Source organism: Symphalangus syndactylus, chromosome 3, assembly GCF_028878055.3.
Source record: "Symphalangus syndactylus isolate Jambi chromosome 3, NHGRI_mSymSyn1-v2.1_pri, whole genome shotgun sequence".
Taxonomy (NCBI): Eukaryota; Metazoa; Chordata; class Mammalia; order Primates; family Hylobatidae; genus Symphalangus; species Symphalangus syndactylus.
Genome location: NC_072425.2, coordinates 69,245,684 through 69,389,862, shown reverse-complemented (window position 1 = coordinate 69,389,862; position 144,179 = coordinate 69,245,684). Strand labels below are relative to the sequence as shown.

The 144,179-nt window shown below is 40.6% G+C and overlaps 2 protein-coding genes across 8 annotated transcripts; one reads left to right on the top strand and one right to left on the bottom strand.

Annotated features, from left to right (window-relative positions):
- Positions 1-26,983: 26,983 nt before the first annotated feature.
- On the bottom strand, positions 26,984-54,715 carry NMRK1 (nicotinamide riboside kinase 1). 4 transcript variants are annotated; one of them, XM_063636992.1, is made up of 10 exons: positions 54,361-54,715; positions 52,974-53,058; positions 49,449-49,512; positions 43,861-43,951; positions 43,535-43,583; positions 35,981-36,128; positions 35,828-35,899; positions 35,082-35,188; positions 32,850-32,933; positions 26,984-27,350 (listed from the first exon to the last, which is right to left on the bottom strand). In XM_063636992.1, exons 3-10 carry the CDS (start codon positions 49,475-49,477, stop codon positions 27,331-27,333), a joined length of 600 nt encoding a protein of 199 aa, XP_063493062.1. In that variant the 5' UTR covers positions 49,478-49,512; positions 52,974-53,058; positions 54,361-54,715; the 3' UTR covers positions 26,984-27,330. The 4 variants fall into 4 exon arrangements, with proteins under 4 accessions (XP_063493062.1, XP_055128212.1, XP_055128213.1 ...); XM_055272237.2 differs by lacking the exon at positions 52,974-53,058 and having other exon boundaries at positions 54,361-54,664; XM_055272238.2 differs by lacking the exons at positions 35,828-35,899; positions 52,974-53,058 and having other exon boundaries at positions 54,361-54,505.
- On the top strand, positions 54,628-113,694 carry OSTF1 (osteoclast stimulating factor 1). 4 transcript variants are annotated; one of them, XM_055272240.2, is made up of 10 exons: positions 54,628-55,070; positions 84,380-84,426; positions 94,107-94,157; positions 96,854-96,917; positions 98,052-98,105; positions 99,553-99,660; positions 100,597-100,646; positions 103,765-103,843; positions 107,358-107,456; positions 113,179-113,694. In XM_055272240.2, exons 1-10 carry the CDS (start codon positions 55,037-55,039, stop codon positions 113,235-113,237), a joined length of 645 nt encoding a protein of 214 aa, XP_055128215.1. In that variant the 5' UTR covers positions 54,628-55,036; the 3' UTR covers positions 113,238-113,694. The 4 variants fall into 4 exon arrangements, with proteins under 4 accessions (XP_055128215.1, XP_055128214.1, XP_063493061.1 ...); XM_055272239.2 differs by having other exon boundaries at positions 54,769-55,079; XM_063636991.1 differs by lacking the exon at positions 107,358-107,456 and having other exon boundaries at positions 54,800-55,070.
- Positions 113,695-144,179: the final 30,485 nt, after the last annotated feature.

Below are 144,179 nucleotides of genomic sequence, written 5' to 3'. Positions count from 1 at the left end.
TCTGCATTTAAACAAGATCCCCAGGTGATTCACAGGCATGTTAAAGTTTTGAAAAGCACTGCTCCAGAAACAAAACAGAACGTATACATCTCAGTCCTTTTACTGATGGATTAAAACCTCATATGGGCCAGGTGCAGTGGCTTATGCCTGTAATCCCAGCACTTTGGGAGGCCAAGGCAGGCAGATCACCTGAGGTCAGAAGTTCAAGACCAGGGCTGGCCAACATAGTGAAACCCTGTCTCTACTAAAAATAGGAAAATTAGCTGGGCATGGTGGTTCGTGCCTGTAGTCCCAGCCACTTGGGAGACTGAGGCAGGAGAATCACTTGAACCCGGGAGGTGGAGGTTGCAATGAGCCAAGATTGTGCCACTGCACTCAAGCTTGGCCAATAGAGTGAGACTTTGTCAAAAACAAACAAATAAACAAAAAAACCCCACATATGTATCGTTTTATCTGAGAACCTATGTCAGGATGCTCTCAACAACATGAACAGAACACCCAATTAAAACCAGCTGAAATAATATAGACATTTACTATGTAAAATAAAATGAAGTTTCAAGCTGTAATAACCCTAGGTTGTGTCATCGGTACCATCAAGGACCCAGTTTTCCTCATCCTTTTGCTCTGGTATTTTCAGCATATTAGTTTAGTCCCCCATGATCAAAACATGGTTGCCACAGTTCCAGGCATCACACCCAGATACGGCAAATCCAGCAAAGAAGGTGTGTTTCCTCCTATGTATGTCTCTTCTTCTGTAGGGATACTTTTCTTGGAAGCCCCCCAGCAGATTTCCCAGAAGTGCATCACATTCTAAATAATAAACAAAAAATATAGAATTACCATATCTGGCTTAGACTAAATATCATCTCCATGGTTCTGAAACACATGATACCTGATACCTAATCCAATCAAATCTCTCTCATCTCTTATCAAGAAGAAGGGTGGGACCGGGTGCGGTGGCTCACGCCTGTAATCCCAGCACTTTGGGAGGCCGAGGCGGGCGGATCACAAGGTCAGATTGAGACCATCCTGGCTAACACAGTGAAACCCTATCTCTACTAAAAATAGAAAAAAAATTAGCCAGGCGTGGTGGCAGGTACCTGTAGTCCCAGCTACTCAGGAGGCTAAGGCAGAAGAATGGCGTGAACCTGGGAGGTGGAGCTTGCAGTGAGCCGAGATCGCGCCACTGCACTCCAGCCTGGGTGACAGAGCGAGACTCCATCTCAAAAAAAAAAAAAAAAAAAAGGGTGGGCTGGGCAGAGTGTCTCACACCTGTAATTCTAGCACTTTGGAAGTCTGAGGTGGGAGGAATGCTCGGGGTCAGCAGTTTGAGATCAGCCTGGGCAACATGCAAGAAATTTAAAAATTAGCCCTAACTACTCTGGAGGCTTGAGGCAGGAGGATTACCTGAGCCCAAGAGTTCAAGGGCGCAGTGAGCTATGACTGTACTGCTGCACTCCAATCTAGGCAACAGAGAGAGACCCTGTCTTTAATAAAAAATTAAAAAATGAAACAAGAAAGGCGAACAGTGGGGTAGAGACGGGAGAGTTTGCTTCTAAGAAGACAAGTGAAAATAACTTTATCTTCATGTTTAAACAGAAAAAACCCAACTAAATCTTCTTCAAGGAATGAATTCTCTCTGATTTAATGTATACCCACACTGTAAGCATAACTAACTAAATACATGTATTTAATTAATGTTTGGCTTCAGTTTACTTTATTGTGTTCTATGCTGTATGCCAAACGAAATGCTAGTGCGTGCTTTACTTGCTAATCAATACGCTTACATAAAAATTATTTGGGGCAGGGCTTGGCATAGTCCAGTTATTGGGCCAACACTTTTTTTTTTTTTTTTTTTTTTGAGACGGAGTCTCGCTCTGTCGCCCAGGCTGGAGTGCAGTGGCGCGATCTCGGCTCACTGCAAGCTCCGCCTCCCGGGTTCACGCCATTCTCCTGCCTCAGCCTCTCCCAGTAGCTGGGACTACAGGCGTCCGCCACCACGCCCGGCTAATTTTTTTTTGTATTTTTAGTAGAGACAGGGTTTCACCATGGTCTCGATCTCCTGACCTCGTGATCCACCCGCCTCGGCCTCCCAAAGTGCTGGGATTACAAGCGTGAGCCACCGCGCCCGGCCTGGGCCAACACTTTTTAACTAATCTGCCAGCTCCAGACTTTCCTCCAGTGCCACTAGATATAGAGTGACTTCAGATTATTCTTTTTTCAATAAATAACTTTTTTTGTCCAATGTGAATTGATTATGTTACTCTTCTGATTCAAATCCCTCAATGGTGTTCCACTATTTATTGGACAGAGTCTTAAGTTCCCTCACATAACATATAATGTCCTTCCCATGTGGGCCACGGGCCATCTTTCCAGTCAATCCCATGACTTCCCTCTCAACCCCTTACCTTATCATCCCCCAAAGAGTCACTCCTTCCTCAGTTACTAAGTTTCTCACACTGCTAAAATATCTGGTTTCCCAGTAGAATGTGAACTCATTTAAGGCATAGGTTGTCCCTGTTCATAGCACTGTGCCTTGCACAGTGAGGGCAATCTGTAAACATACAATGAACATGTATAGAGCAGGCATTGACAAACTTCTATAGCAGGGATCCCCAACCCCCAGGCCATGGACCAATATCATTCAGTGGCCTGTTAGGAAATAGGACACAGGAGGTGAGTGGCGGGCAAGCAAGTGAAGCTTCTTCTGAATTTACAGCCACTTCTCATCATTCACATTGCCTCCTGAGCTTCACCTCCTCTCAGATCAGCTTTGGCATTACATTCTTTTTTTTTTTTTTTTTTTTTTTTTGAGACAGAGTCTCGCTGTGTCGCCCGGGCTGGAGTGCAGTGGCGCAATCTCGGCTCACTGCAAGCTCCGCCTCCCGGGTTCACGCCATTCTCCTGCCTCAGCCTCCGAGTAGCTGGGACTACAGGCGCCCGCCACCGCGCCCGGCTAATTTTTTGTATTTTTTAGTAGAGACGGGGTTTCACCGTGGTCTCGATCTCGTGACCTCGTGATCCGCCCGCCTCGGCCTCCCAAAGTGCTGGGATTACAAGCGTGAGCCACCGCGCCCGGCTGGCATTACATTCTTATAGGAGCATGGACCCTATTGTGTACTGCACATGTGAGGGATCTAGGTTGTGTGCTCCTTATGAGAATCTAATGCCTGATGATCTGCCACTGTCTCCCATCACCCCCAGCTGGGACTGTCTAGTTGCAGGAAAACAAGCTCAGGGCTCCCATTGATTCCACATTATGGTGAGCTGTATAATTATTTCATTATATACTACAATGTAATAATAATATAAATGAAGTGCACAATAAATGTAATGAACTTGAATCATCCCAAAATCATCCCCCTGCAACCTGGGGTCTGTGGAAAAATTGTCTTTCACGAAACAAGTCCCTGATGCCAAAAACTTGGTGACCACTGTTCTACAGAGCATCAGTGCATAAACATTTTCAGCTTTGCAGGCCATGAGACCTCTTACAACTACTCAACTCTGCTGTTATAGCATGCAAACAACCACAGAGAACACAAAGAGTGATGTGACTGCGTTTCAACAATTTTTTTTTTTTTTTAGATAGGGTCTCACTGTGTTACCCAGGCTGGAGTACAATGGCATGATACTGGCTTACTGGAGCCTCAACCTCCCAGGCCCAGGCAGTCCTCCTACTCAGCCTCCTGAGTAGCAGGGACCACAGGCATGCACCACCATGCCTAACTAATTTTGTGTATTTTTTATAAAGATGGGGTTTTGCCAGGTTGCCAAGGCTGGTCTTGAACTCCTAGACTCAAGTGATCTGCTTGCCTCTGCCTCCCAAAGTGCTGGAATTACAAGCATGAGCCATAGTGCCCGGACAATAAAACTTAAAAAACAAAACAAAACAGGTGACTGGTTGGATTTGGCCAATAGGACATAATTTGCTGACCCTAACATAGATGAATAAATGTTGACAGTAAACATGAATGCTACTGTAAATGACTTTCTCCTGTTTTCCTATACCACCTTGAGGCCTTTCTAGGCCTCAAACATCATGTCTAAATCATTCATTACTAACATATCTGCCAGATGATAGTTCTCCAGTGTCTGGGCCTATTGGCCCTTCCCCTCACTCTTTCAAAAAAAGTCTAAGAAGGAGACTATGCAACCAAGAGCCATGGCAGGATATTTCCCACATACCAGAGAGTCTGAAAGTTCACCCTAAATTTTATAGTGTAGGAACCCACCTATGGACCCCTATGTGGGTTGAATCATTTCTCTTCTTCTCAATGTCAATTAGTTAAAACTCTGGATTTAAAATGTAAAACCTTGAAGCTGGAACCATAACTAGGAATGTGTCAGAATTTTATCTTCCTAAAATCTCTAGAAAAGTCAGTGTTTCTTGGTGTTGGTGGAGGGGAGCAGTCAGTGATATTTCTTTCTCACATTTGAGGTTTCCACAGAAAGGAAGTTCAGTCAAGCAACAGTCTTTGGCTTCCTCTGTTCTTTACTCATCCTGTTTGGGAAAGGTAGAACAAGTCGTCTGATGAGTACATCTGGAAAGAATAAACTGGGCTTGCTTGGCTCAGCCCCTGACCTATTTTTTCCTCCTAGGATTACATTTGCTTACATCAAGCACAATTTCTTCTCTGTTACTCATTCCATAAAATTCTTCCTAGTTGTCCTCATTTAGTACTGCCTATCATGATGTGAGTAAGTCTGACTATTTCTGGATAGAGTTAGGAGGCTCATTTTACTCTCACATTAACATATTTCTTCCAGTGTAGCTTTATTGCCTGTGATTGAGCAGACATTTTGGCCACCATCAGTTTCTTCTTCGTCTTGTTGTTTAATCTCTTCTGAGCCCAGTGGGAAAGAGGGGAGTGTATGAAGATATCTTCTTATATTCGGTGTTCTTGATTCCCTGGCATCTGCAGCCTTACTGGCCAGGGAGAGATTGACTCTCCCCGGACTAGCTAGTTCCTAGAGATAGTCAACAACTCCTCTGTGCCTTTCATTTGTAAATTGACCACTCCAGAACTCATATCCCCCAACCACCTCCTTTATCTAACTCTTATACACAAGCCAACTTTCCCCTGTCCTAATCAACCTAGAGCCAGGTACCACGCAACTCAGGACAGTCCCTACACCCCAGAGACAGCTGAAATTATTAAAACTAAGCAATCCTACATCTTCCTTGCCTTGCCTTTTTTCTTGCCTTGCTCCTTCCTTGCCTTGCCCCTCCCCTCCCCTTCCCTCCTTTCCTTTCCCTTTCCCTCCTCTTCCTTCCCTTCCCTTCCTCTTCCCTCCCTTCCCCTTCCCTTCCCTCTCCTCCCTTGCTCTCCCCTCCCCTTCTCTTTCCTGTAGAAACGATGATAAAGGCTCATGCCCATGGTTTCCTCTTGCTTCTTCTGCCTCCTGACCGACACTGGTGCTTCCTTGTGTGGCCCTGTGTGGCGTGTTGTGCCCCCTCCCTCTTGGGAATTGTGAGTCACAAGTTATCTCTTCATTGGCAGTCATCTCATCATCTGCTGGCCTCACCATACCTAAATAATAACATCTACATTTTAAAACAAGCAGTTGTTACTGGGCCCCTCCAAAGGCCCAACAAATATCATTTTTCCCTTCGTTCCTGATGTGTTTCTTTTGAAATCAGGAAGATGGAACAGAATTATCTAAATATCTAGGTCCTGATTAGCAATAATTTGCCCAGGTTTCATTTGTTTTTGAGATTCTTACTACTGATTTCTTAAAGAAAAGTAACTTATCTTAAGAATTTATCAATCTGCATCTTAAGTATGAAACATTCTTAAGTTTTGAGAACTAAGAGAAATGTAATTCATGGTCCAAGCCCTCAGTAAACTTATGGCCCATTGGGAAAGAAAACTAGAAAATGTTAAACAGTTGAGACAATTTAGTGTTAAAACCGTATGGATTAAGGAGGGTGTAATGGGAATTGAAGAAAGGAAAGAACAGTTTGAAAGGGGCATGACAGCTAGATCTCGAAGAGTGAATTTAACTCAAAGAAGCGAAGAGGTAGGAGTACTCCTTGCAAGCCAATTCAAGTTGGTTTAAGCCAAAAGGCAAAAGGATTTATTGTTTGTAACTAAAAAGATCAGGCATAGATAGATCTAGAGGCTCAAATTATATCATCATCAGGAACTTGTCCCTTGCTATTTCTTGGCTTTCCCAAACACTATTCTTTTCTAAAAATTCTAACAGAAGCTCTAGGCAGGGCCGGATTGGACCAAGTTGCATCTTGCGCCCTTCACTGACTCAAGTGCTGTAACCAAGGGACTGAGGTGCTCTGATTGGCCAGGTTTCGGTCACATGCTACCCTAGAGCTGGCTGCGGAGTCAGCCGTATCCAAATTTATGGACTGTAAGTAAGGGTCTGATGGTTCCCCCTCAAAATGCTGAGAAATATTACCAAAAGGTAAAACTGATTCTGGACAGCAAAATACAACCATCTGTGGTGTAGTGGAAGAATAACAACATGAGCAAGGAGGAAAGGAAAGCAAAGACCTGTCTCATTATAAACCATGTGAAGAAGCCGAAGAAACCACATTCAATAATTCAGATGGTATAAAACTATTAGGAACTTACAAGTCAGACCAAAAGTTTGGATAAATCACTAAGCAATGGAGACTGTGTTTTAGATTCTGAAGCACTAGAGTCATATGATGAAAGTAGTAGTATAGAATGATTCATTAGACAAGAGCCAGGGGATTAACTGTCATCAAGAAGACCCAGATGAGAAAATTGCTTAAAGAATCCTGAAATGGCATGATAAAGGTTTAGGCTAGACAATAATAGCAAAGGGAAGAGATTAAAGCAAAAATCCAGATAATATTTTCAAAGAAAAGACAAAGTTGAATATAGGGGATGAATAAGGGGAAAAATCAAAAGAGATGCCGGAGGCTGTCGCTAGAGTTACAAAGGCATTACTATTAGAAATTTATAAGGAGAGTAAGTTTCCCCTTCTTCTGATGCCTCCTGCCCCACAGGCCTGCTCTCTTGTCCTCTGATTTCTATCAAATCTAGCAGACTGAATTAAGACTGCTAGGGGTTCTAATGACTGAAAGATTATGGCCTCCCACCTCCATCACTGTATGTGATTCCAAATAAAAATACTAATTGTCAGGCCCAGCGTGGTGCTTCATGGCTATATTCCCAAACCTTTGGGGGTCTGAGGTGAGAGGATCGCTTGAACTGAGGAGTTCAAGACCAGCCTGAACAACATAGCAAGATCTCATCTCTACAAAAAGTTTAAAAAATTAGCCAGGCACTGTGACATGCATCTATAATCCCAGCTACTTGGGAGACTGAGGTGGCAGCATCCCTTAAGCCCAGGAGTTTGAGGTTGCAGTGAGTTCTGTTGGCATCCCTGTACTCCAGCCTGGGTGACAGAGTGAGACTCTGCCTCTAAAAACAACAGCAACAACAACTACTAAATGGTCAAGGAAGTCCAACAGGCATGATTTCTCACATGATGCTACCATGATGCTTTGCTTACAGGTGCATATATGATATTTCATAATTTTTTTCTAACTAGAAATTGACTTGCTGCTGATACACTAATTTAGGTAATCCATCACTACTTTTTTTTTTGAGACAGAGTTTCACTCTTGTTGCCCAGGCTGAGTGCAATGGCACGATCTTGGTTCACCGCAACCTCCGCCTCCCGGGTTCAAGCGATTCTCCTGCTTCAGCCTCCCAAGTAGCTGGGATTACAGGCATGAGCCACCACGCCTGGCTAATTTTGTATTTTTAGTAGAGATGGGGTTTCTCCATGTTGGTCAGGCTGGTCTTGAACTCTCGATCTCAGGTGATCCACCCACCTTGGCCTCCCAAAGTGCTGGGATTACAGGCGTGAGCCACCACGCCTGGCCATTACTTTTTTTTTTTTTTGAGACACAGTCTCTCTGTGTTGCCCAGGCTGGAGTGCAGTGGTGTGATCTCGGCTCAGTGCAACCTCTGCCTCCCAGACTCAAGTGATTCTCCTGCCTCAGCCTCCCGGGTAGCTGGTACTAAAGGTGGGTGCCACCATACCTGGCTAATTTTTGTATTTTTAGTAGAGAAGGTTTTCACAACATTGGCCAGGCTGGTCTCAAACTTCTGACCTCAGGTGATCCACCTGCCTTGGCCTCCCAAAGTGATGCGATTACAGGCGTGAGCCACCGTGCCCGGCCTCATCACTACTTTTATTGTCATTATTTTTCACTCACAGGTTGGAAACATGTTTTTAGACTATAGATGTTTTGTGTGTGTGTGTGTGTGTGTGTTTTAAGGCAACTTTTAAAATGGTGCTTGAATACTACAGAATTTTTTTTTTTTTTTTTTTTTTTTTTAGACAGGCTCTTACTCCCATCACCCAGGCTGGAGTGCAGTGGTGCAATCATGGCTCACTCCAGCCTCGACTTCCCAAATTCAGGTGATCCTCCCACCTCAGCCTCCCGAGTAGCCTCCCAGTGTACCACAGGCACACACCACCACACCTGGCTAATTTTTAGTGTTTTTAGTCTTGAACTCCTGGGCTCAAGCCATCCACCTGCCTTGGCCTCCCAAACTGCTGGGATTACAGGCATGAGCCACTGCGTCCAGCCTGTGGCTGAAATTATTTACAACTTGTGGCTGTTAAAAAAGTGTATCGAGGCTAGGCGCGGTGGCTCACGCCTGTAATCCCAGCACTTTAGGAGGCTGAGACAGGCGGATCACGAGGTCAAGAGATTGAGACCAACCTGGCCAACAGGGTGAAACCCTGTCTCTACTAAAAATACAAAAATTAGCTGGGCGTGGTGGTGCGCACCTGTAGTCCCAGCTACTCAGTAGGCTGAGGCAAGAGAATCACTTGAACCTGGGAGGTGGAGGTTGCAGTGTGCTGAGATCGTGCTACTGCACTCCAGCATGGCAACAGAGCAAGACTCTGTCTCAAAAAAAAAAAAAAAAAGCGTATCTATCTAGGTCGAGTGCAGTGGCTCACACCTGTAATCCCAGCACTTCGGGAGGCTGAGATGAGTAGATCACTTGAGGTCAGGAGTTCGAGACCAGCTTGGCCAACTTGGTGAAACCCCATCTCTACTAAAAATACAAAAATTAGCCAGGCATAGTGGTGCTTGTCTGTAATTCCAGCTACTAGGGAGGCTGAGGCAGGAGAATCGCTTGAGCCTGTGAGGCGGAGGTTGCAGGGAGCCGAGATCACACCACTGTACTCCAGCCTGGGTGACAGAGTGACAGCCTGCCCGCCCCCCACACACATATATCTACCTAATTTTAGTAATTAAACTATTTGATAGGGATATCAGTTATATATAGGCAGAAGGAAGAAAAGAGAGAGAAAATGAAAGATGAAAAGTCCATCAGGTAAAGACGTCTTCAGACTGGGAGAGGGCTGGCATTGGCACTCGGACAAATATATTCATCTTTCCTTCCTAGTTTCCCTTCTCTGGGCACTAGATCAGAAGGATAGATTCTTCATTTTAGGAAACTAAAGTGATTAGATGATTTGGTGGATAGAATGTAGAGAATGTAAGAGTGAGCAAAGAAGTAAAGTCTACAACAAAAAAAGAAAGCTGAGTGCCAGCTCACAATTTCAAAACTATTGGTTACTGGATTACTGGAACACGCATTAGCGCAGTATCCAAAGAACTATAAGCCAACAGCTGTACTTGAATGTCTTACCCTTAGCCTTCCACTGCTACAAATTTTAGACTTTTGTTTACATCTTTAAATAATAATAACTAATATGTAAAGGCCATGTGTCCTGTGCCAGATTACTGTGATAAATGTAAAGTGTAGGTTAAAAAATTTAATCTTCAAAGCAACTTTATAAAGCAAGTTTGTCATTATCTCTGTTTTACAGACAAGGTGACTAAGTCTCAAGACTTAGCTTCTTGAAATCACACAGCCAGATTTGATTCTGTTCTAAATGATGGACACCAAAGTTCTGCATTTTATTATTACATTATACTCTTTTCCAAATACACAGAGAAATACTGAAATTTCTTTTCTCAGGGTGACAATGTTCTAATCTGAAAACCAGGATTTTTATTGCTAAAGAAGAAGGGGCAGATGGAAATTGGGAGGGCTTCTCTGCCACATCCAATAAATTAGCACAATCATTTTTTCCTGTAGTGCTGGAACAGACCACTGTTTCTTCAGTTGAGTGCCAGATAAAGTAACTGACTTGTAATTAGGCATCACATTCTCTCAAGAGTCAAACCACATTTAGCACAGTGGGATGTTCATACTATATGTGCATTTGGGGGAGCTGATGGTTTGTCTTGTAAATTCACATCTCATCTCATGTACCTGCTAGGCATGCGTTCATATTCTCTCCAACGCTCCCCGCCCCTCTATCTGTCTCTGTTTCTCACTCTCTCTCTCTCTCTTTCCTCTAAGCCTATATAGTTGATTAGAATTTGATGCAATGGGATGTGCTTTTTTTTCCTGCTCTCTTTTCCATCACCTTGTGAAATAATTTCAGACTTTAGGAAAGTTCTAAGAGCAGTACAGAGGTTCTTCATATCATTTTCACCCAGCTTCCTCTGTCAACATTTTGCTTGATGATATACAATGATCAAAACTAAAACATTGGTACCATAGCACTACTACAGCATTTATTTGCACTTCACCAGTTTTCCCACTAAGGTTCATTTACTGTTCCAGAATACAATCCAGGATCTGGCATTGCCTTTAATTGTTGTGCCTACTTAGTCTTCTCCAGTCTGTGACAGTTCTTCAGTCTTTTTCTTTCATGACCTTGACACTTTGGAAGAGTACCGGTCATTTGTCTCATAGAAGGTTTCTTAATTTGGGTTTATCTGCTGTTTTCTCATAATTAGATCAAGGGTACACATTTTCAGCAATAATACTATAAAAGTAGTGTACCCTTCCCAGTGTACACATTAGAGGGTACATGACAGAAATGGCATATTTTTAGTCAAATGAGTGGCATGATACAATTCACAATTTACAATAAAAAGACAACTCAGGCAGCTATGTGCAGGGTAGACTGGAAAGAGGAAGATTACTGTCAAAGCCACCAGTTAAGAGGCTGTTGTAATAAACTAGACAGGGAATGAGCAAAGGTGCTCTGAACAAAGGCTGTAGTTGCAGAGACAAATGAAAGTCTGAATATGAGATTTCTGAAGTAAAAATAATAGGATCTGGGGGCTGTTTCCATGAGTGGAGTGAAGAGAGAGAGGAAGTGAGGGTAATTACTGCGATATTAGTTAGATGGTTGACTCCATTGTCAATTGGTGGCCAAGATCTTTGTAATTTAGATTCCTTAGTAAGATTTTAAAATAATTTACTAATGTGTGGCTGCCTCCACTTTTGTGATAAAGGGAGGGGATGGGGAAGAGATGCTGAGCAATTTACTGATTCTTGTTTTCAAGTTCCAGGTTTGGAAATTCAGTATCTTTGGTTTATACCTATGAGTGAGGACCAGGTAGAAGTACCAGCATCTCATCATTGCTCTCATTTTCTCTGGGTAAAAGATAAATTGACATGTACTTTAAAAATATTTGTTGAGCGCCTGTAGTCCCAGCTACTCGGGAGGCTGAGGCAGGAGAATGGCGTGAACCCAGGAGGTGGAGATTGCAGTGAGCCGAGATCGTGCCACGGTACTCCAGCCTGGATGAAAGAGTGAGACTCCATCTCAAAAAAAAAAAAAATTATATATATATATATATATATATTTGTTGAATGTTGTATGAAAAAAATAGTACATCTGAGTCGGGGCTGGCAACAGAATGTCATGGGAGCAGTTGTAAATTGTTCCACAGCCAAGGAGTCTTCCACTTAAATTACCTCTGGTCTTCCCCTGGAACACTGAAGCCAAGGTGGATATTCAAGAGTAAAGTAATGAAAATTAATCTTTTTTGCTCATTTCTCTATTAGAAATAGAGGGGAGATAAAACTCTTAAATTTCCTTAATTTTGGAGAAGCCTACCTGAGCTCTCATTGACCTAAAAACTGGACCTAAAGCTAACAATGTATCATGAAAGGAAGAAGGAAATGTAGCCGATTTGAAAGCAGTGGGTTATCATTACATGTCAAATATCTACATCCCCAAATAAAACAGGTTTTTAACATGGGGCTGCATATCAGAATCATCTGCAGAGCTTTTAAACCATACAGATGCCCAGGACCCATCCCAAGCAATTCTGATGCAGTAGGTGTGTTATTCAGAATATCTTTGGTTGGGAGTGGCAGAGAGCAATTCAAATCAGCCTCAGCCAACAATTTGAAGGGAGTCGTGTATTAGTTATCTAACACTGCATGGCAAGTTACCCAAAGCTTAGCAGCTTAAAACACAGTCACCTTGTACTGTTTCTTTGGTCAGGAGTTTGGGAGTGACTTAGCTGGTGATTCTACCTCTGGGCCTCTCACAAAGTTGAAATGAAGGTGTCAGCTGAGCTTCAGTCATCTGAAGGCTTGACTGGAGTTGGAGGACCTACTTCTGAGATGGTGCCTGTCACATGGCTGGCAAGCTGGTGCTGGCTCTTGGCAGGTGGTCCTGCTGTTTTGCCATATGGGTTTTTGCACAGAATAGCTTGAGTATTCTCACAATGGGTTGGCTGATTTTTCCCAGAGCGAGCAATCCAAGAGAGCAAGGCAGAGCAGCTCAATACAGTTTTACAGCTGGGATTCAGGAGTGTTCACATAGGAGAAGGTGGGTGGTATGCATAGGTTGGATGATCTAATGTTGCAAAGGCTGAGGGCCACCCTTATACGGAGTTTTAGGTACTAAGAGAAAATATACCACATGTTCCACTGTACCCATTTGTTTTTTAATAAAGTGAAAATAATTAAATAATTAAAATGAATATCAAAGGAAGCCTTGAAGAGGAAAGAATAATACTTTTTAAAACTCCAAGGTTATGGATGACTGCCTTTAGCCATGGTGATAGGCTTAGCTCTGTCTTTTAACCTTTAACATCTTTAATATTTGCAGAACCCTTTAGAGTTTCTCAGGTGATTTCATAACTTGTTATTTGAATTTAAGAACAAATCTTAGGTTTGTAGGATGGAATGAGGAGAGTTGGGATTGAAAGATGGAGCTAATAATAGTGAACACCCACCAGGTGCCAGGCACTTGGCTGGATGATTTATATTCATGAACTCTTTAAATAAAATACCATGAAGTAGAAATGAATAATTTTAATTTTGAGGGAGGCTCAGCTTCCTTAGGCTTGGGGAGGTTAAATGACATCCTCGTGGCCAAGCATCAGAGTCGGGCTGAGAACCCAGCTTTCCCAGTCCCATGTGCTTTCAACCCAGCTGCTTCATTTTTCAGCATGACCAGCCATTGCTGTCACTTCCCTTATGTTCCATCCCTGACTTCCTCTTCTTCTTCTGGCAGCAAAGGACTCCCCAAAAGACAGAGGACCCTGCAAATGTAGACTGTTCCATGGTGGGCACGTCTATGCAAGTTTGCCGCCAAAGTCCAAGGAAGTTGGGAGGCCAAAGGAATAGGCTGATGAATTCCATTTCTTAGAAAAAAAACATCTAGGCTGGGTGTGGTGGCTCACGCCTGTAATCCCAACACTTTGGGAGGCTGAGGCAGGTGGATCACCTGAGGTCAGGAGTTCAAGACCAGCCTGGCCAACATGGTGAAACCTCCTTTCAACTAAAAATACAGAAAATTAGCTGGGTGTGATGGCAGGAGCCTCTAATCCCAGCTACTCAGGAGGCTGAGGCAGTAGAATCTCTTGCTCCCGGAGGCAGAGATTGCAGTGAGCTGAGATCGTGCCATTGCACTCCAGCCTGGGAAACAAGAGCAAAATTCTGTCTCAAAAAAAAAAAAAAAAAAAACATATTTAATAAGGACTTAGGAACAGAAGCCATGTCTGTGTCTTGGGCAGAGGCAAAACAAGATGGTGGATTCCTGTGCAATTACCCCCCAGACCCAGAGCTCATATTCCTTAGGGAAAGAGTGGTTCAGAAGGGATGTATAGGACAATCGAAGTATGATAACACCAAGATTGTTTGATCTAAGGGCAGGATCTATGGTATGTACCTGCTCTTACATAGGGACAGTAGATAAACTGAAAATCTTAGAGGCCTTCTCGGACCTGGGGTTAATCAGAAGCCAACATGGTGGATTAGACATCGAAGATGGAATTGCTTTGGCCTCCACACAGGTCCAGACTTACTATGCCCTAAAAAATTTTTTTCCTTTTGTTTTGGTAACTGCCTTATTGCAAGCCTATTGGAAAGAAAAAAAGAGAGACAGAGAGAGAGAGAGAAGGAAGTATATTGGATTGGAAAGGATAAGTAGTTCACAATTTATACTGAAATAAACCAAAAAAGTCTGTCTCTAACACTGACTACTTGAGTGGCCTCAAATAACATCTTGGTGCCCCATTTTCCTTTGTTGTCAAGTGTAGTAACACTTCTTAGGGTTGCCCTACCTTTCATGGATATAGTAGAATAGGTGGCATGAATGGTGGAAAGCATTTTGTGTTCCTATAGGTATTTGGGTGAAATAAATCATTTTCAGGCAGTTTATATTATCTCTATTACTAATGTCTCAAGCTTTTTAATCACTCTTTTACCTTACAAATATGCTTAAACATGATTTGAGTCAAAGTTTCCAACTGCAAGAAGTAAACATTACTTCTTCACATGGTTTGTGGCTTACTAAAAGCAATAATAGTAATAGCTGGGCATGGTGGTTCACGCCTGTAATGCCAGCATTTTGGGAGGTCAAGGTGGGTGAATCACTTGAGGTAGGAGTTTGAGACCAGCCTGGCCAACATGGTGAAACCCCATTCCTACTAAAAATACAAAATTAGCTGGGGGTGGCAGCAGGTACCTGTAGTCCCAGCTACTCTGGAGGCTGAGGCACAAGAATCTGTTGAGCCTGGGAGGTGGAGGTTGCAGTGAGCTGAGATTGCACCACTGCATTCCACCCTGGGCAACAGAGTGAGACTCCAACTCAAAAAGAAAAGAAAAGTAATAATAATAATAATAATACCTGAGATTATCCAATACAGATGTCAACTTTCAACTTTCCCACCAAATGAATCTGCTATTTCTAGCAGCTGTAGACCAGCTGAACAACATGTCCTAAATCCAGTATTATCAGGGTGATCATAGGCGAGAACAAGGGACCTTCTTTTCTGAGCCTTGCAGCACCTCTGCAGGACAGTAAGGACCACATAAAAATAGAGGTCTGGTGGAGCTCTCATCTTACATGCCCCACCTATCTAGGACCCGCAAACACTCAGCCAGTCATATCCTCAGTGAAGTCTGTGGAGCCCTAATTAGGGAAAAGGAGTCAAGCTAGTGGGAGCAGAGGAAAGCAAAAAGAAAAAGCAGATAAGCTCTAAGTCTGCCTTTCTTCACAATCCAGGACACATAACCCTCCTGCGCAAATAACTCACAATCTTCCTGTGCCCAGACCCTTGGCTGATAGAAAAATGCAAGTTAGCTCACTGCAGCCTTGGCATTATCAGTACTGCATGTAACTCTCTCCAGCACAAGTACTGTCCTATAAAATCCCCAGCAAGCCTTTGTCTCCTTGCAGTCAGCTCCTCTCTTGCTGACTTGCCCATTCCTTCCTTGCAACATATTTTCATACTTTCTCTAATAAATCTACCTTTCTTTATCTATAACTGTCTTGGTAAACTCTTCTTACCACCCACATCACCAACCCCATAGTTGGCTTTCACTCACGAGAAAATCTTATTCTTCTGACACTATCATTTTACTCCTGCCAATCTGATAGACAGTCACTTCTGCCATTAGAGTCCAGTGGTTAAGAGCATGGACTCTGAAGTCAAATTTGAATTTGGCGCTGCCAATACTTGTGTGGCCTTGGTCAAGTTACTTAACATCTTTGTGCCTCATTTTCCTCATCTGAAAAGTAAAAATATCTCCTAATAGAGGTTTTTCTGTTTGTTTTGTTTTTGTTTGCTTTTTGTTTTGTTTTGTTTTGTTTTTGAGATGGAGTCTCACTCTGTCGCCCAGGCTGGAGTGCAGTGGCACGATCCTAATAGAATTTTATGAGCATTAAATGAGATCTATGTAGGGAGCTTAGAATGGTAGCTGGTATGTGATAAGCACTCTACAAGTTATAGCTATTTGTGGTATAACTTGAGATACAGCTACTTGAAGTATAACCTGAGTTACCTCCTCAGAACTTCAAGACTCAGGTAAATGGCTGTTTAAGTAGAAAGTCTAATAAGCATTCACAGGCTGGGTGTGGTGGCTCACGCCTCTAATCCCAGAACTTTGGGACACCGAGGCGAGTAGATCACTCCAGGCCAGGAGTTCGAGACCAGCCTGGCCAACATGGCGAAACCCCATCTCTACTAAAAATACAAAAGTTAGCCGGGTGTGGTGGCATAAACGTGTAGTCCCAGCTACTTGGGAGGCTGAGGCACAAGAATCACTTGAACCCAGGGGGCAGAGGTTGCAGTGAGCTGAGATTGAGCCATTGCACTCCAGCCTGGGCAACAGAGCGACACTGTCTCAAAAAAAAAAAAAAAAAAAAAAAAGCAGCATAGATGGAGAAGACATGAAGATCAGCATAGACCTAAATGAAATAGCATTAAGTACTGATATCATCAATCTTTGATGCCTTTGTGCTTTATTCTACTATATCCATCCACCATGTGTAAAATAGGAAGAGGTTACAAAAACGTGAGTATCAGGATAAGCGAGTCTCTACAGAGTTCCTGCTGGGTCTCTCTTTTGCCTGGAGAAAGCAGCAACTCACTCATGGAGATAAGTTCAAGGAGTGTCTTGAATTGAGTAGCTACAGATTCCAGGTACTCCTCAATTAGCCTCCTGTGATAACACAATTAAGTGAGCACACTTAAGAACTCACTATTTGGGCCATGCAAACTTGGGTTCCAAATCTGGCTCTAAAACTTGCAAGCCATGAGATTTTGTGTAGTTACTTTACCACTCAAAGCCTCAAGTTTATTATGGTTGTTATAATGATTAAATAATGTATGTAAAGTGTTGTCAAAATATACTTTCCAAAAGTTGAAAATATGACTCTCATACCAATATAAAGAGAACATGACTCAAAGATTCATTCACTTAACCTGGCAAGATGGTAAATCTTGTTCAAAGAGAATTGGAGGCAGCAAAGTATTCGTGGTGGCTGAAAGAAGAGTGTTTGAATAAGATCATCAATTTGATACAAAACGTTAATGTATAGAGCAATAAAACAGTAACTTTTAGAATGATCTTTTCTACCAAAAAAGTCATTTGCATCTCTACTGGACAAATTTAATTTGTATCACAATCAACAGTTCTCAAGTGGGGATGATTTTGCCCTCCAGGGGACACTTGGCAATGTTTGAAGGTATTTTTGATTGTCACAACTCTGTTGGAGGTAGGGGAGGCGGGTGCTACTAGCATCTAGTGGGTAGAGAACAAGGATGATACTAAACATCCTTTGATGCACAGGACAGCCTCCCACAAAAGAACTATCCAGCCCCAAATGCCAACAGTGCTGAGGTTGAGAAACCCAGGCTGTCAGCTTCTGCAAGTTAATATCTACCTTTATGAGATTTAAAATATGCTAATTAAGAGAAAACACCAAGTGAAAGGTACACACTCATGAAGAATTTGATAACCATTGGGCAAGTTGGTTAGACAATGCTCAGATAACCCTGAAAAGACCTCTTTTGCTTATTTCCAAGTTTTAGAAAATTTTCTTTTTTTTTTTTTTTGAGATGGAGTCTTGCTGTGTCACCCAGGCTGAAGTACAGTGGCACCATCTCAGCTCACTGCAACCTCTGCCTCATAGGTTCAAGAGATTCTGCTGCCTCAGCCTTCTGAGTACCTGAGATTATAGGCACCCGCTACCACACCCAGCTAATTTTCTTTTCTGTATTTGTAGTAGAGATGGGTTTTCTCCTGTTGGCCATGCTGGTCTTGAACTCCTCACCTCAAGTGATCTGGCTGCCTTGGCCTCCCAAAGTGCTGGGATTACAGGTGTGAGCCACCACGCCAGACCCCAAATTTTAGAAAATGTTCTTGACAGCACTTGACACAGTACCTAGTCCATGATAGGTGCTGAGTAAATGTTAGTTATTACTATAAATTTAGAGGCCACTAGGTAGAAGGCCAAATTTCCATTCAATAAAATAAGCACATTATTAGACTGGAGTCTGTGAAGAGCACTACAGTGGCTGTAGCACTGTCGGAAATTATTTTTGTTAGATTATTCCATCATAGTTGCTTTAAGGTTTTAAGAAAGTCCTTCAGTATAACCTTCAGACTAACAGATGGTAGATCATGGCTAAAAAGCAAGCCATATTTTAAAATTATCTTGAAATCCTGGACTCAAAAAAACCAAGCCCCTCTTTCTGCCTGAGAAACTGTACCCTCAAATTGAGGGTATCCAACGTATCCTTAGGAAACCCGTTGACTGTCTGATGTAGAACAAGTATGGTAAGGTAAAATTTCAGGACTGCAGTCTGTGGCACTTGTGATTGGCCAAAATGTTTTTACTCTATGGGCAAATGGTATGTGCATTGAATCTGAGAAGTAAGAGGTGGCAAAAGTTTTTTTTTTTTAAAGGAAAGGACAGCCACACAGTTGCCCAAGTCCATCTTCTATAAATCAGTTGGATAGTACACCCAGTAGTTGTCTTAGTCTGGGTCCAATCAGGAGAGAAAAGTCACTCAATAATAAGGTGAACAGGAAGTTTAATATAAAGAATTATATAGGCCGGGCAAGGTGGCTCACGGCTGTAATCCCAGCACTTTGGGGGGCCGAGGTGGGTGGATCACTTGAGGTCAGGAGTTTGAGACCAGCTTGGTCAACATGGCAAAACCCTGTCTCTACTCAAAATACAAAAATTAGCCATGTGTGGTGGCCCACACCTATAATCCCAGCTACTCTGGAGGCTGAGACATGAGAATCACTTGAGCCCGAGAGGCAGAGGTTGCAGTGAGCTGAGATTGTGCCACTATACTCCAGCCTGAGTGACAAGAGGGAGACTCTGCATCAAAAAACCAAACAACAATGAAAATAACGATATAAATTCTTTCTATAAAATAAATATAATTATTTTTAAAAATCTAATAGATAATTGTTTATATAAATTTAATAATAAACAGATAATAAATTTTATGTAAATGTGTAAAATATATTTTAAATAGATTTATTTAAATCTTCTTAAATAGGTAAAATACAAAGCATTCGTGCTTTAAAAAGAGCTGTAGAAAAATATAAAACATAAAAATACAATATATAGATACACATAAACAATTTAATAAATATAATTAGATATATAAAATACATACAAAGGATTGGCTAGTAAGAAGTAAACAGGGGACTCTAAGAAGAGATAAAAGAACAGCTGTCTGGGTGCAGTGGCTCACGCCTGTAATCCTAGCACTTTGGGAGGTCGAGGCAGGTGGATTATCTGAGGTCAGGAGTTCAAAACCAGCCCGGCCAACATGGTGAAACCTCATCTCTACTAAAAATAAAACAATTAGCCGGGTGTGGTGGCACATGCCTGTAATCCCAGCTACTTGGGAGGCTGAGGCAGGAGAATCACTTGAACCTGGGTGGCAGAGATTGCAGTGAGCCAAGATTGCGCTATTGCACTCCAGCTGGGGTGACAGAGTGAAGACTCTGTCTCCAGAAAAAAAACTTAACAGCCACTGAAGGAAGAACCTTGGTAGGAAGGAGAGCCAGACCTTGTTGGAGAGGGCACTAAAGAAAGTAGCTCTGGTGCCATGTTGGCATAATTTGCTGGAAATCTATTCTCTGGAATTTTGGGGAAATCTGCCCTCTGGGGTGCCATGGAAAAGCTGCTCATGGGGAGGTGTTTCTCTATAGGGGCTCCACTGCAGCAGCTGGCCCTGGGGTGCTGCTCTCTGCCCTGCATTGCAGGAACTGAAAGCTGGGCAAGTCATGCTTGCTGCAGTCACCTGGCAAGCAAGCACATAGGAACCAAAAGGCAAAACCTCCTCCTGCAGTGTCTCTCCAGTGCCTTCTACTGACAATGCTCAACACTATGCCACTTGGCAAAAGAAAAAATATTTAAAGGGCCCAGATTCATTTTCACAGATGAGGCAAAAAGGGAGAATTTGAAACTAAATGTCAGTAAAATCAATAACTGGTATAAGAACGATTCTGCAATATTTTAGGGGCTGATGACACCGATAATTTCAGGCTTTTAGTATCCAAATAACAATTCAGTGTGGCCCCTTCAGAGCCTAGAAACTGCTATTTGTCCACTAGAGAGCCAGAATTCTGAAAGTGTGGTCCCTGGGTAATGAATATCAACATCTAGCTAGAAACATGCTAGAAATGCAAATTTTAGGGCCCTATCCCAAACCTACTGAATCAGAAACTCTGGCGTTGGGGACTAGCAATCTACGTTTTAACAAGCTCTCCAAGTTATTCTGACACATGCTAAGGTTTGGAAACCACTGCCATATGCAAGAAGTTCCAGGAATCTGCTTGTGCAAGCTTGACAGGAAGAGTCAATAGGATTTCTTTGTATGAGTTTTAGTTTCTCTCTTTTTTTTTTTTTTTCCAGAGACAAGGTCACTGTCACCCAGGCTGGAGTGCAATGGCATAATCGTAGCTCACTGCAGCCTCAAATTCCTGGGCTCCAGTTATCCTCCTGCCTCAGCCTCCTATGTAGCTAGGGCTACAGACACAAGGCACCATATACGGCTAATTTTTATTTTTTTTGTAGAGACAGGGTCTCACTATATTGCCAGGCTAGTCCCAAACTCCCAGCCTCAAGTGATCCTCCCACCACCGCCTCCCAAACCCTGGAATTACAGGCATGAGCCACCACAACCAGCCTAGTCTCTATTTCTTTTTCTTTTTTTTTTTCATTTTTGAGACAAGGTCTTGCTCTGTCACCCAGGCTGGAGTGCAGTGGCACAAGCACAGCTCACTGTAGCCTTGACCTCCTGGGTTCAAGCAATTCTCTCATCTCAGCTTCCTGAACACCCAGCCTAGTCTTTATTTCTAATCTTGAAGAAGACAACCTAACTTTTCTAGGATCTGGAAGTGGAATGTATTCCTATGTCTCTGCTTTTGCATTTCTGGACTCAGGAGCATGAATGCATCAGATATGCTCACTGTGGTAAGAAGTTTTGCTTTTGATGTTCTCTTATCTGCATGTCATGCTACCCTGATTAGGACCCAAAAGCTGCTGTTGCAATATTCATCTATTTCTGTGTGGGCACAGGAGAGTAAAGGAGAGTAATGCCTTTTCTGCCTTGTCCATATGTTTTCAGCTATATCACCTTTTATGATCTGGCCTAAGAAGTCACATAGCTCACTTCTACCATAGCTGTGTTTTTTTTTTTTTTTTTTTGAGATGGTGTCTCACTCTGTTGCTCAGGCTGGAGTGCAGTGGCATGATCTCTGCTCACTGCAACCTCTGCCTCCCAGGTTCTCAGATTCTCCTGTCTCAGCCTCCTGAGTAGCTGGGACTACAGGTACATGCCGTCAGGCCTGGCTAATTTTTGTATATTTAGTAGATATGGAGTTTCACCATATTGGACAGGCTGGTCTCGAACTCCTGACCTCAGGTGATCCACCTGCCTCGGCCTCCCAAAGTGCTGGGATTACAGGCAAGAGCCACTGCACCCAGCCTGCTTTTTCTGAACTCCCCACCATTGATGGCATATTGAAAGAACAGCTAGAGCCACAAACCACAGGTCAACACAGCCAGATAGTGGCATGGAGCTCCAGGACCTCACCACTGTTCCTTACCCCATGGATAACCTCATGAGATGGCTTGCATCCTTGACTAGGCTCCAAAAGTGCAGAACAGAAAGCTTCATTTTGCCCTGACAGAGCTCTTGCCTTTCCAGGCTCCTTGATTTGCTCCCTTAAAATAGGGAAAGAGAGATGATGTATTCTAGCAGGCTACTTTTCTGCCATTCTTTATGTTGGGAACAAGTCCCCCGAAATCTGGCCATAAACTGGCCCCCAAACTGGCCATAAACAAAATCTCTGCAGCACTGTGACATGTTCATGATGGCCATAAAGCACACGCTGGAAGGTTGTGGGTTTACTGGAATGAGGGCAAGGAACACCTGGCCCACCCAGGGCAGAAAACCGCTTAAAGGCATTTTTAAGCCACAAACAATAGCATGAGCGATCTGTGCCTTAAGGACATGCTCCTGCTGCGGTTAACTAGCCCAACCTATTCCTTTAAATCAGCCCATCCCTTCGTTTCCCATAAGGGATACTTTTAGTTAATTTAATATCTATAGAAACAATGCTAATGACTGGCTTGCTGTTAATAAATACGTGGGCTTTGAGACCCCTGATTTCCCACTGCACACCTCTATATTTCTGTGTGTGTGTCTTTAATTCCTCTAGTGCCGCTGGGTTAGGGTCTTCCCGACTGAGCTGGTCTCGGCACTTTGTCTAAAATGAAAAATGTATGTGTGCATGCTTGTATGATGTCAGGATTGTGGACTTGTCCTGTCATCAGGTAGTTGCATGGTGTTGGACAGCTTTAGTTTCAATTTCAACACTGAGATATAGAGTGTTGGACTAATACCTCAACATTTTGTGACTGTAACATATCACAAGCATATACTTAAAAGATAAACCATTCGGCTTGAATCTCATCCTTTAGTGTAATGGTCTGTGTGTCTTTGAAACCTTTGAAATCTAACTCATGTTTAATTTAATACTAAACACAATGAAGCCTTCCTACAGCAAACTCATCTTAAAGGGACTGGGGTTATTTATGCACAGAAAGTGAAGACTTCAGCAGATGTGCTCCTTGTCAAATATGTATTGTATCTTTCTAAATAGATAACAGTACCACCATTAACTCCTGTAATGAAGAGTAACTGTAATGTGAATCAGTGCATACAGAAATGAAGCACTGGTATTCTTATTTCAAATTCCTATTTATTTCTCACTGATACTAGTGGGCAAAAATATACTTATTTCTTCCCAAAATTACTGGAATGTTTTCCTTTTTGATGCTTTTTTTTTTTCTCGCAAGATAAAGATATTTTCTCTGACCTTCATATGCTGAAATGGGGAGAAAACTGGTGATTCTCAATTAGCAGGGCCGTGCCTCTGTAGCGGGGATGGGGAGAAGAGGGCATCTCAGAAATTCTTAGAAGTTTAATAATCATATGTATACTCTATTTTTATCCTAATAAAACAAAATTCTCCTAATGTATTAATAACACAAATTACAGCAACCCAAACTTGATAAAATCATGGCCAGGGAAGGTATGCAGAAAAAGGCTGTGGTAGGCATCTTCAGTGGCTTTCCTATTTCCTCACTAAAAGATCCTTGATATTGATCAGTGGCAACATCTCAAGGCAGAGTCACAATTGGTCTGAAACTATCATGACACCTTCCCAGCCTCCCTTGCAGGGAGAAGTGACTATATGACCCAGTTCTTATGGGAAATGAGGATAGAGAGGTACACAGAAGCTAGATCAGAGAAAGCCTTGGAGGCCACATTAAAATATTTGAACTTTATCCTTATTCTACCCTACACCCATTCTAAATACTGTTGATATCCCTCATCTTAAAAAGACAAAACCAAGACTTTAAATAGCTTGATTGAAGTCACAGTTACTGAGTGGATGAACTGTAATTTGAACCTGGGTTTTGTTTTTGTTTGTATTTTTTGTAGTGTTTGGGATCCAAAGAACTGTCCAGTCATCACCAAGTGAGTGCAAGCTAGTTAGAAATAAAGAAATAATGAGAGTTGACTGAGTCTGTAGAGAATGGTTAATGTAACAATATATTTTAAAGATTGAGATAGTTGGCTGGGTGTGGTGGCTCACGCCTCTAATTTCAGCACTTTGGGAGGCCAAGGCTGGCGGATCACTAGGTCAGGAGATCGAGACTATCCTGAAACCCCGTCTCTACCAAAAATGCAAAGATTAACTGGGCATGGTAGCATGTGCCTGTAGTTCCAGCTACTCAGGAGGCTGAGGCGGGAGAATCGCTTGAACCCGGGAGGCGGAGATTGCAGTGACCGAGATCGCGCCACTGCACTCCAGCCTGGCAACAGAGTGAGACTGTCTCAAAGTCGGCTTCATCCCTGGGATGCAAGGCTGGTTCAACATATGCAAATCAATGAACGTAATCCATCACATAAACAGAACCAATGACAAAAACCACATGATTATCTCAATAGATGCAGAAAAGGCTTTCGACAAAATCCAACAGCCCTCCATGCTAAAAACTCTCAATAAACTAGGTATTGATGGAACGTATCTCAACATAATAAGAGCTATTTATGACAAACTCACAGCCAATATCATACTGAATGGGCGAAAACTGGAAGCATTCCCTTTGAGTACCTGCACAAGACAAGGATGCCCTCTCTCACTACTCCTATTCAACATAGTGTTGAAAGTTCTGGCCAGGGCAATCAGGCAAGAGAAAGAAATAAAGGATATTCAATTAGAAAATGAGGAAGTCAAATTGTCCCTGTTTGCAGATGACATGATTGTATATTTAGAAAACTCCATTGTCTCAGCCCAAAATCTCCTTAAGCTGATAAGCAACTTCAGCAATGTCTCAGGATACAAAATCAATGTGCAAAAATCACAAGCATTCCTATACACCAATAACAGACAGAGGGCCAAATCATGTGTGAACTCCCATTCACACTTGCTACAAAGAGAATAAAATACCTAGGAATCCAACTTATGAGGGACGTGAAGGACCTCTTCAAGGAGAACTACAAACCACTGCTTAATGAAATAAAAGAGGACACAAACAAATGGAAGAACATTCCATGCTCACTGATAGGAAGAATCAATATAGTGAAAATGGCCATACTGCCCAAGATAATTTATAGATTCAATGCCATCTCCATTAAGCTATCAATGACTTTCTTCACAGAATTGGAAAAAACTACTTTAAAGTTCATATGAAACCAAAAAAGAGCCTGCATTGCCAAGACAATCCTAAGCAAAAGGAAAAAAGCTGGAGGCATCACGCTACCTGACGTCAAACTATTCTACAAAGCTACAGTAACCAAAACAGCATGGTACTGGTACCAAAACAGATATATAGACCAATGGAACAAAACAGAGGCCTCAGAATAACACCACACATCTACAACCATCTGATTTTTGACAAACCTAACAAAAACAAGCAATGGGGAAAGGATTCCCCATTTATAAATGGTGCTGGGAAAATTGGCTAGCCATGTGTAGAATGCTGAAACTGGACCTCTTCCTTACACCTTATACAAAAATTAATTCAAGATAGATTAAAGACTTAAATGTTAGACCTAAAACCATAAAAATCCTAGAAGAAAACCTAGGCAATACCATTCAGGACATAGGCATGGGCAAGGACTTCATGACTAAAACATCAAAAGCAATGGCAACAAAAGCCAAAATAGACAAATGGGATCTAATTAAACTAAAGAGCTTCTGCACGGCAAAAGAAACTACCATCAGAGTGAACAGGCAACCTACAGAATAGGAGAAAATTTTTGCAATCTACCCATCTGATAAAGGGCTAATATCCAGAATCTACAAAGAACTAAGACAAATTTACAAGAGAAAAACAAACAACCCCATCAAAAAGTGGGCAAAGGATATGAACAGACACTTCTCAAAAGAAGACTTCTATGCAGCCAACAGACACATGAAAAAATGCTCATCACTGGTCATCAGAGAAATGCAAATCAAAACCACAATGAGATCCCATTCACACCAGCTAGAATGGCGATCATTAAAAAGTCAGGAAACAATAGATGCTGGAGAGGATGTGGAGAAATAGGAACACTTCTACACTGTTGGTGGGACTGTAAACTAGTTCAACCATTGTGGAAGACAGTGTGGCAATTCCTCAGGGATCTAGAACTAGAAATACCATTTGACCTAGCCATACCATTACTGGGTATATACCCAAAGGATTATAAATCATGCTACTATAAAGACACATGCACATTTATGCTTATTGCGGCACTATTCATAATAGCAAAGACTTAGAACCAACGCAAATGTCCATCAATGATAGACTGGATTAAGAAAATGTGGCATATATACACAATGGAATACTATGCAGCCATAAAAAAGGATGAATTAATGTGGTTTAGGGGACATGGATGAAGCTGGAAACCATCATTCTCAGCAAACTATCACAAAGATAGAAAACCAAACATTGAATGTTCTCAGTCATAGGTGGGAATTGAACAATGAGATCACTTGGATACAGGGCTGGGAACATCACACACCGGGGTCTGTCGGGGCTGGGGGGCTGGGGGAGGGATAGCATTAGGAGAAATACCTAATGTAAATGAGTTGACGGGTGCAGCAAAACAACATGGCACACATATAACTATGTATCAAACCTGCACGTGGTGCATATGTACCCTAGAACTTAAAGTATATATAAAAAAAAGATTGAGATGGTTGTGTGTAATTTTTTTGTTATTAATAAACAAAAGATTGTTCAGCACATAATTTAAATTCCAGCATTGAAAGCAGCCTCAAGAGATCATACAATTCAGATTTCCTTCTGTGCTTTCCAAAGATAGGTCCCCTGGATTCCACAAGATTGAAGTAATTGCTTATTTCTGTGATTTAGAGGCTGGTTTGACAAAAACAAAAATGAACCACGTGGGGGGGAAAAAGAAACCAGAAACCCTATTTGTAACAAAGTCTCAACAATGAGATACAATGGTATTAGATACATGCCAAACACACACACACACACTCAGCAAAATACACAAATAATCCTAGATCTTGTAGCAAATTATTGATTTATTCATTGTGACTGCAGCTCCTAACTGCAGCTCCTAGTAATGCTGCTATTTGCAGGTGGTGAGTGTTGGTATGGGGTGGTATGGAGCAACATTTTCCAAATTGTGGTTGTGATCAATATATTTTTTAAAATTAAAGATGGAAAAACATCACAGTGCATAATATATAAGGTCAATGTCTTGTGATACTTGATGTATGTACGTATCACACACACACATACACACCTACATACAAATACACAAACATACACACAATGAATTCTACAGATATTGGATTGTGATGTAATCTTTATTTCTTACTCTGAGCTCCAGTTAGAAAAGTTTGACAACCATTGTTATAGAGCTATGTTCAGAAAGTGGAGACTTTCTGACTCACCGTGATCTCTGCTGTATCTATGCGCTCCCTGGAGAGGGAGCAACTTGCTAAGGTAGAGTCCTGTCCATTGGCATGGATATTTACTGTTCCACATGTTGGGAAAACCATGTGCAATAAAAATCAAACATATAAAACAATGGCTGTCATTGTACCACAGTATACATTGTATCTTCGTTAAGGTTCTTAAATTATCCCTTGAGTTTCCTAATTCACTTCAGGAAGGATTTGCTGCATTCCGTCTTTATGCTGTCACTTGTAAACCTTGGGAATAAACATAAAAAGAAATTAATGGAGAATTCCAATTCTCATTTTATTAAATCTTTACATCAACAACAGTAAATCTAAGGATGTTTAAATTACAGGGATTCTGGAGCCAAAATGCTGGTTTCCTGTAAAGAACTAAATTGAATCCAAGTCCCATTGTTTTAATCCCTGCATTAAATTTGAAGCATACCTTAAAATATCAGATAGATATCCAATATCACTTGTAGTTGGTATAGTAATCCTTGACTTCAGGGAATGAAATAGTTTGAAGACTAGAATAAAACCACAAAGGGTAGTTGTCTGCAGTATAATCCTTGTTTTGGAGTGTTACCCTTTATGTGGGGAAAGTATTGTTACCTTTAATCCCTTTTCTTAAACGAAGGAAGCCCAGTGGAATACTTGATTTGGCATAGAAATTCAATGATAAACCTACCACATTCTTATCACACAGCTCATATTGGAGAGCACACATTTTTTCGGGTAGTATTTCATTTTTGAAATATGTAATATGTAAAAATGATTACATCCTTTGACTACATAAGTGACACTTCTGGGAATTTACTCCAGGGATATAATTCAAAAAGAAGAAAACCAACAAAGAGTACGTGTAGATATTTTTTATGGCATGTGATTTATCCATGTGAAACACTTGTAACAACAGTAAATATCCAACAATTGGGAAATGGTTAAGTGATCTTATGTTAATTTGGACTACTGTACTAGATAATTATACTATAATTTTATAATTAGATTTTTTTTTTTTTTTTTTTTTTTGAGGCGGAGTCTCGCTCTGCCGCCCAGGCTGGAGTGCAGTGGCGCGATCTCGGCTCACTGCAAGCTCCGCCTCCTGGGTTCACGCCATTCTCCTGCCTCAACCTCTCCGAGTAGCTGGGACTACAGGTGCCCGCCACCACGCCCGGCTGATTTTTTTTATATTTTTAGTAGAGACAGGGTTTCACCGTGGTCTCGATCTCCTGACCTCGTGATTCGCCCGCCTCGGCCTCCCAAAGTGCTGGGATTACAAGCGTGAGCCACCGCACCCGGCCATTAGATTATATTTTATATTTAATGAGAAAAATACAAACATCTGATAATTAAATTTTATTTTGCAACTTCTTATTCCTTTGATTTGGAACTAGACATGTGATATCTTTCTTCTGTACTAAAGGGTCAATGTCAAGACTTACATTTCTCTTCAGTGTACAAAACAGAACTCAGCCTTGATTTTTATTTTTTAACTGGAAGAACTACTTAGTTTCATTATATAATATAATGAACTCTATAAAGCTGCATAAATATTAAATACTAATTTAAAAACAGAGATAAGCATGGCTGATTAACTACACTGTCCTTGCAGTCTTGTAAAAGAGAGATTGATGTGAACAGTAAAAAGACTGGATGTGTACTCATTAAAATGTTAACACTAATGATTGGAGGGAACACAGGTAATTACTTCCTCCCTTTTGCTTTATATTAAACATTTAAAAAGGCTGAGCATGGTGGCTCACGCCTGTAATCCCAGCACTATGGGAGGTCGAGGAAGGCGGATTACCTGAGGTCAGGAGTTCGAGACCAGCCTGGTCAACATAGCGAAACTGTGTCTTGACTAAAAATACAAAAATTAGCAGGGTGTGATAGTGCATACCTGTAATCCCAGCTACTCGAGAGGCTGAGGTAGGAGATCACCTGAATCCAGAAGGTGGAGGTTGCAGTGAGCTGAGATCGCGCCACTGCACTCCAGCCTAGGCAACAGAACGACTCCATATTGGCCGGGGGCGGTGGCTCACGCCTGTAATCCCAGCACTTTGGGAGGCCGAGGTGGGTGGATCACGAGGTCAGGAGATCGAGACCATCCTGGCTAACATGGTGAAACCCCATCTCTACTAAAAAAATATAAAAAATTAGCCTGGCGTGATGGCCAGCACCTGTGGTCTCAGCTACTTGGGAGGCTGAGGCAGGAGAATGGTGTGAACCTGGGAGGCAGAGCTTGCAGTGAGCCAAAATTGTGCCACTGCACTCCAGTCTGGGCGACAGAGCAAAACTCCGTCTCAAAAAAAAAAGGAAAGAAAGAAAGAAAAAAAGACTCCATATCAGAAAAATAAAAAATAAATAAAATAAAAAATAAAAAAACTTTAAAAATGATATGTTTTTATAATGAGGTGAAAATAAATGTTTTTAAAGGGAGTTTGAATGCTCCTGGTGGCTAGACTACCCTGTTTTAGTAAGAATAAGGAAATGATTAAATTTTGCCTCACACTTTGGATTTAAATAAGGATTAAATTAAATGTGTAACTCCATTCCCTTACTCTGCTGGATAATTTATTGTTTCATTAACAATTAAATTCAGTCTTTCTTGTTTCCCTTTCGTTATTATTATTTTATCATAATTATGATTTTATGTACTTAAGACTGAAAAATTAGCTAAACAAGTTTATGAGATGTGAGAAAAAAGCCCTGAAGATTAGTCACTGGAAACACTGAAAGTCCTCCCCAGCTAGCTCAGTGTGTGCCATACTCAGGGTTAAACCAGGCTATGCTGAGGGTACCTTCAGGACAGCTTTGCCAGGATACTGTGGATGGAAGAACTAGGAAAGGTGATAGGTTACTAGAAATAAAACAGTAACTTATTTATGTAACTGAGAAAAATCAGCATAAATGTTGGAGGTAAGAAAAGCTGATGTATTTCTGTTTTTATCCCTCTTTTAAGTTTTTTTTTTTAACTTTATCTAGTATCTAGAAGCCTCAAATGGCGTAGCTAAATACTTTCCTGCCTGCCTCTAGGGTGTAGGGAAGGAAAGAGGAGGGGCGTCACAACACAGGGAAATGCACTTTCTTGTGGGCTAGCAGCACCTGTCAAAACATGTCAGCTGTTCTTGGGCCTTGGAACAGATGGTGAAGACTGAATTTGGAATGGAGCTGGTTGCAATTTACCTGAGCTACGCGACAAAGGCTACTTTCATCTTTATCAGTAGGTAGATCATAAGGCCAAACTCCAGTGTATGACTTAGTCATAAAGGAAAGTTGGACCCAAGCACTGGTCATTGCTGAGAAGACAAAGAGCTAAAGGTGTCCAACAGCTGAAACACTTCTGGAAGTGCCTCATTAGGGACAGAAAGGGGAGCCAATAACTCTCAGAGAAGTGGCTCTGGCTCATGTGCTATCATTTATGAAGGCTGAGCCCCTCCCTTCACCCCACACCCTCTATATCCACTCATGTTGGTGCTCTGAGATTCATTATGGAAGGCCTGACTTTCATCAAAGTAACAGATGGCAGGAGTGGGCAGGCATATCTGGCAAGGATTCTAAATTCTACTTGCAAGAAGAAAATTTAAAATGGTCCTGAAATTCCTTCAAATGGGTTCATGCCTATATGATGGGCTGATCCTAAAATCAACAATGTTTAGGATCAATGAGCTGCCTAGTTGGGCTCAGTCTCGTAGTCAAAGAGGAATTTATTGAGTGATGCAGGTAGGAAATCTAATTCTTACTGAGGAAGGACAACATTTGAACTAGGGCAGTTGCTTCTCAGCAAAAAAACATATAATATTCTTCACTGCTGGAGTGAGTCATACTGTCTTCTCTGAGCCAGCTGATGATTACATTTTGCTGGTGTTAGCCATGGAAGTTCTTTTTAATTCAGATAGTTCAAATATAACAACAGCTAGATCTACAGTTTTGTACTTTAAGCACGTTTTTTTTGACCTTCTTCTGCTTTCTACCTCCTGCCCTGCTTTCTCTTTGGGAAATTTTTGATTTTTTTAATTTTTAGAAATAGGGCTGTCTGTCTCCCAGGGTGGAGTGCAATGGCACAATCATGGCTCACTGCAGCCTTGACTTCCTGGGCTCAAGCCATCCTCCCACCTCAATACCCTGAGTAGCTGAGATTATAGGCACGTGCTACTATGCCCAGCTAATTTTTTTTTTTTTTTTGAGACGGAGTCTCACTCTGTCACCAGGCTGGAGTGTAGTGGCGCGAAATCTCAGCTCAGTGCAATGTCTGCCCCCCGAGTTCAAGAGATTCCCCTGCCTCAGCCTCCCGAGTAGCTGGGACTACAGGCGTGTGCCACCACACCTGGCTAATTTTTTGTATTTTAGTAGAGACGGGGTTTCACCACGTTGGCCAGGATGGTCTGGATCTCTTGACCTCATGATCCGCCTGCCTCGGCCTCCCAAAGTGCTGGGATTACAGGTGTGAGACACTGTGCCCGGCAGCTAATTTTTTAAAAATTTTAATTTTTGTAGAAATGGAGTCCCTCTCACTATGTTGCTCAGGCTGGTCTTGAACTCCTGGCCTCAAGCAATCCTCCCAATTTAGCCTCCCAAAGTGCTGGGATTACAAATGTGAGCCACTGCACCTGGCCAGAGAAATTTTTAAAATCAGAAGGTCTTAGATGAGGTATTCAATTACAAGATGGGTTACGTGATCTAGGCCTGGCCAATCAGAGTATGCCATCTCCCTGGCCATAGTGACTGGTTTGGCAAGTCATGTGATTCAGCAGGACCAATCATCTGGGCTACAACAGAACATTGCTTTTTAGAAAACTATTTAAAATAAAGAATTTCAAATTTATGCAAAAGAAGTGAGAATAAATATGAACCTCCTTGTACTCAATACCCAGCTCCAACATTTATCAACTCGTGGTCAAATCTTGAAAAAGATATCTTTTTACACTGGGACTGATGGACCTAGGAGGATGTTGGTGTCAACAGACATCAGGTCAGTGGAGAGCCTGACTTCAAAATAAACCCTAAATAGAAAGTAGAATAGAAGCAGAGTCCTGAGGACCTTATTTGAGTTCCTTAACCCATTAATGTTGGAGGTTGCGAATTATTTTTGTGAAAAACCAGACCTTGGTGATGACCTTGAGCAGTAGGATATAAATAACTCTTACACGCTTAGAGTTCCAACAATGGAACACTAGGCATAAATGGGTTCATCCAGCTGAGCCTGAAGCCACCATTACCCCTGTACTGTCTTTCTGCTGTAGCCATATTTAGGCAGATCTCTGTCACTTGCAAAAAGTGCCGTCCAATATGAAAACCTTAAACAAACACTTCATAATACTTTTTAAAATCTTGTTTATCTTTGAGGTATTTGGAAAGTAGAAATTTTACGGAAAGTCTTTAAGGGAATAAAAGAAAAGGGGAGCTCTGGACATACTAAAACAAAATCATCAGCATTTTAATTATACTGTGCCCAAAGGATACTTCCAGTTCCATTTGGTACAGCCATCTACTAAAAATTTTAAAGTAAATCACATAAATAGCATTAAGAGATGTAACAAAGGGTACATGGTTTTACCCCTAAAAACAGACAAAATAATTGAGTCTCCAACCCCCCCGAGAATTTCTGATTCTGAATTATCCTCAAAGCAAAGAATGGATGAGCACAATCACTCTTACATTAGCATTCTGGTATTCCATTCTTTCATATGTAATGAACGATTTTCCTGGCTGTTTCGCCTCTACCATCCACTTTGTTAGCACAATACTTACACTTTTGCTTTGCTAGTTCTTGTATTAGATCTTCATATACTTGTAAAAAGAGGTCCTCTTCAGATTTTGTTCCATCCAGGTACACTACGAAGGGGAAAAGAGGGTGGTTCAAATGCTAACAGGCTTATTAATATACAATGTTTACTTTGGCACCCAACATCTCATGTAAATGCCAATAGGTTTAACCAAGGCACCCAGGACCATAACTTAAAAGGAAATTAATAGTGATTAGAGAAAGAAATGGATGCTAGCCAGGTATAACAGGTCAAAAATATTGGATTGTCACAGATAAATCCACACTGGCTTATGTGAAAATTATTTAATTAAAAGAGAAGAGAAAGAAAGAAGAAAAGAGGAAAGAAACAGAAAAAAGAAAGTGGTATTGTGCATACGGCACTTTAGGTGCACTAAAGGTGTTCACCCAAAAGGGTCACTTAAGGAGTAATTCTTCAACATACTTATACATCAGGATCACCTGGGAAGCTTCTTAAACCATGCAGTGGTCTGGGATCTGCAACATATGTACGAACTCAGAATTCACCAGACTCAGAAAATATGTATTTTGTGTGTGTGTGTGTTTGTGTGTGTGTGTGTTTTCTGCTATCAGAGAAAAGATGTATTTTTAATAAAACTGGCATAAGCAGCTTTGGAGAAAAAGTAGAAGTTGTCTAGGTTAAAGGTAGGAAAGGGCCTTCTGGTCAGAAAACAGCATGAGTAGGGAGAGGCAAGAGCACTGATGCACCCTTTGGAATGGCTAGAATATGGGGAAGCTCCGGGAACAGAGTGAGATGAGATTTTAGAGCAAGGGTGTACCTCAGTACCTCAGTTGTTAGAGGCCTTGATGTCTGGCTGTTTGGATTGTATCTCAAAGATCTGGAGATGACTCAAGGTATTCAGCAGGGCAGGAGCCTGATTAGATTTGCATTTTAAGTAAAAGGGAGAGAAGGGAAGCAAGAAGATGTTCTTGCAACCAATGGTCCAAGGTGGATGTGGTGCAGCCAGAATCTCAGCATTGGCCCTGGGGATACATTCCGTGTGCATTCCGCACGGCTCTGACGTAGCTGCCTATCCTGGAGGCCAACAGGCTTCTCACAACACAGACAAGTCCCCTTTATTGTGAAAAGCATACATCAGTTCTAACTCCTTTGCCTTATCCAACAGCCTTCTGCCATCTTCTCTGCATTGAGTGTCCTATTCCAGTGGTCTGTTCTTAGCTCAAGCCCACAGATCCGGATGCTTACCTCCAAATTGCTACACATCTCCCAGGCACCTCAACCTCATTATGTGCAAAACAGACATGCATTCCTCCCTTACAGGTCTGCAATGCCTTCACTTTTTTCTAACATCCGTCAGTTGCTGAGGCATCTGTCATCTTCCCGCCCCCTCCATAGCTGTTCTATCACCCAGTTCTACTGAGTGCGGGCGTCTAACATCACACCCTATAAATCTATCCTCCTCCATTCTCCACACAGCCAGAGGGGTCTTAACTAAAACAAGAATTTTTATCAATCATGTCCCTGTTTAAAACTTCTCTCTGGAGAGCTTCCCACTTCTCTGAGAATAATGATCGAAGTCCTTACCTAGATTATTGGCCTTATAGGGTCTGGACCCTGCCTGTATCACCAGCAACAATCCACTCCCTTAGTTTTCTTTACCAGAAAGCTTTCTCAACACCAGCTTTCTTTCAGTGGCTTCTCATTCCTTCCTGTCCCCTGGCCCTTTCGTGTGCCACATCCACTTTCTGGGGTGATCTTCTATCTCCCCAACCGATCTCCTTTGTTCAGTTAAACTCATCAAAGTTTGGTTAAATGTGACTTGCTCAAGGAAGCCTTTCCTGACTACCGGGATCTCGGCAGTCCCCTAGAGCTTGGTGTCACAGAACTTACAGCAGCTGGAAAGGACAGGCTTGGGCCGTTGGTATCTCTAGCACCTGTTTCCATGATAGAATGTTACCTGCATAAGAGCAGGGGCTGGGTCTGCCTTATTCCCCTCACCATCTCCAGGGCAGCACCGGAAGGCATTCATTCAATACTGGTTGAATGAATAACCATCCAGAAGCTGACAAGAGCCACAGAGAGAAACAGAAACCAGGAGAACCAGCTATGGAAGAGGAGAAGCCCAGAGTGTTCTTTATAAGCGTTCCTTTATACTTTTCTATGAGTCCTTTCTTTTCCATACTTTGAGGCAAATGACAAGTAAAAGGCCTTGAACAGAAGGAGAAAAGGCACTTACCAACTTCCCATGTGATGTCCTGCATTTCTTGTCTGTGCTTTAGATACATGGGCCACACGTGGCCATCAAAGTATCCCGGAGAGTCTGGAGGCTCATAGACCCTTGTACTATCAAAACACGTAAGAAACTTTAGGTTGACAGAAACACACAATTGATAAAGTAAAATATGAATGGTCAGGATAATGGGGAAATCACTCAGAGGCTGAATCTAAACAGGATTAGGACTACATGTGCTACATGTTTTAACTCAATGGCAGTTAGAACAACAGTAACATGGATTTAGTTCTCTGATATTAAAATTAACTTTGCAATCCACTGACTATCATTCTTAATTATCCTTTTTCCTTCTAGTGCTTTATAAGAGAACTAAGAGACAAATAGTGTAAATAACAATGGAGAGACCACTATGTTGGATTAAGCTTTGAACTAATTGGTGTTCTTTGTAGCTGTGGCAGAACAAGCTCACTCACATTAAAATCGAAATCACCACAGGCTTGCTTTGTTTGAGGATTTAGGAGAAATGAGCCAAAAGCTTGATATAAGGCCCTTTTCTTAGAAAGTAATTTGCATTACTCCATGCAGATGACCATTTATGGCAAAAGGTTTTGCTCCTTTTGTAAAAGAGTTAAGGCTTCCTGTCTCTGAAAAATGACCTATACACATTGCTCAATAATGTTGCTGTCCTCCTTTTTCTTCTAATTTTTTTGTTTTGAATTACAACTCACAAAGATGGTTTCAAAACTTACCTCCTCCTCCTTTTACATTCTTCATATGGAATAGTCAGGAAATAGCTTCTATTCCATATAGTGTCAAGGGGCCTAAAATAACAGAATACTTAGTTCACAAGGGTTTTTTTCCCCCCATTCACTCAGAGACAATATTAGGGTGGAGATGCTTACTTATAATTAAAAAGAAGAAAACCTTCGATGATTAAAATGGGAATTTCCTCAGCACTTTCCTTGTCTGTTGATACCACAGAGCGTCTTGCACTTTCCATCCAGCAGGAAATGGCTGCCACCATTTTTTCCATGTTAAGTGCTTCAAGCACTTCAAACAAACACACAAAAATATGCAATCAATATAGCAAAAAATTTTGTGATGTGACTTTTTGTGATGAGTATATCCAGGATTCTGTAAATATATACACTACCATTTTATTTCCCTTCAAAACTCCTAATAACAAATAATTTAGGCCGGGCGCGGTGGCTCACGCTTGTAATCCCAGCACTTTGGGAGGCTCAGGTGAGCGGATCACGAGGTCAGGAGATCAAGACCATGGTGAAACCCCGTCTCTACTAAAAATACAAAAAAAATTAGCCGGGCGTGGTGGCGGGCGCCTGTAGTCCGAGCTACTCGGAGAGGCTGAGGCAGGAGAATGGCGTGAACCCAGGAGGCGGAGCTTGCAGTGAGCTGAGATCGCGCCACTGCACTCCAGCCTGGGCGACAGAGCGAGACTCCGTCTCAAAAAGAAAAAAAAACAAATAATTTAGATAACACGTTGAAACTCTAATGCTGACAAACCAGAGTGAAACATTTTTATTATGAAAATTTCAAACATACAAAAAAGTAAAGTACAGTGAACTCCCACGTCCCTATTACCAGCTCTGATGATCAGAAACCCATGGCTAACCTTGCTTTACTTACAACTTCGATTCTCTCCTGCCTACACAAAAATTTAAAATTTTTAGAAGATGAAATATCTACAGATAAGTTTGAAAGATACATGGCACATGGAGGGAAATATCTGTAATGTCTTTGGCAAAGAGTTAAGATATTTAATATACCAAAGAGCTCTTCTAGATAAATAACTAAAAGTCAGACTATTTGTAAAGAACACAAATATGTCATTGTCACACTCTAAAATGTACATACTTCTCGAGCTAATTGTGATTTTAGAAAAGTAGCCTATAGCTTTTAAAAGTATGGTACTTAAACCAGTAGTATTAGCATCACCTGGGAACTTGTCAGAAATGCAAATTCTCAACTCCACTCCAGAACTACTGAATTGAGCCAACAGCACTTAAGAGTGTTTTTTAGTGGAAGGTTTTTAAATGATGGATTAATTTATTTAATAGACATAGGACTATTAAGATTTTTTTTCTTTGTTCTGGTGTTAGTTTTGGTAAGCGATGTCTTTCTAGGAAATTGTCAATTTCACCTAACTTTTCAAATTTATTTGTATAATAAGAGTTCATAATATCCTTTTATCTCTTTAATGTCTGTAGGATCTACAGTGATACTACCTTTTTTGCTTTTGGTATTTGTAATCTGTTCCTTCTCTATTTTTTTTAATCAGACTTATTTAATCTGGGGATTGCTCAGATTCTTGAAGTTTTATGTCTTAAACCAAATTTGAGAAGTTTTTTTTTAAACCATTACTTTTTTGAATACTTTTTTAGTCCCACACTTTCTCCTCTCTGAGACTCCAATGATATGAATATTAGATCTTTCACTATTGTTCCACATTTTCATTCATTTCTTTTCAGTCTATTCTCTGTTGTTCAGATTGAGTAATTTGTATTTTCTGTTTTAAGTTCACTAATTCTTTTCTCTGTTATAGTTACTCTGCTACTGAGCCAATCCAGTGAGTTTTCAAATTTTGATTAATGTATTTTTTCCATTCTAAAATTTCCATCTGGTTCTTTTTTTCAAATCTTCTATTTCTTTACTGAGGCAGTCTAGTTTTTCACTTGTTTCAAGTCTGTTTGCAATATTATGTTTATAGCCTTTTAATAACGCTGCTTTAAATTCTTTGTCAGATAATTTCAACATCTGTGTCATCATGGTATTGGTGTCTGTTGATTCGTTTTTCTCAGTCAAGTTGAGACTTGTCTGGTTCTTGGTATAATACGTGATTCTCAGTTATGTCCAGGACATTTTAGATCCTGTGTTAAGAGGCTGTAGATCCTATTTAATCTTCTTTTGCAGGCAGTCACTCTGTTCCGGTATAGCTTGCAGGTTCAGGTGGGGGTGGATGCTCTGCTTCCTGCTAGGCCCTGCTGATGCTGTGTTGTGGGGGAAGTTGGTCCATTGTGGGAAGAGGGGGTGAAGGAGAGTGCTGGTTAAGTTTCATTGCTGCTAGCTGTGGGTAGAAGTTCAGCTTTCCACTGGATTCTGCTGACAGGAGCTGACACCACCTGAGTAAGGAAGGTGAAGTGCCAACCTGCTCCACTGCACACTGCCTCTTTCCACCTGAGTACTGCCAGGTGGAGGCGAAAGTGCAGCTTCCCGTTTGGTTCCATTGATCCAACCCCCGTGGGTGACATGGAGGGGTGACTCACCCTGCCTTGCTAATGCTGGATGGATCTTCTGGAAGTCTAGCTCCACACCCAGCTAACACCATGAAGGGAGGACAGTTTTGCCTTTTGTGTCTGGCTAGAGTAGGGTGGATGTTATCAAAAAGGTTTTCTATTTTGGTAGGCCACCCTTTTCCTTGTCCCTTTTTTAGCCTGCGCCTATGGATGGATGGTTCCATGTTGTATACTTCTCCTGTATATGTAGGAAGCAAAAAGAAAACCCATGGATCCCATAGCCATGTCATTCCTCATGTCCTGGAATCTCTAGCCAGCATGCTTTCTTTTTTCCTTTCAGTCTTCCTTTGTCTGTTTGTTGCATTATGTCCAGGGTTTTTCACTGTAGGAGGGAGGACCAGTGAGCAATGGGACTAATCCATCTTGGCTGGAACCAGCAGTCTTACTACTTTTGATATATTTTTGTTATCATTCAGTTAAAAATATTTTCTAATTTTCATTGTGATTTAGCTTTTGACCCAAGGAATAGATAAGTGTTTTGCTTCAGATAAAATACAATGATGTTTGGGATTTGCTTCAAAACAATATAGATGAATAGAGTGGGTGAGGGTATAGATGAAATATAATTGGTCAAAATTTCATCAATATTAAAACTGGATGGCGAACTCATGAGAGAGTTCATTATACTTTTCTGCTGACTTCTGCATATGTTTGAAATTTTCCATTAGAAAAAGTTTTTGAAAATCAGAAAAAAGGATAATGCTTACTTTTCAAACATTTGGTTATTGATTTTTAATTTACTTCATGGTGATTACACAGTATCTTTATATTTCGTCAATCCATAAAGTGTATTAGGACTTCTCCATGCCCTTGCATATATGGAATGTTTGGGGTAATATATCCCATGTACTCAAGAAAAAAAAATATGTATTCTGCTGTTATTAGGTGCATGTTCTGTACATGTCAGTTTTTGGTCAAGTTAGTTAATTGTGTTGTTCAAATCTGTTATATCATTAGTAATTTTTGTCTGCTAGTCTCATTAGTGGCTGTTATGAGTTGAATGCGTACCCCTATGTTAAAGTCCTAATGCCCAGTTCTCCAGAATGTGACTTTATTTGGAAATATGGTCATTACAGATACAATCAGTTAAGGTGAGGTCACACTGGAGTAGGGTGGGCTCCTGATGCAATATGACTGGTTACAGAAGGAGAAAATTCAGACACACACATGGTGAGAGCACCATGTGGAGATGAAGTCAGGGACTGGGGTGATGCAGCCGAAGCCAAGGCTGCCGGAGATTCCAGCAAACACCAGAAGCCAGGAGAGGGGCACCGAAAAGAGTCTCCCTCACAGCCTCAGAGGGAACCCACCCTGCTGACACCTGGATCTCAGACTTCTGGCCTCGAATTGTGAGACCATAATTTTCTGTTGTTTAAGGCATTCTGTGGTGCTTTGTTATGTCGCCCTAGCAAACTAATACACAAAGGAAGTTGTGTTAAAATCCCCCTCATCAGCTGGGCATGGCGGCTCATACCTGTAATCCCAGTACTTTGGGAGGCTGAGGTGGGCAGATCACCTGAGGTCAGGAGTTCGAGACCAGTCTGGCCAACATGGCGAAACCTCAAATGTACTTAAAAAAAAAAAAAAATTAGCCAGGCGTGGTGGTGTGTGGCTGTAGTCCCAGCTACTCAGGAGGCTGGGGCATGAGAATCGTTTTAACCTGCACAGCAGAGGTTGCAGTGAGCCGAGATCATACCACTGCACTCCAGCCTGGGTGACAGAGTGAGACTCCATGTCAATAAAAAACAAACAAACAAACAAAAAACTCCCACACCAGTTGTGGATTTGTGTCTTTCTCTCCTCTTAGCTCTGTCAGTGTTTACTTAATGCATTTTAATGTTATGTTATTAGGTAGATATAAATTTTAGGTTGTTTTATCTTCCTGTCGAAGTAACTCATTTCTCTCTATCTCAGTAATAGTCAGCCTTAAAGTTTACTTCGTCTGGTATTAGTATAGTTGCCAGAGTTAAAACAGTTCTTTCAGTAGGTGTTTCCATCATGGATCTTTTTCTAGCCTTTTATTGCCTATATTTCTATGTCCTTATACATATCCTTTCTCTTTTTTATCTTTTTTAAGACAGAGGCTCGCTCTGTTGCCCATACTGGAGTGCAGTGGCCTAACCTTGGCTCACTGCAACCTCAGTCTCATAGGTTCAAGTGATTCTCCTGCCTCGGCTTCCCGAGTAGCTGGGACTACAGGCGTGAGCCACCGCACCCGGCCATTAAGTCTTTCTCTTTTAAGGAGCTTATTGGTGGCTTAAAAAAAAAATACCAGTGTGACAATTTTTTGTATTTTAGTTCCTTTCACTTAATGTGGCTACTGGTATATTTGGGCTTAAATTTATCGTCTTATTACTATTTTCTATTTTTCCACCATCTTTTGATTTTTTTTTTTTTTTTTTTGAGATAGTCTCACTCTGTCACCTAAGCTGGAGTGCAGCGGCATATCTCGGCTCACTATAGCCTTTGCCTCCTGGGCTCAAGTGATCCTCCCGCCTCAGTCTCCTCGGTAGCTGGGACCACAGGTGCGCACCATGACACCTGGCTAATTTTTGTATTTTTTGTAGAGACAGGGTTTTGCCATGTTGCTCAGGCTGGTCTTGAACCCCTTGGACTCAAGTAATCTACCCACCTCGGCCTCCCAAAGAGCTGGGCTTACAGGTGTGAGCCACCACACCTGGCCATCCTTTGATTTTTAATTTTTTTTGGACTTCTTTCATATTAATCAACTATATTCCATTGAAAATCAGTTATTTCCTCTACAAACTTGATAGTTCCACATTGTAAAACTATCCTGTTTGTGCTCAGAAAGACTTGACTAGTACTTTGATTTACCTTAAATTTCTACATTTACCTAAAATGTTCAAGTTTTTCCTTAAGATAGATTCCTGATGTGAGATGCTTGAAGTCATGGCATGAACATGCTAAGTTTGGGACACATGCTCAACCTCCTTTCCAGAAAGACTGTAGCAATTTATCTATATACATCCATCTAAAGTATATTAGGGCCTTTGTTTTACTGAGCCCATGCTATCACTGGAAAATTATCATTGCTTTAAACATCTTTGTTTATTTGGTAGGTGGGAAAAAAAGCAATTTGCAGGTCTTTAAGGTTGACTTTTATTGTACATTCATTAATCCAATAACTGACTGCTTCTATGAAGAGCTTATTCACATCCTTAGGCCCTTTTTCTACTGGGATATTAGTTTTTCTTATCAGTTTGTAAGAATTCATTAAAAATTAGAAATAGTAATTCTTTTCCAATTGTTGAAAACTGTTTTTCCTTGTTTTTCACGCTTACTTTGTAGTGATTTTTCTCACTAACTTCTGGATGAGAGGAAGAGAAGAAAAAAAAATGATCCTGGCTGCAACTGAAGATGCAAGAACAGAGAGTGAGTCAAGAATTTTGCCTCTCATAAAACTATTATGTGTCTGTAAGAACTGATTGATAACACTTTTCCTAAAAGGTTAAAAATAGAGAACATTATTACTTTTTAAAGAGAGCTCCCTCTGTCACTAGTTTGTGTAAGTACTCAATAATCATCTTTTTAATTATAAAAGTTAATAAGATCACCAAATATTAAACAGCCTATTAGCATGATATTCTCTACAGAAAACGTTTTATGATAGACTGTAATCCTTTGGCTTCAAAACTGAGCTTGGAGTAAGGAATGAGGAGAATCCATCTAAAATATATTCACAAACCTTTCTGAACAGAGAAAAAAACAAAACCAAACCACAGTGGCCTAGTACTTTGGCCACCAAGAAGGAAAGCTGAAAGAATGAGAGAATATAGTTTGCTCCAGGCAAAATTCTCTCATGGGGTGGTTGAGGGTGGCCAATGCAGCTACTTATACATCTTCAGAACAGGAATGGGCAGAGGGAAAGCAAGCCTAACTTGCTTCAGAAGAAAACCCTATGATTCCATGCGGAGAAAGGGGAACCATCACATACTATTGGAAGGAATGTAAATTAGTACAGCCACTATGGAGAAGTACAGAGATTCCTCAAAAAATTAAAAATAGAACTACCACATGATCCGGCAATTCTATTACCAGGTATATATCCAAAATAAAAGAAATCAATATATCCAAGAAATATCTGCACTCCCATGTTTATTGCAGCACTATTCACAAATAGCCAGAATATGAAATGAACCTAAATACCCATCGATGAATAAATGAATAAAGTATGGTGTGTATATGTAATGGAATATCACGCACCCTTAAAAAGAATGAAGTCCTGTCATTTGCGGCAACATGGATGGAACTGGAGGCCATTATGTTAAATGAAATAAGTCAGGCACAGAAAGACAAATATCTCATGTCCTCATGCATATGTGGGAGCTAAAACAAGTGGATTCTATGAAGATAGACAGTAGACTGGTGGTTACCAGAGACTTGGAAGGGGAGGCAGGTCAGGGGAATGAAGGGAGAAAAAAAAATGTATTTATTACCAATGAACTGTACACTTAAGATTGGTAAAGAGAGCAAATTATATAGGCATATTTTACCTCAATTAAAAAGAAGAAAAATCTATCATTTCAGTGTTTTCATTTTTATTATTTTATTTTTAAAAATATATATTTTTGAGACAGGGTCACACTCTGTCACCCAGGGTGGAGTACAGTGGTGCGATCTCGGTTCACTGCAAACTCAGCCTCCTGGGCAAAGTGATCCTCCCACCTTAGCCTCCAAAGGAGCTGTGACTACAGGCATGCACCACCACACCTGGCTAATTTTTGTGTTTTTTTGGGGTAGAGATGGAATCTCCCTATGTTGCTCAGGCTGGTCTGAAACTTCTGAGCTCAAGTGATCTGCCTGCCTCGGCCTTCCAAAAGTGCTAGCATTACAGGTGTAAGCCTCCAAGCCTGGCCCCAATGTTTTCAGTTTTAAATATAAAACTGGAAAAAGGTTTTAACTTATTTAAAGAGTTCAACATAAATCAGAAACCTACAAATGCAGGCTTAAAGTATAACAATATATTTAAACACATTTTAAGACTGCCTTCACAGATATAGTGAAGTTCTTTTTTTAAATTTTTGTTCCACAGAACCATCAACTTCAACATAGTGAAGTTCTTTGGGTTTGAAAAAGAAAATGAACATAAGCACATAATATTTGACAAGTAAATCTACTTACCATCATACTGCAAAAATCCATTTTTATCTGTCTCTATCTCAGACTCTGGCTGGAAAAATAATAAAGTACCCATCAAAACAGTGTGTAGGAAAGAAATAATACAATTACAGGCTAAAGAGAAGTCTTTAATAAATGCTTTGGATGATCAAAGAAAGATCAGCACTGATAGACAGTGCCATCTAGTGGATAGGTAACACCATTGCGCTGAGCCTAATTTCAATACAAAACGTAAATCTCTAGCCAAAGACTACTTGGATGTAATTCAATTAACTTGGTGGTTAAACATTTTTGCATTAAATAAATGATTTAACAAGTTTTATAGATACCTTGAAGAAATCATCCTGAGATATGACACTGCAATTTGGGAGGTGTTTCTGCAAATTCTTAGCCAGTGTTGTTTTCCCACCGTTTGTCACACTGAAGCAAAGAAAAAAGAAAGTACCAAGAAGGAAAATGCATTAAAAATCATTAAACACTTTTTTTTTTGAGAGATGGGGTCTCGCTGTGTCACCAAGGCTGGAGTGCAGTGGTGCAATCTTGGCTCACCGCAACCTCCGGTTCCTGGGTTCAAGTGATTCTCCAGCCTCAGCCTCCCGAGGAGCTGGGATTACAGGTGCCCACCACCACGCCTGGCTAATTTTTGTATTTGTAGTAGAGATGGGGTTCTGCCATGTTAGACAGGCTGGTCTGAAACTCCTGACCTCAGGTGATCCACCTGCCTTGGCCTCCCAAAGTGCTTGGGCGTGAGCCACCAGGCCTGGCCCAATATTAAACACTTTAAAATAAATTTTTAAGAGGATATTTAAAGCAATATTTACTATTTAAGAAAAAAATGATTTCTTTCATAGATAGTGCCTTAAACCACAGGCACTGGTAGATCTGATGTACTTAATGATAAGAAATAAGCTGGGAAAGATGAAGGAGAAAGGTAACTGCTGAGTAAGTGAACTGAGTAACACTAACACTTAAAAATACAGACACTGTGTTGGAAGCGAAATGCTTTTTTGCCTATGTCAAAATATTCACATGGTTCATATGCAACACAGAGAATATGAGTAGCACATTTTAGTGCAAGTGTATAAAACTGCATATGGTCACTGTGATTTTGCTTCAAGGCACAGTGGAAGAAACAGAGGAGTGGCTTACTACAAGCCCACCTACCATGAAATCACATTTCCTCTGCGATGCCTCCTTTTCCCCACCTCTCTCCATCTGGGGGCCATCTGGGAGGTCTGTTGTAGCTTATCACATCAGGCCTGTTATTTGTCCCTTCTGACCGGACTGTGAAGTCCAGGAGAAGGGGCACTGAGTTACTCCTCTTTAGATCTAGTTTTGCAGCATCGAGGAGATCACACGGGAGGGAGGCACTTCTCTATTCAGTCATTTACTGAAAGAGCGTTTTAACCTGGGGCTCATGTCTGTGAACATAAGTCAGGGCATTTGTGAACTTGAATGAGAAAAAAATTATACTTTTATTTTCATTGAATTCTAACAGAAATTTAGCGTCTCCTTTAATTATAAATATAAGTGATATAAGTACCTCTGACATTCACCAAGAGAAATCACAGATGTTTTCATATTATGTTGCAGTTGGGGTGGATATCTTGAAGTATCATCGATGTTCATTATTATTTCTGATTTATGGCATTGTTTAGACCCACCTCTGGATATTGTTATTTAATATATTAACATAGAAGAGTATATATCACAATATCATAAATTTGTTTTTGGAAATATTTTTATAACTATATTTCAATATAACCAATTTATTTTGTATTCCTGCATTTTATTTTGTACACTTAAAACTATTACTCTGAGGTCAAGATTTCACCATACCACCAAAATGTTTACAGCACAAAAACCTCCTGACTACATATCTATTTGTAAGAAACTTTGCTTAATCCCAGATGAGATCAATCCACAAATACTTACAATCTAGAAAAGGGAAAATGAACTAATATCCATTCATCAAAATGGCTTGTATATAACTCAATTACTACCTTATACCTCAAGGTAGAAGGAATCTGATTCACAAGATTTCTCATGTAACCTTATGATATACAATTGGGTAGGATATGGGCCATCTCTTTGAAAACGACGAAAAGTGAGTGGGTGCTACCCTATGTATCGAGAACATATTATGACTTTTCCCCCTCTTTAACAAAAATGTCTGTAAACCACACCAAATGTCCATAGTTTAGGTATTAAGTTTTGGTTTAAATGAGATAGTGAACAGGGGTGACTTTATTACAATATGAACAATCTGGCTAGAAAAATCTGTCATTTTTTAGACATCTCTGTTAAGATCATGCAGTCAAACCAACAGTAGTAATTAGATCCTTTCTCACTGACTTAGCTAAAGCCAATGAGAAATACACACCCCATTTTTGCACAAGCCTTGGAGGAGACAGATCGGCTAGAAGACAGTCTGAGATATGGAGAGGAGAGTGGAGAAAAAGTATTTCAACAAGCCTGCGCCTAAGATCCACACTCAGACTGCAGACATCCTGGTCAGGTGACAGCTCAGGCCACCCAAAACATGGGGGAAAGGAACAGGAACCTTCCTTGGGGAAGGGAATAGGATGGGGGAAAGGGATAGGAATAGGGGAAAGGAATGGGGGAAAGGAATTGGGGGAAAGGAATAGGAAAGCCACCCAAAACATGTGGGAAAGGAATAGGAAACTTTTCCTATGGCACGCCCACAACCACCACACGCAGCACACTCACAGCCTTGCTCGCATGTGCTATCCAACCTGAGGAGAAGCGTGCCCAGTATGTATTCTGTCCTAGGATCTGAGGAAGGAAAAAGGGTGACTACTTGGTGCCACTCCCTTCTTTGCTCACAACACTCAAATAAACGCACAACTCCTGGCCCACTTATTTTTTTATGTGCCAGGTAACAAGAGGACACAACAGTGGGCTAGGGAGAAGTTAAAAGGCAGTCTGTAATTATTCAAACACGTGGAGAATATATTCTGCAACAGGTAGATGTCAGTATTCCAATTAGTTGAGGAAAATAAGGATTGAGAAGTTGTATACTAATAAAACTAGTCCATGTTAAGTAATGGAGATGGGATACAAAGTCTAATGCCAGGATGGATTTTAAACTTTTTTACGCTGTGGGACTCTGAGAGAATCCCATGAGGGTTATCATCTCTTTTCCCAGTGACTGAGTTTGGATGTTTGTCCCCTCCAAATCTCATATTGAAATGTGATCCCTGGCCAGGTGCAGTGGCTCACACCTGTAATCTCAGTATTTTGGGAGGCTGAGGTGGGCGGATCACCTGAGGTCAAGAATTCAAGACCAGCCTGGTCAACATGGTGAAACCCTGCTTCTATTAAAAATACAAAAATTAGCTGGGTGTGGTGGTGCACACCTGTAGTACCAGCTACTCAGGAGGCTGAGGCAGGAGAATCGCTTGAACCTGGGAGGCGGAGGTTGCAGTGAGCTGAGATCGTGCCATTGCACTCCAGCCTGGGTGAGCGAGACTCCATCTCAAAAAAGAAATGTGATTCCCAAGCTGGAGGTGGGGCCTGCTGGCAGGTGACTGGCTCATGAGGGCAGATCGCTCATGAAGGGTTTGGTGCCATCCCCATGGTAATGAGTGAGTTCTTGCTAAGTTGGTTCATGTGAGAGCTGGTTGTTTAAAAAGTCTGAGACCTCCCTCTCACACTCTCTTGCTCCTTCTTCTGCCATGTGACATGCTGGGTCCCCTTCCCCTTCCACCATGATTGTAAGCTTCCTGAGGCCCTCGTCAGAAGCACATACCAGCACCATGCTTCCTGTAGAGCCTGCAGAACAGTGAGCCAAATAAACCTTTTTTCTTTATAAATTACTCAGCTTCAAGCATTCCTTTATAGCAAGACAAATGGGATAACGCACCCAGAAAAATGAATGTCTTTACATTAGTGTTAAATTTCCAGGAGGTTCATGGATGCCCCCTGAATTCCTTCGGAACCCCTGTTATTTGCAATTGAATAATTACTAAGTTATTACTTCCCTATGAAGTAACTATTTGATGGAGACTTACTGGACACTTACTTCCTAGGGAAGCAGTGGTTAAGTTCTCTCAGATGTAAGGCAGGAACAAAAGTCCCCATAACTGAATCTGGCATGGGCTTCACAGATGCAGCAGCACTAAAATGAAATCGAGGCACTTGGCCAGGAGCAGTGGCTCATCCTTGTAATCCCAGCACTTTGGGAGGCCCAGGTGGGAGGATTGTTTGAGGCCAGGAGTTCAAGACCAGCCTGGATAACATAGTGAGACCCTGTCTCTTAAAAGAAAAAAAGGAGAAATCATGGCACTTGCTAAAGAAAAGATAGTGGAAAGAAGGCTTTCTTAGGAAGTTACAGATAGTACCTAGTGCACAGGACAAGACAGGAGGTAGGTTTCTAGGGATACGGCCCTGTATTGGGACATTGAGAAGAGGGAAATCTTATTTATACAGATGCCAGATGAAGGCTGGATTGGATCCTGTAGTGGACTTTGTAGTTGCCTTTCCAGGTTCCATGTCTGTTTTCTAGGTCCGGTTGGGACTGCTCCCACTTCTCAATTCCAGAACAGAACCCACTGACCTAAACCAATCAGTGTAATCCCATCTCTTTCACCACGGTGGCTGGGTGTATGTGAACCAAGCTTGTCTAGCAAAGGGAGACCTATGACCTAGGCGAAGAAAAGCATTTCCCCTTCTGCCCAGTGACAGGCTATGAAGAAACAAGTCACAGGGCTCCTAGTAGCTCTTTGTGTCCAAAAGCATAAGCCAATTCTAAGATGAACCCAAATGAAAGACACATAAAAGAGAGAAAAACTGCCTTTGGTGATACCACTGCAGCCTGCTACCCCTGAGGCTAATACATTTCCTTTATTACTTACGGATGGCCTTCATACACCATGATATTCAGATTTAATTCTCAATAACTGGGAACCACTGAATATCATTCATCAGGCAGATAATTAAAATGTTCTGTATGAAGATTAAACTGATAGAGGTGTGTAGGAAAGATTAGAAGGGAAAGATGGGGATTAGGGAATGACAGCCTATATCAGGATGGTGGCAGTGAGTGTGGGAAGGAAGAGAAACACAAGGGAAGTACTGCAGAGAAAAAGTGAACTTTTCTTCTGATTAGATGGGAGGCAAAGCAGACTTCTGACATTTAGCTCACTCAATTTTACTTCTGATTGATGACTTACTATGGTAATGTAATACCATAACACAATGATTTCCCCAAAATTACAAACAAAGTAGTCTCAGATATTTTATTAATTGGGTCACAAATAATGTGAATATACTTAGAGTAAAGGTGAACGTAATATGGTAGCAAAACAAATAATGTCATTTTCAGTTGATGTTGATGTTTTATTTGCATGCCTGCCTCTGGCACCACAGGTAGGATGACCATATAATTTAGAACATGTTTGAGAGAAAGAGAGGTGCATCCAGGGCCACAAGGATTAGCTTGGGCAACATGGGACATAAGGCCACCCAAAACATGGGGGAAAGGAATGGAGGTGAAGGTGTTCTGCATACCACATGTCTGAAGCTGGGCACAGCTAGAAAGAAACTAAGTTTTCTCCTCCGTCATGATGAAGGAACACCCATATGGGGAATGATAAATCATCCTGAATGAAAGCAGTGCCCAATCAGACCTTGTCTCTGGTGTTAGCTCCACAAAATAAATAGGAAAGTGGGTAAACGTGGTTGACTGACTCTTCTGTTTCTCTGTTTATAGAAAACTCTTCCATCTCTTGTTGGCATTTATGAAGCCAGTGCTCCACTGATATTCCACAGTGGTCTGCTCTTCCCCAGGACTCTGGAATCCTCACTGCTTCTCCGTCCCCCACTCCATCCACACAGAAACACCATTTGGACATCCTCAGTATCTTAAAGAGCTGTTTGTAGCAAAATTACTCACCCACTGATTCCAATGATAAATGTTTTCATAATTAGCTTTGAAAACCACAGCTTCCTAATATTTCCTAAAAGTAAAAAAAAAAAAAAAAAAAATCAAATGCATTTCACTTAGATGTCTAGGGAGATAAAAGAAAGAATCCTAAATTAGGAGCACCAGCTGAGAGGAGAGGATGACAGTGACCTTTCAGCCCAGCCCCGCATTATCCACACTCCCGCTGCACTGGCTTCCCCTGCTACTACTGAGTGCCAACCACTGGGGCGTGCTCAGGGCCTGTCAAACAGTTCAACATCAGGTGAGCTGCCAGAGCACTCCCCCTTGAACGTCTGTTTTCTGGGTGTGGAAGAATTGCTAGGCCACAGCGTGGTATATGAAGTTTCATCCTCTCCTTAGCCAGGTTGCCTTCCACCTGCACGATTCAGTCACCTGGGTATGACTCATTATCAGTGAGGGAGGGACCCCTGTGGGCTGGCCTCTTTCTCCCCTTATGAGACAAGAAAAAAGTCACTGCTGACCAGAGGAAAAAGAAGCTAATGCCGTTTAAAGATACTGCCCTTATGAGACAAGAAGAAAGTTACTGCTGACCAGAGGCAAAATGAAGCTAATGCCGTTTAAAGACACTATTTCTTCACCAAAAAGCCTAGGTCTTGGGCCTGGCTAGGTACATTTTTTTTGGAAACAGGCCAGATAGTAAATATTTGACACTATGTGGGCCATGAGGCAAAATCTAGGTTGTTATGTATGGACTTATATAATGAGAAAAAAACATTTTCACACATTTTTTTGATGAAATTCAATATATAATCATAATTTTTTTTTTAACACGTCTACTAATGACAAGAATGAAATTCCCTTTTACTGGGCTATCATTTCCCTTAATTGGATTTCTGTAGTGCTTTCTACATGAAACTGCAAATGTTCAGGCAGAGGGCCAAGTTAAGCCACCGGCCACTGTTTTGTGGACTTTTGGTTTAGGGGATGGAGGGCAGTTTCATATATGCCTCCCTAAGGTTCACTAAAGTAGTCCTTGGTTATTACAATGGGCCATTTTTCGTCACTAAGTGAAAAGGCGAAGCACAGCTGGAGGGAATCTTAGAATACTGGCTCCTGAAGGTCATCCCTGACGGCCACTGTTCTTCCTTCCTATCTGCTCAGGGGGGTGGCCAGGGACCTAGGCTGTGTAACCAGGGGCAAGTGGCTGCCTGCCAAGCTGGAGGCACCCAGCAATGCTCCAGTTTCTATGATCTGTGTCCACACTCTCCCTGGGGAGGGGTTATGCAGAAAAAACCCTGGTGGGGAGAGGGCTATTGTTGTCTGACTTCTTGGCTTATCTAGAATATTCCACATTGAGTACAATTGCTTAAGACTGGGGTCTACTTCCATTAACAAGTCTACGTGAGATGAGAATTCAATAATGACTGCGATAAAATAGCAGCAGGGCACCGTGGCTCATGCCTATAATCCCAGCACTTTGGGAGGCCAAGGCAGGCGGATTGCTTGAGCTCAGGAGTTTGAGACCAGCCTGGGCAACATGGCAAAACGCTGTCTCTACCAAAAATACAAAAGATTAGCCGGGCATGGTGGCATGCTCCTGTAGTCCTAGCTACTTCGGAGGCTGACGTGGGAGGATTGCTTGAGCCTGCAAGGTGGGGGTAGCAGTAAGTGAAGATTGAGCCGCTGCACTCCAGCCTGGGTGGCAGAGTGAGACCCTGTCTTAAAAAGTAAAATAAAGTAGCAGACAAGTTGGATATTTGAGTTTCATCCAGAGTTATGTTGTTGAATACACATCTCCATCCAAATTTACAAGATGTATCGAGGGAATGACTGCATACAATGAATATTGTAAAATACATTTTTATGTTGTAATTTTTCTGCTTTTGAATTTTATTTTACCCTATTCTTATTTTTTCGGTATGTCAGTGCAATGCTGCCAATTAGCCTTTTTTTTGGGAAGGGAGAGGCTGCTCTTTATCTCACTTTTGTGGTGATAAATGTTCTTTCTCTTACAAAACTATGTTGTCAGAAGATGTTAGTAGAGTGATATCCTCACTTTACCAAATAAAATAAAAATTCATAAAACTTTGTCATTCCTTGCCCCCATTATTTTTGGATAGCTCGCTGAAGCATAAATTCTCAAACTTGGAGAAGTATAGCTTTAGAGATTACTTGGTCTACCCCTTCATTTTGCAGAAGTGGAAACTGGCTCAGACAATAGAGCAATTTGCCTAAGGTCACACAGACAGTAAGTGGAAAAGCCAGATATTAAACTAAACCAATTGAGTTGACTTCTTTCTGTCACTGCAAGCTGCTAAAAAGCACTTTATTACTAACAGCAAAGAAAGGGTGTTAGGTATGTGCTAGCTTAATTGTCAGGCTCTGATGTATAATTGATGTCATTCTTACTGATGTATTATTGATGGGGCATCTATTTGCTGTGCACACAGAATGAAAAGGACTACGGGTCCCCCGTCCTAATTGCCACATCTGTGCTTACACGTGTGACCATTGCATCAATTACATGGCATGTAAATAACAAGTGAGCATGGTTGTGGCATGGGAAATAGGCTTGAGGGGGTTACTTGCATTCAGGAACCAGGAGTAGGATGGCATAAAAAACCTACTTATAAAATCTCTCAGATACAGTCAAATGTAAGTTTTTTTTTTTTTTTACCAAAACAGGAACTCCCAGTTCTACATTAGTTAGCAGTCTGGGCCTGTCCAAGCCAGTGTTTGGGTAAATGCTGGGCATACTCTACCAGCTATGAGCAAATGACAATGCGATGGGAAGGGTGGGCAACTGGAACATGCAGAGACAGGAGAGGCAACTGGACTAAGTGACTAGGGTGGGGTGGGGGGTGGGCCTAGCAATCCCTGAAGCCATTTATTTCAAAAACAATGTGGATGCACAGGACAGCTTTAGTGGAGCTCCAAGTTCAGGCCTGGCACTGTCCACCTCCACATCACATTCTACTATTTCATTGCCTGTTGCCCCTATAAGAACTATTAAAAATCACCAAGGCTGCAGTGAGCCATGACTGAGCCACTGCATTTCAGCCTTGGTGACAGAGCGAGACCCTATCTTGAAAAAAAACCAAAACAAACAGGCAAAAAACAACCCCAAAACTGCCTCCCATAAAACCAAAAACAAAACAAAAAATCAAATTTAAAAAGCTCACAATTATGAGTTGCCAGGCTTCATGAAGCAAATGCAAGCTTCGTACAAACTGTAAATCGTGTGATGTGTCCAAAGAGGCATCATTTCAGGGCACGTCTATCACTAGAATCCACACCACCTTCAATCTCATGGAATATCTGTGTAGTTTATTTTCCCAGTGCGTGCAAAGCTTTTCTCAACAGCAGAGAGCTTTTGCATAGCGGGAGAACAAACTAGGATAGCCAAGAGCAAACCTGAAATGACTAATTTTTATTTTTTACACTTTTTTTTTAACCCTAAGTAAAATGTTGGGTTTTTAAAAATAATTCAGATGTGTTCATTATGCTTAATTCATTTCACTACTAAACATTTACCTTTTGGATTTTAAACTGCAGAATGGTCAGAAGTGGCATGTGCAGAATCAGCAGATTGTACGAGGGCAACTCTAACGCAAATGATCTGAAAGACAGATGACAAAGTTCCTGCTAAATGTGCTTTTCAAATGTATCTACAGGGCAGTCTGATATTTTAAAAAGAGGAAAATGTTTCCAGGACTTCTCATTCTGTATTCTATTCAACAGCTATTTTGATTCTCTTCTTCCAGGAGATAGGGCAGTCTTTTCCTACTATTGTTTAAACTTTGCTCCCTTTTGGTAAACAAATCCCTCAAGGCTGGTTTTTTTTTTTTTTTAGACTGAGTCTTGCTCTGTTGCCAGGCTGGAGTGCAGTGGCGCAATCTCAGCTCACTGCAACCTCCTGGGTTCAAGTGATTCTCCTGCCCCAGCCTTCCGAGTAGCTGGGACTACAGGCGTCCGCCACCAAGCCCGGCTAATTTTTTGTAGTTTTAGTAGAGATCGGGTTTCACCACGTTGGCCAGGATGCTCTTGATCTCTTGACCCCGTGATCCACCCGCCTTGGCCTCCCAAAGTGCTGGGATTACAGACGTGAAGGGCTGGGGTTTTTGAAAATGCAATTCATTCCCCTCCCCCATTGCTTTCATTTATGTAGGTTCTTATGTAGTTTTTTCTTTCCCCAAATATACAACTAATTTACAATATTGACTGTTATTTTGAACTTATGCCATTGGCTTCCTTGTGTGCTCCAGTTCTTTCCTCCCACCGAAGATTCAATCCGCTAGATCAGGGGTCGGAAAACTTTTTCTATAAAGTGCCAGATAGGAAATGCTTTGGGCTTTGCCAGCTGCTACTCAACCCTGCTGGATAATACGAAAGCGGCCACAGACAACACAGATGCAAATGAGCGTGACCATGTTCCAATAAAATTTTACGGACACTGAAATCGGAATTTCATGTAATTTTCACGTGTCACAAAGTATTATATTTCTTTTGATTTCTTTTCAGCCATTAAAAAAAGTAAAAAAAAAAAATTCTTAGCAGGCCGTACAATAACAGGCAGCAGGCGGGCAGTAGGTCACTACCCCAACACTAGAGGAATGAGACCATGTCGACCCGCGAGGATCAAGTCCTGATCCTGTCCCTGGCGACTTCTCCAGGCTGCGCGGTCTCTTGGAGGCAGCGTTCCCATTTTCAGGATTATTCCGGGGCGCTAGAGCACCACGCCACCGTGAGTACACGTCCTCCTCGGCAGGCCACCTATCAGCTCTGTGAGGGTGGCAGGAGTCCAGGCAACGCTTTCAGGGCGCAACCAAGTCCCGGGCTCCAGCACAGAAACCCTCTGGAAATACCTCCAGGCCCCAGCAAGGCGGCGCGGCGCGGCAGGGACGAGCAGGTACGCACTCACCTGGCGCCAGTTCGAGTCCTCCCAAACACAGCGGCAGAGGCGACAGCCAAGCGCGCGCCTGTCCCCAATGCGCCGCTACCCGCAGCTCGCTCCCCGAGAGGCCCACAGCCCCTTTCCCAACGCTCCTCCTGGGTTAGAGGGATGCCAGGTAGGGGTGGTCACCAGCGGCCCCTTTCCACTCCGCTCGGCGCCGGGTTCCAGCCCCCGTTGGGGCGGGGTTGGGCGGGGCTCCGGTGAGCGTGGACTCTCCCGCGCGCCCCTGCCCAGCTCCGGCCCTTCCCTATCGGGAGCGCGCGCGGCCCGCGGCACTGGCGCGCGCCCGCTTCGCCCTCGCTCGGCTCCGGCTGGTTCCGCCGCCGTGCGCGCGGCCCGCGCTCCTGCTGCGGCGAAGCTGCCAGCCCGGGAGCCAATTAGCGCTCGGCTAGGCGGGGTCCACTTCCTCGTCGGCCCGGCGCGCGCTCTGGACTGCTCCGGCGGCCGCGGGGCGGGGCGGGGCACTCGGCTTAGCCGCTCTGCCTGCGTCCGCTCTTCCCGCAGCCAGGGGTGGGCGCCGGTCCTGGGAGGCGCACGGTTGTAAGCCAGACAAAAAGAAACTGGGGTGCCCGGAGTGCCAGGTGGCGGGCAAGCGGTGGGCTTTTCGGCGGGGTCTTTAGGATTTGCAGCTCCAGGAAGCGAGATGTCGAAGCCGCCACCCAAACCAGTCAAACCAGGTGAGGGAGGTAAGGTAGGCGCTCGCCGGGTCCTGCGACCGCCGCGGTGCCGGCGCCTCCTCTGCCGCTCGGCAGGGAGGACTCGGCGCGCACCCAGCCTCGAGCCTGGCTTCCGAGATCGGCCCCACCGGGACGGGCGCTCTTAGTTTTGCGTTCGCTGTTACGGAGGAGGGATCGATTTTGATAGCAAGAGGATTTCGAGGATTAAAAAATGTATATATTTTTAAAGGGGAGTAGACCTCACTTTTGCTACGTTGTCATTCGCTGAAACTTTCAGAGGGTGTGATGGCAGCGTCCCATGGAAGTTTTCCGGAAAGACAGGGCCATTGATCTCCCTTTAAAAAATGTCTTGAAATGATCTTTAGCCACTTCCTCTTTTCTCAGTGTTTGTCACTGTCAAGTTAGGGTTCCTGACCGGCCAGAGCGAACGGGAAGTGCAATGCCTGCAGGGTGGGGTGGGCGAGCGAGCCTCCCTCGGGACTTAAGCAAGGAGCAGCGTTTGAAATTGACCTCCGGATCTTGGGAAGAGCGTTTAGAAAAAAACCCAGTACTCGCGCTCCTGGTGGAAAGAATCTAGGATGGGGCAGTAATCTCAGCTGTTGCTATTCGGAAGTGTCATTTTATCATCTCCTTTGCCTTCGCTCTCCCAAAGAGGTTGGCGTGCTAAACCAGAGAGGGCTGAGATTACTAAATTCCTAAAAGCAGTTTTCTGGGCGGATTGTCCTTGTTGATTTTTGCTCTGTTCTTAGAGTATTTTCTGTGATATGCAGAAATAAGATAATTGTAAAAGAAACTGACGTATTTTAATTAAAAGTTGTAACATACTCTTCCGCGCATTCACTTGGGTAGGTAATTAGAAAGGACTGACGTATTTCAATACTTTAACAACTCTTACGTGCATTCATTTGGGTGGGTAATTAAGGGAAATACAGGAAATGGAAGATAAATGGCTCCGATGTATTCTTGGGTTTTTTCTTCCCATCGTGTAATTTCGGTATAGCGAAATGCTGAAATTTAATCCATTTACATCAAATTTTGAAGTAATTTTCGTTGCAAGAGATAAGAGTTTCAGTGATTACTTTTTTCCTTGATTTTCCTAAACTCTATAGCTTTCATACTTATCTAGTTTTCTTTCTTTGCGTTTCTGCAGTTGGAGTATGAAGTCCCTTTATTTGATAATCATGTACGTACGTATATGGAATAGTCCTTCACTGAGGACTGACATCTTGATGGGCTGAGTGTGAAGGAAGTTGCTGAGACTGGCTCTGCCCTGAGCAAAGATGGGGCACAGCTAGAGTTGGATTCTGCATTGCAGTAGATGTGGAATCTGATGAGAAATTTCCATTTTAAGTGCATATGTATGAGGTAGCTTTCTAAACTCAGGTGCAAATCAGGACCTTAAGTATCTAACAGTGCGGAGTTGTTCTTTGATAGTTAAACAATATTTTATTTATTTTTTCTGATCACCTGCTCCCTGTTGAAATACGTTAAAGAATGCCCTTTTAAAAAATCTCTTCAGGCGTATTAAATGCTGTCTATATTGCAAATGGAGGAACATTGACAGGTGTGTGTGTGTGTGTGCACACAGTAGTGTATACTTGTGGGTTCATTCACACTTGGGGGTTTAAGGGTCATCCTGTTACTAATTTTGGATACATTCCCAGGAACCTCCTTTCTCCTTCACATCAGAAAGCTCATGGTTAAACATGACGGGTATTTAGAGGGAACTTTGCATTTTATTTTATTTTAATTTGTTTTATCTGGTCCTTGTTTCAGGATAAAGGGAATTTTGAATCAACATTAATTTATAAATGAGATCCAGACACAAAGTTACCATAGAAATGGGTTTGCCAGTTTAGTAATTTACAGTGAGAAACATTACTGCCAATCAGACTTGAAACTTTGTGTGGGCTAGCTTAGCTGAAAAAAAAAAAGCGATGGCCAGGAGCAGTGGGCCATGCCTGTAATCCTAGCACTTTATAAGGCTAAGGTGGGAGGATTGCTTGAGGCTAGGAGTTTGAGACTAGCCTGGGCAACATAGCAAGACCGTGTCTCAACAGAGTACAAAAAACAAAAACAGAAATGTCCTATCATAGTACTGTCCCACATTTACTGTGTGTTAGGCAATGGTATAGTCACTTCTACATGTGTTAATGCATTTGCTGTTCTCAACAATCTTATGAGATCAGTATCATTATATTGTTCCTGTTGCACAGATGGGGAAATAAAGATGCGCAGAAATGTTATTTAACTTGTCTAAAGTCAACAGTTAGAGTGGGGGATGTAGCAGGCAGGATTAAAACCCAGGTAGTCTGGCTTTGAAATCTGCACTCTTTTTTTATTTTTATTTTTTGAGACAAACTCTCACTCTGTTGCCCAGGCTGGAGTGCAGTGGCATGATCTCGGCTCACTGCAACCTCCCCCTCTCGGGATCAAGCAGTTCTCTGCCTCAGCCTCCCGAACAGCTGGGATTACAGGCAGCCCACCACCATGCCCGGCTAATTTTTTTTGTGTGTGTTTTTAGTAGAGACGGGATCCAGGCTGGTCTTGAACTCCTGACCTTGTGATCCACCCTCCTCGGCCTCCGAAAGTGTGGGATCACTGCGCCTGGCCTAAGTCTGCACTCTTAACCATTTGCTGTTCTGCCTTAAGTCATAGTGCTCCATTCACATTGGTGGTCAAATGTGTATTTTAGAGCTGGTGGTCAGGAAGTCGAAAGGGAGGGGCCTCTGGTCTACAGACTTTCTTGTCACAAGTGCACATAAAGGTCACCCCCTGGTTGGTACAGCAAGGAGAGTGGTGTGGAGCTTTACTTTCTTGTCCTGCAGGCAAGCTACATGGATAAAAATCTCCAAAGACAGCATGGGATTGGGGGCTTTGGGGTTGTATTTAATTTTTTGGTTTATTTAAACCCTACCTCATTCCAAAAGGGCTTCTAAAAATACACATGATCTGAGAGAGAGGAAAAAGTAAAGATAAAGCATGGTCATCTAGAGGAAGGGAAGAATAATAAGATGAAACAAGAGGAAAAGCTAGCTTACAGACAGACCTGCATGTGTAGTAAGGTCACTGTAGATTTGGCTCTCAGCTGCAAGCAGAGAAAAATCTCAAGATTCATAGTGCTCATAAAATTAAAATGTGTCACTTGCTCTGAAAAGTAGTTATTTTAATGGCATTGAGATCTGAGACAGATTTTCCTGTGGGTTCTCTTAAAGTATTGGAGTGGCCTGGATATCTCTAGCAGAAATACAAGACAGAACATCCTAGCCATGTTTCTTATAGCTTCTTTCAGAGCAAGATTTGGGCAAAACAGCATGGCTCAATTCAGTAGACAATACTAAAAGGAAAGGAGCTAGGTGAGTAAGGACAAAGGACTTGCTGGAAGATATTAAAAACAAGGAACATTAAGCTATAATGCAGGCTAATAGCATCTTTCCGGCTGATCAGCACATCCCCAACAGGGGGACCGTTTGTGGAAAGAGGCTGCCCAGGGAAGTCCTGGGCAGATGCTAGTGGGAGACCCTGGCCATTTTTGTAGATAGATCAGGGTTACCTTGTTTGGGTTTTTGGCCATATCCAGAATTCATTTGCTAAACAAACGTTTCTTAATAAATGTAGCTCATATTTTAGGCCCTGTGCTAGACACTGGGGTTCCAAGGAACAATAAGGTGTCATTCACGAGGGTCCTGAGTCTAATGGGGAAGACGTATGTATCTACAGATATTACCTAGAGTATCCCATATTTACAAGTGGATGGCTGATCTCATTCATTTTGTTTTTTTTAAAAAAGCATGTAAGTAAAAATATAATTTTTTTATTTTTAGAAAATTTGGAAAAAGGTAAAGATAAACAATAAATATATAACTAAAATATAGAAATCATCCCTGTTATCTACTGATAATCACTATTTACATTTGGTTGAATATTCTTTCAGGTTTCTTTCTTCTTCACATCCATTTCATTTCAAAAAAGAAAATAAAAGCAATTATCCTCAGAACAGTGTCTCAGCTTCCATTTGAAATGTCTTGCTGTTGGTTGGCATATGTTTCCGAAAGGCTGTATGGTATTGCCTGCATTCTGCTTGAAAAATCAGTTCTGTCGCAGTTTGACCATTCCTTGCTGATTTTGTTTCTATAGAATCACTTTTGGCCATACAAGGTCTGTCACTGAAACTTTCTCCCTTAACTGTTACCTGTGCCACCATGGTACTCTACTAAGATGTGTTGCAATTTCGTGGTCTTCAGCTCATTCTTTATGGTACCCTCTTTCTTTCTTTTTCTGTCTCTCTTTCTTTTCTTTCTTTCTTTTTTTTTTTTCCTTTTTTCTGGAGATGGGATTTTGCTATGTTGACCAGGCTGGTCTTGCTCTCCTGTGCTCAAGCAGTCTTCCTACCTGAGCTTCCAGAGTATCTGGAATTATAGGTGCTCACCACCAAACCTGGCTGGGACCCTCCTTTCCTTTTTCTGAATGAGTACAACCTCTTAGTTTTACACATATAGCATTTATGTTGTTTTCAGCTACTCTCAGAAGCCTTGCAGTTCAATTAGCATGAATCTGTCTGGCTTGTTAGAGTGTAGAAGTGTAGAAAACAGAACTTTTGTTCTCATAAAATCTTTTAAAAAATATTTTATTCTGAGAGTAAGAATGGGCCACAGGATACTGAATGAGATTTGGGCTGTAGAATCATCTCATTCTAAGCAGGTTTGGTAACTCTCTATTGTAGTTGGAAACCTGATGTCTGACCTTGGCCATTTTTTCCAAATGGCTTATTGATTTTGGTGGTGAAAGTAAAGCATAAATATTTCATGTGCCTTGTGAAAATAAATTCATGGAACTTTGAAGAAGCAAATGTCAGTGTTTCAGGTTCTTTTGTTATTCAGAGTAAAAACATAATAAAACTTAAAAGACACCACACACATGCTGCTTAAATAACATTTTTGAGAGAAAAAGGTTTTTATCTAAAATGAACTTAATTTTTGTATTTTTTACCCCAACAAAGGAATTAATCAAAAGTGAGGTGAAATATGCACGTGAATAGTCTTCTTTTATAAACTTGATACTTTTTATACCTGTTGGCAGAATAAAGCCTGAGAAACATCTTGAAAATTTCACAATGATGATGATGTTGGGAATGGTTAACATATATTTGGCCCCATATATCAGGCACTGCACCCAGCACGTATATGCTCTGTCTTCTTTAATTATTCTGACTTTCCTATCAGGTGGGTGGGTCCTCATATCCCTGTTTTATGGATGAAGTAGTACTTAATGAGGTCAAGTAAACTATCTAAGATCTCAAAGCTAGTGAGTGTTTGGTGTGACCTGGAAGTGGAACAGAAGCTTTAATTGAGTCCATGCATATGAGCAGAGAAACCTGCCAGAGATGTTACTGGGTTGGACCTGCTTTTGCTGGACAGTCATTTTATTAGCTTATGCAGTTGTATTATTGGTATTTGGTTTGTGTAACTGCCCTCTTTCAATGGATCCGTATTAGAGCATTCAACTATGCACTTTTTGAGAGTGGAACAGTCTTTTATTTCTTTGTAAATGCACAGCCACTAAATCATTTATGAATGACAGATAATGTAAAATGCTTTAATACAAAAAAAAGGTGGGTTTTTTTTTTTTTTTTTTTTTTTTGTCTGAAAGAAGGTGGGGGTGGACTCAGAGACTGTGATTGGGCTTTTCTTGTAGCTTTACTACAAAGTAGCAAAGGCTGGAGGTTATGTGCTTCTGATAAGCACTCCTCCCTTCTGGAAATACTGGGGTCCCCTCCCTTGGCGTTTCAGCATTCCAGCAATTTGACTTACATGACTAGTGCAGTGAGATTTTCTAATACACACCTTATACCTCAGGGCATAACAGAACCCATTGCCAAAGTTGTCCTCACTTGCTTAATGGACAGGGAAAGACTACATTAAAAAAAAAAAAAATACAGGGACACCTTTCAGTGGGCTGATATCAGTGAAGTGTCAAGATTCTCTATCAAATTAAAGGAGTTTCAGAAAAATGTACAGGCCAGGAACAGTGGTTCACACCTGTAATCCTGGCACTTTGGGAGGCCCAGGAAGGCAGATTGCTTGAGCCTAGGAGTTTGAGACCAGCCTGGGCAACATGGTGAAACCTTTTCTCTACAACAAATACGAAAAATATTAGCTGGGCTTGGTGTTGCGTGTTTGTAGTCCCAGCTACTCAGGAGACTGAGTTGGGAGGATCACTTGAGCCTGGGAGGCCAAGATCGTGCCACTGCACTCCAGCCTGGGTGACAGAGCGAGACCCTGTCTCAAACAAACAAACAATACAACACAAATATTAGAACCAGGAGAACTTCCTGGTTCTTTTAAGTAACTACATAGTATTCTGCTGAGCTAATTTAACCAGACCCTAATTAACATACTTCTGGATTGTTTTCAATCTTTTTTTGTAACAAATAGTCTCCCAATAGTATTGTTGTTGCTTACACATGTAAATCCACAGGATAAAGTCCTGGCAGTGGGATTTGTTGTTTCAGAGGGTAAGTGCACTGCTGTTTTCATAGAAATTTCCAAATCGCTTTTCAAAGAGGTTATACCAGTTTACTTCCCTACCAAAAATGTATGAGCATGTCTTAAACAGAGAAATCTCAGTGCTTGTGATAGGAGATGTTATCAAAGTGTGATCAGAGGGCTGGGAAGCAAGGGGCAAGGAGCTTGAGGCAGCTGAGAAGATGTCACGGAAGAGGAGTAATCTAAGCAGAGTTCCGAATGCTGAGTGAGAGTTTGCTGGGCAGCAAAGGGGGAAAAGTCATTTGATTCAGGCAGAAATGAAATAATGCATCCTCCTATCCACATTTGTCTAACTAAGTAAGGGCTAAGCTTCTTTCAGAGAAGTCAAGGAAATTTGGTATGTGCATGGAGAACTGTGAACCAGATAATTTTCTCTGAATAAAGAGAAGGCCATTTACCCAGTGTAACAGTTTTTGAAAAATGGTATTGCTCCACACAGAAAGCAAGAATTTAAATGCACACGTCAGCCCTCTTCACAGATTGCTTATCTGTTTCTCAGAGTGTTAACAGTTGCTGTAGGTGTTTAGTTTAGGGCAATGAGTTAAAGAGATTTAGCAACTGCAAATCAATTAAAAAGTTACTGGTGTGACTGCTGTGGCCCCCTCCTTTTGTTTTTTTTTTTTTTTTTTTTGAGACGGAGTCTCGCTCTTTTGCCCAGGCTGGAGTGCAGTGGTGTGATTTCGGCTCACTGCAACCTCCGCCTCCCGGGTTCATGCCATTCTCCTGCCTCAGCCTCCCGAGTAACTGGGACTACAGGCGCCTACCACCACGCTTGGCTAATTTTTGATATTTTTAGTAGAGTCAGGGTTTCACCGTGTTAGCCAGGATGGTCTCGATCTCCTGACCTCGTGATCTGCCTGCCTCGGCGTCCCAAAGTGCTGGGATTACAGGCATGAGCCACCACGCCCGGCCATGCCCCCTCGTTTTTATTCTTCCAGTCATTTACCACTTTATGTCTGCATCTGTAGGATTTTTAGAAAGCCACAAGGCAAATTTCTCAGCTTACATTTGGGATTAGAGTTGGGGGATGGTTTTATATTTGTGCATTTTGATTGGCGTGGAATTTTAAAACTCTTTAGCATCCCTTATAATTTAATAAGCTATTTTGGTTTTATATTCTTGGGACCGAAGAATGCATCTAATGTGGATCTTTTCTGCTGGGTGCTCCCAATTTCCAGGGAGCCTGAGGGCAATTTGAGTTCAAATTAAGGGAGACCCTCTAACCAACTCAGTTTATACTCATGCTAGAGGGACTGTCTCAGGCCCCTTACAAGGGTCTCTCTGGCATCCCTGCACTCCAGGAATTTTGCTTGGTTCTGAGAAACTCATGGATTCTATTTTAGGATTCCCGGCTTCCCAGCCAGGACTTACTCCCATGAGACAAAGAAATGACTACAACCTGGAGGTTATCTTGGAATGTCTGTGTGTCTTCGAGGAACCTCCTGACCAAATCCATATTTGGGGAGAAGATGCTTCCAAACTTTAGCTCGCTGAGTGTTGGTTAGAGGGGGTTGGCTGAAAGAAGCCCTCTAGGTTTTAGACACAGTTGGCAGGTATCTCAGACTCCAGAAGATTTGGAGGATCTTGGAGTCTCATCCTTGAAAACCAAACTCTTATGCTTATGTCCGAAATGTTGACTACCCAGGTTCACAAGACTTTCTGGCTAGCATGTATTATTTCATTGCTTTTTTGGGCTTATTGTTTTGATGAGTCAGTGCCCAGATTTATCTGATGCTAGCCCTGGGAGGACTTCATCTGAAGGTATTCCTACTGGTTTTTCAGGCAAGGAAAGTATCCATGAAACATTGCAACAGAAACCATTCCTGCCAAAGTTAATATTCTGAATGGTGTGCCAAACTTAAAATTGTTTTCGACCATATTTTTCTTTGGGGGAATAAATCATTCTCTTTGATCTCTCTGCATTCAGGTCATCCAAGCAACTGCTCACTAGAACCTGGGCCTATCTGAAGCTGGAAATGTGAGGTAGGAGTCACTGCTATAGTGATTGCCTGCTTCCACTTTCAGGGAACCCTTCCCATCTGACAGGGCTTCTGGTCCTTGCCTAAGGCCTTTGCACTCTTGAAAACCTATTCTGTATCTAAATATTGGGGCTCTAATGTGTAAACCAAAAATAAAACTCTAAGCTCTCCAACCAATGGAATGGACCCCTCCCCTCAGCCAGATTTAACCTGAAAAGCTAGTTCAGACCATGATAAACTGAGTTATAATCAACTTTACATTTTCCAAACATCAAGTCTTCAGTGTCTTGATAGCCATTCATGAACAACCACATTTTTTGAGGATCTCATTGGAATCTGTGCATATAAAGCCCCAGACATATTTAGGTCTCCAGAGTTGATATTACTGAGTTATAATCAACTTTACATTTTCCAAACATAAAAGTCTAATGGGGGTTGGACATGCTTCATTATGAGTGGGATGAACTTCTGGCCCTCCTGCCATCCCCCCCCACCCCTTTTTTAAAGCAACAGCTCCATTAGCACCAATTTTGTAGTTAACTTGCTAGGTGACCTTTATAAGTCACTAGACTACTTTATGCCTCAGTTTCTTTTGTTTCTTTTTCTTTTTTTTTCTCTTTGAGGCAAGGGTCTGGCTCTGTTGCCCAGGCTGGAGTGTGGTATGATGATCTTGGACTTACTGCAACCTCTGCTTCCTGGGCTCAAGCGATCCTCCCACCTCAGCCTTCCCAGGAGTTAGGACTGCAGGTGTGCATCGCCATGCCTGGCTAATTTTTGTATTTTTTGTAGAGACAGAGTTTTACCATGTTGCCCAGGCTAGTTTCTTCATCTCATGCTAAATCTGATTTGAAATCTTCTTCATGGCCTCATACTGGCCTCTCAAATAATTTCTCATGTTTCTGACTAATTTCATCTCGTGCTCCTTCTCCTAGACTCCTGGGCCATTTTTGATGATCCCCTTCCCAACTCCCAGCTACTCAGTGCTCAGCAGCATGTGGATAGAAACATATGGAGGAATTAAACATACCAAGCAAAGGCTTTTCATAAGTCCAGATTTCCATGAGAAACAACAGAGATGGGAAAGGATAGGATGAGGATTAGGAAGGGGGCATAATGTATTAATAATTAGGCCTGATCTGATTCACATAGGCTCTTGCTACATAGGGCAGAATTTTTTTTTCTTTTCTTGTAGCTGTCTAGAGAAAGAGAACACTGGGGTCTTCCTGCAGGAATATGTCTAGGGCTTTATATGCACAGATTCCAAGGAGACCCTTGCAAAATCTGGTTGTTCATGAATGGCCATCAAGATACTGAAGACTTTTATATTTGGAAAACGTAAAGTTGGTTATAACTCAGTAACATCAACTCTGTAGACCCAAGATGTGAAAATACTATGTACTCTACTAGATTTTAGAAATTCTCTGTGCAAAATATCATTCAGGATCCTCTTGTCTCCTCTCATCTTATTTTTTCCCATCACTTTTGGAGGTGATAGTTTTAAGCCATAGATTTAAATTTAAATTAAGACCTTGCTTTACAGAAATTATTGTATTTGATTCCAGAGAGGAGGGTTTTCCCTCTCTAGAAGAGGGAGGACTAATCTACTAAGAGAATGATTCTCTCCCTACCCATCACTCTGCCAGTTATACTGGCAGAAACTGGTTTTCTTTTTTATTTTCTTATTTATTTTAGAGACAGCGTTTCGCTCTTGTTGCCCAAGCTGGAGTACAATGGCATGATCTCAGCTCACTGCAACCTCCATCTCCTGGGTTCAAGTGATTCTCCTGCCTCAGCCTCCCGAGTAGCTGGGATTACAGGCACGCACCACCATGCCCAGCTAATATTTTGTATTTATAGTAGAAACGGGATTTCATCATGTTGGCCAGGCTGGTCTCGAACTACTGATCTTAGGTGATCCATCTGCCTTGGCCTCCCAAAGTGCTGGGATTACAGAGGTAAAGAAAATAACATTTATATATTTAAAGAGATTCTGATAAATGGCTTTTTTTTTTTTTTTTTTTTTTTTTTTTTTTTTTAATTAAGAAAAGGTTTTGTTATGCCGCCAAGGCTGGAGTGCATGGCTCACTGCATTCTCAACCTCCTGGGCTCAAGTGACCCTCCCGCCTCAGCTTCCTGAGTAGCTGGGACTACAGGCATGTGCTGCCAAGCCCAACCATTTAAAACATTTTTTGTACAGATGGGGTCCCACAGTGTTGCCCAGGCTAGTCTGATGGGGTCTCCATAATGGGACCTCCTGGGCTCAAACCATCTTCCCACGTGGGCTTCCCAAAGTGTTGGGATTAGGCTGGGTGCGGTGGCTCACGCTTGTAATCCCAGCACTTTGGGAGATTGAGGCAGGTGGATCACCTTAGGTCAGGAGTTCGAGACCAGTCTGGCCAACATAGTGAAACCCCGTCTCTACTAAAAATACAAATAATTAGCCGGGTGTGGTGATGAACGCCTGTAATCCCAGCTACTCGGGTGGCTGAGGCGGGCGAATCGCTTGAACCCGGGAGACGGAGGTTGCAGTGAGTTGAGATAGTGCCATTGCACTCCAGCCTGGGCAATAGTGTGAGACTCTATTAAAAAAAAAAAAAAAAAAGTGTTGGGATTACCGGCATGACCCACTACATCTGGCCAAAATGGCAATTTTAAGGACATAGAATTATACTTATGGGAATAAATTTTGTTGCTATGGCTTTAGAATTCAAACAAAAATCATTCTATTCATAGTTGAAAATTATTATAGTGCTCAAGTGTTAGTTTTTCACTAAGTATCTTAAAACCAGAGGTAAAGAACTACAATTTGTTAGGACAGATAGCAAGAGATAGCAGGTTACTTCTGCATGTAGACAGTGGGTATAGAAGGAGAGCAAATTCCTAGTGATTATTCTGAAAGCCTACAATTTAAATGACCACTGCATATTGGTGGCAAGCCACTGCCCCAGAGAGCACTGATTTTTCCTTCTTCTGTCTCTGTGAGCAGAGGTTATTCTCACTGCCACGCCATCCACATCTTAAACAGTAAATAGTTCTGCAGGCTGAAGGGCTTTGGAGGGAACCAGGGCATTCCTAGAAGTTTAAGAAAAAATTCCATGGTCTCCATTTCCTTCCTCCTTGTCCATGTGCCCATGTTCATAAAAAGATAAAATGATCTTCTGGGCATCTATCAGTGAAAAAGAGTTTTTTTTAAAAAAAGTCTCTGAGGCCAGGTGCAGTGGCTCACCCCTGTAATCCCAACAGTTTGGGAGGCCGAAGCAGATGGATCACTTGAGGTCAGGAGTTTGAGACCAGCCTGGCCAACATGGTGAAACCCTGTCTCTACTAAAAATACAAAAATTAGCCGGGCCGTGGTGGCGCATGTCTGTAATCCCAGCTACTCGAGAGGCTAAGGGAGGATAATCTCTTGAACCTGGGAGGCGGAGGTTGCAGTGAGCTGATATCAGGCCACTCTACTCCAGCTTGGGCAACAGAGCGAGACTCCTCTCAAAAAAAAAAAAACCCCAAAAAAAAAAACCAAAAAAAAAACTCTGAGCAGCTGCAGCCTCAGGAGTAGGTGTGACCCCAGGGCCTTGGCGTGGCTGAAGGTAAGAATATGACCATAGAAGTATTGTCACAACTCTCCCCCACCTTCTAGGAGAAAGGGGGATTTCGGCAAGAATGGTCCTGTAATTTACCGTATTTTAATTACAGCCCCAGAAACCACAGCTTTTCACTTCCTGGCCTTCCTGTTCTCTGGGGAAATCCTAAAGGACTCCATTCTCTTGTGCTTCCCTTCCTCCACCCCTAATTTGAGCTGGCTTGGAAAATACCTTGACATTTCTTAGGGTTAAAATTCTCCCCTGGCCTTTTTGGGAGTCACTTGGACTCCTTCGGTCTTTCCAGATGCTCCTGACTTCTGCCTAGCCCCTCCTTCCCATAAACAATCTCGACTCTCAGGACTGGGCCAAGCTGGAGAAAGGGCTCACCACCTGGTCTGTCTAGGAGGAGCCCTGGAGTGGAGTGGTAGGTCAGGGCATCAGGTCAGACATTTCCAGGTCACCAGGCAAGCCACTTTTATGATAGGAATGTGGCTCTTAGGAACACAACACCAACCTTTTGAAGGAGCACTGCTGTGACTTGACAGAGGATGCAGTTAGGGAAACAATTTTCAGTTTAAAGGCTGTTGTCTTAGTGAGTAGATGATCTTGGAAGAAACAGATGCTTTGGACAGCTTGTTAGTTTCTCATAGATGACCTTTCTGAATTCGTTTTCCTCTTTTTGGGTCTGTTAGAATTTGAGATATGGACTTTTGTGGAGGCTCTTGTATGTGCTACATAAGAACATTTGAATCCTTCTGTTTTCTGAACAAAGAGGGGCTCCGTTTTCAAAGATATTGATAATCCTTTGCACTTTACTTTTTCTTCTTGTGTTTTATAATCTTTCTTCTGTGTCCAAAGTTTGTATTATTTTACCAGAGTTCTAATATTAGCTAGAAATAGTAAAATACCCTCAGCTACAAACTTGGCCCCTGTGTATCTGTTGGGTCAGCTTTGATTGAGCTCTTAGCTTAAGTTCAGTTTTGTCCCTAGTGATTCCCATTTTGTATTCTTAGATGCTGTGTATATCCTGGTCTCTATATCAGGTTTGAAAGAGGTTGCGCTGTAAATAAAGGGCACATTTATATTATCATGTTGTCTTGCTAGCATGTGTCTTTATAGAGGGCCAAGACTAAGGCCATTTTTAAAATTTTTTAAATTATTATTTTCTTTAGAGACAGCTTCTTGCCGTCACCTAGGCTGGAAGGGCAGTGGCACAATTATAGCTCAGTGGAGCCTCCTGGGCTCAAGCTGTCCTCCTGCCTCAGCTTCCCGTGGCGCACATTACTGTAGGCGCGCGTTACTGTCCCAGCTAATTTTTTATTTATTTTTGTTTTTTGTAGAGATGGGGTCTTGCTCTGTTGCCCAGGCTGATCCTGAACTTCTGGCCTCAAGTGATCCTCCCACCTTGGCCTCCCAAAGTGCTGGGATTACAAGTGTGAGCCACCACACCCAGCCAGTGAGAACATTTTTATAATTTCATCTCTAAACAGTGGATGCACACATTGATATGTGAAATGCTCTGGCCTGGTGTTTTTCACACTGTGAGTGGTGAATTAGTAAAGTCAGTATAATTAGTCATGACTAGCGTCTTGAAGAAAAGAAAATAGAATACGAACAAAAAATATCAGAGTGAATCACTCAAAGTAAGGATAAGAAATTTTTATAGGACCTTTTTTACGTTTTATGAGTGTGCATATCCTGATATGAAATATATTTCTTCCTATGGATCTCAAAAAAGTTTGAAAACCTCTAGCATCCGCTCATGCCCCAGTTTAATCTCTCGCCATCTTTTACCCCAGGCTTCAGGCATGTTGATTGACTGGACATTCTTAGACCCCCGCTTCCTGAACCCCAGACCCTGCTCTTTATTCTGGGGCTGCCTGACCCTGCCCCCTTTTGCGTGGGTAACTACTGTTTTTTTTTTTTTTGAGACGGAGTCTCGCTCTTTTGCCCAGGCCGGACTGCAGTGGCGCTATCTCAGCTCTCTGCAAGCTCTGCCTCCCGGGTTCACACCATTCTCCTGCCTCAGCCTCCCGAGTAGCTGGGACTACAGGCGCCCGCCACCGCGCCCGGCTAATTTTTTGTATTTTTAGTTGAGACGGGGTTTTACCGTGTTAGTCAGGATGGTCTCAATCTCCTGACCTCGTGATCCACCCGCCTCGGCCTCCCAAAGTGCTGGGATTACAGGCATGAGCCACCACGCTCGGTGTTTGTTTTTTAAAATTAAAAAAAAAATTTTTTTTAATTGTTTGTTTTTTAAAATTTTTTCTACCCCTGTGGCATCACAATGGATAACTATTTTTATCTCCAAAATTAAAGTAGATGTCACCTCCCACAATAGCCTGCACTGATCATGAAAGCCTTCTCACTGTGTTAATTTAAGTGTCCCTATGTTCTCAGTTTTGTGGGTGTACTACGCATGGCAATTTTTTTTTCATGGTGAAGTCAGGAAGAGAAAGCAGATAAAGGAGGACTCATATTAGTAAATACATTGCTGATAAATCAAACACAAGTAGGCCAGATTAAAGCTCACGCTTATAATCCCAGCACTTTGAGAGGCCCTGGTGGGCTGATTGCTTCAGGCCAGGTGTTTAAGACCAGCCCATGCGACATAATGATACTCTATCCCTACAAAAAATACAAAGAAAAATTAGCTGGGTGTGGTGGCACATGCCTGTGGTCCCAGCTACCCAGGAGGTTTAGGAGTTCAAGATTACAGCAAGCTATGACTGCGTCACTGTACTATAGCCTGGGCAACAGAGTAAGACCCTGTCACCAAATAAATAATAAATATATAAAATAAAATGCAGGTACCTTGTAAGTTATTCTTCAAAAGGGCATTAAAAAAGAATATATTTTCCTGATTGTATATGGGATACCTATTCATTGTAGACAATTTAGAAAATAAGAAAACGAATATGACTCATAGTTCTATCACTCAGAGATAAGTTAGCATTTTGATGTTGTTTCTTTCCAGTTTTTCTTCTATGCAGATTTTTGTTTTACATAGCTGATTGCATATATAATATTACCACCAGCCTTTTTTACATAACAACAAAAGATAAGTATATACCCCAAAAACTAAATTTTAAGGGACACAATAAACTCTTACGTTTAATTATGGTAATTCCCTCTCTTGCTAGAGTGCTGGAGTGCCAGAGTGCCAGGCTGTAGTGCAGTAGCACAATCTTGACTCACTGCAGCTTCCACTGTCTGGGTTCAAGAGATTCTGTCACATCAGCCTCCCAAGTGGCTGGGACCCACAGATGTACACCACCACACCCAGCTAATTTTTTAAAATTATTTGTAGACAAGGTCTTGCTGTGTTGCCCAGGCTGGTCTCAAATTCTTGGGCTCAAGCAATCTTCCTGCCTCAGCCTCCCAAAATGCTGAGATTACAGGTGTGAGCTTTGTTTGCTTAAAACAAGCATTATGGGCTGGGCGTTGTGGCTCATGCCTGTAATCCCACACTTTGGGAGGCCGAGGCGGGCAGATCGCTTGAACTCAGGAGTTCAAGGGCAGCCTGTGCAACATGGTGAAATCCCGTCTCTACTAAAAATCCAAAAAAAACCAAAAAAAAGTAGCCCAGCCCCAGTGTGGTGGCACAAGCTTGTAGTCTCAGCTGCTTGGGAGACTGAGGTGGGACGATTGCCCGAGCCTGGAAAGTCAAGGCTGCAGTGAGCTATGATTGTGGCATTGCACTCCAGCCAGGGCGACTTGAGTGAGACCCTGTCTCAAACAAAAAAAGCATTATGGCCAGGTGCAGTGGCTCACACCTGTAATCCCAGTGCTTTGGAAGGACAAGGCAAGAGGATTGCTTGAAGCTAGGAGTTCAAGACCAGCCTGGGTAACAGCAAGACCCCGTCTCTACAAAAAAATTTTTAAAAAGCTAGCCGGGCATGGTGGCTGTAATCCCAGCACTTTGGGAAGCTGAGACAGGAGGATCACTTGAGCCCAGGAGTTTGAGATTATAGAGAGCTATGATAGAGCCACTACACTCCAGCCTGGGTGACAGAGTGAGACTCTGTCCCTAAAAGTAAAAACAAACAAAAAAAGCATTAGAATATCTCTTGCTGGGATATCATATGTGATAAATTTTCTAATATACGGGGTGAGGATTTCGATAATGCTGTCTTGCCAGTAAAGAGAAACACAGGAGTAAGTCCCAGAATAATGTAAAAAGGTATAGTAATTAATAGTAGCTAACATTTATGGGCACATACAACACATCAGGAACTGCACTCATTATTTCACACATGGTATTTGTTTAGTGTCATTCAGTTCCTGGGTGCCAGAATTAAAAGCCCGGTATTCAGAGCATGGGTTCTGGAGACAGAGGGGCCTGAGTTTAAGGCTCTTTGCTGCCACTCCCTAATTGTGTGGACCTGGACTAGTTACTTACCCTCTCTAACCTCAGTTTCCCCAGCTATAAAATAGGGTTAATAAAACATTTACATCACAAGATTGTTTTGAGGATTAAATAAATTGCTGTGAGTTAGTACTTTGCATGGTGTCTGGCCCATGGTAAGTGTCCCAGAAATGTGAGTTTAGAAGGATAATTTAGTTTTGGATTAAAGATTTTGATGTTAGGGAATTTTCTGTCTTTAATCTTGCATATATGTAATCATTTGTCCAACCAGTCATTTCATATGGGAGGAAGTCGTGACCCAGATTGGTTTTGGGGTTGGGGAGAAGCAGATTAGGAGCTGCAGATCTTTGTGCTGTGGCCCAGTGCTCTGTTTGTCTGACTTGTTACTTGCAGAAAAAGAGGACTACAAGGTAGAAGTCTAAAAACATCATCTATAAAGAGCCGAATAGTAAATATTTTAGGCTTCGTAGGCCACATGTCTCTCTTTTGCAGCTACTCAACTCTGCCATGGTATAATGTGAAAGCAGCCACAGACAAAAAACAAATGAATGCTGTGCTCCAATAAATCTTTATTCATGGACACTGCATTTGAATTTCAGACCATTTTCATGTGTCTTGAAATACTATTTTTCATTTTTCTCTCATCTGTTTAAACATGTAAAACCATTCTTAGCTTAAAGGTCATACAAAAACAAGCATTGCTTTCGTGGACGAGCCTTTGGACTGATCTTGCCTTTTGCGGAGGTGGCATGACCAGAGTGACTTTTTTTTTTTAATTCCAAGGACAGAGATCATTTTCTTCCATTTTTCCCAAGGTCTCTTCAAACTGACATTGGAAGCAGTTTGTCCTGAGATGAAGGGCTTTTAGGAACCATTGCTTTCTTTCTCTATTTTTTACCCAGTGAAGACAGTTGGCAAAGAGCTTGTCAGTTGAAATTTCAAACCCCGCTCTCTGGGATTTTTATGTTATATGGTGGAGGCCAAATAAAATTAACCAGTAGGTATGGTCCCTCAAGATGTAAAACTAAACCAAGTTTGCTGAAAGGCACTGAAAAGTATAAGCAAAGAAAAAATGGATTAGAAAGGCACACTGTTAATAAACAGAACCCTCTTGTCAGAAAACACACAGGCTACTGTTTTTAAAGAGTCCGCTATTCCTGCAGCTGAAATCAAGACATGTTTCAAATTCTTTAGGTTTTTTCTATTTCTTTTGCGGATTGGATAGGGGAAATGGTGGAAAGAGGTGGTGTTAGAGAGAGGAGGGATGGAAATGTCATGTTCAGAGTTGTTGCTATTAGTTTTTTCTTTAAAGGTATATGTGCAAACAGAATTAATTGAACTTGATTTAATTAATCCAAGAGTATAAGTAGGCAGGAAGAAACTTATTCATTACATTGGAAACTATTGGACATTGTTATGCTCATAGTATGACTTTCTTTCCAAGGATTATAGCCTCTCTTTTTATTTTCAAGAGCAGTGGGCTTTTAGGCTGGGCTCAGTGGCTCATGCCTGTAATCCCAGCACTTTGAGAGGCTGAGGCAGGCAGATCACCTGAAGTCAGCAGTTCAAGATCAGCCTGGCCAACATGGTGAAACTCCATCTCTACTAAAAATACATAAATTAGCTGGGCATGGTGGCGGGTGCCTGTAATCCCAGCTACTCAGGAGGCTGAGGCAGGAGGATTGCTTGAACCTGGAAGGTGGAGGTTGCAGTGAGCCGAGATCGTGCCATCGCACTCCAGCTTGGGCAACAAGAGTGAAATTCCATCTCAAAAAAAAGAAAAAAAAAAAGCAGTGGGTGCTGGGGGCAGTGGCTCATGCCCGTAATCCTAGCACTTTGGGAGGCCGGGGTGGGCGGATCACAAGGTCAAGAGATCGAGACCATCCTGGCCAACATGGTGAAACCCCGTCTCTACTAAAAATACAAAAATTAGCTGGGTGTGGTGGTGGGCGCCTGTAATCCCAGCCACTTGGGAGGCTGAGGTAGGAGAATCACTTGAACCTGGGAGGCGGAGGTTGCAGTGAGCCCAGATTACGCTACTGCACTCCAGCCTGGACACAGAGCAAGACTCTGTCTCGAAAAAAAGAAAAAGAAAAGGAAAAAAAAAAGCAGTGGGCTTTTGTGGAATGATGCCAATAGAGATCTGGGCCAGGAGGCCTGTTCTGAGCTAATCACCTCATTTATGGGTGTTGGAATCCACAAAGCCAGAGGTTGAGGGGGAGCCTGTGTTGGCCCCACAGAGTACAGCTGTTTTCTATCACCCCAAGAATAAAAAACGATGGCCTTAACTCTTGGATACCATCCCACGGACTCCTCCTGTTTTGTTTTTCAACAGAAAACATCCTGTTTCATCATGCATGTTTAATAGAATAATTCAAATATGCCTCATAGAAATAATTAATACTTTTTCTTACCCCGAGAGTAGCCAGAGATGATGACACTATTTTTTCATACCCACAGGGTATAAAGAAGATTAACGCTCCCTGCATGTTCTTAGACAGATGTGAGAAAGATACATGTATATAGTAAAGTATTATTTTTCATGATTCTGTCTTGATCAAATAATTATCTTCTTTCATTTTGAGAGCTCTAAGATTGCTTGTAATTATCTGCTTTTGGGGGAAATGGGAGAATATTGTTTTTTATATACTTGCTGAAATCCACAAAGTAGGAAAATATTCTTTATAGAGTCCTGTAACAATTCCTAATTTCCTCAGATTGTCTGGAGCAATGGCTCCCAAACATTTTTTGACCTTGAACTTCAGTAAGATATGTAACCCAGAACATAAAAATACACACACACACGACCAGAGGGGAACATGGAAGTTTGCTTTAGACTGAAATTTCTTCCAAAATCTACCATTAAGCTTTGGATAACCGGCCAAATGGTGGAATGCCTACTTTATTTGGCACACCAAGACTTCTGCTTGAGCAAGGATTATAGATTGCATCGGTAACACTCATGCCTAATCACTTTAGCAGCATCAGTAATGCAAACAAGGCATGACATATGGATTTACTGTTACCTTAATATTCACTTTGAAGTTTGGGCCTGGTGGCTCATACCTGTAATCCCTACACTTCGGGAGGCCGAGGTGCGAGGATTACTTGAAGCCACGAGTTTGAGATCAGCCTGGGCAACATGACTCCTGTCCCTACAAAAAATTAGCTGGGTGTGGTGGTGCATACCTGTAATCCCAGCTACTTAGGAGGCTGAGACAGGAGGATCTCTTGAGCCTAAGAGGTCGAAGCTGCAGTGAGCTATGATTGCACCATTGCACTCCAACCTGGGTGACAGAGCGAGACACTGTCTCTCGAAAAATAAATAAATAAATAAATAAATAAATAAATAAATGAAAAAGAAAAGAAAAAATTTGCTTTGAAAACAACTAAGTTCTCTAAATGTAACTTATTTACAATATGTGCTTTATGTATTGGTCTGATTTGCCTTTTGTGGAGGTGGCATGACCAGGGTAACTTTTTTTTTTTTTTAATTCCCAGGACTGAAATCATTTTCTTCCATTTTTCCCCAAGAAAATTTTCAGTATTAATATATTGAAATTCTTTTTTTTTTTTGAGACGGAGTCTCGCTCTGTCACCCAGGCTGGAGTGCAGTGGCGCAATCTCGGCTCACTGCAAGCTCCGCCTCTCGGGCTCACGCCATTCTCCTGCGTCAGCCTCCTGAGTAGCTGGGACTACAGGAGCCCGCCACGACACCCGGCTAATTTTTTTGTATTTTTTAGTAGAGACGGTGTTTCACCGTGTTAGCCAGGATGGTCTTGATCTCCTGACCTCGCGATCCACCTGCCTCGGCCTCCCAAAGTGCTGGGATTACAGGCATGAGCCACCGCACCTGGCTGATACATTGAAATTCTTTCAGTTAGTTGAATGTATAAATGATTATTCATTGTTGGAGGAGTAAATTATTGTAATAATTAATGATGATAATGAGTCTGAATTTTAAGTATGAAAATTATTATATATAGAGTAAAAATTACAGGCATAGATTGAGAATTAATGTTGAGAGAGTATGAATGCTAGTAATTTTGGGGAATCCATTGTATTCTTTGTGGGATTACTTTCAGTGACATTATATCATCATCATTCAGCAAATCTTCAGGCCCAGGAGATGAAGAGGTTAAGTCTTGACCTCAGTTGGTTCCTATCAGGGAGGAAGGATAGCTTACTAATGTGCTGGCAGCATCACTTCCGGCAGTAGTGACTCTGGCAGAGCTAGCGCAAAAACATCTTGCTTTTTCTACAGACCTCATTATAGAGAGAGGATTTGTTTAGTTTTACAAAAGTCCCATCAGGCTGCAGTTAACAGTACCAAGGAATTACTGTTTCTGCCCTTTTATATCAAACTTTTAAAGTGAGCCTACCGGAATTTTAGTAATGAGTGTAATTTTAATTATTTTTTTGGATAAAATTTCAGGTTTATTCTTTTTTTTTTTTTTTTTGGGGGGGGGTGGAGTCTCACTCTCTTGCCCAGGCTAGAGTGCAGTATTGGCTCACTGCAGCCTCCACCTCCCGGGTTCAAGAGATTCTCCTGCCTCAGCCTCCCAAGTAGCTGGGATTACAGGTGCCTGCCACCACGCCCGGTTAGTTTTTGTATTTTTAGTAGAGATGGGATTTCACCGTGTTGGCCAGCTGTTCTCCAACTCCTGATCTCAAGTGGTCTGCCTTCCTCCACCTCCCAAAGTGCTGGGATTACAGGCATGAGCCACCATGCCTGGCCAGGTTTCAGGTTTATTCTTGTATCCCAGTAGGTCATTCTGTTAAAGCCACATTTGGCTTTGGCAAATATTAATTTTAGCATTTGGTCATTTGGCATTAGGCCAAAAAATGTGTATTTGGTAAATTTATTAATTAAATATCCATCTACCTATCCATTCCCAATAAAACAAAATTTCACAAAACCATAATTTCTTCTATTATGTATAGTGTACACTGGTCTTTCTGACCCATTTAATTTTCTTAAAGTTAACTAAGTTAGTTTCTCAATCTACTAATAGGTCATGACCTTCAGTTTAAAAGTGTTGAGGTGACTCACTGTTTTCTGGGATTAGTGAAACAGTGAAGAGGGGTTATTTTTGTATGCAATATTTTTGTCCTACAGAAGATAACCGGAAGGAATTTCTAGTTGTGTTCCACTCCCAAAAATGCAACTTAAGGTCTCAAGGCATGTTAAGACTAGTAAAAATGAATTAATGCTACCACCAAACAATTTTGTATAGTGGCTGTACTAGTTTACGCTCCCACTAGCAGTATCTGAGAATTCTATTTGTTCTATAATGCTTAGCAATGCTGGTATTGTTTTTAAATTAATGGACTTTTTTTTAGAGCACTTTTAGTTTTACAGCAAAATTGAGTGGAAGGTACAGAGATTTCTCTTATACCCCTGCTGCCACACATGTGTAGCCCCTCCATTATCAACATCCCCCACCAGATATAGCATTCTTAAAAAGACATTTGTTAGAATTGATGAATCTTCATTGATGCATCAATGCATCATCATCATCCAGAATCCATAGTTTACGTTAGAGTTTGCTCTTGTTGATGTGGTTTCCATGGGTTTGGACGAATGCGTAATGGCAGTGATGCTCTAATAAACCATCAGAGTATCATACAGAGTAGTTTCACTGCCCTAAACATCCACTGTATGCTGCCTTTTCAACTGTACCTCCCCTATCCCTTGGCAACCACTGATCTTTTTACTGTTTCCATAGTTTTGCCTTTTCCAGAATGTCATATAGTTGGAATCGTATAGTACATAGCCTTTTCATGTTGACTTTTCACTTAGTAATATGCATTTTAGTTTCCTCCATGTCTTTTCATGGCTTGATAGCTCATTTCTTTTTAGTGCTGAATAATTTCCCATTGTCTGAATACACCACAGTTGATTTATCCCATTGTCAGTATTTTTCACTTTAGTATGTAGTAGTTATCATAGCCATTGTAAGTGAAGCCCATCTAAGTGTCTCATGCTTCTTAACATAAGTGAAATAGTCTGTCTATTACAGAGGGCCAGGGGCTGATACTTTAAATAGTCATTCCTCTTGCTGTTTATCGTATGTCTGTCTCTTATAGTGAACAGTTTCTTTTTTTTTTTTTTTTTCAGACAAGGTTTCACTCTGTCATCCAGGCTGGAGTGCAGTGGTGCAATCATTGCTCACCGCAGCCTTGACCTCCTGGGCTCAAGTAGTCCTCCCACTTTAGCCTCCTGAATAGCTGGGACTATGGGTGTGTACCAACCGCCACCCCACCTGGCTAATTTTTAAATTTTTTTGTAGAGCTGGGGTCTCATTGTGTTGCCTATGCTGGTCTTGAACTCTTGGGCTCAAGCAGTCCTCCACTTTGGCCTCCCCAAGTGCTGGGATTACGGGTGTGAACCACTGTGCCCGGCCCCAATCCCTTTTTAATGATATCTGAGTGGCTTTCTTCAGAGGCTTCTCCAGTTCTTCACCAACAGGGAATAAAATAGGTTAGGAATTCTTTCCTCAAATTTGTAAGCCCCAACCCCTTCTAAGTGCTGTTTCAGGGCCTCAAAAATGAGCTGACACATACTCTGTTTGCATAACTTAGAGCAGAAGTTTCACCTAGTTACCCTTTGCCTGTAGAATATCCTGTTGCAGAACCCTTCTCTCTGCCTTTGCCATGCCTCTACCACTATGGACAGGGATTCGTTTATGGAAGCCTAGGGTCAAATACAGTGTTTGGCTGATGACTAGTGGACTCACCCTTCTCTTCAGGGACTGGGTGGGGTTGGACAGAACAGAGAAGGGTGGGACTGGCAAGGTGAGGAGCCAGTGAAGTGAGCCAGCAGGTGCACCACTGCTGCTGCTGTAATGGGAGTTTGCTGATCTTGCTTACGTGAAGAGACCAGCCCTGCATAGATCCTTAGTGCTAATACATAATGGTTCATGCAAGGTTCACCTAAAGCCTCAGACAAAAGATTGGGCCTCTTTTTAACCTTAATTCAGTTGAATTCCAGGGTAATTTCAGGTTATTTATATAGTCTTCTGAGCTCTACTTTTCCTCTTTGTTATATGTCACTAGACTTTGATGAGAAAATGATCAAGCTTGAGGGAGCCTGAGGAAAGTATCTAACTTAGCCTCCATGCATATACAAGAACCAGTAAATTTGGAATTGATCACTGCTTCCTCTTGGTGATTTATTAAGATGTTTACTGCTTTTTTTTTTTTTTTGAGGCGGAGTTTCTCCCTGTTGCCCAGGTTGGAGTACAATGGTGCGATCTCGGCTTAATACAACCTCCGCCTCCCGGGTTTAAGCGATTCTCCTGCCTCAGCCTCCTGAGTAGCTGGGATTACAGACGCATGCCACCGTGCCCAGCTAATTTTTTGCATCTTTAGTAGAGATGGGGTTTCACCATGTTAGCCAGGCTGGTCTCGAACTCCTGATCTTGTGATCTGCCCACCTCGGCCTGGCTGGGATTACAGGCATGAGCCACCGCGCCCAGCCTACTGCCTTTTTTTTTTAAAGATGTTTGCAGGGAAGATAATACAGAAACACAGAGTACTCTAATTTCTTCCCCTGGATATTCTGTAAACGTATAGACCTATAGAACATTGCTCAAAATTGAAATAAATATGACGTAAAATGATCAATGAATTCAGTATTATTATTGTTTTCTTGAGACGAATAATATCCAGGGTTGTTACACAGTAATCATAAAAGTCATCTGTGTTTCTTCTTTATGCATTTTTTTTCATATTCTGAGGCTATTTCTGTTGCCTTCTTTCATTTCCACTTGACTCAATTTTGAGGACGGAATAAATTAATCCCAGAACTTTTATAATGTATGGATGAAAAGGGACAAGAGGCTAATGTCCCAACATTAAGCAATAAATAAAGTTGTGTATGTAAAAGTGTTTTCTACAACAGATAGAAATTTGCATAATAGCCTAAGGAGTTGCCTGCTGTTCACTGTTTAGTATAAATCAAAATGCAAATAAATCTCCCACTTTCAGTTGTGAACATTTTAAGTAAGATGATCATGAAAGATACAATTACAAAAATCAGTGGTTTAGTCACACTCCACATATTTGTTTTCAGGTTCTGTAATTTTTGTTGAATTTCACCTAAACCCCTTTAGTTCGCATGGGATCTGGTTTCCAAAATTAACCATAACACATCTCATTGCTGTCTTCCCTCAAAGGAACAAGAAAGTTCTGTCGTTATTGATTTTGGTCACAAGTGGACTGCTTCCTTGTATAACTTCTCTTTGGAAAGTTCGAAGTAATCAAGATAACTAATCTCTGCTCTCAGAGAGACAATCTAGTCAGCAGAAAATACTGTATTTCTCCTGGCAGCTCCTCCTTCCGCTTGGTGTTTCCTTTGTTCAGTCTATATGAGTGAAAAACAAACTCCAGACCCAAAAAAGTTCCTACTTTTGTGTGTGCCTATTAAGCTCCTCCTAGTAGAGCAGGAGAGATGTGGCCCTGGAATTCTGATGGTGAAAAGAGTGTTTTCTTGTAACAGGGATCTGAGCTACTCTTCTATATTAAGATGTTTAGAAGGAGCATGATTCCTCCTCCCAATCCCAAATCACACTGTTACTGTTTTCATTGATTGTAAAGGTAATACACACTTGGCATAATGAATGTAAACAATAAATGTCAAGTAGAATATGATGCCCCCACAACTGGTGCTCTCATTCAGTGGCTGTGTGTTTTGTTGACATAAACAGGATGGTACTTGCCTACTGTTCTAAACCTGTTTTTTTGTGTGTAGATTATTTTCTATGTCAGTGTCTGTGGTTCTGTCTGCAGCATTCTTTTTTTCTTTTCTGTCTCTCTTTTTTTTTTTTTGATACAGAGTCTTGCACGCCCAAGCTGGAGTGCAGTGGTGCAATCTTGGCTCACTGCAACCTCCGCTTTCTGGGTTCAAGCCATCCTCCCACCTCAGCCTCCCCAGTAACTGGTACTACAAGTGCATGTCACCATGCCTGGCTAATTTTTGTATTTCTTGTAGAGATGGGGTTTTGCTATGTTGTCCAGGCTAGGCAACCCTTTTTGTTAATTGACAAGTAAAAATTGTATACATTTATGGTGTACAACATGATGTTTTGATATGCATACATTGTGGAATGACTAAATCAAGCTAATTAACATGTGTTACCTTACATTATATTTTTGTGGTGAGAACACTTCAAATCTACTCTCAGCATTTTCAAGTACGTAATACATTGTTATTAACTGTAGTCACCATGATGTACAATAGATCTCTTGAACTTGTTCCTGCTGTCTAACAGAAATTTGTGTTCTTTAACCAGCATCCCCCCAAGTCTCCCTACCCGCCAGCCTCTGGCAACCACCATATTACTGTCTGTTTCTATGAGTTCAACATTTTTAGATCCCACATATATGAGTGAAATCATACAGTTTTTGTCTCTCCATGCCTGGCTAATTCACAAAACATAATGTTCTTCAGGTTCATCAATGTTGTCACAAATGACAGGATTTCTTTCTGTTTTAAGACTGAATAGTAGTCGTGTGTGTGTGTGTGTGTGTGTGTGTGTGTATCACATTTTAAAAATTCATTCTGCCATTGATGGACACTTGGGTTGATTTCCTATCTTGGCTATTGTGAATAATATGTAGCATTCTTTTTAAAATGACTGTGTCTTGTGGACAAATCAGAGTGTATTTACATAATCCCCTTTTAATGGACATCAAGTCAATCCATTTTCTGATGTTCTAAACCTGCAACATGAGGGAAATTAACTAAAATAATATTAAAAATCAATTTATCAGTCACATGAACCATTTTTCTCGTGCCCAGAAGCTACATGTGACTAGCACAGATACAGAACTTTTCTATTATTGTGTGAAGTTATGTCAGACAGTGCTGTTGTAAACTACTGATTTCAGACTTTTAAATTTTTATTTAATATTAACTTTTTTTTTTTTTTTTGAGATAGGGTCTCTCTCTGTCACCCAGGCTGGAGTGCATTGGTGCAATCTCAGCTCACTGCAACCTCCACCTCCCGGGTTCAGGCGATTCTCATGACTCCCACCTGTTGAGTAGCTGGGACTACAGGTGTGCACCACCAAACCTGGCTAATTTTTGTATTTTTAGTAGAGATGGGGTTTTGCCATGTTGGCCAGGCTGGTCTCGAACTCCTGGCCTCAAGCAGTCCACCTGCCTTGGCCTCCCAAAGTGCTGGGATTATAGGCATGAACCACCATGCCTGGCCTCAGACTTTTTAAAATTCATGCTTCCATCTATTCCTTTCTTCATGCTTCATTCATTCCGTAAATAATTAATTATTGAGTGCCTCATATGTTCCAGCGACTGTGGTAGGCACTCGGGTGTCTCATTCATAAAACAGCAAAAATACGTGTCTTCATAATGCTTACAGTTGATCCACAAAAGGTTTTTGAGTACTCAGTCTATATAAACGCATGTGGATTTATAAGTTGTATGTATATTATTCTATGCTGTTATATCATAAAACATGTTCAAATATGAATAGAAAAGAATAAGAAAGATAAAAATGTAAATAATTTCTGAAGTAGTCTTCCCGTATCCCACTTTGGAGGCCACTGTTCTGCATGATTTTCTTGTCCTAGATAACCATCTGTAAACGTTCTTCTAGTGCTGCAACTGAGCTTTTATTTATTATTATTATATTATTTTGAGACAGAGTCTTGCTCTGTTGCCCAGGCTGGAGTGTAGTGGCGCGATCTCAGCTCACTGCAACCTCCAGCTCCTGGGTTCAGGCTATTCTCCTGCTTCAGCCTCCTGAGTAGCTAGGACTACAGGTGCACGCCACCACGCCCAGCTAATTTTTATGTTTAGTAGAGATGAGGTTTCACCATGTTGGCCAGACTGGTCTTGAACTCCTGACCTCAAGTGATCCACTTGTCTTGGCCTCCCAAAGCTTTTAAATAGCTATCAAATAGATAGTCCTTCTATTTTGATATCTGTTCTAAATCTCTTTATTTTATTAAAAGAGGATCCCCCCCTGGTTTTTTTTTTTTTTTTTTTGCTATCTATAGGCTTTTTTCCTATACTGTTTGAGTTTGTTAATTTACTTATGTACAGCTGGCCTTCTGTATCCACTGGTTCCACATCTACAGATTCAACCAACTGTGAATCAAATATATTCAGGAAAAATACTAAAAAATAACAATACAGTTCAGGCATGGTGGCTCATGCCTGTAATCCCAGCACTTTGGGAGTCTGAGGCAGGCAGATCGCTTGAAGTCAGGAGTTTGAGACCAGCCTGGCCAACATGGCGAAACCCCATCTCTACTAAAAATATAAAGATTAGCTGGGTATGGTGGCAGGTGCCCATAGTCCCAGTCACTCGGGAGGCTGAGGCAGGAGAATCTCTTGAACCTGGGAGGTGGAGGTTCCAGTGAGCTGAGATTGTGCCACTGCATTCCAGCCTGGGCGAAAGAGTGAGAATCTGTTTCAAATAATAATAATAATATTAATAATACAATAATACAAATAAAAATTACAGTATAACAACTATTTACATAGTATGTACATTGCATTAGGTGTAATAAGTAATCTAAAGATGATTTCAAGTGTATGGGAGGATGTATATATGTGCAAATACTATGCCATTTTATATAAAGGTCTTGAACATCCATGGATTTTGGTATCCATCGTGGTTCTAGAACTGGTGCCCTAGGATACTGAGGGATGATTATACTCATTTAGCAAACATTTATTAAGTTCTACTATGTGCCAGTTAGGTGCTGGGAAATTGACCAAGTTAGAGTTCCTGCCCTCAAATGAGACAGGTAGCAAATCAGTGATTATAGTCCTGAGTGTTATGGAAATGCAGTGTACGAAGAGAGAAAGGAGGAAGTATTGTTTGGCAGGAAGGAGGACAACTCTCAGGCATGTGGCCTCGTTGCCCCTTCTCTGTTTTGGGACTTAATGGAATCATAGGTTTCTCCAGTGGGTCCTTTTTTTTTTTCTCTGTGGTATTTTCTTTTCTTTTGGAATATATAGAATTCCAACCCACTGATTTAAGAATATTAAACCAGTGTAGATTATCACATTAAGGATTTGTTTATGTTAAGATGGTCATGTTTATATTTTTAAACTTAGATCTCAGGATTGGAAGGACTCTGTATAGGACAGAACCTAAGCACAAATAATTATGTAGCTCCTTGCTGTTAGAAGGAAGCAAAGTCATCTTTCAGAGGTGTGTGTCTGTTCTTACATTCACTTAAATATTTAAAAATATCTCCTATGTAGAAAAGGCACTCAATTCTGAAATACAATTCTCCCACAGGCTTTTTTTTTCTTGGATAGAACTATTTCAGTCAGTGTTTTTATAATGACAGTAGTTGCTGCTGCTACTTATATAATTTTTCTATGTAGTCACATTGATATATAATGATATGCTTTTAAAATTTATTTTATAATTGACAGATAATTGTACATATTCATGGGCTACATAGTGATGTTTTGATACATATAATGTATAGTGATCAGATCAGGGTAATTAGCATTTCATCATCTTAAACATTTATCATTCTTTGTATTGGGAAATTTACTATCTTCCTGCTAGCCGTTTGAACTATATAATAATTGTTAGCTATGGCCATCTTACGGTGGTATAGAACACTGGAACTTATTTCTCCTATCTAGGTGTGATTTTGTATCCTTTAGGAAATCTCTCCCTGTCCTTCCTTTCTCTCTACCCTTTTCAGCCTCTAGTATCCTCTGTTCTACTTGATCACATGGGTTTTGAATTAGGGAATTCTGAAGGATATGATGGATAATGCTATTAAGAGCAAACTTAGGAATGAAAAATTCAGTTGTTGTTTTTTCTTCCTTTTTTAGGGCAAGTTAAAGTCTTCAGAGCCCTGTATACGTTTGAACCCAGAACTGTAAGTGTTCAGTTTTTAACTTTTAAAATTGACAGAAAAACCTAAGATGATTTTATTTAGACATTTCCTCTGGTGTGAATGGTCTGCCTTTTCTTTGATAGACCTAGGCAATTCTCAGGAATGGATGTTGGGTCCAGAGCTGTGCAAGTTAAGTCCCAGGCTGATTTGCATGTCTTCTGCATCTTGAGGTCATGTCTATCTTGTAAAGCTTCTCCCTACATGGTGACACCACCTGCTTTCAAATTGACAAGTGACTTGCACATAAAGCACAGCGACCCTGTCTTAGTCATCCTTCTGAATCTCATACTAACCTTCCTTCATTCTCCTCTTGACCCTCTACCTCAAAATAGCTCATAATGGTACCTACTGCTAACCTTCCAGAACAATTTTTTATCTCTCTGCAGTGTGCATTTTCCATTGTTATAGTTTCTGGTATCCATCCATTTATCTGTGGTTTATTAATCGCCTATTATATGCCAGACACTGGTCCAGGCCTTGGGACTAGTGCAGGGACAACAGAAAGGATGGTCTCCTAGAGCTTGCATCCAGTGGAGAGAGACAGAGAGTAGACAAATGAATGTGACTGTCAGGGGCTAAGTACTCTGGAGAAAAATAAGGAGGGTGAGGGGCAAAGAAGTTAATGGAGAAAAGAGTGCTGTCTTCAATAGCATGTTCAGAGATGGCCTTTCTATAAAGGTGGCATCTGGGGAGAGACCTGAAGGAAGTGAGGGAGCAACAAGTGCAAGCAGCATCCTTGCTGAATGCTAGAATAGAAAAAGCAGGGAAGACAGCACGGCTTGGAAAGTTGCAAACATGGGAGTGGGTGGTGGGAGACTACTTCCGAGAGTTGGGGTGGACTGGAAGGGCAGAGCATTTAGGGCCTGTGGATCTCATTTGGATTTTGCTCTGGGTAAAATTGGAGGTGAGTAGATGGTTTTGATACAGGAGTGACTAGTTGGTGAAGCAGGGAGTTGAGACAGTTAGGAGGGAAAGGAAAGAAACCAAGAAGGTTTCTTGGGGAGAAGGGGTATATGAGTCCGTTTTCACTCTGCTGATAAAGACATACCTGAGACTGGGTAATTTATAGAGAAAAAGAGGATTATTGGACTCACAGGCATGGCGGAAGGTGAAAGGCATGTCTTACATGGCAGCAGACAAGAGAGAATGAGAACCAAGTGAAAGGGGAAACCCCTTATAAAATCAACACATCTTGTGAGACTTATTCACTACCACGAGAACGATATGGGGGAAACTGATCCCATGATTCAACTATCTCCCACCAGGTCCCTCCCACAACACATGGGGATTATGGGACCTACAATTCAAGGTGAGATTTGGGTGGGGACACAGCAAAACCATATCAAGGGGAAACCTGCTATCATTGACTTTTCTCTCATATATGCTAGGGACCAGAGGTTTCTCTCTGTGGGCAGTCAGCTTGCTGCTGGCTTCACCTGGGTTTGCCCTAGACCCTGCTGTCCCCAAAGCTAGAGGCAACTCAGAAGGTCACACAGAACAAGTGACACTGAGCATCAATTCACTGCCATCAGGCCAGGGCCTGCCTTCAAATCCCAAATCTGTCTTTTACTTACTGCGTGAATTTTCTTACCTCACTGCCATTGATTCCTCATGTGAAAGTGGCGATACCATTCTGCAGTGGAACCATGCCGTGAGTATGGAGTGGGGTGAATATTGAAGGCCTACCACATGGTGAGCACCAAAAAATGGTAGCCACTAATAGACTAACATGGGGGTGTGCATATTCAGACAGTTCTCCCAAGGCTTTGTCCATGAAATGTTTCTGGAACAAGAAAGGTGGGGTTTTTATTCTTCTCACCAAGAGATTCCACTGACAACTCTCCTGTGTTGGTGAGGGATTGGGAATGGGTAGAGTTAGTTTACTGAGCCTGCCATAACAAAGTTCTACAGACTGGGTGGCTTAACCAAAAGAAATTTATTTTCTCACAATTCCGGGAGCTAGAAGACTGAGATCAAGGTGTCCAAAGGATTGGTTTCTTCTGAGGCCTTGCTCCTTGGCTTGTAGATGTCGGACTTCTTTCTTATGGTCTTTCCTCTGAATGTCAGTGTTTTCATCTCCTCTTCTTATAAAGATGTGAGTCACTGGGTACGGTGGCTCATGCCTGTAATCTCAGCACTTTGGGAGGCTGAGGCGGGTGGATCACAAGGTCAGAAGATCGAGGCCATCCTGGCCAACATGGTGAAACCCCATCTCCACTAAAAATACAAAAATTAGCTGGGTGTGGTGGTATGTACCTGTAATCCCAGCCACTCGGGAGGCTGAGGCAGGAGAATTGCTTGAACCCAGGAGGCAGAGATTGCAGTGAGCCGAGATTGCGCCACTGCACTCCAGCCTGGCGACAGAGTGAGGCTCCGTCTCAATAAAAAAAGAAAAAAAAAAAGAAGATATGAGTCATTGGATTAGGGCTCACCCTAAATACCTCATTTTAACTTAATTAACTCTAAAGTCCTTATCTCCAAATACAGTCATATATGGAAGTACGGATGCTCTTCAACTTACGATGAACCCAATAAACTAATTGTAAGACAAAAAAAATCCATAAGTCAAAAATGCATTTAATACCCTGATAAGCCCATCGTAAAGCTGACAAATTGTTAAGTTGGATCATCACATGTCAGGGGCGTCTGTACTGGGGGTTTGGACTCTAATGTAAGAATTTGAGGTAGGGAGAGGGCACAAAGAGCCCATAACAGGGAAGTGTGAGGCCCAGGGCTGTTGTCTTTAAGCCCTGCTCACAGGGAGTGCTGTCATTTTATGCCTCTGCTTGTCCTTATCAGTTGTGTCCTGGTTGGTTCCATGACCCTGAGAGGGATAAGAGTGAGGGAGGTGAGGGGTGGTCAGGTGCCAGCCTGGGCCCCTCAATGAATAGACCATTCTCTGCTGCCTCCTCGAATCTAGAATGGGACCTGCATTTACTTTGTTTTGAGACTTGAGGTTACTCCTGACTCTATCTCCTTTCTTCGTATGATTCGTTGTCCTTTCTCACCTCCTCCTTCCCCTTTGCTTCCTCATGACCTGGTTATGCCTTTCCTCACTTCCCACCTACAGACTTAGCTCCTCCATTCCATCTGTTGTCTGAACTAGATTGGCATTCCTCAAAGGTGCCTTTGCTTCCACCTCCTGCTTCAACCTTTTATTTGACTAAAGATGTCATCCTCTATAGTCCAGCCCCTGTTCCAGCCCTGCTGTGCTCTGCTCCTTCCTGTTCTTGAACTATCCCATCTAGATATGACTCACAGTAGAACCTATCTCTCAACCCTTTCTAGACCCATGGCCCTGTCCCTTCCAAGATCACATTACGTACTTCCTCTTCTGTAAAGACTTTTCTGACCACTCCAGCTGGAGGTGGACTGCCTCTCCCGCCTCTGAACTTCCACACTTGGTATTTCAGTCCTGCTCCCAGGCACAGCATCTGAGGAAGCAGAGTAGCACCTGGTTCAGAGCCTGCACTAAGGGTTCAGGACCAGCTCCACCTCTTGAGCAGCTGTGTGACCTTGAGGAAATTACCAAACCTCTCTGTCACAGTGTTCTCATCTGTAAAGTGAGGATAATAATAGTCCCACCAGGTTTTAGTGAGAATTAAATGAGATTAATTGCATAAAGCTGCTATTACTATAAGGAGTAATTATTACTATCGAAGGAATAGTGGTTGCTATATTAATAGACATTTAACAGATATTTTTGATGGGTTGTGTATTGATTTATTTACTTCCAATTCTACTCAAAGATGGAGTTTCTCCACTGCTTAAAAAAAATCTTAGTTATTATTGAATATACAGGAGAATATACGTTTAATTCATTAGGCTTTAAAAAATATTCTATATTTAAAATGTTGTATTTTTAATATTTTAGTCCCAAGGATTTGTAGGCTACTATCAGTAATGATCACTTCAAGCCCTGTTGCCTCCATATTTCTCCCCTGTTCAGCTCCTTTCAATCCAGGTATGAAGGGGGTAGCATCTGGCACAGCAGGTAGCCTCTAGCTCCCACAGGCCTTCCTGACTGGTTAAGTGCCATGCCATACCCATTGTTAAATTTTGAATCTCATTCCAGAACTAGGTTAGTCTTACCTTCTTTTTCTGAACGAGAATTTCTGTTGGAAGCTGTTTGGTCTTTCTCTCTCCCCCGTTGACCAGCAGCCATCTTCTCTGGAGGGATAGATACACCACAGCATATCCCAAGCTGACCTGGCCTCCTCGAAGTCACTGGGACCAGGCAATATTGAAAGGCTGAGGTGGGCTCTGAGGGACATTTCTGGCACGTGCAGCCCCCCAGGCAGGCCTGGGTCCAGTTTTAAGCTCCTGTTCCCCCTCAGGAGATGAGGACAGCAATGCCCAACCCCAGTCTTGGGGATCCATTGAACAGGAAGAACGCTAGGTAGCTCCTGGTTCTTCCTGCCAACCCATTTCTCATCTGTCTTGCTTAAAGGCAAGGGTGTCTTGGCACCACCCAGCCCCGTTTGGTTCTTTTTTTCTCACCCAGCTCCTTTTAATAAAGTGTCAACCACAGACCTGGCTGGACTGAATTGATGAGTGTCAAGACAGACTGATGAGGAGAGAACAGAATTTCCTGTGTTAGGAGGCGCATTGGTTTCCAAAGGGAAACCAGCAGGACCTTGCTCTGTCATGTAAAGGTTGCTGGGCTGCACTAGGTTAATAGAGCCACGTGTAGAGGAAGGAGACTGGGAATCTAAGAGCTGAGGTAGGAGCCCAGCCCTGCCACTCACTCTGATTTGTAGAGATTTTTTAACTTCTCTAAGCCTGGTTGTAAAATAGAGATTATATCCATGACCCATCTAAGCCCAGTGAGTTGTGAGGACCAAATGAGGTCAAGTATACTTTGCAAGTAAAATATGCTGCCATTGGTTTTGTTATACTGCACTATAGGGGTAGGGCAGTTGGGAGTGGGTAGAGACAGATATTTTCCAAGGCGGCCAGCTTTTAATCTGGTCATGACACCATGATGGCCAATAATGGCTGTGTGTGATGCCTTTTGTATGAGAGAAAGCATAGGTGGTGGGTAAGAGCAGGGACTCCGTAATCTGACTTACAGTTCAAGTCCAGGTTCTACCATGTACCTGCTCTATGGCCTTGGACAGGTTTCTCATCTGTAACATGATGATAAGAATAGCACCCGCTTCATAGTGTTCTTGGTGAGGAACAAATTAGTTAATATTTCTGAATGCCCAGACCAGTACGTGGCACATAATATATACTATAAAGTGTTAAATAAAAACATCTGTGGAGAATTTGTTTGCTCTTTTTATTAATTTTGGGGGCTTCAGACTGACAAATCTGAAAAATTTCAAAAGTATATCAGTTTTTCTAAACTTTTCATAAAATACATTTGCATAAACCAACAAAATTAATGCCTTGGGAATTATATGTTACCAAGAATATATGGAATGGGAATGGGAATATATGTTACCAAGTGTGTACTCTTTGCTGTAACATCCCAGTGGACAACAGCCTACTTATTCTGATACCTTGTTGTTCTTCAAGGAGAGAGGAAAGGAGGAATGTGGTTAAAAAACAAAGAAGAAGCTGGAAATAGAGAAGTGCATACTTCATTATGTTACTGTTTTCCCATTTCTGTTCCCTCACTATGATGCTGGGAATTTAAAAGTAGATGCTCATTGAACAATTTACATCAGGTATCCTGCTAGTGGTTTCTTAATGGAAAATGTGAATATTGCAGGTGAAATCTGTTGTTAAAATAATGAAATTACTGTGTTGTATGTACTGCCACCAACACTGTGAAGAATTTGGTAGACTACCTACTTAGCTAGATTAGGAAAATGTGTCCCTAGTTTCTTTGGAAGAAGACATTCTACGAGTAGTAGCATTCCGTGTCTGGGAGCTATGGATTAAAAGAGAATAAACTGTCAACTGTAATTTCTCGGGATGAAAAAATGAGGTCACTTTTTGCCTGACTGAAATGGACTGCCTGTTCTCATTGCCTCAGTTGAAAACAAGTCTGACCTAATGGGTGGCTTGTGGCAGACACCACTATTGAACGGCAGCCATTAATTCAAAAACCGAAATAGCACTGAGAGGTATCGAAGCGACTGGCACTTAGTGGTCTTTCTCAAATGATGCACTTTCCCAAACCACAGAGGACAAGAATTACTTGAAAGACATTAAGAGTTTTAACTATTTTGGGCTTTATTACTTTTTTTAAAAAATTGAGGTAAAATTCACATAACATAAAATGAACCATTTTTAAAATTTTTAATTCCTGTGAGTACATAGTAGGTGTATATATTCATGGGGCACATGAGATGTTTGGATACAGGCATGCAATGTGGAATAATCACATCATGGGATATTAAGTATCCGTCCCCTCAAGCGTTTATCCTTTGTGTTACAAACAATCCAATTATACTCTTTTAGTTATTTTAAAATGTACGATTATTATTGACTGTAGTTATCCTGTTGTGCTATCAAATAATAGGTCTTATTATTTCTTTCTAAATTTTTTTTGTACCCATTAACCATCTCCATCTCCCCCCAGGTTTGCCCATTACCCTTCCCAGCCTCTGGTAGCCGTACGTCTACTCTCTATGTCCATAAGTTCAATTGTTTTGATTTTTAGATCTCACAAATAAGTGAGAACATGCGATGTTTGTCTTTCTGTGCCTGGCTTATTTCCATATTAACCATTTTAAAGTGAATCATTCCTTGGTGTTTAGTACATTCACAATTCATTACCTCTGTCTAGTTCTAAAACATTTTCATCATCCCACAGATTAACCCTGTACCCATTAAACAGTTACTCCCTATTCCCCCTGACTTTATTGCTTATTTTTATAAGAAAGACTCATTACCATGATTGTGTGTGTTCTTTGTTTTTAAAAGCTATTTGTTTGGTACTTTTTCATAATGTGTTTTGTTTGTTTGTTTAAAGGGTGAATGATTTTATTAAATGTGGAAATTTAGGGCAATTTGACTTTTGTGATTTTAGAAGGAGGGTAAAACTGCAGGGAAAGATGACTTCTTAACTTCTTGAAAGTACTGATTGAGGAGGATTTTTTGTAAGACATAACTGAGTGAGATTAACTTTGGGAGATGTACTCAGTAAGAATAACCAAGGATGGCTCAAAGATGGGACAGACCGCTTCAAGGCTTTGAACTCTTTCAAGTTCCAGGAAATGAAAAGTTGCTCCAGGAAAATGTTGCAGCCTACATATCCTATTTTTCTTACACCCTTCTTCTTCCTTCATTCTCCCCTCCCAGGCCTTAGCACCATCTAAAGGAGAGAGAGTCAGATGGTGTTAAAATTGCCAGCAAAGGCCAGCGTTAATGTTGGGGTGGAGGGTGGTGGTGGCTGCTGAGTCCAGCTGGAATGCTGTGGTAGAGAGAGAGTCATCTTTCTGGCCTCTCTGGGAGTGATCCAGTTTGCATCAAATAAATACTAAAGGAAATAGTTTGTTTACCTAATCACCTTCTATATCTGTCACATATTGGTAGTAATAGTGGTCATTGATCATGGGAACATTTTAGAGACAGGTTTGAGAGAATATTAGTGGTCATTAATTTCTTTTTTCCCAAATTCAAGCAACAAAAATAAAAAGTAAAAACATATTTCTAATAATATCAAAATGTATGTCACAAGGTCTAGTACACATAACTAATTTTCCATAGTTTGTGTCTGTCCGTAAGACTAGTCTGTGCAAATCAAAGTGTAAAAGCAATATATATTTCAGAAAGTTACCTTTTAAAGGACTTTAGCCATTTGGGGGCATCAATAATCATCATTTGCTAATTTTTATATTTGAATGCATAATGCATCTAAGCATTTTCATGTATTATGGTTGCTTAAAGCATGTTATGGCTGATAATAGCCTTTATTTAGATTCATGGAGAAATAGTTATAATAAGAATGTAGATCAGCTTTAAAACTAAATAAATTGCTAGTGCAGAATCATATTTACTGCCCTAGTCTGCTACTGAGAGGAGGTAAACAAATGGAAAAATGAATGGATGAAATATTTTATTTTTAATTTTATTTATTAAAAATTTTTTTGAGACAGATTCTTGCTCTGTCACTCAGGCTGGAGTGCAGTGGCGTAATCTTGGCTCACTGCAACCTCTGCCTCCCAGGTTCAAGTGATTCTCATGTCTCAGCCTCCCACGTAGCTGGGATTACGAGTGTGCACCACCACGCCTGGCACATTTTTTGTGTGTTTTAGTAGAGATGGGGTTTCACCACATTGGCCAGGCTGGTCTCGAACGCCTGTCCTCAAGTGATCTGCCCATCTCAGCCTTCCGAAGTGCAGGAATTGCAGGCATGAGCTACCACGCCTGGCTGGATGAAGTAATTTGTTTCACTAGCATAATTTTGATTTATATGGAATAGTAATTATAATCAGAAATATCAAAGCCTTTCTTTTAAAAGTATTTTTCCCACCTAAACTATGAAAGCAAGACATGCTCATGACAGAATTTGGAAATTTTTCTGTGTCTATTTAATGCATAGTTGGGTTCTTATCACATGTGAAATTTGTGTCCTACATTTTTCATCCACCATGATGATGTAAACATTTCCTAATATCTGAAATTTGCTCTCAGTAGGCATCACCCTACTTACTTATAAAGTCATGGTAAGTGTTATCTACTAATGGTCAAAAGATGTTTAAAATGTGTATTCAGAAAGGTTTTTTTTGGTTGTTTTTGTTTGTTTGTTTTGTTGTGTTTTGTTTTTTGAGACAGAGTCTCGCTTTGTCACCCAGGCTGGAGTGCAGTGGCGTGATCTCAGCTCACCACAACCGCTGCCTCCCGGGTTCAAGCAATTCTCTGCCTCAGCCTCCCGAGTAGCTGGGATTACAGGCATCCCCCACCATGCCCAGTTAATTTTTGTATTTTTAGTAGAGACGGGGTTTCTCCATCTTGGCCAGGCTGGTCTTGAACTCCTGGCCTCGTGACAAAGTGCTGGGATTACAGGCATGAGCCACCGCACCTGGCCTCAGAAAGTTTTTAGAACATTTGGTTGGTACAGGCCAGAGCACATATGGTCTGTGTAATTAGCCAACTCCTTAGAGCTGCTTGGGGTTTCTGGACTGGCTGAGTTACTGCTTCATATCTTTTAGCTCTTTAGCCTTATTAATGGTTGAATTACATATTAACTTTTCTCATACAGAAAATGTTCATTCTCCCTGAACATGAAGAGCTAGGGTAATGATTTTCTCAAAATGAGCAGATAGCAGATGTTGATCTTAAAGTGTTCAAGGATTGAGGCCTTAAGAGAAAATCAAGCTTCTGGCTGTTTTTCATGATTCTAATTCTAGACATTTATATTTTTATGAAAAAATATACACCACCTTTTAGAATTTCTACAAGGAAGAAGTTTTATTAATATTCTGTTTTGATATAGAAATGTCTTGCTTTGGTTGTAGAAGAATGCAAGATGTGTGTGGAGAATCTTTATATATGTAATTCTTTGAAGTTCATCACGGGAAAAAAATCTAGCCGTCTATTCATGTGTTAATTTTTCAGTAGTGTTTTATTATATGGCTTATGTGCTGATTTAAGTGTATAAAACCACATTGTTTATTAGAATATGATAGAATTTTAAATCTATATAATCATTAATTCTAATTCATGAAAAATCACATGTAGTCAAACTTTTTTTTTTCTTCTAGCCAGATGAATTATACTTTGAGGAAGGTGATATTATCTACATTACTGACATGGTGAGTCCAGATAACATCTTGTAATACCATATATAAAGACTGTTTTACGTAGCTATAACATTGTAAGTTATTTAAATGTATATGTACATAGAAATACATATGTACAAGTCTGTTCATTTTAGCATAATTGATAGTAGCATGAGATTGAAAATAGCCCTTATTTCCATCAATAGGAAAAGAGTTGAATAAGTTTTGGTCTATCTGCAAACAGAACATTATGCAGCTATAGAAAGAAATGGGGAATATCTCTATATGCTATTATGAAGTAATTTAAGTGAAAAAAAAGCAAAGTGAGAAAATGTAGATCGTATATCCTCACTTTTCTAGGAAAGGGTGAGAGTGTATATGTACACACACACGCACACACATGCAGACACTTGTTTTTCTCAATTTCAGATAAAAAGTTGAAAGATGAGTTGCAAAGTAAAATTGAGTTTTATTCTATGAAGAGTAAAGGTCCTTTCTCTAGGTGGAAGGAGGGAAATAGGGTATAATGAACATAGATGGAAGATAGACTTTTAAGAAAATTATACCTTGTTTTGTGGATTTGACTTTGAACTGATGTAAACCTTGACATAAAAAATTGAAATAAAAAGGAATCCCTAAAAATTAAAAGCAGAATGAATCAAATGAACTTAATTGTACCCTGGTAATGGGCATAACCACACAGAGAGGAAATATTCCAAGTTTAATGCTCAGCAATTTGACTGAACATCCATAGTAGAATATGGATATATATGAAAGACATATATATATATAGACAAAAAGAACTGGCCAAAAAAGGGTAAATTGTTTTAAATCATGCCCTTGTTAGGGAAATGTAGGTATTGCTAATTCTGAGATTGTTGCATGTGTATTGTGGTTTAGAGCAAATGAGTCATTAGGTTGGTGATGTTGCTAACGGATTTTCAGCATGCAAAAAGGATACACAGATGTAAGATTAATGACAGTTTAAGAAAAACTCTGTATTCCTTCATCTGAATTGGAAGGATCATATTGCATTTTATCTAAAATAAAACAAAAATATTCCCTGCTGTGTTCTTTGAAGGGGCCTAGGAAAAATGACCAACCCAATAATAATATGTTATTTTCCATTGAAACGAACAGGCTTCTTTGAGAAATGGCTGGTACCAAGTCAGGGGCAGCAGAGGTACAAGATAAACCCAGAACATCCTCTTATTAGAAAACATGGAAGCTCCTAAAGACAGTAGGGTCACACTGAAAGGACTTGGGAACGAACTTGAAGAGACTCCCACTGGCCAAAGATAGGACAATTTGAGCATCAATTAGGGCAACAACTTCCAAGAATTGAAACACATTAAATGCATTTAAATTTATGAGTTTCTAATGTTACTTCTGAACAAATCTCATTGGTCAGCATGAGAGAATGCTAGGAAACCAGGTTTTTATTCTGATAACTGTTAAGGGAAAGAATCACCATTTATTCCGTGTTTTCTTTATGAATTTCTTATCTGGGCAATCTGAGAGTTGATGAAGTTTTTGTTTAAAGAGGTATTCAGGTTATTTCAATGAAGAAGGAATGATAGAATTAGAATGTCACCATCTTGCAGCCTCTAGGAAATAGTGGATCTAGACAATGATCATCAAGGGCTACTAACATTACAAAAAGAAGCTGACTAGATAGTTCGCATTTCCTAATGGAAAAAATCAATACTGCCTAGGAAATAGCCTTGCCAAAAAAAATTGAAGCTGAATCTAATTAAACCTCTAGAACTGATGACCAATTTATAGGCAATACAGGGAACAGAGGAACATGCTTAATGATAACACAGGGATACAACAGGCAAAATCCATAGAGGTTGAAACTACAGAACAAACCAACTGGATTCTTCAACAAATATATTGTAAGAGATAGAATGGAGAGACAACCTATAGATTAAAAGATACTTAAAAGACAAATCAATCATATTGTATAGTCCTTATTTGAATCCCAAATTATGGGGCAGTTGGGAAATTTGAGTATTGACCTAGATATTTGATGATATTAAGGAATTATTGTTGGAAAAAACTTTTAAGCTGTGATAATGGCATTATAATTGCCTTTCAAAAAGTATGTATCTTTCAGAGATACATCCTGAAATATTTACAAATGAAATAATATGATGTCTAGAATTTATTTTAAAATAATCCAGGAGGGGAGGGAGGTTGTGGGGGCATATATGAAACAATATTGGTCATTAATAAATGTGCAGTTGGGAAATGGGTATATATATGGTCATTACATTGTTCTTTCTACTTTTTTGTAAGTTTAAATTTTTCTATAATAAAAAGTTACCCCCAAAATGAAGATAATATAAAGAGATCTTTAGAACTTCCTCCCCCATAAAACAAATTATCTCGAAGCTAAGAGAAATGAAACTGTGGACACAAAATCATATAGCTAGTCTAAACTAGCGTAATTTATTTTCTTCTGTTTCATATCATCTCTTATTTGTTTGGTTGTTGAGACTCTGTCATGAAACGTATTCCATTTGTTGCAGGCAGATGCATGTTTATTTGTAACTTAGTGGTAAGGGAGACGGACACCCACAGCTAGGGCGTGAGGAAGCTTGGTAGTGTGGGTAGGGTTGATGGACATTTTGTAGAACAGGTACTCCCTAGGAGCCAAATAATTTGAAAAGTGAATGAATGCAATCTGGATTTCATACCACTTAATTTAACTCTTCTTTTACCAGAGCGATACCAATTGGTGGAAAGGCACCTCCAAAGGCAGGACTGGACTAATTCCAAGCAACTATGGTGAGTGTTGCTGAGTGGTTTTACTTTAGCTTCGTTCACTTGGAATTTTTTGGTTCTTGAGGCTTTTCTGCTTGCTGCTGTGGCTGAGAAAGCAATGGAGTCATTGTCAGTCTAGGACATTTTCCATTCCATGAGCCTCCTGTTAATAAACTGGCCATGAACACCAGATGTGCTTGAGCCTGACTCTATGGCCTAAGAGAATGCATTTTAGCATTCTTAACCCAAGATTTCCAAGGAAACGCTTATGGTTTTACTTTCTTCAACCCTTAAAACAATTTTTTTTTAATGCTGATATAAACTCAATCTTGCAGATGATTTCTTAGACTAGCCCTTTCTTTTGTGATGGAGTAACCTGACCTTGTTCATTCATGTTCGGGGCAGTGATGTTCATTAAATGCTTATCATGGCAGTTTGGGGACCTTGAGAGATGAGAGACACGACTCCTGCCATGAAGCTGCTTCTAGCTGGAAGTGGGACAAACAGATAAAACACTTGTTTAGTTGTCAGCAGAATCAAGTCAAAAGAGCACAGAATTGATAAACAAGGCTCCTGAGTTTTAATCCTCTTTCTTCCATTTCCTAGTAACACTTCCTACTGATTCTAGGACAGCAGCAAACACGCCTTCTTTAAGAGGCAGGTAGTTATGCTGATTGTTCTTTCTGAATACAGGAAGCAAAATATTCCCCCTTCATCCGATCCTACATAAGTACACACAAGAGAACCAAAATTATTTTCAGCTATCTTTAAAGCAGAGTGATCTACAAAATGTAAAAATGAACATCAAATGCTTTCTTTTGCATTTTTGTGACTTTGTTTATTAAATACTTGAGTAATATCAAGTGTGCATTTAACTCAGGTATGCAGGTTTGTTTGTTTTTGTTTATACTTCCAGTTAATTACTATGTTAATTGCCTTATTACTTGGCTTGGTTTCCCTTAACACATAATTCAGCTTCATTTAATGCAAGAACTATCCATTTGATTTTCTGTTACTTTTTATCCACATTAAGTAAAGGAAACTGTGTTGAAGGCCCTGGTACTCCTAAAGCTGGGGGACTGTGGTGAATGAGTGGCTTCAGTAAATCATTTGTGTGGCAATTCAACATTGGGTTAACACTTTTTATTTTCAATCTAGTGGCTGAGCAGGCGGAATCCATTGACAATCCATTGCATGAAGCAGCAAAAAGAGGTAGGTGTGATTCTTTTTGACTGAGGTATACAGTACAGTAAAATGCACAGATTTCAATTAGTTTTGACAAATGCATACACCCATGTAACCAACACCCAAATCAAGATCTAGAACATTTCTGCCATCCTAGAAAGTTCCCTTTGCACCTTCTCAGTTAAATCCCTGCCTTCCCCAGAGACAGTCTGTCCCAACGTCTATTACCCTAGAGAAGTGTGATTTTAATTTTAAAATGTCAGTCAAGAAGCACTGTTGTGGGGAGATGCAAGTCGAAAGACATGGTCTGTGACTTCCAAAGCGCAACATCTGGCAGGGGAGAGAGAGATGTAACAGATCGTTAAAATATGGTATGATAAGTATAGCAATTGAAATGTGTTTGACAGGCTGTAGAGGCCAGGGTGAGTAACCGGAGGGCAGGAGAATGGAAGGGTCTGGTGGGTACAGCATTTAGGAGAGCGTTGGTGTGGTGAGCATTTGGCCAGGGAGGGCATGAACAACAGGGATGAACCTGGGGAAGATCCTTGACCAAACAACAATCAGCCTGTCTGGGCTTTATTCTGTTGATCAGTAGTCCTCAGCTAGGGGTGATTCCTCTTTCACAAACCCCGAGGATATTTGGCAATATCTGGAGACATGTTGACTGTCATGACTGGAGGGATGTTACTGGCATCTTTTGGGGAGAGGCAGGGGTTGTTGCCACACATCCTACACCACACAGGAGCACCCCCACAATAATCCAACCCCAAATGCCAGTGGGGCTGCTGCTGAGAAACCCTGCTATAGATAATGGGGAATTTTTGTAAAGCCTCAATGAGCTCCATTTCATTCCATTTTTAAATTTTTTGGAAATCTGAATGTACACAAGGAAATTATTGGTTAGGATTGTGAAAAAGTAAAAGGACTAAAGTGACATTTAAAAAATTCTTTGTAAATTAGATACTTGGGACATTAGCCTGAGTTTGTTAAATTAATAGTTATAGTTTAGCATATAAGAGCAGCAGCCTTGAGTAGGTTATTTAGCCTTTCTTACAGGAACTGAAGATGCATTGTAAATATAAATATGAATAGTATCTGCTTGTTCTTAGGTTTGATTGTTTTTTCCTCAATTTCCAGAATTTCACAAAGAAAAAAATACACACACACACACACACACACACACACACACAGACCTATATATTTTTTAACAGAATAGAAATAAGTATACCCATTTAGGCAACTCTTCCCATTAACCTATTAGAAACATTGATGTTAATACTTTCCATTAATAAGCTGGAAGTCAAAATGTACCATAATAAATGCATTAATGGGGAGGTCTTAATTTAATACTTGCTGATAAATCCATTGCAAATGGAAATTTATGCAGAATGAAACAGAATGAAATTGATTTAAAAGCAAAATAAAAAGTGAAAGCTTTTTTTCTTGTGTTTTCGTAAATGTAAAATTCTTTCAGGCAACTTGAGCTGGTTGAGAGAGTGTTTGGACAACAGAGTGGGTGTTAATGGCTTAGACAAAGCTGGAAGCACTGCCTTATACTGGGCTTGCCACGGGGGCCACAAAGGTATTACATTTTGTTTGTTATATGTTTCTATGCTGCTGAAAATATGTTTCACCTATGGGAGCCAGATTTACAAAAAATGAGAAAGAAAAAGCATTGGCTATTCTTTTTGAATCCTTTAGAACACCGGCCAAAAGCCTTGTTCCTCGAAGCTCTGTAGAACAGTGGGTAGAATGTGGTCAGTCAGCCTCGCTGCATGGGCCCCTCTCGCTTGAAAGACTGGACACTTCCTTTCCTCTCTCAGGCTTAGAAAGGTTACTGGAAAACAGCATTTATAAAAACAAAACCACTATCTAATCTTACAGAAGCAAAGATCAGAATTTGCTCCTCTAGCTTAGCTTTTCATAAGGTCTGCTTTTATGATTTGCATTTTAAGTTTCATGCAAACTATTAGATTCAAGAGAAAGCCAACATTTGCCAGAGTTAGTGATTCCATTGATACTTTTCCTGTTATAATCAATAATAATGACAAATTGAATTTTTAGATGTATTTCTTCCTGGCCAAAAATTTATCACCCACTGCTTTTCTACCTCTCCCTATCACAAAAGAAATAAACTCAACAACACTAAGAAATGAAGATCTCAACAAATTAAATAGCAGTGCCAAAGGAAAATTTGTAACTGTCTCCTAAAAAGAAGCCTATCTTATTTCAGCTAATAAACATGTTATTATATGAATGAAAAGTATTATAGTGAATGTAAAAATATTCCTATGTCATATGAAAATGCAAAAGCCAAAACTATTAGAAAAAGTATATTTTCCTAAATAATTCCACTTTTTAGATTCTTAAGTTTTTCTATTTATAAATTTTACAAAATGTGTTAACATTTTCTTGAAGGTTCTTCTAAAGAATCTCTCTTTTATAAAATTATTGTACCTAGATTTGTCAGGCTTCTAATTTTCATTCTTAAAAAGTATCTTTTCTCTTTGAATTTCAGATATAGTGGAAATGCTCTTTACTCAACCAAATATTGAACTGAACCAGCAGGTAAGACTGCTTATCTGAAAATTATTTAACACATACCTGCTTGTTCTCTTTAGTACAGAGCAACTCATGGGCATGTGAAGTATTGTAGTCAAAATACCACAAGCACATAATTTAAAAATTATAATTGTACTGAAAGTCAAATTATCCACAGCCCCAAGTGCCAAACCCACTCCTCTTCATATGTCACTTTCAGCTTTTAGTTCTTTCTTCGTGTACTTACCTTTGTGTTACTAAGGAATAGGCTGACAGAGCTATCTTACCATGCATTATCTTCACGTGTACTTTGGCCTCCTGTTGGGTATGTGAAGGTTTAAGCTTGTCAGCTGCCCCAGCTCTCATCTTTCAGCACCCCAGCACCAAGCCTGTTCTCCTCTGCTCCTCAGTGTACTTCATCACAGTTTTTGGTTATATTACTATATAATGTTTACTTTATTATGGGTGTCTAAATAGTGTTCACTGCTTATATAACCTTTTTTTGTTTCTGTACTTTTTAAAACTCATTTTCTGTTATCTCACTGTGACTTCTCTACTGTTTTATACAGTCTTGATATATAATACTTTTCCAAAATGTGTAAGATAATCAACAGCTTTCTTTTTTCTCCCTGGATTCATACTTCCTAAAGCTCTCCATCATTCTCCAGTCTGAGCAGCTTGGTCCCTGTGGTCCTTTGCTGTCCTCCAGGGAACCGCTTCTGTTCTCTGCCATGTTGCATCTTCATTTTTCTGGATCCCTTGTCTTTCTTTTGTCAGAGAACATCTTCAGGTAGATTCCTGAGAAAGAGAAGCTTGCGATTGATTATATGGCTGATCAGAATTCTAGGTCAAAAACAGTTTCCCTCGGAATTTTGAAGGCATGGTTCTGTGGCATTCTCGTTTCCAGGGATGCTTTTGAGAGATTTGGTGCCATTTTGATTCCCATTCTTTTATGTGTGATCTGCTTTTTCTCTTGCTAAGAATATTTACTTTATTGTTGGTGTTTTCAAATTTGATGATGATGTGCTAGTGTTCGTCTCTTCCCAATGATTATGATGAACACTTTCAGCCTGGGAAATTATCTTGTATTATTTCTTTTAGAGTTTTTATCTGACCCTTCTTTGTTCTTTTGGTTCTGGAATGCCTATTAGTAGGATGTTGGACTTCTTGGATTGAACCTTCAGTTTTCTTAATTTTTCCCAGAGATATTCCCATCTTTGTTTTATTTTGGTTATCTTTTTAATTCCCCAGAGTTCTGTATTAGTTTTCTATTGCTGCCTAGCAAACGACCACAGGCTTAGCAGCTTATACTTTCTGTACATCAGAATTCTGGGCGTGGCATAGCTGCGTTCTCTGCTCAGGGTCTTCCAGGTGGAAATCAAGGTATTGGCTGGAGCTGGATTCTCATCTGGAGCTTGGGGTCTTCTTCCGAGTGCATTTAGGTTGTTGGAAGAATTGATTTTCTTCTATCTGTAGTATTACTGAGGCCCTCAGCTTTTAGAGGCCACCCCTCTCTGTAGACAGCTCACAGTATGGCTGTTTGCTTTCTTCCTCAAGGCCAGAAGGAGATTGTCTCTCTGCTGTTTCATCGTTTTTATTTTTTAAAGGCCCACCTGGTTAGGTCAGGCCCACCTGGGATAATGTCCCTTTTGATGAACTCAACATCCGTTGACTAGAAACCTAATTACGGGAGTGATAGCCTGTTACATGCACTGCTTTCACTTGCAGTCAAGAGGAGGGGGCCTATACCAGGGCCCAGGAACCGTGGGAGCCGTTCTTAGAATTCTGTTATAAGCGCTTATTTTATTCTGATTGTTACTTTTACATGGTATCTTTTTCTTGTTTCATGACCCAATATGATCTTATATCTTGCTGATATACTATTTATAACTTTTCAAACTATATTTTTTGGCTCTTCACTGTACTGTGTTTTTTCCCTTTGAGATCCATTTATTTTGTTTGTTTTAGTCTTTCCTAAAATATTATAGACTTTCCATGAACACTTGGTGTCATTATCTATTCATTCATTATTATTTTTTTAATTTGAGATGGAGTCTCGCTCTGTCGTCTAGGCTGGAGTGTAGCGGTGCAATCTCAGCTCACTGCAACCTCTGCCTCCTGGGTTCAAGCTATTCTCCTGCCTCAGCCTCCCAAGTAGCTGGGACTACAGGCCTGTGCCACTGGCCTGGCTAATTTTTGTGTTTTTAATAGAGACGGGGTTTCACCATGTTGGCCAGGCTGATCTTGAACTCCCGACTTCAGGTGATCCGCCCTCCTCGGTCTCCCAAAGTGCTGGGATTACAGGCATGAACTACCATGCCTGGCCCTTATCCATTCATTTTTAAGTGTGATTGGAAGCTGTGTGTGCTTGGTGAGAACTGCTGGCTGGTGGGCTTCTTCACAGGGCGATGTGGTGAGGTCCTGGCTGTTTTGCTAGGTGACACTCAAATGCTAATGAAAGTACACTCCTTCCCTTCCCTGCACATGGGGCTGCACTGCTTCACCAGAGAAGTGCCCTCCAGTCTCCTGCCTGGGGGTATGTACACACTGGGCAGTGGGGTACATAAAGGTACCTGAGAGAGGAGTCTTACTGTTCAGTCTGTACCCTCAGGTTTTAGTTTCTGGCCTTTTGCTGCCTTCTCTTGTACCTAGTGTTCATGAACTTGGAAACTATCAGGTTAATTTATCAACAAGTAAATCTGTCATCATTATTGGGTCATCTGACAGCAAGAGAAGGGGAAGAGGTTCTGAGACTCTACTTTTTATGAGTACTTTTAACCAGTATCTCTGTTTTCCCACCCATGCCTCATATCTGTCCTAGCACCTCCAGGAATCTCCAGTTCCTCATTTTTGCCAGGCTTCTGCATGTTCAAATCTGCTTGCTTCCTCCTGAGTCTCCCTCTGCAGTCATCTGCTTTTCAGCTCGTGCTCCACCAAGTCAGCTTGTACTCCTCCATCCCATTCCATCTCCCAAAAATGACTCCTCTCCCATCTCTTGAGTCTCCTTTCCTTTTCTCTTTGGAATTTTATTTGGTTCCGTAACTTTGTTCCCATTTTAGGTTTAACTGGGTTGAACCCAAATTAACATGTACTTTCAATCCACCTTCTATCTTAAAAATGGTACTTTCTCTTTTTATCACTATAGAACAAGTTAGGAGACACAGCTTTGCATGCTGCTGCCTGGAAGGGTTATGCAGATATTGTCCAGTTGCTTCTGGCAAAAGGTAAAGTTTGTGCTGAGTTTATCTGGTCTTTGCTTGCCCTGAAAAATAGTCTATATCAAATTATGCCATTTGAAATGGTAAGAAGAATAATAGTCTTATTTCAAAATAGGGTTTAACCTTTGCTCTGCCTGTGTATCATGGAGTAGTTATGATAAAATGAAATTATTGGGGGTTTGTGTTAGTTTTTAATATAAACTAAAACCATGGCAAGCTTTAACATTACATGTATTACTTTTAGTAAGAACTGTACTGTACGTTTCTGCAGGATTATAGAACCTTAGAAACAAAGAATGTATGTGTACACATGTGTTGGGGAGATCCTGTCTGAGAAAGCTATATAGGTAAAGTTGCTGAGGCCCCTGTTCTCACAGGGAAGTCTTGACGGATAAGCAAGAATGATGTGGCTGCAATGTCCTGCTTTGAGCTGAGCAGGTGCTAGATGTAAAGTGAACGAGAGAGGATATCTTGATTCCCTGTTTTTATAAGTCAGAGGAAACAGTGAATTTATAAACTGACTATCCCTTTATCCTTTTGTCCCACAAATATTAGTTTACTCTTAGAGAAGGCCAGGCAGATCACCTATACCATACTCTAGTCCAGAAGCCTATCATGTAGGATGCTTGAGTCCCCAAGACACTTGTCATGGAATTACCCTCATTAGGGATCCTCAGAGCAATATTGTCGGATATATGATAGGAAATGGTTTAGATTTTAAGTATGCTGGTGATGTAAGCTCCAGGTCTAAAAGGCCAGACATTATGAGGATCACTTTAGTGCCCTGTAAAGGATACGCTGATGACTTTGATGTCTAATATGGCAGCCACTAGCCACGTGCACAACTGAGCTGTTTAAATGAGGCAATCTGAATTGAGATATGCTGTAAGTGTAAAATGCATACCAGATTTCAAAGACTTAGTGAAACCAAAAGTAAAACATCACAGTAATTTTCATGTTGGTTATGTGTTGAAATGACAACATTTCAGATATGCTGGGTTAAATAAAATATATAATTAAAATTTCACATTTTGCAAAATGTGGTTATTAGAAAATTAAAAATTATATACGTGGATCACATTATATTCCTATTAGTGCTCATCTAAAGGGACCCAGGAAATGGTTGTGTTTCTTCTTTATCATCACTGTCTCTGAATATTTCCTGTTCTGATAGAAATCATGTCTATGAGCTCTAAAGTATAATATATGATTAGTCACAGAACTGTTAACCGTCAGGAGTTTTTGATCTGTAGCACATGGGAGAATGAGGTTTTATATAACCCTACTGTGAATAGAACGATCTGCTTAGGAGAAAGATTTTAACACAAGATCATTATATTACTAATTAAACATATTTTTTTTCCTTGATGCAATATTTCTGTGCCTTTAAGTTTGGGGACACTTCTTTCTTTCTTTCTTTTTTTTTTGAAACTGGGTCTCTATTGCCCAGGCTGGAATGCAATGGCATGATCTCGGCTCACTGCAACCTCTGCCTCCTGGGCTCAGGTGATTCTCCCACCTCAGCCTCCTGAATAGCTGAAATTACAAACATGCACCACCACACATGGCTAATTTTTGTAGAGATGGAGTTTCGCCATGTTACCCAGTCTGGTCTTTTTTTTTTTTTTTTTGAGACAGAGTCTCGCTCTGTCGCCCAGGCTGGAGTGCAGTGGCAGGATCTCGGCTCACTGCAAGCTCCGCCTCCTGGGTTCATGCCATTCTTCTGCCTCAGCCTCCCGAGTAGCTGGGACTACAGGCGCCCGCCACAATGCCCAGCTAATTTTTTTGTATTTTTAGTAGAGACGGGGTTTCACCGCGTTAGCCAGGATGGTCTCGATCTCCTGACCTCTTGATCCGCCCGCCTTGGCCTCCCAAAGTGCTAGGATTACAGGCGTGAGCCATCACGCCTGGCCCAGTCTGGTCTTAAACTCCTGAACACAAGCGATCCGCCTGCCTCAGCCTCCCAAAGTGCTGGGATTACAGGCATGATGAGCTACTGTGCCGGCCTATTTTTGTTTATTGAAGGGGAAGTGGTTGCAAAAAAAAAAAAAAAAAAAAGATCTTTCCTACACTGTGGCAGAAAGTATGAACTGATAAAGCCTTCTTTTTTTGTTTTTTTTTGGTTTTCTTTGAGACTTAGTCTTGCTCGATTGCCCAGGTTGGAGTGCAGTGGTGCAATCTTGGCTCATTGCAGTCTCCGCCTCCTGGGTTCCAGCGATTCTCATGCCTCAGTCTCCCAAGTAGCTGGGATTACAGGCATGCGCCACCATGCTTGGCTAATTTTTATATTTTTAGTAGAGATGGGCCATGTTGGCCAGGCTGGTCTTGAACTCCTGACCTCAAATGATCCGCCCACCTTGGCCTCCCAAAGTGCTAGGATTACAGGTGTGAGCCACCGTGCTTGGCCTAAAGCCTTCTTGGAAAGCAATCTTAAAATCAGAGATGAAAAAGGAGATATTACAACTGATACCACAGAAATTCAGAGGATCATTAGAGACTAGTATGAAAAGCAATCTGACAGTAGCTGTCAGAATTTAAAATGGACTTAGCCTGAATTTCCAATACTATTTTTAGTAAACCATTCTTCAGAAATACATGTGAACAAAGATGTTGTTCAAGTATGTTCACTGGAGTATTTGTGATAATGAAAATTAGGAGTAGCCTAAGTGCCCATCAGTACAGGAGTAATTAAATTTTGGAGCATCCACAAAATGGAATATTTAAATGGTTGAGTTACAAATATGTGTATTTGCTAAGAAAACAGTACCATTAGACATTAAGTTTTAAAAACATGAAATTACAGACCAATACGTGTAGTATGATTTTGTGTCTATATCAATATGTGTATGAATGCATTGATGCAAATAAGGGAGATAAGAACTCACGCCCACTTGTTAAGAATGGTTACCTTAGGAGTAGGTAGAAGATGAAGGAATGAAATGGAACTTGCGCTTTTTTGTTCAGCATACATTTGTATTTTTGAATCCTTAACAATGCAAATGTATTCATGAATTCTGATGTAATTTTGAACACAATAAAGGCAAAGGAAAAGTGGGTAGAAGATGGCTTATGGGAATAATGAATTGCCTCTTGGTTTTATGTGTTGCTATTCTGCTAATTTGCATGAAAGCATACTTACAGATATAAAATATTAATCCCCTCAAGCACTACCCACTTGGTCTTTTCTAAAGACCCTCTTGAGCAAAAGAGGAAGCAAAGGGCTCATTGAAGTTAAGCCCCACAGGGACCATAAACTCCTAACTGAAAAGTTCACATGCAATTCTATAGGGACCCGAAAGGCTCAGAATTAATTGTTATCGTAGGTGCAGCAACAAGCTTCCTGATTAAAGATGCCAAATTATACTGCATGAGAAAGTTTATTGTTTTGAGAACGTTTACTTCTGGGCCAGAGTTGTTCACTAGTTTATTTTGCCAAAAGTTGTTAGCTGTGGGGAGAGAGGATTGGCTACTACTATATAGTCTTCAAAGACACCTAATTGACTTTTCTTGTGTTGGGAAGGTGCTAGAACAGACTTAAGAAACAATGAGAAGAAGCTGGCCTTCGACATGGCTACCAATGCTGCCTGTGCATCTCTCCTAAAAAAGAAACAGGGAACAGGTATTTGTTTTGAATTCTTCTTTCTTCTCTGGTGCCCCATAACTAAGATTTACAAACTTAGAATTGCGCAAAAGAGATAAACTCAGCTGAGTGCAGTGGCTTATGCCTGTAATCCCAGCACTTTGGGAGGCCAAGGCAGGAGGTTCACTTGAGCCCAGGAGTTGTGGACCAGCCTGAGCAACAAAGTGAGACCCCCGTCTCTACAAAAAGTACCAAAAGTTAGCCAGACATTGTGGTGTGGGCCTGTAGTCCCAGCTACTCAGGAGGCTGAGCTGGGGGATCACTTGAGCCCTGGGAGGTTGAGGCTGCAGTGAGCTGTGATCGCACCACTGCATTCCAGCCTGGGTGAGAGCGAGACCATATCTCAAAAAAAAGATAAACTCTTCAGATGATTCTGAAGTTTGTTTCTATATCCTTGATCTTGACCAGAACCCCCAAAATAGGACATCCTCAATTAAACAGAAATTAGACAAGAAACACAATCTTTTACCTTTATTTTGTGTTTCTTTTCCTTACAATCAAGTTCTAATCACCTTGCTTTCCATTACAGTCCTTTTCAGAGAATGATCGTCTTCATTCCCTCATTTCAATATGTATTTATGAGTGATTATCACTAAATATTTTTTAAAATAACATTTAATAGCTCCATGATTATATTTTATTTCTGTTTTAAATGAGGATATCAATGAACTATAATCAAAATTATTCTAGACTTTGCTAAATCTTTTGGACTTTATTCATAGTACTATGGGTGGTTTTTTAAAATAGAGTTTAGGTGTACATTTTTATTGTTTTTTTAGATGGAGTCTTACTCTGTTGTCCAGCCTGGAGGGCAGGTGTGCAATCATAGCTCACTGCAGCCTCAAACTCCTAGGCTCAAGTGATCCTCCCATCTCAGCTTCCTGAGAAAATGGGACTACAGGCATGTGTCATCATGCCCAGCTAATTTTTTTTTTTAATGTAGAGATAGGGGCCTTGCCATGTTGTCCAGGTTGGTCTCGAACTCGTGGACTCAAGCCATCCTCCTGCCTCAGCCTCCCAAAGCACTGGGATTACAGGCGAGAGCCACTGTGCCTGGCCTCCTTTTGTTCTTTATTCTAGATATGTCTTTGTTCCAGATTTCTTTTCTTTTTTTAACTTCAGTTTGAATATAGTGTAACTGTTAATCAGTTGGTATTCCTTAATTAATCCATGAGAGCTCACTGGCATTGCAAGCCTTTCTTTAAAGTAATTCCTCATGGATAGATGGAGATGGGTTCTATTAAGGGAATGAGAAAGTATCAGCTGAGCTGGTGCTCCCCAGCTACATTATGATTGAGAAGCCATATTTGCAGCAGTGTGAGAGACATACTTCTGCTTGAGTTTGACCTACTCCTTGCTGCCTTGATTGGGTCAGGAAGTAGGACTCTGGCCTAACTTCCTTTCTCTGCCACTGACTTCCTGTTGTGTGGCTACCCTTAGCCTGTCCTGACCGAAGAGTAAGGCTTCTTATGACCTGAAGGTATCAGAGTCTCATGCATGCTATGAGCTCCATTTTGATAGACAAGGCATATACCAAACTTTCTTAGACCCCAGAGAGCTTACCCAGAAGCCTTACTCAGGAGTGGTCTGAGTTGAGGGAAGCAGGTGATGAGCCTTTCTGCAGCCTTTGTAGAACAGGGCTGGGAGGCAGGTACTCTTTTCTCTGTGCACCCCAAGTATGTTTAGTCTACCTTCCTAAATTTGAACTGATTAGGTAATGGATTCATTAATGAGGTAATCTTAGGGCCTGGCAGACAGAGCCAAGAAATGAGTTTTTATATTTCAATTTTCATGTTACTTTTAAAATGTTTTTTCATGCTTCATTTCCCCAATTATACAGTTTAAAAAAAAAGCTTTAATTTGTATTATGATCCTCATTGGAATAGGTTTGGACTATTTGGCCATAGAGTTAATTGCCAGCATGAACTCTAAGTTGGAAAAGGTATATTCTGATATTGTTGTCCACTTTTTTTTTTTTTTGAGACAGAGTCTCACTCTGTCACCCAGGCTGGAGTGAAGTGACACAGTCTCAGTTCACTGCAACCTCTGCCTCCTGGGCTCAAGTGATTCTCCTGCCTCAGCCTCCTGAGTAGCTGGGATTACAGGCATGAGCCACCATGCACGGCTAATTTTTGTATTTTTATTAGAGATGAGGTTTCACCTTTTTTGTCCAGGCTGGTCTCAAACTCCTGACCTCAAGCGATCTGCCTGCCTTGGCCTCCCAAAGTAGTTGTAGTCTACTTTTAGAAGCACAACGTGGATTTTTTAATAGGTACAAAAATTCACATTTTGCAGTTACTATGGAAGATAACTAGGTTATACAACTGGGGGTTACACTCAAGAGTTGAGCCCTATACATTTTTAAAAATTTTTTTCCAACTTTTAAAAATTTGTGTATAATTTACATTAGGTAAGTACATAAATCTTAAGTATACAGCTTGATTAATTTTTTTTACACCCGTTCGCCACAACCCAGATGAAGCTAGAGAACAGTTCCCACATGCCACATGCCTCCCTCAGTGTCTTCTGCTTCTCTCACCATAGATTAGTTCTGCCCAATCGTGAACTTTATGTAAATGGAACCAAACAGTATGTACTTTTTGTGACTGACCTCTTTCATTTACATTATGTCTGTGAGATTCATCCGTATGCCTGTGTTTATTTCTCCATCATTTATTTATTGTTTGTATGTTTGTTGGTTGGTCTTAAGTGCTGGTTCTTGATTTGAGATATGTAAAGCCAGGGTGATGGGATTGAGGTAAAATGAACGTGAGCTAGGGAAGGATGGCAGTGCTGCAGGAAGATACATTCCTATGCGTGCTATGCCCAGAGGTGGGCTGTGAAGAGATACAGCTCATCACACAACACCTGACCATGTGGGAGGTTTCCTGAGAAAACTGCCTCACAACAGTTCATGAAAGGAAGGAAGGAGAAGGAATTTATTTGCCTGACTTGGGCCTGTCTTTTGATGACCGCTCAGTCAGAGTCTGCACCGTGGCAAATCATCCTCTCTTTTTAATAGGAGAAGTAAGAATAAAATAAAGAGCAGAAGTAACTATCCAAGGACACAGAATATGGGCAAAACTTAGGATAGCAAAGTAGAAGAGGACAGAGTTTTCCTATTTGTCTCTCAGGCTTTAGCTTAGAAAGCTACATTTTACCAAGTTGACATGAAGTCCTGAAGTTCCTGGGTGTGTGTTGGGGGAGAACAAAATATATTCCTCCCACTTCTTGCGAACTCCTCTTGAGGAGAGTGGAGAATAATAGAGTCAACCTGAAGACTTCCAGTAGCTTGAAGGCTGGTGTGAAGTCACTGAAACATGGCCAGGTGTGGCGGCTCACACCTGTAATCCCAGCACTTTGGGAGGCAGGGAGGATTGCTTGCATCCAGGAGTTCAAGACTAGCCTGGACAACATAGTGAGATGACGTCTCTACAAAAAAAATTAAAGACTAGCTGAGTGTGGTGATGCACACCTGTAGTCTTAGCTACTTGGGAGGCTGAGGTGGGAGGATCGCTTGAGTCCAGAAAGTCAAGGCTGCAGTGAGCCATGATCGTACCACTGCACTGCAGCCTGGGTGACAGAATGAGATCCAGAAAAGAGACTTGGCCTCTGTTCTGCTTTATCTTTCCTTCTCTCTCTTGCAAGATAAATTGGCTTCCACCTCCCTTGTACTGATCATCCCTTCTTCTTTTCTTTTTCTCAATAATCATTTTCCAAAACATGTAAACATGAAAACTTTTTTTTTTAAGAAGAGCATTAGCATACCTAAAAAATAATTCCTTAATATTCCTTAATATCATCAAATATCTTGTCCTTGTCCAAACTTCCATTTTCTCATACATCTTTGTTTTTACTTATTTATTTACTTATGGTTTATTTAAGTCAGGATTCACATAAGGTCAGTTTGTGATTGGTAGATATATCTCTTTATTTATTTTTTAAGCAATAGTTCCTTTCCCTCTCCTCTTCCCCCTTTTTAACCTTGCAATTTATTTATTAAAGAAACTGGGTCAACTCACTTGAATTTCCCATTGTGGACATTGCTAACTGCATTCCCATGGTGTTATTTGTCATGTTCCTCTGTCCTTTATGTTTTTGTCAATTAGTGTTAGATTTAGAGGTTTGATCCAATTTAGGTTCATTCTATCAATCAATCAATCAATCATGTATCTGCCTGCCTATCTTATCTATCTATCTATCTAGAGGTTTGATCCAATTTAGGTTCTATCCATCTACTTACCTACCTACCTACTTACCTACCTACCTAGCTATGTATCTAATCTAGCTAGCTAGCCAGAGGTTTGATCCAATTTAGGTTCAATCTATCTATCTATTCACCTACCTACCTATCTACTTACCTACTTTATCATGTATCTTTTTTGGGAGTAGAAGGAATAATAAATCATATAGAATATTGTGTTCTTTTATCAGGGGCACCTGATCCCTGGTTGTCTCTCTTCCTGTAATGTGACATCCATTGATGATCATTGCCTAGATCTGTTACTTCACTAAACAGCGCAAAATGATGATATTAAATCATCTTCTTTTTGAGTTATTAGCTGGAACATTCTATTAGGGAAAGTTTTCCCTCATCAATTGTTTTGCTATGCAGAGGAATAGTTAATGTAGCAAGGGCAAGATAAATGCTTGATTTTTGCCCTTTATTTAAGAGTTTTTAAAATAATAAGCTGGTCTCTGTCATCCTGCAAAGGGTGACAAATGAGTTCTTTTTGGTGTGCCTCGAAATATTTGATGTGCTTTAATCCAGTCCAGTTAGTAGCTTTATCAATAGCCCATCTTTGGCTAGTGGAGGCCTGTTTAAGTTGAATCTCAGACCCTTTCACGTGATGCTGTCTTTGATAGGTTGCTTGCTTTATGACATGACTAGGGTTCTAGGTCCATCCCTTGTACTTCCTGCGCCATACTTGGAACTGGTCATATGTATGATAAGCTTCAGAGATGTGATACTTAGAGACCATGAAGATCTGGGTGCTGTGACATATATTTATTGAACTTCAACAATGTACCTGTGTTTGCATTCTGTTTTTCCCACTAAAATGATACTTGGGCTAATCTGTTGCTATAGGAATTTGACTAGACAGTTGAAGGGGTGACTGTGAAAGATCAGATGTCTTCCTTTCGAGTCCTGTTCAAGGTTGCTTGAACATTTGACGGGGTCCAGCTCTTTCTATTTTAAAACTTTTTCCCCCCATTTCAGCCTTTTGCTTTATTGTTGGTGTTTTCTACATTGAAATGGAAGCTTCTTTGTTTTCGTTCTTTCTTTTCCTTTTTCTCCTTCGGTAGTTAACGTCCTACCTAGTGACTTTGCCTTTAGGCAAGACCTCAGGCTGTCACTGGGAGAGGAGGCTGGAAGCGCGGTTGTCAGAGTGGAGTGCTGCTGGTGGTGCGTCATGTTGGTCATGGTGCCTGTGGCTGGGGCTTTCTGTTGGAAATGGATGCATGGCACCTAGGACCAAAACTCTTCTGCATGACTATGGAACGCATCGTCAGCCTCTGTGGCAACAGAAACTTAATGGTTAGGCTGAAAAGCAAAAGCAGAGAAAGATCCTCAGGGAAAGTAGAATCCCTGGGTCAGATGGAAGATTCTATTATAATTTAAGAGCTTTGAAAATGAAATATAAAATCTGAGCAGTTTATAATTTCTCTATTTTGCTTTTTTCCCTCCTCTTTCTTTCAGATGCAGTTCGAACATTAAGCAATGCCGAGGACTATCTCGATGATGAAGACTCAGATTAATTCCTTTCTGGAGCTTTGAGATCTAAAGCTTCTGTTGCTTTTGCCATTCCAAAACTTTGTCTTTGCCAGAAAAGTGTTGGTAACTATAAAGAAAAGTATATATGAACACGGCAGTGTTGCCCTGTGTTTGAGTAGAACGTGTAAATGAATTGTTCCCACCTTTGGTTTGCCAATAAGTGACTGGATTCTTGGCTGTATAAAATACATTTGTGTTCACCAGAGTAGAACAAGAAGAGATTATTTCTATTTATCAAGCAAAAGGAATTTTAAGATTTTTTTTTCTTTAAAACAAATCAGGATTTTTTTTTTTTTTTTTAGTTAAAGTGCTTTACCTCGATGGTTGAGATATTTTGAATGGATTTTTCAAGGGGGGAAAATGCTTATTATAATAATACACCAAAATACTTAACAGAAAATCGTCAGCTATTCTGACAAAAATAAACATTTTGAGAGACTATTTCTTTTGTCTGTTTCCGTGGTATCACTCATTGTTGCTGAGTAAGTAAAGCTTTTTATATTTAGGTAAGAACTGATTTTATTTTTTAAATTATATTTTATATTTATTAGCACAGAAGAATAATGAGAGCCACATTTTAGTTCAACTTCTTGTGTTAGCTTTGATCAAAGTGAAGACAATAATCGTGGAGAAGGTGCATGTCTAATAAAATAGGTAAATTTAATTATGAGATTTCCAGTTTTTATCTCCAAGGTTGTATTTAGAGTGGAGAAACCCAACAACTCATTACAGTTTCGCTAAGCTTTGAAAGGTTAAAAAAATTTATTTCTTTATGATAGATGCCATACTTTTCCATATGGAGTAGTCAGGAACCATGAAACTTTTTGCATTCAGTTTTTTTAATAACATTTGTTTTCTCACAGTATGGATCTAGTTGATAATGATTCAGATTCTTTTGCTGAAACACAATTAGCATTGCAGGGAGCCTTCTGTACTACTGGCATGACACTTCATTTGGCGTTCTGATTTTGTATCACTACAGTGATGATATTAAAAATGACATGGCCATTGGAATTTGCCTAGAATCCCGGCCCTAGGTCCAAAAGTATATTTTGCAAGATGATTTCAATGCTAATTTCAAAAAACACGTTGATGAAGAGAAGGAAATGTATGAAGAAGGAAGTGGGTTAGCTCAGGAAATGAATAACTGCCTCTATAAGAGTTTATTCTGTGACTGGTTTTTCTCTCTGTGGGAGCCTTGAGAAATGATACCCAGAGAAGCCCATTTGAGGTCTTTCAGACACCCCCAACTAAATTTTAGTAGAAGGGAATCTGTACCACTAGTGACAACAAAGTATGAACACAAATTCTGGCACCAACAAAAGAGGGTATTTTATTCTTAAAATAAATATGTTACTAAATTTGATTTAACCAGTTGTATTTCTTCTTAAACATAAACTTGAAGATATGAAATTCTTCCTGAAATTGTATCTGTTCCCATAGATCCTTTAAGATTTTTCTTTAAAATGGGACTTCTTAACAAAAAGCTTTTAGAGAACCCTGTAACTTTTTGTTCTTCTATACTTTGGGCTGGGGTAATTAGGATGGATTTCAACTAAAGACTCTTAATTTTTAAAACATGGGCAGAAATAATACAGCTTGTGTGGCTATAGACAATTTTTATCAAAATACCATGTACTTGCTTAGATATATTACTTGTACATCTGAGGGAAGGAATAGTGGAGGTCTCACTATCACTGTTTTTAACGTTATCAAACTTAAGGGAATTTTAGAAAGTTGGACAACTATAGATTTTTTGAAGATGAGGAGAGTACTTAGCTATGTGCATGGATTTTTGGTGAAACAGGACAACTCATTTAGTTGTGGCTGAAACTCCACTGGAAATTTTTTTGGTTTGTTTCTTGTTTATTCAGCCTGGCTAATCTGAGCTTTCTCAGAGATTAAGTGCTGAACTCAGCAACAAAAATCAGTTCTAGGAATTTGCCACTGCTTTGACTGTGCAGAGGAGAGCTCTGATTATGTTTTGGAAATAACTTCAGAGGTTTTGCTGTAATCTGAGCTTGCTGACAGTCACTGTGGCCTGAACTCCTTTCTAGCGATTGCACCCTTTAAATAGGAAATGCCTTCCAGCTACTTGGGCAGTGCGATACTTGTTTAGTTGTAGGCCCAGGAGCCTCATGCAAAGAAAAATTCTTATCAGGGGTTCCCATTTCAGTTTTCTTTCTGGGCTGTTCTGTTGCACATTTTGTTGTTGTTGTTGGGCTGACATGTATTACAGCATTTCTTTATGAGCCCCCATGGGTCCTCTTTTCAGTAGATTAATTATGTTATTACCCAAAGGGAAATGTTGAACAAAGCAATGGCGACTCCATTTTATTATTCTTAAAAAAAAACTGGAAATAGGCTGAGCATGGTGGCTTACGCCTGTAATCCCAGCACTTTGGGAGGCCGAGGTGGGTGGATCACCTGAGGTCAGGAGTTCGAGACCAGCCTGGCCAACATGGTGAAACCCTGTCTCTACTAAAAAATACAAAAAAAAGCAGCTGGGCATGGTGGCGGGTGCCTGTAATCCCAACTACTTGGGAGGTTGAGGCAGGAGAATCGCTTGAACTCAGGAGGCGGAGGTTGCAGTGAACCAAGATTGCACCGTTGCACTCCAGCCTGGGCAACAGAGAGAGTCTCCGTCTCAAAAAAAAAAAAAAAAAAAAAAAGAAATAATGCTGAAAATGAAATTTTAGGTGATTTGCAGATAATTTTAAAGATGGAAATGTAATTTTTCCACATAATCCTTCTTTATAAATGTTTTTTATTGTGTAGAATTTCTGATTTGCTAATTTTCTTATTGTGAGCACTATATTTATCATCTTTGTAAATGATGATTTCTGATAGGCTGTGGAACCTAACATTTACATCTGATCATCTGCATTCCCTATTGACTCAGACTGTGTATTTTTTGTCTTAATTTTTATATTGTAAATATGTATATAGCAGGAAAAGATTGTATAGCCAAACTTTGAAGTGTCCAATTACTAAAAGTTGAGGTTTTAGTGGGAGAAATATTGTAAAAGATTCTGGTATTCCTGTTTGCAAATATAGCTTTGGTGAACAGTTTTCTTATGTGAAGGAAAAATTGCAGACCACAAATTTATGGCTTCTGTTTCCTTATTTCTCAATAACAAGCTTTTACATCTGCCCCTCCCTTAAAATGACATAAAATTAAATAAAACTACCATTTATGAAATGTCTACTCTGCCAGTGCCTGTGCGGGACATTTTCACAGACATGATGTCATTTGATCTTTGCAGTAACCTTAGGTGAGGAATGTTAATGCCCCAACTTTTTACAGAGACGCTGAGGTTTGAAGGAGTGAAGAAACTGGTTCAAGGTCACACTGTTTGAAGGTGGACACACGGGTCTGGGGAACCCACGCGCTATTGCCTGCTGCAACAGTCAGATGTCATCATTCACAAGCTGCAGAAACAGAGCAGCTTCTTTCCAACAGAAGCCCTGGATATAGGCATCTAACAAATTCAGCATATCTGCTAATCAATTCATAATTTATTTAAAATGATCCTAAGCGCTTCCAGAGAAATTTTTGCAAAACTTTTAGTTCCCAGTAACCCTAAAGAAATATGATTTAATGAAGCAGGTTTTACTCCCAAGTTTCCAGAATTTCTTACTCTGTACACATTAGAGTATGAGTAAGTATAAGGGAAGGAAAGCTTAGATCAGCAGCTATGCACTTTGCTTTGAGTTTACATTGCTAAGTTCAGCAGTTCTCTCAGAGAGTCTGAGAGCTCCTCACTTCTGTGTAACCATGAAAATAAATGCATCCCTTGGAAGGGTCAGGGGATGTGGTCTTACCTGAGTCTGGGAGCTTGATTTGTGCATGGAGGTAAGTAACTTCACACTTCCCAGGCAGTGCTGCTGTGTCTGTCGCCAGTGGCCAGCGGCTTGGGTTTCCCAGCAGGCTCAGCCTTTCTCCAGAGCTTGCACTGTGGGCAACTGGGAGCCAGAGGGAGGCCAGGTTCCTCGCTGTGGCTGGAAAAGAACACTGAGGAAATCCAAAGGTTTACATTAGAGAGCCTGACAGGAAGCAGGAAGGAAAGTGGAAGGAATAGACAAGGAGTGAAGAGGCTGAGCCTCAAGGGAAAAATGGTTACCTTTTCTAAATGACACGTAGTTCCGACAGAAATTAGTAGAATGCTTCGAGAAGTGGTGAGGGGTATGGGCTTTGGAATCACGCTGTCTGGATTCAAGCCTGACTCTGCTGAGTGACCTGCGACAGGTTGCCTAAACACCCAGATTCCCTAGCTGTGCAATGGAGGAAGTGGTAGTATCTACTGTCTAGAGTTAGAAGGATTAAATAAAATCATATATGCAAATGACTTAGTTCCTGAAAAACTCTACTACTGAGCAGTTGCTCAGTTAATGTTGGGTACAACCATAAACAGGGAAGTCTGCGTTAAAACCAGATATGTGTGTTATACAAAGGAGTGTGTCAACACGTTTTTCAATTTCACCAATATTGAAGAGCAGAATTTCCTAAAATACTTTAAAAATGAGTGGAGGACAATGATGTTGCCTTCCAGTCATTTAGGTTTCTTTATTTGTGGTAGTAGAGTTTTTCTTTTTTTTCTTTTTTTTTTTTTTTTTTTTTTGAGATGGAGTCTTGTTCTGTTGCCAGGCTGGACTGCAGTGACGCGATCTCAGCAGCAACTTCCGCCTCCCGGGTTCAAGCAATTCTCCTGCCTCAGCCTCCCGAGTAGCCAGGACTACAGGCGCGCACCATCATGCCTGGCTAATTTTTGTATTTTTAGTAGAGATAGGGTTTCACCATGTTAGCGAGGCTGGTCTCGGACTCCTGACCTCAAGTTATCCACCTGCCTTGGCCTCCCAGAGTGCTGGGATTACAGGTGTGAGCCACTGTGCCCGGCCGAGTTTTTCAATATAAATGTACTTTGAGTTACAGGGAAGAGATATGTAACTGGAAAAGACCTGGTTATTACTGTTATTACAGTAATTCAAAGATCAAGTAGGGAGATTGTCTCTGCCACTGTTTCAATTTTATCTTGTTGCTTTCAAGTGGTTTGATGGGCTTGATAGACCCTGGGTCTGATGTTTGATATGTGATGATTTGAAATCAGAAAGGTGTTTGTTTTTACTATCCTGCTCTTACATGACTTCAAAATTCAGACAATACTATTATTCAAATGAATACACTTTGCACCTTCATAGGTTCCTCTATAAAGTCTAAACTTCAAGAATTTAGTCTCACAGCGTCAATGAGAAAAAGAGAATTGAAGACACTTTAAAGTTAAGTATCATACAATCATTAACTTTGAACAACAAGGCGAACAAAAAAGAACTAAATTGCATATTTTGTTATTACCCATTTCAGAAGGGGAATTCCTGAGGCCACAAGAAAATGCTTCATGCCAACAGTGAGTATGAGATGTGGATGTGATGCCTGTTTGGACACAGGTTGGCTTGAAGAGTCACACAAAGGTGGTCATTGACTAAAACTAGAAATGGCTTTGGAGAAATTCGTGGCCCTGAAAGCTCTCAGAGGGGGCATGCCACCCTGACAGCAGGTTCAGGGAAAGCTGGCATGCAGTCCTCTGTCATCCTGAGCCTGTGACATTGACCAGGTCCCTTGGTCCACGCGATATGCCCAAAATTAGGATCAGATGATATCAGCTCCTCCTTGTGTGAAGCAAGTTATCATTGCTGCATCAGTTTCTTAGAGGTCTTCGACCAGGCCATGATTTTTGAGCCTCGGATCACAGCTTAACCCTCTGTGGTGGTTGTGTCAACTTTCCAGGATGTGGTATGCTTCATCTGCATCAGGACGCGTGACAAACCCCTGTGCTTAATCTCAGATCTGGGGCTCAGGTGGTCGGTCTCAGGATGAAAGAGCATTCAAGGGCCCAGCTGAGTATGTGAGTATGGTCTGGTGTGGTGGAGGTATTCACTGGATCATTAGACCTGCTCTAGGCAATGCTGGGAGTCTTGCTCTTCTACGAGCCATTGCATTTCACAGACTGTTTATGTTTTAGCCACCATATATAGATACTGTATGAAGTTTGTGAATGCCTTTCTTCTGTTTTTGGAAATGGGAAATCATGCCTTATCAGCTCTCTCCCCATTTCTCATTTTTAGTTAGCAATAGTGTCTTGTATACTGCTATGTGAATTCATTAATTATTACCACTACCACTACTCTTTATTAATGTATTTATTTTCCTCTGGTGTTGAAACTGAACCTGCTACTGCTACTTCTAACTACTAAGCAATTATTCCTTGCTAGGAAATCTCAGCAGGAAAACTATAACTGCTCATATGAGAATTGTTCTTCCATATTGTCTTTAAACAGTCCTTAGATGTCCAGTCCCATGCCTTACCCCCATCCCCTTTTTAATAGCTGGAGCCTGAGGCCCAGAAGTGACTTGCTATGAGAAACATAAGTCAATACCAGAGCTGACCAGCAAATGAGGAATTGGAAGCAAGGAAATACCATGAGTATTTCCTTCTAGATCGTGTTGCTGCATGAGATCATTTTCCCACTGTGGGCATGTTTTCCTTGAGTGAATTTTCTAGGTACTCTATATTCAGCGCTCTCCTCCTTCCTTTTCTTTAATTCCATTTTAGCCACACACAGGGGAATGGAAAGGGCCTGACTAAATCAACTATTTTTTTTTTTTAACTTTTATCTTCTGAGGCTGGGTGCAGTGGCTCAGGCCTGTAATCCTAGCACTTTGGGAGGCCGAGGCGGGCGGATCACCTGAGGTCAGGAGTTGGAGACCAGCCTGACCAACATGGAGAAACCCTGCCTCTACTAAAAATACAAAATTAGCCGGGCATGGTGACATATGCCTGTAATCCCAGCTACTCGGGAGGCTAAGGCAGGAGAATCGCTTGAACCCAGGAGGCGGAGGTTGCGGTGAGCCATGATTGCGCTGTTGCACTCTAGCCTGGGCAACAAGAGCGAAACTCCATCTCAAAAAAACAAAAAACAAAACAAACAAAAAAAACCTTTTATCTTTTGATTTAATGTGGCAAATATAAGAAGAAATTGAAAGGCCAACCAAAATGCCATTATACAGTTTGTAATCCCATGTGTTTTGGCCGTCCCCTATTACCTCTCCTAGATAAACAGGAGCTGAATGTCTTGTGTCCTGATTTTTATGGTCTCTTAGTTACTACAATAACAAGATCACTCAATCCCATGGAGTCTGTCCTATTACAGAATATCAATGTTCACTCTGCTTTTTCTTTATTTCATCTATCAGCAGTGAATAGCACTTTCATGTTTAAGATGCTTCCTTTTAAAGTTGGAGAATAAGAATAAATGTATTGAATGGCTTTGTTTAGTAGCAGCATTGTCCTTTAGAACCACTGGGGAATCTTAAGAATGAAGTCATCAAAAATAGGCAAATAGGTAATGTTTCAGTAAATACTTGGTGGCGACTATGTTTCCTTTTTAACCAAGAGTCCAGTAAAATTTGTAATTACTTCAACTGAATGAGAACACAAGGCCATTTCATGTCCTCAATCTTTATTGATATGCTTTGCTTATTTTAATGGCTTGCATGCATTTTTTATTGTGCTGTTGATAATGGTTTTACATAATTCATAACGATACACAATAAAAGTCTCATTGTGTTCACATTCCTTTGTGGGTCTCCTCTGTTGCATGTTGATTGTGCTTTAATACTAAAACTGTAACAATATACATCCAGTACTGTCATTTTCCTTGTTACTACAAGCTATGTGATAAACTTACTTTATTCTGTATATAAGTCATTTTCATTTCTTTTTCAACATAATTTCTTTATTATGAAAGAAGCCAATACTTAAGTCTTAAGAAATTCTTATCATGTATTATTTTCTTATTCTCTATTTTATAAAATCTATGAAAATTCTTTCCTTATTTCCACCTCAATAAGGAGTTTTAAATTGTGATTTGAGGGATTGTTGATTGATTGATTGGTTGATTGAGACAAGAGTCTCGCTCTATTGCCCAGGCTGGAGTACAGTGGCATGATCTCAGCTCACTGCAACCTCTGCCTCCTGGGTTCAAGCGATTCTCCTACCTCAGCCTCCTGAGTAGCTCAGAGTATAGGTGCGCACCACCACACCCAGCTAATTTTGTATATTTTTGTTTGTTTGTTTTACAGATATGGGGTTTCACCATGTCGGCCAGGCTGGTCTCGAACTTCTGAGCTCAAGAGATCTGCCAACCTCCACCTCCCAAAGTGCTGGGATTACCGGTGTGAGCCACCATGTCTGGTCAAGGGATTGTTTATTATTTGATATTTAAAAAATTATATTATGCAGTTTCCCATACTTAAAAAAAATTTTAAAGCCACTTTATTGAGATATAATTTGCATACCATATATTTTGTCCATTTAACATGTACAATTCAGTGGTTTGCAGTGTATTCACAGAGTTGTATAACCATCATTACTGTCTAATTTTTTTTATATTTAATTTTTAATTCTGGAAATGAACACAATGTCAAATTTATATTAACCATTTTTTAAGAGTAAAGTTCAACTGTTAACTATTCACATTGTTGTACAACTCTGGGACAATCTCTAATCTCTAAAAGAATCTAGAACTATCTCTAGAACTTAAAATACTTCTAAGTTTGAATAAAGATTCAAACCTCTTGCTGTGGAACAAAAGGCCCAGGTGTAGCCTCTGCTATTCTCCCTCTTAGCAGATTGCTCATGAAAAAGAGTCAAACTCTGTAAAATATTTGAAGGTATTTATTCTGAGCCAAATATGAGTGACCCAGTCCTGAGACACAGTCTTAAGTCCTGAGAACATGTGCCCAGGGTGGATGGGTTATAGCTTGATTTTATATATTTTAGGGAGACAGAAGTTACAAGCAGACATCATTCAAATACATGTAAGGTGTATATCGATTCTGTCGGGAAAGGCGGTACAACCTGAAGCGGGAGGGGGGGCCCAAGTGTGAATCCAGCTTCCTGGAAGGCTATGCCAGGTTACATGGCCAGCACCCTAGCTCAGGCTCTTTCCGCATTCCTTGTCTTCTGTTTAAGCATGCTTTCTACCTCTAGGCCCTTTCTGTTGCATCCCTTCTGCTATGATTTGAATGTTTGTCCTCTACAAAATTCGTACTGAAACTTAATCCCCAATGTGACAGTCTTGAAAGATGGGGTGTTTAAGAAGTGATTGGGTCTTGAGACTCTGCCCTCATGAATACATTAATCCATTAATAGGTCAATGAATTATCATGGGAGTCATACTGGTGGCTTCATAAGAAGAGAAAGACCTGAGCCAGCATGCTCAGCCCCCTTACCTGTGATGCCCCATGCCACCTCAGTTCTCTGCAGAGATTTCCTACCAGCAAGAAGGCTTTCTCCATATGAGGCCCCTTGAAGCTAGACTTCTTAGGTCTGTAACTATTTTATTTTATTTATTTTTGAGACGAAGTTTTGCTCTTCTTGCCCAGGCTGCAGTGCAATGGTGTGATCTCGGCTCACTGCAACCTCTGCCTCCCAGGCTCAGGCAATTCTCCTGCCTCAGCCTCCCAAGTAGCTGGGATTACAGGTGCATGTCACCACGCCCGGCTAATTTTTTGTGTTTTTAGTACAGACAGGGTTTCTCCATGTTGGCTGGGCTAGTCTCAAACTCCTGACCTCAGGTAATCCACCTGCCTTGGCCTCCCAAAGTGCTGGGATTATAGGTGAGAGCCACTGCGCCCAGCCCTATTTTATTTTTTTCAATTTATTTTATTTTTATATTTTATTATTTTATTTTATTTTTGAGATGGAGTCTCACTCTGTCATCCAGGCTGGAGTACAGTGGCATGATCTTGCCTCACTGCAACCTCTGCCTCTGGGTTCAAGCAATTCTCCTGTCTCAGCCTCCTGAGTACCTGGGATTACAAGCATGTGCCACCACACCCAGCTAATTTTTGTATTTTTAGTAGAGACGGGGTTTTACCATATTGGCCAGGCTGGTCTCGAACTCCTGACCTCAAGTGATCCACCTGCCTCAGCCTCCCAAAGTGTTGGGATTACAGACGTGAGTCACTGCACCCAGCCAGATTCCATAACTTTAAAAAACAAATTCCTTTTCTTTGTAAATTGCCCAGGTTCAGGTACTCTGTTGCAATCAACAGAAAACAGAATGAGACACCTTTCTGCACACTAGTGACAAGATAATCTTTCTAAATTTTCACATGGAATGATCATTTGCCTTTTCTGGCTCTTGAAAGTGAGATCCAATGCAACCTCTACTCTGAAGCATTTTCTGTGTAGTTAAGCTAGAAATGATCTCTTTTTCCTTTAATTTCTTATAACATTTGCTGTTTTTATTTTTTAGTTATCAGGTAACAAATATTTTTGTGTTGTAGTTATTTTGTGTTTATATTCATGCTTTAACTCATTGCACTCTTTGAGGATAGGGTCTGTCATTGCTTTTGCCTCAAGATAGCCCAGTGCCTAGCATACAGTAAGTGCTTAAACATTAAAAAGAAATGCATAGCAATATTGACTTCTTTTTCTTTCTATGTTTAAGTCGATAAATTTTAACACATGTATAGATTTGGGTAACCACCACCACAATCAGGATACAGAACACTCTAAATAACTTCCTGCACGATCACTCTAGAGTCACACCCTCCCCTTCTCCTCGCCCTTGCCAATCACTGATCTATTCTTCATTACTGTAGTTCTGTTTTTTCCTAGGATGTCATATAAACTGAATCATACAGTATGTAGTCTTTTGAGGCTGACTCCTTTTACTCAACCATAAGGACTTTGAGATTATCAAAGTTTGTTGCATGTATCAATTGTGGCTTCCTTTTTTATTGTTGAGTAGTAGTCCATTATATGGATATAACACAGTTCGTTGCTGGACGTTTGGGTTGTTTCCAGCTTTTGGCAATTATAAGAGCTATAAATATTTGTGTACAGGTTTAAGCAAGTGCTTTTTGAATGAACAGGTGAATAAATGATCAGTATAATTTCAACCATGTGGTCTTATGGACTGCTATACCTAAGCAAAATTTGTGATAAGCCTCATTGGAGGCACATAGAGAAATGGACATATACATAATATTTATATATATTATATAGATACGTAAAGATTATATATAATGAATAGTTCTAAAATAGACATACAAACAATTTTTTTTCAGATTTCAAAAATGATGAGGTTACTTCTGGCTAGTTGTGGATGTGGGTAAGGTATCATCAACATTATTTGGATTCTGAAATCAAACAATTGCTTCCCAAACTCAGAGGCTTGACACTACAAACCAAAGAAATGCATGAACCTGCCCAAAGATTTGTTTATTTTGTTGTTTATATAGAATTAATTGACTATTTTTAAAATGCTTCCAAGAGGTCCAAAATGTCTGTTTATATAATTGACAGAATTACTTCCCACGATTCAGAAATACAAAACACTTTAAATATAGTTTTTAAAGATGTTGTCATTGTAGACATTCTCACAAATTTCAAATAGAGCAAGAAATTCTCAAAAATTTCAAATAGAGCAAGACACTCTCAGAAAATTCAAAGTAATGCAAAGTTTTGATTTCCCCTTCTAGAAAAAAATGCATCCACTTTTAGGGAGAACTGAGTTTTGGATGTGGATTTAACTACAAACTAACTAAAAAGCATCAGGCGAGTTTTTTTAACCTCTTGAACCTCTGTTTTCTCATCTCTAAAATTGAGATTACTATTGGCCGCCAAGTAGGACAGTTACAGTTTCAAGAGATCATGTGTAAAATGGTTGTCATGGCTGGGCACAGTGGCTCACGCCTGTAATCCCAGCAGTTTGGGAAGCCGAGGCTAGCGGAACAGCTAAGGTCAGGAGTTCAAGACCAGCCTAGCCAACATGGTGAAATCCCATCTCTACAAAAATATAAAAATTAGCTGGACATGATGGCAGGGGTGCCTGTAATCTCAGCTACTTGGGAGGCTGAGGCAGGAGAATGGCTTGAACCCAGGAGGTAGAGGTTGCAGTGAGCCGAGATCACACCACTACACTCCAGCCTGGAGGACAGAGGAGACTCCGTCTCAGAAAGAAAAAAACGCTTGTCACATAATATTCATTCAATAAATGCTCAATCCCTTCTTCTCTGAGCTTCAACTTGCTTATCTTTGAAATGCGGGACTAAGAGTAGATGATTTCTAGAAATTTTTCTAGTTCTGGATTTATTTTAGTTTTATTTTTTGTGATTGAGTGGGTTATGAACAGGTGTGTCTTCCAGGGACACAATTCTCTGAATTGGTAAGTAAAATATTGTGTCTCAATCCTCTTTTATACTCCAGTTTGACTTGCATTAGATAATTTAAAATAGAATTTTAATATTTTTTTCTGTTTCAAATTACTTTGGAGGCAATAAATTAGGTATAGTGATACAGGCTTTCTAATTAAGGAATATACTTGATGATAATGAAGGAATGATGACACTAAATGTCTAACCTTGAACTCAAAGATTCCAAATGGCTCTATAGAACTTTTGTTTTTTTTCCAGTCTGGTGTCCACCTTTACAATTCCTATGTGTGTTCCTAAAGCACAGAGAAAATGAAAAAGTCACAGAACTCTAACCAAGGCATCAGACTGATGGTCAGGAGGAAATTTAGAACTGAGTGTTGAGCAACTAATATTGCTGGGATTAATTTCCACAAACAGCCTCATTATCTCTCCGAAAGGCTCGTATTTGGTGGTAACAAACGTGCTTATTTTTAAAAGAAGGAAATATTTAGTTGGACTTCAGAAACTATAGGCCAATGGGCTTTACGTTAATCATTGTCAAAATTATAGAATGAATGATAAAACAAATAATCAGCTTATAGAAAAGTAGGACATTTTCCTACATAATTACAACACATTCAAGACACTCAGGGAATTTAACATTGTTATAATGTTACTTACCCAGTTGTCTTAATAATGTCCTTTTAACATTTTTCTTCTTCTTTTGAGAGGGAGTCTCACTCTGTCGCCCAAGCTGGAGTGCAGCGGCGTGATGTCGGCTCATTGCAACCTCCGCCTTCTGGGTTCAAGCAATTCTCCTGTCTCAGCCTCCCAAGTAGCCGGGATTACAGGCATCTGTCACCACGCCTGGCTGATTTTTGTATTTTTAGTAGAGATGGTGTTTCACCATGTTGGCCAGGCTGGTCTTGAACTCCTGACCTCAGGTGATCCACCTGCCTCAGCCTCCCAAAGTGCTTGGATTACAGGCGTGAGCCACTGCGCCCAGCTGCATTTTTCTTCTTTAGTACAGAATTTCTCTTTCTTTCATTTTTACACAAAAAGTAACATATTCAATTCTTGCTTTTTTGTTATTTGAAACAAGATCTTGACCTGTCACCCAGGCTGGAGGGCAGTGGTACAATCTTGGCTCACTGCAACGTAGACCTCCCAGGCTGAAGCGATTCTCCCAGCCTCTTGAGCAGCTGGTACTATAGGTGTGCACCCCACACCTGACTTATTTTTGTATTTTCTGTAGAGACAAGATTTCCGCAGTTGCTCAGGCTGGTCTTGAATTCCTGGGCTCAAGCCATCCTACTGCCTTGGCCTGCCAGAGTGCTGGGATTACAGGCTTGAGCCACCGTGCCCAGTCTTTGTTTATTTTTTATTGTTATTGTTTAAAATTTTATCTTGGCAATAGCTTTTTTTTAAAAAAGTTAAGATCTCTCCCTTCTTTTTAATGTAAATAGTATCATATGTTACACTTTTTTGGGGGGATGGGGTGAGATTATTTTGTTTTTGTTATTGCTTAAAAATTTAGTCCTCACTCAGTGGCTCAGGCCTGTAATCCCAGCACTGTGGGAGGTCGAGGTGAGGATCACTTGAGCTCAGGAGTTAGAGACCAGCCTGGACAACATGGCAAAATCCCATCTCTACTGAAAATACAAAACATTAGCTGGGCACGGTGGCCCATGCCTGTAGTCCCCAGCTACTCAGGTGGCTGAGGTAGGAGGATCACTTGAGCCCAGGAGTTGATGGCTGCAATGAGCCGTTATCGTGCCACTGCACTCCAGCCTGGGTAACAGAATGAGACCCTGTTTAAAAAAGAAAAAATCTTGGCAGTTATTCTCTGTCTTTATATAAGAACTTTATCATTTATTTTTAATTGTCAAATGGTATTCCAGTGTATGGCTGTACCATAATTTATTTGATTGGGCTACAACTGATGGATATTTACACTATTTTCAATAATTTAGGTTTACAAACAGTACAGTGATAAATTATATCACATGTATTTCATTTTATACAAGAGCATGTCTATCTCTAGGATGAATTCCTGAAAAATTGCTAAGCATGCACATATATTTCCATAAATATTGTCAAATTACTATGATAGGGTAATTGGCCTACATCAACACTGTATGAGAATGCTTGTTTACCCAAAGCATTACCAACGCAGGACTTATCAAGCATTTTGTGATTTTAGGACATTATTGATAGGTCCTCTATCTTCTAAAGATTTTTCTCTCAAGCTCATGGAAATGCCTGACTCCCTTTATTTAGTCTTACCACTCTTAAATCCGTTCTTTATAGAGCTGCCCTTAATGATATTACCATCTTGCATAAAATCCTGTAATGGCATCTCTGTAGACTGGGATAAGGACTCCTCAGTGTAGCTTAGTCAGGTTTTTGCTTGTATCTTTAACCTCATCCCTCACTATCCCCTCGATAATGGCTTCTCTCTCCCCAATTCTGCTCCAACCTTGTTCAACCACTAACAGTTTCCCCCTAACGCCCGATGTTTGTCTCATTGACAGCTTTTGCCAACTTGCTGTTCTTTCTTGGAATGCTTTGACCCTTTTTCATCTTATAGCCTTACCCGATCTGTTTTAAATTAGGTACTCCTGTTGTGTGCTGCCTAACTTCTCAGGTTTACATTTTTCCCTGGATTTATCAGGGTTGATGTTGGCTGGTCCGCCTTTTCTACTGGATTGTAAATTCTTTAAGTTCTGAAATCTTGTTTTGTGCACCAGAGCATTCACAGAGTCTGGACCACAGAAGGCCTTTAAGGAATATTACTTAAATAAATATAGTTCTCTATTAAAGAGCAAATATTCTTAAGATGGATATCTGTTCACATTCTTTTGTTAGTGTAATGTATTTTACTACAGTAAAATGTATAAAACATTTAAAAAGGGGCATTAATTACATTAACAATGTTGTACAACCATTACCACTATCTATCTGCAAAACTTTCTCATGACCCAAACAGAAACTCTGTTACCATTAAGCAATAACTTCTGATTCCCCTTTTCTTCCAGCCCCATGGCAACCTCTAGTCTATTTCTGTCTCTATGAATTTTCCTATTCAAGATATCTTATCTAATTAAAATTATATAATATCTGTCCTTTTAACATCTGGCTTATTTCACTTAGCATAATATTTTCAAGGTACATCCACGTTATAGCATGTATCAAAACTTTATTTCTCTTTACGGATGAATAATACTCTTTTTTTTTTTTTTGAGATGGAGTCTCACTCTGTCACCCAGGCTGGAGTGCAGTGGCACGATCTTGGCTCACTGCAACCTCCTCCGTCTCCCAGGTTCAGGTGATTCTCCTGCCTCAGCCTCCCGAGCAGCTGGGATTACAGGTGCCCACCACCACACCTGCCTAATTTTTTTGTATGTTTAGTAGAGATGGAGTTTCACCATGTTGGCCAGTTTCACCTTGAACTCCTGACCTCAGGTGATCCGCCCTCCTCAGCCTCCCAAAGTGCTGGGATTACAGAATGATATTTTATTATATGTACATTCCACATTTTGTTTTCCTATTCATCTGTTGGTGGACACGTGTTTCCACCTTTTGACAGCATTATTGTGAATAATGCTGCAATGAATGTTGCCATACAAGTACCTGATCAAGTCCCTGTTTTAAATTCTTTTGGGTATATACCTATGAGTGGAATTCCTGGGCCATATGGTAATTCTCTGTTTAGCTTTTTTTTTTTTTTTTTTTTTTTTTGAGACGGAGTTTTGCTCTGTCACTCAGGCTGGAGTGCAGTTGCGCGATCTTGGCTCACTGCAAGCTCCACCTCCCAGGTTCACGCCATTCTCCTGCCTCAGCCTCCTGAGTAGCTGGGACTACAGGGGCCCGCCACCATGCCCGGCTAATTTTTTTGTATTTTTAGTAGAGATGGGGTTTCACCATGTTAGCCAGGATGGTCTTGATCTCCTGACTTCATGATCCGCCCTTCTCGGCCTCCCAAAGTGCTGGGATTACAGGCATGAGCCACCGCGCCCGGCCTCTGTTTAGCTTTTCAAAGGAACCACCAAATTGTTCCCCACAGCAGCTGCACCATTTTATATTCCCATCAGCAATGTAGGAGGGTTCCAGTTTCTCCACATTCTTGCCAACACTTATTTTCCACTTTTAATTACAGCCATCCTAGTAGATGTGAAACAGTATTACACTGTGGTTTTAATTTGCGTTTCTCTAATGACTGAAGGTGGTGAATATCTTTTTGGTACTTCTTGGCCATTTCCATATGTCTTTGGAGAAATAGCTATTCAACTATTTTGCCCATTTAAATTGGGTTGTTTTTGTTGAGTTTTAGTTTTAACATTATTTTGGATATAACCTTATCAGATATATGACTTGCAAATATTTTCTCCCATTCTGTGGGTTTTCTTTTCACTTTCTTGATAATGCCCCTTATGTACAAAAATTTTATATTGATGAAGTCCAATATATCTATTTTTTCTTTTGTGGCTTGTGTTTTTGGTGTCATATCTAAGACTCCATTACTAAATCCAAGGTCAAGACTTACTCCTGTGTTTTCTTCTGAAAGTTTTATGGTTTTAGTCCTTATATCTAGGTTGTTCCATTTTAAGTTAATTTTTGTATATGGTATAATTTGGGGGTCCAACTTCATTCTTTTAGCTGTAGAAATACAGTTGTTACAGGGCCATTTGTTGAAGAGCCTGTTCTTTCATTGTTGAGTGGACTTCATATCGTTGTCAAAAACTAATTTGCCATACATATATGGGTTTATTTCTGAACTCTCAATGCTATTCCATTGATCTATATTCTACCCTTATGCCAGTACCATACTGTTTTAATCACTGTAGATTTGTAGTGAGTTTTGAAATTGAAACATGCAAGTCCTTGACTTTGTTCATTTTAATATTATTTTGGCTATTTGGGGTTCATTAAAATTTCATATGAATTTGAGGATCAGCTTTTCCATTTTTCCCAAAAAGGCTGTTGAAATTTTTTTAGGAATTACATTAATTTGTAGTTTGCTTAGTTGTTTTGATATTTTGATAATTTTAAGCCTTTCTATTCATGAACATTAGGTGTTTTTCCATTTTTTCAAAAGGTAGTTTCTTTTCTTGTGATGGCTTTATTTGGCTTTGATACTGTCAGTAGAAGAGCTGAGGCAGGACTGGCTTGTCTGTCATAATATAAAAGAGTCTTGGAAGATGTCCGGGGTCCAGGGTCTAAAACCTCTGATGGCCTTTGGAACACCAAGCTCTGTGCCAAAGGGTGGAAGGCTGCCCTGCTGCACCACAAATCTAAGCCCAGGGCATAAAACCCCTCGTAGCCTCTGGAATGTGCACAGACTTGTTGGTTGCTCTCCCAGGCTCATAAACATGTTCTCCATTACCTCAAGCAGCAGAGCATATTCTGTATGTGTCTATATGCGTCACCGCTACCTTTCTACCCCTACATCTGCACATCCTCACCACCTGCTTCTTTCTTTAATCACCAATAAATAGTGTGGGCTCCCAGAGCTTGGGGCCTTCACAGCCTCCATACCAGCATTGGCCCCCTGGAACCACCTTATGCACTCTTAACTTTTCTCATTCCTTTGACTCTGCCAGATTTTGTAGCCCCCATGGCCTGGTGTTGGGTCTGATCACCTCAACAGATATCAGATAAGGTAATGGTGATCTCATAATAAGTTAGGTAGTATTCCTCTCTCTTTTGTTTTTTAGAAAAATGTCAGAAGGATTGGTGTTAATCCTTTTTAAAATATTTGGTATATCATCCAAGTTTGGTACTTAACCAGTGATACAATTTGGTCCAGAAATTTTCTTTATTAGGAGGTTTTCAATTACTAATCTGATCTTTCTTGTTACAGATCTGTTAAGATTTTCTAATTCATCTTGAGTCAGTTTAGGTAATTTGTGTGGAATTTGTTCATTTCTTGCAGGCTATCCAATTACTATATAATTATTCATAGTATTATCCCTTTTATTTCTGTAAAGATAGTAGTATTGTTTCCATGTGTATTTCAGATTTTATTTAATAGTTATTTGTGTCTTCTCTCTTTTTCCTTTGTCAGGTCTAGATAAAATTTTGTCAATTTTGCTGATCTTTTCAAAAAACCAACTTTTGATTTTGTTGATTCTCTATTATCTTTCTAGTTTCTATTTTATTTTTCTTCACTCTAATCTTTATTATTTCCTTCTTTCTAGTAACTTTGGGCTTAGTTTGTTCTTCTGCTTCTAGTTCATAAAGGTATAAAATTAAGTTATTGATCTGAGCTATTTTTTTAAATATAGTTGGTTATAGCTATAAATCTTCCTCTGAGCACTGCCTTTGCTGCATCCCATAAGTTTTTGTATACTGTCTTTCATTTTCATTTGTCTCTCAGTATTTTTAAAATTCGCTTGTGATTTCTTCTTTGATCTTGTGGTTATTTAAGAATGTGTAATTTAATTTCCATATATTTGTGAACTTTTTCCCCTTAGATCGATACTGAATATATTTGTGAATTTAAAAATGTTTTTCTTTCATTATTTATTTCTAGCTTTATCTCATCTCATCATTGTGATTGAAAAAGATACACTGTATAATCTCCATCTCTTAAAATTTATAGAAATTTGTTTTGTGGCATAGCATATGCTCTATCCTGGAGTATGTTCCCTGTGCACTTGAGAATAATGTATATTCTGCTGTTGTTGGATGAGGTGTTGTATATAAGTCTGTTATATCTTGTTAGTTTATGTTGTTGTTCAAATTCTCTTTCTCCTTATTGATTTTCTGTCTAGATGCTCTATCCATTATTGAAAATGTATTGAAGTCTCCAACTATTATTGTTGAACTGCCTATTTCTCCCTTTAATTCTGTCAATATTTCTGTTGTCTGTTGTATATATGCTTATAACTGTTATATCTTCTTGATAAACTCCTTTTCATATAATGTCCTTCTTTGTGTCTCTTAATTGATTATGATTTAAAGTCTATTTTGTCTAATTTTAGTATTGGTACCCCAGCTTTCTTTTGGTTACTATTTGCATCGAATATTTTTTCCATCCTTTTAATTTCAATCTTTGGATGTTCTTATAACAGGATGTAATTGGATCAGGCTTTTTCATCTATTCTGCCTATCTCTGCCTTTTGATTGGAAAGTTTAGCCTATTTATATTTAAAATAATTGCTGGTAAGAAAGGACTTACTTTTGTCAGTTTGTCTTCTGTACATCTTATGCCTTTTTTGTCTTTCATTTTTTCCATTACTGCCTTCTTTTGTGATTAATTGCTTTTTTTTGTAGCAGATCGTTTTGATTCCCTTCTCAGTTCCTTTTGTATATATATTTAAGATTTTTTGTGGTTATTACAGGAACTACATTTAACATCCTAAAATTAAAAAACCGAAACAAATAACTAAATTTATAACAATCTAATTAGATTGGATACCAACTTAACTCTAATAGCACACAACACTTGATTCCTATACAGCTCTGTCATCCCTCTCCTTATGCTTCTAGACACATAAAGATATTATTACAAATTATATCTTTATGTGTCTAGAAGCATAGATTTATTGTATTTTAATGCATTGTTCTTTTAAATTCTGTAGGAAATAAGTAGAGTTACAAACAAAAAATAAAATAATAATCGCTTTAATATTTGCTCACGTATTTACCGTTACCAGAGGTCTTTATTTTTCTTGTATATGACTTTGAGTTACTGTTTAGTGTTCTTTTATTTCAATATGAAGAACTTCTTTAAATATTTTTGTAAGACAGGTGGTAGCAAGCTCCCTCATCACTTGTTTATCTAAGAATGTGTTATTTTTATCCATCATTTTTGAAAAATTATTTGTTGCTTATAGAACTCTTAGTTGACAGTTATTTCCTTCAGCACTTCACATATATTATCCCACTGTCTTCTAGCCCAAACAGTTTCTGATAGTTTTTGAAATCAGCTGCTAATTTTTGAGTCTCCCTTTTACATGATGTGCTGCTTCTCTCTTGCTGCTTTTAAGATTATCTCTTTGTCTTTTGACAGTTTGATCATGATGTGTCTTGGTGTGGATCTCAGAGCTTATCTTACTTGGAGTTAGTTAAGCTTATTGGATTTGTAGATTCATGTATTTCATCAAATTTGGGAAGTTTCAGCCATTATTTGAACAATAATATTGTTCAAATATTATTTTGCCTCTTTCTCTAGCTCCTCCTTTTCAAACTCTTCTCTTGTATATATTAGTCTTCTTGATGGTATCCCACAGGTCCCTTAGATAACTCTGTTCACTTTTTTTTTCTTTTACTCGGACTCAGTGTTTTCAGTTGTCCTATTTTCAAATTTGGCCATTCTTTTTTCTGCCTACTCAGATCTACTTTTGAACCTCTCTAGTGAATTTTGAAATTTTTTGTTCTTGTACTTTTCAGTCCAAATGTTCTGTTTGGTTCCTTTATATAATTTCTACCTATTCATTGATATTCTCATTTTGCCCATATATTATTATCCTGATTTTCTTTTGTTCTGTGTCTGTGTTTTCCCTTTGCTCTGTAAGCATACTTAAGACAGTTGTTTTAAAGTTTTTGTCAAGTAAGTCTGATGTATGGGCTCCCACATGTGCAGTTTCTTTCAATTTATTTTGTTCCTTTGAATGGGCTATAATTTCCTGTTTCCTGTATGCCTTGTGATGCATTTTTATTGTTGAAGGTTATAGTAGTCTGTTTGTTTAGTATTTTTTCCAAACTATTATTGCAAAGATTATATTTCTTATCATGTGAGGTCACGGAAGTCTTTGTTCCTCAGCTTATATTCAGCTAGTGTTCTGACTGAGATTTCCGTGAGTGCTAGGAGCTAAAAACAAAACAAAACAAAACAAAGGGAGAGAAAGGGAAAACCACCTCTACTAATCTTTCCAGGCTGCCTCTGTATATGTGCATGTGTGCCCTTCCTTCAACAGTTAGCCACCTTCACACTGAGTCTACAGATCAACTCAAGGTGAAAGTTTAGGGTTGTCTTAGGTCTTTCTTCTGTACGTGTTTTGTCCTGGGTGTGTACATGGCTTTCTAAATTCCCAGTATACATGGCTGCTTTTGAATGTCCTGATTTCCTAAAGAAATTTTCCTCAGCCTTTGCCTTGGGCAACTTATTTTATGTTTTGACTGTACTCTTTTGTCCCAGGGACCTGAAAGTTGTTAGTTGGGCTTGTAGTATTTGTGAGCATTGCTTTTTTGGCCTGATTTCTGAGGTAGAAAAAGAGATGTTTGCTTTCCATCACTCCACAGACAGGTTAGAACATCAGACACGATTTGTGAATAATATCTGCTCTGCTCCACTCCCTCTTGAATCAGAGAAAAGTGTCCTACACTAAGAATGCAGGCAGCCCCTGCTTCAAGACCAAATCTGCTATAAAATAACCACAAACTTTCCTAATTTTTTTTGTGCTTTTTTCTTCATTCAGTTTTTGTTTGCTAGAGTTCTGAAAAAGTTGGTTCTGATAGTTTATGCTTGTTTTTTAGAGTTTCTGTGGGAAATGAGAACTTGCAGCTGCCAACTTCACCATTTTGCTGATGTCACTTAGTGCAAGTTTGACTTTTTAATTAGACCGTCTATGCCTAAAGAGTGAGAGCTGTGGTTAATCTTTATAGTTGTGTTTTTCTCAGCATTTAGTGTAAAACTTTATATAAAATTGAATTCAATGTATATTCAACTTGAACAGTGCTGTATTCATCATCTATTGTACACTGCAGTGTTAAGTCATATATACATTCATTCATTCAACAATATTTATTGACCTCTTGTATTCAAGGCATGCCCTAGCTGAGTTACAAGGGTGAATCATAGAGGTAAGATTTCTTTCCTAAAGGAGTGAATATCTAAAGAAGGGAAGACAACAATAAATAGCATTAACAAAGCAACAGGTTGGTTAGTGTTTCCTTGGAAATATGGCTCTTTTGGTACCGACTTCTTAGATAACAGAAGCTTCAGACTAGGCTCTGGGGAAGGATCTGAAAGCAATCCCTCTTCCTGGACATGGTGGTTTGTGCTTGTAGTCTCAGCTACTCAGGAGGCTGAGGCAGAAGGATCACTTAAGCCCAGTAGTTTTGAGTCCAGTCTTGGCAACATAACAGGACACTGTCTCAAAAAAAAAAACAAAAAAAAAGTAACTCCTTTCCTCTTTCTGACTTCTTCCTATACCTTTGGGTTTGGAGAAGAAACTGGACATTCAAGGAAGTGCTGAAGAGGGGACAGCTCCTAGTTCTCCAACTTTTTGTTATTTGTTTGAAAATTCTGAAATCTAACTCTTGGCTCAGCTCCCTTGTTTAGCTTTAGCTTTGAGGCGCCTGAAATTTATCCCCCAACTTCCCCTGCAACCTCTGCTCTCTAAATTGAGGATTGCTTAATTCCTTATTTAATATTTCAAATGTGGATTGTTTTATCTTGAAAAATATTCTCTGGAGGCATAACATTTAATTAAGTTTCTTCAGGGTAATGGCAAGGAAATTAAATTACACATTGTTTTTGTCAGAGTAGTCAACTAGGGTGCCACTTGCATGTCAAGCCTTTTTCTCAACAAATGTTTTAAGAATATTTGTATGCTTGGAGAAGATTTTTGTTTTTGAGTTGATTTGCCTTTCATATTCATATTATTCTACCACAGTCTACAAACAAAACAAATCATCAGAAAGCAAAATTGCCTTGAAAAAAAATATAGTGCTATTTTAATCTTAACCTTAAAGTGTTTACCCCTGTGGGTAGTGGTATTATCTGAAGGGAATATAAGTGCCACATGCTTACACTAAGTGAGTAAAAGAATATCTGTGAAGTTATTCAAAAGAATAGAAGAGACCTGGGATGATTTTTTTTTTTTTTTTTTGGCACACAAACCCCATGAAGTTCAGTTAATAGCAGATAGTTGTGTCATTAAATAATTTTGGATTTAGTACTATTTTTTAGAAAATTCCTTATTTAAATTGAGAAAAAAGAAATAGCCCAGAGCAGTCTGAGCTATGTGAGGTGTGCAACATTTATCAGGCCTGGAGATTCGTGAATATGGGACATAGGTCATCCCCTAGCCCCTACCCATGCCCAAGAGCAATTGTTTAAAGCCATTTCATTCTTTTTTTTTTTTTTTCCATGTGGTTTCCTGACTAGCTGACTCACCCATTATCTTCATGTTCCTAGAATTTGTGATACAAAGAAAAATGTATAGCCAATCTAGCTTATGTTATTTTAATGTGAAATCTTGGTAAACAACCTAGGAACTGCCTCTTCATTTTTCCTTTAACAACCCACTTGTGGCTGGGTGCGGTGGCTTACGCCTGTGATCCCATCACTTCGGGAGGCCAAGGCCAGTGGATCACAAGGTCAAGAGATCGAGACCATCGTGGCCAACATGGTGAAACCCCTTCTCTACTAAAAATACAAAAATTAGCTGGGCGTGGTGGCACGTGCCTGTAGTCCCAGCTACTCAGGAGGCTGAGGCAGGAGAATCGCTTGAACCCAGGAGGTGCAGGGTGCAGTGAGCCGAGATCATGCCACTGTGCTCCAGCCTGGTGACAGAGCGAGACTCCATCTCAAAAACAAACAAACACCCACTTGTATACTTGTAGCTGCTGCTAATTAGAGCATATATTCTGGGAAACTTGAAAGTACGCTCCCCAGTTGCAGTCCTCAAACTTGGTCCAATAAACTCTCTACTTGTATTAATTTTACCTCAGTTTATCCTTTAGGTCAACAAGATGAACAGTTGAATGAAGTCATAGAATAATTGCATACTTTTGTTGTTCATTTTGGCTAGGTTGCCCTTGCTCAAATGCTGAATGAAATGTATGGATAGCATGGCTAGTAGTGTGCTCTATCAGAAAAGCTCATTTATTTATTCATTCAATTCATTCATTTATTCAATCATACAACAAATATTTATGGAGTGCCTAGTGTATGCCAGGTATTGGTGGTGAATAAAGCTGACATGTTTTTTCTATGTTTAACTGAGGTCTGGTTTAGGAGATAAACAATAGATATGTAAAGAATATGAATTATGATATGTGATATGCAGAAAGGAACCAGTGGTTGTGTTAGGGAATAACAGGATTTCTTCAGTTGAGATTGTCATTTGAGAAAAGGGAATTAAAATGAAACTTGATAAACGAAAATAAAATCCTAGGCCCCCCAAATGACTAAATGGACCCCCTCTTGGCCAACAGGACACCAGAGTAACCTTGAAAACTGAGTTCTTGGCCATGATGGCATGGGAGATAGGACACGTCTTATTATACCCATCCCCTCACTGACCACCAACAGGCTTTCATCCCTGAGGGCTAAACCGAAACCCGTTCTTTCAAAACATTTTACCTCTGATGTCACCCAGCTTCCTGAGGCTGCTCCCCCTTTTTGCAGTTTCAGCACAACAACGGACCAGCATTCCTTCCTGATAAGAGACCACCAACTACGGAGTGGTTCTGACCAGTCTACGGAGGATGAGTAGTGTGGATTTTCATGTCCTCTCTTCACCTTTTGACATCAGAGGGCTAAAAACTCCACCCTTGGATCATGCTAACGCTGCCATTTTTTGTGCCTGGGTTCCATAGAGAGTCACAAAGCCCAGTTGTGTGTGTGCTTGTTTCTCCTTTCATAAATACTCATGACTCCTCCTCTAGCTTATTTTTATTTTTATTTTTGAGACAGAGTCTTACTCTGTTGCTCAGGCTGGAGTGCAGTGGAGCAATCTTGGCTCACTGCAAACTCCGCCTCCTGGGTTCAAGTGATTCTCCTGCCTCAGCCTCCCGAGTAGCTGGGATTATAGGCGCCCACCACCATGCCTGGCTAATTTTTATATTTTTAGTAGAGATGGGGTTTCACCATGTTGGCCAGGCTGGTCATCTCAAACTCCTGACTTCAGGTGATCCACCCGCCTTGGCCTCCCAAAGTGTTGGGATTAGAGGTGTGAGCCACTGCACCCGGGCCTCCTCTAGCTTATCGAATGTGTATATTTGGCCACCCTGTTTATCATAAATTCCTGTTCCCCTTGCCCTTCCCATGAAGTGTGTTTCTGCCTTCTGGCTGGAGGCTACACTTTCCCAGACTGTTAGAAAGGCCACCCTGCAGGCTGCAAGCCTTTATATGTATTAAAAAAGCTCTCTTTTTTCAAATTTATGAAACTCATGATTCTTCAGTTGACAGACTGGATGAGAAGGAACTCTCCAGGTGAGTCATATGGGATATTGAAGCTTCTAGATCCAGGGGAAGGAACATGCCTTGAAGCTAGAAAAACCTTGCTTTGTTTAAGATATAGAAAGTAGGGCTGGAACAGAGTGAAGGAGGGAAAGACTTTCTAGGACAAAGTTGGAGAGGTAAGCTGGAGCCAAATCATCCAGGTCAGTGTCAATCCTTGAACTAGCTCATGATGGGATAAATACAGAAATTGAAAATAAGCTTGTAAAGCCTTTTAAACGATTTAACATAGTGGTTTGATATCTCTTCAATCTAGTGAAAAAATTGGACTTATATTTTGATGTCTTATTTCTGGTTTCATTTTTGCTAGTAATTCATTTTTATTTTATCTTATAAGAGTATCCATCAGAGAGGAATTGAAAATTGAAAAGAAAAAAGAGAAAGAAAAACAAGCTGGTTCTTTACCATAGATAGTTTGAGAAGCATTGCTGTGAGATCTTATAAGTTCCAGTAAAGAGTTAGATTTTATTTTTAAGTTCAAAGAGAAGTCTTGTGGAAGCCTTTTTCTTTTTGAGCCATTTGGGGCTGGGGTGGGGAGAAATGGAAACACAGGTTAGATAAACAAATTACTTTTTAAAAGAGCTATGGCATTTGCTGGATGGAGAGTAGATTGAAGGTCTTCAAGGCAGGTATGAGGAGAGCTGTTAGGAAGACCATTACAAGGTCTGCTGTAGCTGGTACTAGGATTGTGGATATGAAAAAATGGGTGGTGGATGGATTCTAGATGTATTTTGTTCATGGACTCACAGAACTTATTAATATAGATTGGATATGGTAGAGTGAGGGAGAAGTAGAAGTCAAGGAAAATTCTTGGGTGTCTGACTAAACAACTGAGTCTGGTGATGCACCATTTACTGGTATAGGGAAGACTTAGAGAGTAACAGATTTGGAGGGGAGGGGGTATGAGGAATGGTGTGGGTAAAGGGCAAAATCAAACAATGTATTTTCTACATCTTGAGTTTAAGGGTGTGAAATACACAAGTAGAGATGTCAAGTAGGCAGTTAGGTATATAACCTATATATACGTGGAGCTCTTAGGTGTGGTCTAGCTTCAAGATAGACATTGACGGGGGTGATCAGTGTATGGGTGGTATAGATGGTGTTTAATGATATGGGAAGAGAATAGTTATTATGGGGCTTGAGGACTCCCAGTCTTTACAACAGATGTCAAGAAGGGCCAGCAAAGGGAATGTGAGTGGAGTAAACTGACAAAGAGGAGGGAGCAGGAACAGTGTAGAACCACTGAAACCAAGAGAGGAAAATGTTTAAAGAAAGAAAGAGGAATGTGGCCAGATACAGTGGCTCATGCCTGTAACCCCAGCACTTTGGGAGGCTAAGGTGGGTGGATCACCTGAAGTCAGGAGTTCAAGACAAGTCTGGCCAACATGGCGAAACCCCGTCTCTACTCAAAATACAAAAATTAGCCAGGCATGGTGGTGCAGGCCTATATTTCCAGCTATTTGGGAAGCTGAGGCAGGAGAATCACTTGAACCTGGGAGACAGAGGTTGCAGTGAGCTGAGATTGCACCACTGCACTCCAGCCTGGGCGACAGAGTGAGACTCCATCTTAAAAAAAAAAAAAAAAAGACGGGAATGAGAACTTGTGTGAAAAGTTGCTAAAAGAAATAGTAAGATTAGCCCAGAGGATGGTAACTGTATTACTGTATTTGGCAGTATCAGGGTCACTGGTGAGCTCATAATTTTCTAATTATTCTTCCAGTAAAGATGAAACACTTTCCCTGTGAGAATGATCTATGTGGAGATAGTAGTCTTTAGTCTTGTGATAGTCTCTTCCTTAGTGACTGAAGCCCTTCTCCAGCCTAATAGTACAACCATGCCCATAACGATTCCGATATTTTATGCCAATAATCCCAGTGATCTCTTACCTAATCATGGTGAATAAATGCTACTGTGCTCAAGGTTCTTACCAGGCTTACTTTCCTTCTGCTTTCAAACACTGTACTTTGTGCACTGACTTTCCTATGCCGCCAAACCAATAGATGCCACACCTTATTATATCCAATTCCTGTATGTCTCCATTTGTATGGCACGTTGGACTTTTTGCCTTAACACAAGTGTGCAGGATCTGTAAGCCATTCTTCAGTAATTACTCTACAGCTGCACATATTACAGTTGCTGGTAAGAGTTATTATTACTATCCAAAATTCTGCCGCATGGGTCTCTTGAACCTCAAAGCCATTCCCTACCTGGGAAGGAATGGTTAATATATCACATACTAACAGGATTTTACATACATAGATTGTAAAAGGAGGCATGAAAACAAGAAGTGAATTTTATTTGGACTGTAAATTATATACAGTCCAAAGGACACTTGGACATCATGTAAACAACCTGTCCCTGACCGATAGTTGTAGGAATCCTTCTGTAACATCTCCACAAAATAGTTATCCAGACCCTGCTGCCAACTACCCCTCCAGGGAATGGAAAAATGCTACTTCCTGAGGCACCTCATTCCATTTTTAATCAGCTCTAAGAGAAAGAGAATGTTTAGTTTTATTGTATTTTATTGTAGACTTTCATACACTCCTCCAAGATTTTTTTTGTTACTTTGGAATTAAATCTGCCTTTCTAGATGACAGCCCTTTAGATATTTGAAGACAATTTTGAAAGTCAGCCTACATCTTCTGTCCTTCATTTCAAAAACTGTGACCAGAAGATAATCTGGTAGGTTACACCTCATCTCTCAAGGCTGGACACGCCTCCTCTCTCAGTTACTTGGATCACCAGTCATTTAACTTTATCCTGTGGAAGTAGAGAGTGCTGGGTAGGGGCTGGGAAGAGAAGAAAGGGTTTAACTTAATATTTGAGAAAGCTCTTTCCCACCCTTTGCCTGATAGCTGTTGCTAGAGACAACCGGTATTGGGAATGCTTCATAACGGACTTCTTGAGCAATCCAGAGACAAGTTATTATTGAAAAAATGTTTCAACAAAGCTAGAATAGCAAAACTAGAATTCATATACCTCTGAAAAGCTGTCATTAGCGCTTATGGTGGTTATAATTATTGAAGAATCCTGGGAAAACATTCCTTGAAGAAATATAATAAAGATGACAAAAGTTCTATCAGGATATCAAAATATATACCTACTTTATGCTCCTATGCTGATTTTAGGAAACAAAAGCTTTATCTTTTGTTCTATGTTCTATTCAGTAATATCTCCAATGATTGTACTAGCTCACTGAGTACGGTGGTTAGTTACTATGTAAAACACATAAGTGGTGGATTTAAGATGGCCACACATTTTTTACTCCTCTACCCAGTTACAGGTAGAGTTTAATTCTCCTCCCTGGCTTTTGTGACACACATCACTAGTAGAATGCGGTGGAAGTGACACTCTGGGACTGAAGGCTTTGTTAAAAGAAGACTTCCAGCTTCTACTGAGGTCTCTTGGAACTCAGTTGCCAGACTTTTGCGGAACTTTAGCAGCCCTGTGGGAAGGTGCACTGGAGAGGAGCCAAGGGCTCTGACTGCCAGGCCTGGGTGATCTTCCAGCTGACAGCCAGCATCAACTGACCGGTCATGGGAGTCAGCGTTCTTGGAAGTGGATCCCCAGCCTCAAAGGAATCAACTTAGTTGATGCTTTATGGAGCAGAAATGAATGCTCAGCCAAACCCTTACCAGGTCCCTGACCCACAAAACCATAAGCAAAATAAAATTGCTGTTTTAAGCCACTAAGTTTTAGGGCTATTTGTAACGTAGTAACAAGTAAGTAGATGACATGCATTAACTTACTTAATTCTCACAATAACCCTATTAGAAAGGCAGTATTATATATGCCATTTTACTGGTGATGAAACTGTCCAGAAGGTGTTAAGAAATTTGCCTAAAATCCTACAAGAAGATGTGAATTGAATGAAGGTCTTCCTGAATCTAGAGCCCCAATTGAAACTTTTGAGCTAAATTGTTAATGTAATTCTACTGTTTGGATGTCAGTTAAATGAGAAAGTAAATTTGTTTTAATTGAGCATATTGAATCTTTAGTTTTTCAGATGCCAAGATGCTTCTTTCACATCTTGGGATCATGGTGGTTTGTAAACAGGTAAGAAAGTTTGGAGTCACCCAGAAAGAAAGCATAGTCATGCTTTACCAATCCAGTGCTCACTTATCCATGTCAGCTCTTAAAGTCATGTCTGAGATCCCTGAGGTAAACACAAAGAGGTCTGAGTGGTGAGAAATAAACAGAAATCACAACTTGCCAAACTGTTCTATAACTTGCAAAACAGACAAACTGTACCAAACTAGGACATGCAGGACAGACTATCCAAGCTATGACCCTTTTAACATCAGCTCATCCAGGGCCCTATGTTCAAAATAAGACCACAAACTTGATTTCATAGTAACTGCACAAAGACTTGTGTCTTTTAAAGATAAGACCACTGATTGTTCCAAAAACTTATCAAGTTGACAGATTCTGACTCATCACTGCTCAGACCCTCCCCATCATCTTCTGCCCTAAATCCATGCTATGACAAACCCCAGTTCCCCAAACCCTGTAAGTATCCTCCCCTAATTGCCCTAGTTTGAGATGTGCCACAGTTCTCATGGTGTGTGTTCTTCTTGCTGCAGGAAGCAAGTAAACCTAACCTCTTTTTGACCCCAGGTGTGTCTTGGTGATCCTTAGTGGGTAAGCTTTTATTATTATTTTTTCCTAGCCACTAGACAACCAGGGATGGATAATTTTTTTTTTTTTTTTTTTTTTTTTGAGACAGAGTCTCGCTCTGTCGCCCAGGCTGGAGTGCAGTGGTGTGCTGTCTGCTCACTGCAACCTCCGCCTCCTGGGTTCAAGCATCTCTGTCTCAGCCTCCCGAGTAGCTGGGATTACAGGCGTCTGCCACTATGCCTGGCTAATTTTTGTATTTTTAGTAGAGACAGGGTTTTCACCATGTTTGCCAGGCTGATCTCGAACTTCTGACCACAGGTGATCTGCCCACCTCGGCTTCCCAAAGTGCTGGGATCACAGGCATGAGCCACCGCACTCAGCCGGATAATCCTTTATAGCAGAAAAAAGAAAAGCCTACCTTAGATGACAGAAAATTAAAAATGATACATTATGCCTTGAGGAATGTGCTCATTTGCTAGGGCTGTCATGGCAAAATATCATAGACTGGGTGGCTTAAACAACAGGAATCTATGTTCTCACAGTTCTGGAAGCTGGAAGTTCAAGATCACGGTCCGTCGCGGGTTGGCTGCTCCTGAGGGCTCTTTCCTGGGCTTGCGATGGTTGCCCTGTCATGGCATCCTCATATGGTCCTTCCTCTGTGCTTGTTCATTCCTGCTATCTTCGTGTGTGTTCTATTTTTTTTTTTCTTTTAAGGCCACCAATCAGGTTGGATTAGGGCTCATGATAATGACCTCATTTTAATGTCATCAACTCCACAAAGCCTTATCTCCAAATACAGTCACATTCTGAGGTACTCGGGGTTAGGGCTTCAACTTGGGATTTTAGGGGTGGGAAGGAGGCACAGTTCAGCCAGTGCAAGAACCCATGGGGCTACTTGGGTGG

What these genes read in the sequence shown, in the direction of transcription:
- OSTF1 (XM_055272239.2), top strand. Translation starts at nt 55,037, where the DNA reads ATGTCGAAGCCGCCACCCAAACCAGTCAAACCAGGTGAGGGAG. An exon ending in ATACGTTTGAACCCAGAACT is followed by an intron (nt 84,427 to 94,106) that starts GTAAGTGTTCAG and finishes TTTTTCTTCTAG; the next exon opens with CCAGATGAATTATACTTTGA. An exon ending in AAAAAAGAAACAGGGAACAG is followed by an intron (nt 107,457 to 113,178) that starts GTATTTGTTTTG and finishes TCTTTCTTTCAG; the next exon opens with ATGCAGTTCGAACATTAAGC.
- NMRK1 (XM_055272236.2), bottom strand. Translation starts at nt 44,757, where the DNA reads ATGGCCCCCAGATGGAGAGAGGTGGGGAAAAGGAGGCATCGCAGAGGA. An exon ending in CTCAGGATGATTTCTTCAAG is followed by an intron (nt 43,584 to 43,860) that starts GTATCTATAAAA and finishes TTATTTTTCCAG; the next exon opens with CCAGAGTCTGAGATAGAGAC. An exon ending in GGACATCACATGGGAAGTTG is followed by an intron (nt 32,934 to 35,081) that starts GTAAGTGCCTTT and finishes TCCCCTTCGTAG; the next exon opens with TGTACCTGGATGGAACAAAA.